Below are 136,393 nucleotides of genomic sequence, written 5' to 3'. Positions count from 1 at the left end.
ACAACAAGTAACACTTTCCATTCTTTAACAGGTACTGCCTGACCATAAAGAAAACCAGTAAGATTTGCCTTGCAAGAAAGTCTTCAAAATGACAATAAAAGTACTGCCACGATCCTTAACAAGGATATGCAGCCAACTCATTTGTGTGTCTGTCATTTATTCAGTATATACCAAACCTATGGTAAGTTCATTTTTTGTACAACAGAGTAGTTTGGTCGGGTCTTCATGCAATTTTCCATTGTTTTGAATAGGTTATTATTTTAAATAAAGTTTAAAAATTGGTCGTTGAGGTGGAACAGAAGATAATTATTACAACTAATAACCTACTGTTTCAATTCAGTGACCATAATAATAACCTGCTGGTTCTAAAACTATGGAAAAGTAAGCGCTTGGTCGTTATTTTTAAAAAATTGTATTTCTTTTCTTGTTGTATCTTTCTTTCCAAAAATTTTAATGCGAGTTTTTAGGTCTCTCTGACAATTCTGGTTTGGTATATACACCAAGACAACTGCATGCTGTATTTAGTTATAATTTAAACCTCTTCAGACCTGAAAGAGAAAGCATCAGAATATAAAAAACTTTTCGCTTTTGAATTCAGAAAAGAAAGTTCGGTTCCGGAGACAAAACGAAACCTTACCCAGATATAAAATCCTCACCGTCAACCAACCACAAAAAAGTAAACAATAGAGGAAAAAGAAAAACCAAAAATACCCCAAGAGCATTACTACAAAAAAGTATTCAAAAAAACGCCCGAATCATCCTATCCAAAACAACGCAAAAAAGAAAAAAAAGGTAGGTCAAAAAAAGGTAAGTAACGAGGTGAGTTTAACTAAATCTTTCTTCTTTCTTTCTTTCTTTCTTTCTAAGTGACTTTCTAAGGGACTAAGTGCTCGGCCCAAGGGGGGAGAGCCCTGGGGACTAAGTGCTCGGCCCAAGGGGGGAGAGCCCTGGGGACTAAGTGCTCGGCCCAAGGGGGGAGAGCCCTGGGGACCTTTATTTTCCTGAAAATCAGTGTAAAATCTAAGTAGCATAATTTCGTTGACAGAAAGGATAATTTTCAGAAAGTAGCATAATTTGGGCATAATTTCTAAAAAAATATGAGCACTGCTGTAGGCATAATGTGCTTTTTTTTCGAGCACAATCTACAAGGCCTAGGAAGAGCCCCCTGCAATAGAGCGAACAGTTTCAGCAGCAGTAACTTTCATCAGGTATCATTAAACACAAGTGATCCATGTTCGTTCATGAGAGACTAGCTTAAAACTACGATGCCGTTAGGAAATTTCAAAAAACATATAGGGATTATTTTCGCATGGGTGAATATAGATGACTTATTATTCCTTTTTGGTTCTCGTATAAAAATGATGAGAATCTAATGCATTGAAAACACAAGTGGTCATGAAGTAAAATGACTTACGTATTTGTTCCGTTTTTTAGCGTGACAGATTGTGTTCAGAACTACATGCAAATGATAAACCTCAAGAAACTTCCCGAGTATTGGCAATTTCAAATCATTTAAAATTTTCGTAATAGTTCCAGGAGTTGTGCAATATTCATTTTTTAAAAAACGTGCCGATCGTCTCTGCGCACCGTCAATGTCCTTTATCTGTTTTTGAATGTGCGGATCCCATGCGCAGCATCCACGTATTCAAGTTGTGGTCTAACTAAAAAAGATCTTTTACGTTTTCTGGACACTTAATTAAGTTTCTTCTTCTAACTCCAAGGGATCTGTTGGCCTTTTTCCATAATCCTAGCAATTTAGATCACTGAATAGCTCAACTTTAAGGTATTTGTGGTGATCAACAGCTTCCAAGGGTTCTCCGTGGATGGTGCATTGTAGAGTATTTCCTATTTTTTTGGAACAACGACTGTTGATTAATGATGTCTAAAAAGCACCGACCATTTTGGGGGACGCCCGTCAACCGGAAGTGGACTTGTTGCACTCTTGAGCGATGATTTTGAACAAATTTTTGGGCAGATAGTCTCTATAAGAGAAAAGACTCTTAGCAATACAGATTTGGAAGCGACAAGGCATATTAAAAGAGAATAAGTTTACTTCCGGTTGACGTTCGTCGCTCAAGAGCAAAAAAGTTGCGATTGTCTGCCTCCCTGGTGTTTAACACAACGTCACTGCGCTTCTATGGGTGAGTCCGCTGACCAGGAATCGCGACTCTCTCTCTCCTCATCTTCTATCGTGCCTCATCTCTCATACATGTAGCTCGCATTTCTTGCCGTTTTAGCTCGTTTTGCAAGAAGGATGAAGATCAGCAGTAATGGCCCAAATCGCTGACAGCTTAAGGGAGATGTCGGACTTGAACATAATATTTTGGTAAGAATAAGGCTTAAGATTTCTTTTTGGGCTTCCTCACCACATTGCTTCGGTGTATTTTCTGTATTCTTGTCTTTTGTTTTTTCTGTAGTGAAATCCGGGGGGGGGGGGGGTACTCCCAGACATTACCTATACGGGTATGTGCCGCCAAACGGCGTCGTGATTTTGAAGCTCCTGATTTAGAACGGGGTATCCATTTCAGAGGCGTTTTCTAGAACGGGGTATAAAATTTCGAACGCACGAAAGCTCCAGTTTTGTAAGCAGCCATTTGAAATTATTCAAGGACAGATTGCTTTTAAAAATACGGTTCAGTGCGTTAACAAGCAAACTGTTGTACTCTTGTTGCACCCTGAGTTTTAGCGTGCAGGGCGGGCGTATAAAAAATTGGCCCATTTCTAGAACGGGTATCAGTTTTAGGGCGAATTCTAGAACGGGGTACAAAAAATTGGCCTATTTCTAGAACGGGGTATCAATTTTAGGGGAATTTTTTTTAAGAACGGGGTGCCAATTTGGAGTCCCGGGCGGCACATACCCACCCAAAAAATACCCATGTGCCCCAAGCTCAAATAAACTAATCATAGATATGGAGCTTAATTTGTCATATTTTTTCAGTCCTTCTGGGATCAATTATGCTTAACAAGATTTGCCAGATAACTGGATTAATGTCTCTGTAATTCCATATCATATCCATTCATATTGTTTCTTTCTTTGTATTGTTTGTTGAGGCCCTGCCAGGGGGGGGGGGGGGGGGGTCCCTCGTCGCCTGTCGGAATTTTAAAGCGTCTCGTGTCGGTGTTTATAAATGCTTGTCGCTTATTGTCAGCTTTGCTGTCACTGTCGCAATTTGGCAGAGGGAGGTTGTCTCTTGTCATGATTTCATTTTACGTGCTGTCGCTACTTTTTGGGCCATATCGCTTGTCAGAATTTAGCCTGGCAGGGCCTCTTTGTTGCTGTCTCCTGTGCAAAACTTCAACATGATTTAAAAATCAAATTATTTTCTCCTTAACAAAAAATTTTTACTTCGGCACAAGTCTGTTTTATGCATCATTGTACTGTTGCTGGAAACTTATTAAAAATGATGGACAAACCACTGACCCCCAGTCCATGGACAACCCTTGGGGATATGCTACCAATATGGACCAACCTGAAATGAACTACACCTGCTGAAGTGTAGCAATAAGCTTTAGGAAACGGAGTGATTCTGATCCCATTTAGGGTCATTATAGTGGGAAAACTTTCCTGAAACTTGATTCACTTAAGTTTCCTAAGCCTAATCACTAGACTTCGGTGGCTTAATCCATTTTAGGGTAGTCCATATGGGTAGTCCATGGGTTTATTCCATGGACTGGGGGTCAGTGTTTTGTCCATCACCCTTATTAAACACATACCAATATTTTTCTTTAGCCCTGATGAGCTTCTCTTGCAAATCAAGAAGCCTTTAAACCTACCACTTCATGGCGGACCAAAAGCATTTGCACCAGATGAAAACAGTGTAGAAGATGAGCTCTTAACATCCATGCTGGAAGAACAGAAAAATGTTTTGAAAGAACATAGAATTCATAAAAGGTATTGTTTTAAATATAAACACTATTTATTTTACAAATAAGCCCCTTCTTTTGTACTGGTAGTACTGAATCTCATGGTGTATTTTTTTGGCTGGAAAATTAGGTACTTAGGTTAGTGATAACAGTCTGGACTTATTTGCTGAGCCATAACAGGCCAGAGCCCCGATTTTAGTGCGCGCAGGAGGAGGCCTAATCTCCACAGCAACCACCGCAAATCGGTTTCCAATAACAGACAAGGTAATTAGTTTTAAGCATTCCTCCAGACACCTTTGGAGAGCGCCGGACACATTGCCTGTCAAGGAACTTTGTACTTCTAATTAAACGAACCAGACATCTCAAGGAAACGCGTAATTTGATCAGACTATTTGGGTATTATAAATTCATTTCACGGTCGATTGAAAATTTGGAAGTCGATCTTCGCGCCTCTGGCTTTGCAATTGATAACTACAGTTTTCTCGCCGCATTTGGATTCAAATAGGCTTGATACGCTTTCAATGGTTTTTCAAGTGCTTTCTTTTAAGAAAATAGTGCTCCGATGGCTTATTTAACTTCTGTCAAGAGTAGTATGCCGTGTCAACATTAATGACCTTCGAAACGAAAACAGGGAGTCGGCGTATCAAGTTTTTACTGTGGAGCCACAAGTAGGAATACACTCTCTGCTGGCACATCTTTCTCCGGTTTGGAAGGAACTCGGCGTGGAAAAGACCCTGACCAAAGAAATTTTCAAATCTTCTCTATTTGAACGTTTGAGAAAAGCCGTCAACAATGCACATTTTATAGTCGCCGGAGAAAACGAATGTGAGAGCTCGAGCACTACTTCACATCGCCTTGAGGAACAGCAAGAATGATTATCTGATTCAAGGGACGACCTTTTTGATCAAACGGCGAAGGATTCAAGTCTTTTTTCTCTGGCTTAAGATGATGTAAGCGTCGATGTGCCTCCAGTGACAAATCACTCTCCAAAAAGCCCGCCAAGCACTGTCGAAATCCCGCCAAAATCTTATTCGCTGGAAGGAGCCCAGGACGCTGGATTACTCCAGATATTCTAGCTTCCACTTAAACATCTTCGTGTTCGCTTGGGCGATCTGTATAATCAACGTCACAGATACAGTATGGTTTCTATATCAGTCATTTTAGCCTCCTTGAAATGTCAATCAACATCCAAAAATTATTATTTTAGGTTACCTTTGTATTGTTACTTGCTTTTTACTTAGACTTACTTAGACCAAATTATAGGGCTACCCTCTCCCTCAGAGCTTACAGGCGGCGCGCCCAAGATTCTGAGGTGATGGTAGTCTCTCTTTTGAAATGTCGGTCATAATCCAAACAATAATTTTTGTAGGTGATTTTTGTAGTGTCATGGGCCAAATTATAGGGCTACCCTCTCCCTCAGAGCTAACAGGCGGTGCGCCCAAGATTCAGAGGTGAAGGTAGTCTTTCTTCTAAAATGTCGGTCATAATACAAATTATTTTTGTAGGTTGTTTTTGTACTGTCATTTGTTTTTGAAATAGGCCAAATTATGGGGCTACCCTCTCCCTCAGAGCTTACAGGCGGCGCGCCCAAGATTCTAAGGTGATGGTAGTCTCTCTTTTGAAATGTCAGTCATTATCCAAATTATTATTGTAGGTCATCTTTGTTTTGTCATTTGTTTTGAAATAAGCCAAATTATGGGGCTACCCTCTCCCTCAGAGCTTACAGGCGGCGCGCCCAAGTTTCTGAGGTGATGGTAGTCTCTCTTTTAAAATGTCGGTCATAATACAAATTATTATTGTAGGTTATATTTGTAGTTTCATTTGTTTTTGAAAAAGGCCAAATTAATTATAGGCCTACCCTCTCCCTCAGAGCTTACAGGCGGTGCGCCCAAGATTCAGAGGTGATGGTAGTCTTTCTTTTAAAATGTCGGTCATAATAAAAATTATTTTTGTAGGTTGTTTTTGTACTGTTATTTGTTTTTGAAATAGGCCAAATTATGGGGCTACCCTCTCCCTCAGAGCTTACAGGCGGCGCGCCCAAGTTTCTGAGGTGATGGTTGTCTCTCTTTTAAAATGTTGGTCATTCATCCAAATTATTTGTACTTATTATTAATTATTTAAATTCAATTGATTGGTAAAAAAGCAACATGCTAATGGTATTGAAAAATGTTGAGCTTCAAAATACTCTCCTGTGATATTAAAACTACAAGTGACATTTACAAAGCGATTGAGTTTTAAAACGACATTCAAAGGACACAGCATCATAATGTATTTAAATCATGCTTAGACATGATAAATACCCAAAACCAGTGTCAGATCTGGATATATTTTTAAAAAAGACTACGTGCTGTGTACAGCTAAACATTGTTCTCTGGGATCGCGTAAACCTAAACTTTACGGAGATATGAAAAGCAGTTACTCTAAGATAACGGCAGCTATGGAAAAATTATTATATTTTTGAGTAGACATATCTGATAAACAGGCTACAAATTCAACAGGAATACGCGCGAACTGAATAAATTGTCTGTTGAACATTTTAAAGGTTCTGCTCAGCTTACACAATTTTCCCTTGCTGAACATAAACTGTACTGAGCCGCATCTTGGTCCGCTACATAGAAGCGATATCATTGTTCAAATTTTAAACTGTAAGATCCCTGAAAGAAGTCTCCTCAATGGAGCAATATATAAAAGGTTTCAAAGGTTTCACGCCGGTGAAGATGTGCGGCCTGTCACCTCTTGCAAGTTTTTACTTTGAAGCCTTTGTGCGACGGACGTCCCTTAGAAATATAAATTGCCCACACTGATCACCAATTCTACTTGCAAAGTGTTGCTGATTGAGTTGTGTAATGTATTTTAGAGTGTAAATTTAGTACTAACCTCGCAGACAAGGATGCAATGAGACATTTATTTTGCGTAGTTAGGCCTGCTATCCATTGGGCCACCATCCCTTTTATTTTCTTTCGATAGCCTGTCCATGCACTAACCTTTGGGTACAGAAACTAGCTGCCTCTCGCAGTACCAAAACTTGATAGTTTCGGCGTTCAATATTTTTAACGGGTGCTCACAAAACACCGGGACTGCATCGTGCGCCTTTGGCGCTTTGGTATTCTGCGAGCTTTGGTTCATCGCGTTTTGAAAAATGGAAATTTTGATATTCCCGCGAAAAAGAAGACTGATAAAACGCGTCTTTCATTGACTACAGTGAAACGCCCGGAAATGAAGGATGTTTTGAAAGAAACGGGAAAACTGAGAAAAGTAAATATTTGTTTTGATAAGTGAAATTAATGAGAAATAACCAGAAACTAGTTTTGCGTTTTTGTTTTTTAAAGGCGGTTTGTCTGGTACCAGATTTGTACAATTACTTTCAATCAAACATGGATCGGGTTTTGTTAATTATGACAGAATGTAATTAAAAAGCATTATGTTGACAGCTACAAGGCACATGCTTGCCTTAAGCTGCGAGTATCCCGCCATGTTTTAAACAAAGGTCCTCTGACCAAGCCGGCATTCTAATCTGCCACAAATATGTGAAGCACGCGTCTTTCAAAGTCGCCTAGTACTTAAAATCGGGGTTCTGGCCTGTTATGTTATTCAGATCTGCCAATAAAAATTAAAACTAGTTTAACAGGACATAAATTTGATAAGAGTTTTTAAGAGATTTAAGTGTTGAAAAGGATGCATCAAGGGCTGTATATGTTGTGATTCAATAAATTCTAATTGAATCAATTTATTATTATTATTTTTTTATACATGCTATCATTAACAGCATACCATAATATGAAGGAAAATAGATATTGTACAAAGCCTAACATTGAACTACAACATATATACTTTCAGAAAGAATTGACATTAATATCTCTGAAATGGCTGTATTTTGTATTTGCTTGAAGGGGAAACTTGTCTGTCGCTACTTGGAATCCTGAGGAACATGTGGTTGAGGTATCAGTTGCAAAGGTATAAACTTATATGTAAATATTAGCTAGAAGTAGTTCATAGCTCAGCGTAAGGAAATCAAGGACTGGTCTCATTTTACATTTAGATTCACTATTTTTGAGCCTACCCTTTTTTCAGAATGATCTGCTGGTTTCACATAGCGGTGTTGATGCTGTCTAGTTAGTCCACTGTCTGGGCTAACATGATCATTTTCTTTCAGCTCATTATGCATTCCTCCCCATCCATTGTTTCACAATAATCCCAAAATCACCTGTTTTGGAATTGACCTCACCTGGACACACATCATCAACAAAATAATTTGCAATATGAGGCTAAGTATGATAATTATTCTCTATATCATACAAAAGCCAAATCCAATATTTCTTTTATTATTGATTCCAAAATTCACAATTCCATGCTTTATACCTTAATTTATATAACGTTTCCATCACCTTCATAACATTTGCCTGTTTATCAGCAGTTTCAAGACAGGGGAGATTTTTTCTAGCAGAAATATTTTTCAAATAAGGCCTGGTACAGACCCGAAACTTTTCATTAGCTGAACCTAATTTAGACCGGCTGAATTGATTCAGATGCCGTTCTTCATCCCAGCCGAACTAAGATCGAAAGGCGAAGAAGACTCATTTCGATCAAACTGCTCACAAAATACGTTATAATTATTTGTGCAGTAGGTTCAGCACATGAAAAGTTCGGCGCCTGAATCAAAGCTGTTCGAAGTCCCTCCAAAGGCGTAATTCCCGGCCATGCCAGGGGAAAAGAACGACTGAGCCATTCCAAATTGAAACAGGCATTCCTAATTGATTCAGACTCCAAACTTTTCATGTACTTAATTCAATGTATTAGGTACAGCTCATGAAAAGTTTGGCGTCTGAACCGTGCCTAACAGTTGTTATATAACAAGTGGTATTAGACTGCGAGCAGTCCTCTTCAGTCAGTTGAGTCTAAGCTCGGCAGGACTGGAGAGAGGGAAACTAGAGAGAGGCGCCTCCTCCCCAGCTTCTCCTTGGCTTCTTATATTTTACTTTTGTTCACTTCGCTCGATTTCGTCGCTCACGTGACCATCCTGAGGGACTGCTTGCAGTCTAAAGTGGTATTTTTGCTATTCTTGGCATAAAGTGGTAAATCTTCTCAATACTTTATTCTCTCCATAATTGTTATTTATGCCTCTGAGCCATTTAGTCTATTCACTAAGTTTTTGTACACTGTAACGAGGTGTATGTCCTGCGTGTACGTTGTACTAGCTGTATATTTATTTTGCTCAAATTTCATTGTTATTTATTTATTTGTATTTTCTTATTTGATAGGGTTCTTATTGGCAACACTTTGGCCAAAGAAAAGGAAGCACGATGCTTCTACAGCCACATGAAGCTCTGTTTCTTTTGGAGCAGGTTTATAATGTCAACTAATTCTTATCTTCATTTAATAATAAAAGTGATAACTTTTTGATTTGGACACCTGGTATCCATACAAATTGAAACTCACTTTCATTTGTTTGTATAGTATTAAGTTGTTATTTATATACTACTTATTAACTGAGAGTGAGGTCATTACAGGGAAATCTCAGACTGAGGCCTTGATATATTGACTGAGCGATAGCAATAATACCTTGTCATTACAAGAAAACAGCCAATTAGAGCAATCATACTATTGAAGCCATATAATAAAATTATTTATTGTAACCCTATCAAACAGCCATGCAAACTGCACTATTCTGTTCTGTATAGTAATCAGTCGCAGACCTGAGCAGGGGGTACTCCTATATAAGATATTATCAAAAGGGTATGCATTTTGACTCTTTTATTCTGGAACTGGGTATAAAAGTACCCTTTCTCTCTGCTGGAAGAGGGGTATATTTCACTTCAGTTTGACTTGAGGGGCTGAGAAACTGTGTTTTGGTGAGAGAGTTTGTCTCAATCTTATGTCATGGTAACTGGTAACAGTTTTAGTTCCAGTGAATTTTGGTCAAGTTTGCTTCAAATATTTTCTTTTAATGAATTTGTTCTAATGTCATTTGTTTTCTAGGGAAGCTTAGAACTGTTTTATGGAGGACTACCAATGTCTTTTCAGCAGGTAAGTGTAATTATTTAATAACTGGATTTACTACATCTGATGAATGAAAATAACTAAACTGTGTGGTTGTCTGCATGGGTTATATTTTGATCTGGTCTGTAGATGTTTGTACTCAAATTGACTCGATAAAACATCTTAAGATTGGATCATTGTGTGGGCAAGTACCTCCCCACAGTGACATGTACATTTGACGCATATTGTTATTGAAACCTCCAAATACATTTTAATAATGACCACCTCTAAATCATTGTTCAACCTGAAACAAAAACTGTTTAAAATACATGTAGTCCAATCACCATTATCAATGAATAAGAATACAGCTGTAAGAAGAATCAGAGTCAACTGTGCCAACTGTCCTCACTTGAAGCCGTTATGGCTATAAATTCCGGAGGAACCAGAGAGGTGAGATCAGGCGTCAGCATGTAAAGGTGCTCTATACAGCCTCTTGAATGCATGTTTTATGTCACCTCGCCCACCCACACCAATAACGGCACAAGCCAGATAGACCTACATGTGCTCTTTCCAAACAATATGCAACTACCATCATGTCACCTCCAAATGAGCTGTCATCTGAACTAAGAAAAGGTTTTTTATCATAGCTAGCATAACCTCACCAGTCAGTGTAATGACTGTGGTTGGTGGTCTGGCCGGGGTTTGAACTCACAGCCTCACGGCCTGTAAAATGTACAATATGTACAGATTTTGTTGCAAAAGGTAGAAAAAATCTCTACTTTTGCAACAATTTTTCAGTCACAACCTGCAACAACACCTGATTTATTTCACTACAGCTTTGAACATGGGTGTATAGTAAAAGGTGCAACATCAGTTTTTAACTCGTTTTGCTCATGTTGCAGCAACATTGCTAAAACAAGTCGTACCTTTTTTATTCCTGTTTAACTGTACCTAATACTCACCCATGCTTTACAATTGCCAAACTCCAGAAATAGGCTATAGTTGACTCTCCCTTACAACCCTCCAAGTTAAAGGTTTTGTTTGGTCGCCATTTGGCGACCAATTCTTTTGTTTTATGGAGACTTTTTTGCAAATCAAGTCACCAGCTTCAAAATTTTAGGCGCCATGGCAACTAGAGTGGTCACAACTTGGAGGGTTGCCTTATACTGACAGCCACAGACACCTCTTTAATTCAGACACCTTGGTAAAAAGGACACCTAGAGTTGGTCCCTGCCTCTCTTATTCCCTTAATTTGCCTGTCTATAAGGCAGACCTCACTCTCAGATGGACATTTGGTGCTGGTCCCAAAGTTTTGTGTCTTCGAGAGTTGTCTGTATTGCTACTCAGATTTAGAGTCTTGCCTCTTGGACACCTAGTACTATTACAGACACCCTGATAATATGGACACTAGCTTATGAATTCCCACGGTCACAGACTTGTGTTGATAAAGAGAAGAACTCGTGCTTTCAAGGTTGTCTGCAATAATGGGAGTTGATTGTTCGTAACTGTAGTAAATACCAGATATTAGTTTGTTAGGGGGTCATGATACACCCCTTTTGTGCAAGCTACCAACCAGCCATCAATACCACTCAATACTGTCTCAATACCGTCTCAATACCGTCTCAATACCACTGTTGTTTAGAGCTCTGCCTAAACAAACTAAAGGAAACTGTCTAAAAGATGCCTTGTTACATAGTCTTGGTCCCAAGCTTTATAATACATTTGGAACACTCCTGATTCTTTGGTACTTGTGTGTCTAAAATGAACTGGCCTAAGTGATACCCTGGCAATATGTCTTGTTTCGGGCACAGTATGTTTACAAAGGCTCTTCAGGGATCATCAGAGAGCAAGAGTTTAATGAACAAAGTTTGTATCTCTTTTGTTAGGGTTATATGTCCCTGTTATCTGAGGATTTTACTCCTGATCACTATCAGGTAAGTATTTCTTTCCATTAGTAGCTTAACCCTTTTAAAAGTCCCAATATCCACATACAAATTCTCCAGACTTAGCTCTATACATTTCCTTAAAGAATTAGTTGAGAGAATTTGATAGAAGATCTTTCATGATCATTTTATTAATTCTCATAACCTGATCTGTTGACAATGTATGGATATCGTTAGGAGAAAATTGATGTTACTCACCATTGAGACTTAAAGGGTTAACGAGCATGTGTGTTTTTAGTTGTGTGGGACTGTATAGTACGGTACATGCGTATTTTACCTACTTTCAGTGAATTTTATAGAACATTGAAAGGCTTGTGAATCTCCAGTGTCTCAATAGTCTCCTTTGCAGCCACTTGGGCCGGAGTCATGCAATGCTCCCAGCCCCACGCGGGAAGCATGGCGTGACTCCGGCCCGAGCGGCTGCGAAGGAGACTACCTGTGTCTCAGTGGTGGAGCATCTGGTCTAGTACCTATAGTACCTAGAAGGGCCATAGGTTTGACTCCTGTCGGGTATACTCTGATTGTTTCTTCCGAGCCGCCTGTGTCAATGATTGAAAAAAAAAAAACATCTTTCAACATCTTTCTAGGTTAGAATCGAGTTGGGATGTTGTACACTGTCCATGTAAATGTCCATTAACTTTCCTCACTTACTTATCTACTTACTTACTTACTTACTTACTTACTTACTTACTTACGTACATAAAACTGCTGTTGTGTTTTTATTACAGGTTTATGCTTATTTTCTGCGTCTTGGATTTACCGTTTTACAGCATTCATCAAGGTTAGGATACCGGTAGGCACTTGTATGACATGACTCTATGGAGTTACACTCAAGTGAATACAGGGAGTTTTAGCAAAGACAATGTACCGTCAATTGAGAACGCGAAACACATGGAAAGGACTGAACTCGACTTCCGCTGCCCAATTTGCACTTCTTTTTGCCTGTCCCAGGCTCTGACATAGTCGATTCCACGAAACTGAAAAAGCGCCAACACGAAAATAAACGGGAGGAAACTGGGGAGAGGAGGACCGCCACCGCCCCTATTTCCCAGATCACGCGCTCATATTTTTTAGGTGCCTTTCACGTTCGCGTCTATCCCACCATCTGATAGCTTGGAATAGGCTACCGTTCTGTCATTGGTCAAGTCCGTTAATTAGATCTACGCGCGTCGTCTTTGATGTAGTCGCGTTGTCTTTGGTAAATCTCTCTAATAGCTGATTCAAAGATTGTTCAAATCGCAAAAATTCGCTGATTACATAAAAAATTAAATCAAACACTAAAAATACACATCTACAATCATGGGCAAAAATCTTGGGACAAATTTGCATTTGGGGGGGCGGGGGGTCTTTTTTTTCAAATCACACAAAAAAACAAACAACGTTGGTCGTTTGTGTCCAGAATTTTCACGAGTTTCAACTTTGTAGCGGGTAGGGGAGGGAGAACTGCGCGAAATTTTGGAAAAAGTTGCACTGGTTTATGAGGGCACCCTGACCCAGAAATTACAGAAAATTATGAATTCTGCGTTACTGTCCCAAGAAGTTTTGTCCAGGATTGTATTTGGGTCAGTCATTTTAACGAATCTAACTTACTAGGCCGCGATTTTAGAAATATTTGGACCTATTTCTTATTGTTTAGACATGAAAGTTCTCCAGGCAGTTCACGAAAGAATCCGGTTCAAGAGGAAATAGGACAGAGTGTTGAGACATCCAGTGAGGTTTCTAGTGGTGACTGTGTTAGTAGCAATAAGCCAGTGATACCATCCCCTGTATCACACCTTTGGAACAGTGAAGATGGCGTCACACCACTTGTTAGACCCGAGGACGCTACATCAACAGGTATAATGTGTGCTGAGCCTCCACTGCTTTAAAGAAGCATTGTACAGTATATTCAGGCCGCCTGTTTGGGATGTAGCTAAAGAAAAGCTGAACGTGCTTATGTATTCGAAGCAGTTGCCTAAAAGGTGCAATTTGAGCCGGTCGTGAGCTCCTTTTCATGCTGCAAAATTCGCTAGCAGCCGGCTAGACTCTCTTAAAGTACATTTCAGCTTTCTCTTGACCCGTAGCACGACTTCTATCGCTCCCTTTTGCTTGCTTCGCGCGCTTCACTCGTGCCTGTGCCACTGTATTGGTCGACTTTTGGCAAGTCTGGCTTAGCTGCCCTTAGCTAAATACCAGGGATCAATTAAATAAAACTTTTACACGTGTAATTTGCAAGTGTAGCTATTGTTCTCAGACTCTAAAACAATGGAGGAGGATTTTAGAGCATGATATACCCGTACAAATATGCACCAAATTGCAAGCTTGAAGTTCTTCAATCCCCTCTACTATACAGGAAATAGACGGTTAGAAATATTGAGGGCTAAGTGCTTAACGCATAATGTTGTAGGCGTTTATCTGTGTTGAATATTGGGCATGTTTTTCAGCCAGCTTTAATACTGCAATTTACTGTACTTGTTGGTGAATTTCAGCTGCACTATTGTCAAAGTTGCAAGTAATTAAGAATCAAAGAATGACTGACACTGACTCGGCAAAAAAGTGAGTGACTTTTCGTGGTTTTCATTTATCTGCTTATTGATATTTTTTGTTTATCAATTTTATATATTTTGGTCTTTTGATTTGCTAACTGCAGAGTTATGCATACATCACGAGCTTAGGTTGACGTTACTTTGTCCCTAGGCCTCATTGTTCTATGCGTTTCGGGTCACGTGGTCCGAACGAGTCTCCTCGCCTTTTGTCTCGGCTACGTCACCGAAATGCATTGACTGAGAAGGCCTGGGAAGCCGCCGTGCAGGGACTGGGCAAAGACGGACGCAGAAAGGAAAACGAATAGACCTCTTTAGCTTTGGTTTTCCAATGAAGGTCTCAGACTAATTTGCCCCTTTGTCTCGTTACAAATGTTGCGTACATATGCGCGTGAATAGAACAAAAAGTGAAAGAAACAGTTCTCTTGCGTATTATCGCATGATCTACATTGGCAGAACAAACGATACTGGTCAAAGAGGTCTATTGGTTGGAAAAGACAAACAGAGAGGTAAACTAACCCAAAGGCTATGAAAACATGCTTGGATGACCCTATTTTGCGTCAGCAGCCCCCTTTTTTATCAAAACTACCACATTATTACAGCCGCCATATTCAGTTTTCCCAAGTCAAACTCTGGATCATTGTTGATTATTTATTTATTTATCATTTATTTTTGGTCAACACAGCTCAGATCAGCAGTCTCTCCAAGTAGCTTTTGATGTTTATCAACCAGGGGTGAACTTTAAGAAAACAGATCCTGGACCACCACATTTTTGCATCACTGTGTGCAGGTATGAACTTACTAGGGTTTCTGAAATTCAGACGAACCTCCTTGAGCGACCCCCTCTCGTAAGCGACCACCGATCTACAACATCAAAATGTCCCACCTAAAACCCTCTAATGAGAACCTCTCGTAAAACGAACATCTCTCGTAAGCGACTGCGAGCACGTTCTGTGCCTTACGGTTTTATAGTTTTTCATTGTTTTTTACCTCATGTAAACGATCGCTTCACTAGAGGTGTGTTCTCTATGTTCACTTTGTGTATACTATGCTACTCAGAGTATGCGAAACTTTTAGTGAGAACATAAAACTACACATATCCTAGCTTATTAGAAATTATACTCAATAAAAAGACCTTTCCACGGTCTTTTTCAACTTTTGACATGGACAAGTTACGGAAAATCTGTCAACACCAGGAAAGAGCGCCTTAATATTAGTAAAATTGCCAAATTTGAAAGTGATACGACTTAAGCGAGTGAAGATACAGTCAACTCTTTCTGAGACGGGCACCTTTGGGACCGGCACTAAGGGCCTGTTTACATGGAGTGGGGGACCCCGGTCTAGTGGGGTTGGTTTCTTTTGTTTTCACGCTCTGTGGGACACAAAACAAAAGAAACCTACCCCACTAGACCGGGTTCCCCCACTCCATGTAAACAGGGTCTAAGTGTCCGTCTTATAGAGGTGTCCGTTAAGAGAGAGTCGACTGTATACATGAAGATGTGAGCTCCACAAAGTTTCGAAAATTTACCGACGTTTGTATCGTGGGGGAGGGGCGGGAGTCATCTTCACCATACAAACGTCTGTAAAATTTCACGACTTTGATGAGCTATATCTTCAGTTAGTTTTCAACAAATCACTTTCAAACTTGGCTATTTTACTAATCGTAAGGTGTTCTTTTCAGTGGTGTCGACGGATTTTCCCCAAATTGTTCATGTCTAGAGTTAAAAAAAAAAAAAAACTGTGAAAAGGTCTACTCTCTTACGAACAATGTAGATATGTCGTGACCTGTTCTCAGAAGAGACCCCCTGTGTAGTGGATCGATTCTCGTAAACGAACACCATTCGTAACCAACCACTAACTTTTTGCCTTTTGGGTGGTCGTTTACGCGAGGTTGGAGTGTATGGAACTTTTTTGAACAGCTGAGAGTTTTAGAATTGAACTCATGAAATTAATCGGTATCAACACGCTACTTTTTACTAGTTTTAACTTTTTAATTATATTTGTAACGAGCCTAATTAACCTCTCTGATTCGTTTCAGGTATTATGACCCTCCACCGTCGCTTGCTGCTTTGTCATTTCTTACCAAACAGTGTTCCCCTGTTCCCCTCAAAATCGCCCTTGTGGATGGTGGGAACATCTCATTTTACAGCGTGTTGGACGTAGACAGCCCAACGTTTATCACAAGGGGTTGATTCTTTGCGTCAAAGATAAAAACTCGGGATAAATCCCTGAATGGGACGCGAGGTCATACGCTAACACAAACGTTAGTGTGAACAGGAATCGAGCTGAGGCAAGAAAAAAGGATCTCTTTCCGCTCACGACAACAAGCATGTGTCAAGAACTCCATGCAGTGGGAGATACACCGAGGTGGCCGATGGCGTTGTGAAGATCGTGGCTTAAGCTTTTATCGACAAACTTGATAATGCCTTTCATCTGAACAGTGCTAAAGAATGTTTCTAACATAACATTGGCGTTAATGTTGAACCTCCGATAATGCGTTTGGGTTTGAGACTGTGGCTGAGCGATTCAATAAAGAGATTGTCATTCAAGATTATCAGTGCCATTTATTTATTGACATTTCTCAAGTTACAAAGTCTAATTGACGCAAAGCTTGATAGATGATCTTCAAAAATAGACACCCCCAAAAGCTTCATTTTCCCTTATGTCACCAGAAAAGTAACCACAATTATTTTTATTGAGGGAGGCCAAGCTCTCTCCCGGTTTTAAAGTGATAAAACTTCCAACAATTGATAACTTGTTTCCGTCACTCGGACATTTTCGCTAAAAACCGAAGAAGAATGACATCGGCTATCACGTTTTCCCGCCCAAATGGCGCTGGTTCACTCGCGAGGGCTACGTTATGGCATTATAGGAGAATCTCTAGCCTAGTCCTTAGGCGTTCCCTCTTGCCTTGTTGTCCGCGGGAACCAGAGTCCAAGACCACACACATTCTGTAAGACTATATATTTTGTCATTTTAGCTCGTTTTTCTGTAATTCTTATTTATCCCCATAGTTTATTTAGTTACTTTACAATATTATCTGTTATGACTGCTGTAACCTTTCCTCTCCGCCCGCCTCGTCTAGCTTTTGCTATTTGCGGGCGGAGATGGCAAAATAATGTGTATGAAAATTAAGTATAGTGAACCTATCAATTATTAGTGCATTGACTCGAGGATGCAGAATTTGCCATTGTTTGTAGGAGAATGGGCACTTCAACATAATCGTCCTCTACTTCCAATATCGAGAGCAAAAAGTCATGAAATTTTTTTTTCAAAAGCTCCTTTGGAGAGTTGACGAAATTCGTTAGGAATAGGCCATTTGCACTAAGAGGCATGTGACATCGTTTTTATGAAAATGAAAGTTGTATGATTTTGCCTTCGAAAAACGATTAGTGGGTCATATCTTAAACAAAACAATAGTGATTTGGTTTTTCAAACCCGCACCATTTTCTTAAAATGATTAAGTTCGTAAATGGTTACGTGACCAAAATGAGATTTTTAAAATTATGAATTACCTCTCTCTGAAGACAAACTTTGCACTTAAACTTCAAGGAAAATGTTGAAAAGATGATGTGATAATGTTTACAGCACATCTGAGCGTAAATATGAAACGTTGAACAAGATATAAGCAAGAAGTAGTTTTGGCCGCCATGTTGGAGGGCAAGAGCATGCCCTCCAACATGGCGGCCAATACAAATCATACTGCTTTGCTGAAAAATCAAAGTGCCGTAAAATATCTCCCTTAAATGCGTTTCCTCTCAAATTTCGGGTATAAGATAACTTTTGTGTGCTCTAACAATTTTTGGCATCAGCAAGATTCCAACTCATTGTTTAAAGGAAGCATTGGTCACGTGACCTCTTAGTGCAAGTGGCCTATTGCGTTCCAAAGTTTAGCTCCAAACCTGGAAAAAGAATCTTGATTTATACGCCCAGGGACAAGGCTGATTAAACTGCTAAGGACCAGTTTAATCAGGTTGTTTACCATTTACAAAAATTTTCCCGGAAATCCAGTTGGAAAGTAAGTGGAACACGACTATTTGGATCATTCCGGGACCTGGTTGTGGGTTGCAGTCCCCGCTTCCGAAAATGCGTACGTGTTAAATCCCCCCTCATGACCCGGGCAGAACAGGCATCTTGTTAATTTCACCGCACCCCTGGGGACAACACGTTGTTAAATGTGCGTTTTAACACACATTAGCCGCGTTAAATCCCCGCCATAAACTCCTGCCATGCCGCAAGGGTCGGGAGGCCGGGAATCAATTGACCGATCTTTCAAGTTCCCTCTCCCCAAGTTGTGCGGCCGCATTTTCGCGGGAACGAACTTCGGTCCGCTCCAATCACCTCGCGCCATTTGTCGTGGCGCCATACTGTAAACAACCAAAATGGCGCCTGGGGGATGAACCGCGTTGTAGAGGTAGTGAGGTCCCTTTCGAGAAATCTTTGTCTTATTTCCTTGAGGAGTGTTAGAAATATCATGGAGGTATTTGACGCAATAAGAAAAAGAAAAGGACGCGTTAATGGAGAGAATAAAGCCAGGGAAGAGAAACGGAACGTCGAAAAGGAAAAGAAGCCTTCGAAAGTTGATGTTTACAACATGGAAGCTGGGACGTACTGGCTGACACGAATTGTGTTTTTGAGATCTCTCAGTTTTATATATTGTAAGTTTCACAAATTTTTGGTAACAATTTTTCTATCTCTTTACGATGCAGTTTAGCACAGTACTTTTTAGAAATTTTAATAACGGCCGAATGTGCTATTTGTGACCTCATTCTGTGTAGGAATCTCTCTCAATCTCTCGCATTCCCTGCGTCTCGGCAGGGTGTAGTTCAACACAGTACCATACTTATATCATGCATACATTGTTGAACCCAAACTCTATTCATATCCGCGGTTTATTCACTTGGAACGGACACTTGTACTTGTACTGACAGCTGTAAGGTTCTGCTTGTGCCAACCCGGTCATTCGGCCTCGCTCGGCTTATGCCCTGTTTCCTCACAAAATTGTTGCTGTGTATAGAAGAGATGGTCGGTTGCAAGAGTGCTTACTAGTATGTAATACATAAACGCAACAATTTTACAAGGAAATATTATGGCATGAGCTGAGCCACCCACTAGATGAAAAAAAGTAAGTTAATGATTGCCTGATGATAGAGTTACGTACAGGGGGACTTTCCCATTTTTATCTGCCACCCCTGCTAATGTTGACAGGTTTTGAAATGGGGGCTTGGGACTCTTTCTTCAAAGAAGCTAACAAAATTATTGTGGACCTTTCAGATTTTAATGTAGTCAAAGGTGCAGACAAAAAATATCAATTAACCCTTTCAGATTCCGTTTTTTTGAGTGGTCAATTTACAGCCAACTTTAGGGGGTGTGGATACAGTATAAAACTTCCCAGGGGCTGATCCAATCTGTGTTTTGTTGACGCCAGCTCTTTGATATCCTGCATGCATGAAATTGAAAGGGAAAAGTTATAGGATTTGTTGTGATGCATAGAAGACAATTGCCCTTTAAACTTAAGGCTTTAATTAGCTAATCTCTTACTATCAATCATTCAACAAAACAAGGCAGCAAAGTGCAAAAACTACGGTGACTGAAAAGTCACTGACTCAGATTGCAGGCTCAGAAGGACGAGTGACCCAAAACAGTTCATAATGTCTTAGGTACAGCCACTGTAGCCTCTTTAGTTTCGATTATGGGGTACAACACTAATATACTACAGGGTTATTAAAGGCACTAGGGTCCACTGGGTGCTGCAGGAGCACAGCTTTGCCAAAAAGCCACATGAGGACCACCTATAAACATTAGTCTCTCTTGCTGAATAGTGTGCCAGAAGGGACACATACATAATGTACATGACTTGTGTAGCTTTTAACATATTTTTCTGTTTTGTCTTGTTTTTTTTTTGTTTTGTTTTTTTCCAGTTGTGGCCTTTGCCATTGCAGCTAACCAGAACAAACAACTTCTGGGCAAAAATGGGCTTCTTCCATCTGACCTATACTTGAAGAGAATTGAAAGTCACTTTTCAGATACCGGCTGGAGGAAAGTTCTTCATGTTCCAACTGTTCTTCTGTACACTGATAAAAGTAGAATAGACGAACATTTGGATCTACTAGCATATACTGGGATGTTATTTTCAGGAGTTGTTGTGGTCTTTGGATGTGCTAACATGTTTATCATGACATTACTTTGGGTATTATACCATTCTATTGTCAACATTGGGCAGAGGTGGTAAGTGTTTATAATTAAATGTATCTAATGCATGACCTTCCAGGAACCATACTGGCCCTAAGCTTAATCACGCGGTGTTAGTCAGATAATACAGGTCACTTTAATACATTATCTGTACCCCCTCATGTGATGTGGATATGTTTCTACTGCTTGCTGCTAAAACTATTTGTAGCTGTGTCAAAAGTGCCCTGCAGTGTGTAACAAAAAATACTTTTAGGAAGTAAATTAGAAGATAGATCATGTTGAAATGATTGCATTATGTTGTAGGTGCAAGGCTAGCTTGAGAAAACAGCCAATATTTGGCGATGCTGCCGCTGGTTTCCCTTCCAAATGATGTCTGAGAAATGAGCACAGAAATTCCATACTGATGACGTGTCATTACCCAAATCTAGGTAGTGCTTGTAATTATTGGTTGTGCTGCATGGAAAATTTGATTCAGCCAATCAGAAGCACTACCCAGATCTGGGTAGTGATGTGTCATCAGTATGGAATTTCTGCGCTCGTTTCTCAGATGTCATTTGGCGGGGAAACCAGTAGCATTGCCAAATGTAGGCTGTTTTCTCAGGCTAGTGCAAGGCTGAAACAAAATAGACTTTGTGTCCCAAACTAAAGACAATAGGGCAGTTAATTCCCATTCACTGGGACATGGTTTATCGTTCTTAATTGGAGTTATTAATTCACTGTGCTAAACAGGGCTCATTTTTGTTTGTCAGTTGTGTGCATCTTAGTGATATACCTTATAGACAATAACTATTTTTGTTGAATGAACATATCTGTCACTGATTTTTTGTAATACTGTTTTTCTTTCATTGCTATCATGTTTGAGCAAGGTATTCATTTGGTATGTATGTAATTGCTTTTCAACCTCTTTCATTTTTATTTGTGCACCATATATTAGATGTAAAGTCATTTTTTAAAATTAATTGCTAGTTAATTATGTGATAATGACAAATGAGATGATCTGTTTTAAAAAATAGGAATATACATGGGTTTTAAAAGTCCGTCAGTCACTCGAAATTATGATCAGCTCATTCAGAAGATAAATTCTGTAATTATTATATAAACACAGCTGCATAATTTATTTTGAAGATTTGAGTTTGAAAATAAATTATTGTGACTCGCCCTCTATAGTTATTGTTTTGTAGTGTTTTATCCCGCATGGTTGCATGTATATTTAACTGTGGCTTGATGATTATTTCAGGTTGGGAGTCACAGCTTCTTGAAACAGGTTTCTTGGCAATCTTTTTGTGTCCAGTACTTAAAATGCAGCAAGTTCCTGTCCATACACCCACACCTCTTGTTGTCATTTGGGGATACAGATGGCTTATATTTCGTATCATGATTGGCGCTGTAAGTTCTGTTTTATTATGCATGTAAAGATGTAGGTGATTGTGTATTTTGACTGCAAGCTGGTATGAGCACTTGCATGGCATCTTGTTTTCATCATCACTGACCAGCAATTCTCTGCCTGTTAATTGTCATTATTTTGTTGCAGGTGTGGTTTGACTGGATTTTTTGGGGGGTATACTTCCCCTCTTTAAGAATTTGCTATGTCGGTATTAACAAATATATCAGAAAAAGTTCACCACAGCTGTACTAAAGATGAAAATTTGTTGTGATCCATGTTTTGTTGACATGGGAGTTGTCATGGCAATGTAATGATGCCCTTACATTTTTTATTTTCATTTGTATTTCTCGGTACTTGGAGTTTTCTTCTTGAAAAACCGCTCAAAGAAGCTTGTACCTCCCTTAGTTGGGTCAATTATGGCAAAATTTGAACAAATTCTATGAGGGCGCCTTGGGAATATTTTGAAATGTTTGGGGTCTAAGATGAGTAAATAAACATGCAGTCAACAAATACTGTTTCATCTCATAGTGGTTTGATTCCATCTGAAACTGTGGACAAAAAAACAGGGGGATAATTGTGGCTGATTATGAGAAAGAAGAATTTGATTAGTCTGAGTTTGACTGCTTTCTTTACCATTTTGGCATGTAATTTGGTCCTCTCCTACAAATTTCACAGTAAGTTAAAAACTGGTTGATATTTTTTTACAAAAACTTGACAATCCCAAGATTAATCATCAATTTACATGAGTTTAAGGAAGGCCATTAAATGGGGCTTCAACTGTCACAAATTTCCCCGCTCCCCTGGCCAGTTTTTTGTATTCAATTGAGCCTCCTCATTACATGTAACTGGTATTGTTTTCAAGTTTCATATGTATACAGACACAACTTTGTCAAAAAACTAATTTGCATTCAAAATTTACATAGTAATCACTCAAAGTAGGGAAGTATACTCCCTTAAAAATCCATTAGATCCACCTTAAATTCACCCTAAATCAGCCCTTCTCCCACCACCCACCAAATAAATAGTATTGGCTTATTTGAAATAAATATTTTTAACAAAAGTTGAAAGTTGCCTTCGTTACCTTCTTTGAAATCTTGAGCCCAGCAACAACTTTTCGTTAAGTGTTGCATGTTTTCAAGAGGAAATGGGATTCCAGAAATCGTGGGAGGTCATAATTTTGGAAAATTTTGAGGGTGTAAACTCAAGAAGAAGGAGTTAAAAGAAAGAGGGTTTTGATGGTAAAATCAAGAACAAAATGTTATTTTGTAGTCTAGCAACACAATCAGCTTTTTTTTTCATACATGTATGTAATTACTAATCATTCTACTTACAACCGTTGTATTTGTTGGACAGGGGCTGATTAAGATCAGAGGTGATCAGTGTTGGCGAGACCTGACATGCATGAATTATCACTATGAGGTATGTCATTATAAAAAAAAGCTTCAAGCTGATTGTTTATCTATAGTTTTGGTTGCATGAAGTGCATGCATACGCAAAGTGTATACTCTTACCAGGCAACAAAAACACCTTAAATTTGTAGTGGGTGTCATAAATCTAAGCCTCATGATAAGTCTTATTTTGGAGGTAGTAGAAACAATTTAAACTAATTAACAGACCTACATGTACATGTACATACACTCATTGCACTGCAGTACCCCTGGCTTCCCCACCCTGACTGCCAAAGTAAAGGCCAATGTATTTTTAAGAACGTTGTGGACGGCAGATGAATTACAGGATTACGTTGCTGTGTTGGCATGCTTGTGGCTCTCTCCTCCGAAGAGGCCTTCTTTTGTCGAAGGGAGGATGGGGAGAATGGAAAAAGAGAGTGCAAGGGGGACGATGAGCGCGCTTTTTATTTTTCGATTGTTGCTATTTTTGGGATACCCAGCGGGAGCCTTTGCTGAGGAGAGAGTGCTTGTTGGACATCTGTAAGGTCTTGAACATTGGGTTTTTGTTTCTTTTTGTTTATTTAGACTCAGCCAGTGCCAAATCCTATGAGTTACTTTATGCACCAGTCTCCTGAGATTTTCCATAAATTTGAGACTCTGACAAATCACTTCATAGAATTAGTGGTTCCATTTTTCATCTTTCTTACAAGACCGTTTAGAATTACATGTGGCATTTTGCAGATTTTATTTCAGGTAAGGATCCTTTAACAATATTGGCCTCTTCACAACATTTTGATTAATTATATAACGCTGCGCCATCGTGCATACCTTAACCGCCGCCCGGTTAGCTCAGTTGATCTCATGAAAGCGAGGCCGTGGTAATGGGTTAAAACCCCGGCCAGACCAACAACCTAGGTCTTTGCACTAAACTGGTGAGAACATGCTAGCTACAATTAAAACCATGTTCTCAGCGTCTTCTTTGTCTTTACACGTCAGCATTAGTTAATCTGAGAGGACGTAAAAGAGCCCGTGACAATAATCCTATCTGACCTGTGTCGTCATTGGTCTGGGTGGGCGAGATGAGACGAAAAGACTGACTGATTCGGCTCCATAGTGCGCCTTAACGCCGACGTCCAACTTTACATCTATGCTCCCTCTGCAATGCGGCCACTGACTGTACGCGGGAGAAAACTGTACGTTCTAAACTTTGACGCATCAAGGAGCAATAGAATTCTACAGCACTCACCATCCCGATCTGCTCCTTTCCAGTACCACGTGAGCTGCAACAACGAAGGCGGCGGCCGCGAAAACGTCACTTAAAAAAAAGTGAATTCGCGTTGTTTCAAACTTTATCGCTCTTACCCAACATCGTTGCATTTGTTAAATGTTGGTACATTTTTCTGGAGTTGAATTCTAAAGGACTGTATCTAAGGTTATGTAAAGAAGAAGAAAATCGTAGTCTTGTGTGCACGTCCTCCATAGAAAATGAAATTTAGGGGCTGTTTATATGATTCCAGAGTGAGTTTCATTCCAGAATGAAAACCGGAATGAACTCATTCCAGAATGACCTGTACGGGAACAAAATTTCTTCTCGGTATCATGTGAACAGGTGCAAAGAAATATATGGAGATGGCATGAACTCGCTCTGGAATGAAAGTAATTCTGGTGTCATGTAAACAGCTCCCGGCCTCTTAGTTTCACGCCGCAGTCGTTTCTCGACGGCAAAGAAATGTACGAAAAAGCGTTATGTACATGCAAAGTTTTTGGTTTTTCTGATCCGCTTTTTGGACGATCTTGTTGACGTCGCTGTCGCCGTCCTCGGTTGTTAGTTATTAAGCTCCCACATATCAAGTGTGAAGTACTCATTGTAACTGCATTTCTCTGCAGGTCATGTTAATAATCAGTGGTAACTTGAGTTTTTTAAACTGGCTGACCATTGTACCAAGCCTGATGAGCTTTGATGACAAGAGTCTGGCTTTTCTGTTTTCTTCGTCCTCAGCTAAGAACGATGTCATTAAAATACAGCAATTTCAAAAGGCTGGTGCTGGACCAAGGCCCACATGGGGTACTGAATTTCATTTTATTCTACCAAATAAATAACAGATAGCGACTATTTTTGGTTTTCACCCCCCATAAGCACCCACTTCACATGTGTCTAATCTACAACCTGTGCAAATGGGATAATGCTACACCACCCCTGTAAGTAACCCCTAATGGAAGTGGGTTTCTGGGAAACTGCCCACCTACCCCTCCCCTAAGCCAACATTAACACTTTTGTGTCACTTAGGGCAAAATGTTGGTTTAGGGGATGAGTAGGTGGGCAGTTTTTCTGAGACGTATAATGATCCAATGAAAGTTAAGCTGCTCCTTATTTTACGTGAGCCATGAACGTCAAACGGAAGTGAGTTTTTTTCCTCTTTTATAATGCTTTGACACCACCAAATTTGTATGGCTAAGGTCCTTTACTCTTATAGAGACGCTTTGCCCAAACGTTTGTTCAAAATCACCGCTCAAGTGTGCATAAAGTCCACTTCCGGTTGACGTTTTGAGACCGACAGTGCGCTCATTTTACCCTCCTCTCTCCATCAGTGCTTCCCTGCTAGCAGAGGTCTCTCACGACAAGGCAAAAATGAGAGAAAGGCGAGAGTCTCCGTCCTTTCTCTCATTTTTGCCTCGTCGCGAGAGACCTCTGCTAGCAGGGAACATCAGTGCTCCGTTATACAAGTATTTAGTAAAGCTACTCGGAAAGGAAAGAAGTCGAAACAAGGATTTGAGCTCACACCTGCAAATCGGTCTCGGGACCTTCCGCATTGAGAGGGCCGCGCACTAACCGACTGTGCTTCGCTCTTTCATCACCACGATTTATTTCAGATATCTAATTTGGACTTTGTACCTTTTGGGATGCTCCCAAATACAGCACCGTGCAAAGAAGCTACAAACAAGATGGGTGCTCATTGGGTGAACCTTTAATAAGGAGGAAGGATTAGTGCGCGGCCTTTCCTTAGGTCGATTCCTACGTGTGACCTCTAATCCTTTTTTCGAATTCTTTCCTGTCTATAATGTAGCTTTAGTAGCTTTAAATACCCGTAAAACGGAGCAGTATTAGAGAGAGAGGGTGTGGGAACATGAGGGCACCGTTGTCCTTAGGCTATGTTCACTATACCGGGTAGCTTTTGCGTCGGAACGAAAATTCTATTGGATAGGCCTTCTGTTTGAACTTTTTTTCGCTGCGATTTCTGTAACAGAGCGAAGCTGTTCTGCGCAGATCCCGAAAATGAAGCGTCACATATCGGATAGGCTATGTGCCACACTTTGATACAGTGTGAACAGTTATTCCGCTGACCGTAGCAGAATTGAATAAGTGTGAGAGAGGACTGTAATCCAATGAGGTGGACGTAAATATTCGAGCCCTCTCGACCAATCGCTCCGGCACGATGTTCGATGTGTGTGAACACATTTTCCCGAGAGCTTTTCGTGTCGACTGTCTGGTATAGTAGGAACATAGCCTTAGGTGATGACTATTTTGAGCTACCCATGTAAAATAAACACGTTTTACTCTTCTTGTGGTGTGGATTACCGACTCGATACAAATAATGACACTGCAAGCCTTAAAAGGTCTTCTAATAGCCAAAAGAGTGCACCTTTTTCAATTTTGGGTGATCGACTATCAAAGATCCGTGTACAATAAAGTAAACTTCTAGCTTTTTAAATGGTTAAACTTTTGTGTATGTTTAGCAGAGAGTTGTGACTTTCACGATCATGTTGTAGAGCTTGTGTTATATTTTTTTAGGTCTTTGTGTTCGTCGTGTGTTTGAGATCATGCTTGGTATCATGATAGCGTATTTAAGTATTCCGGTGGTGCAGAACCTGCTCTCATCTCGCCAGGCCATGAACACTTCATTTGACTCCTTCAGAATAGTGAACACTTACGGAGCTTTTGGAAGGTAAAGGAACCAACAGGTCGCGCAGCTTACTCTGCATGATCTTCGACAATTTTGAATTCAATAAAGAATTAGAGACGATAGACGAGAGACGAGTCCGAGCCTACGAGGCCGAGGTTTAACTTAAAGTTTTTTCGCGTATTCTTAAAAAATAGACACCCATAAAGCTTCATTTTTCTATTTTTTCACCAGAAAAGTTGACACGGCTATTTTTATTGAAGGAGGTTATAGACCTCTACCGACCGCAAAATGCTAAAACTTAACTCCCTTCCGCTCAAATTCGTGGTAGAATGGCGACGGCTGTCACGTTTTCCCGCCAGAATGACGCTGGTTCACAACCTCGTCCCCAGGGCGCTTTTTCCTGGGGACAAGGTTGACTGGTTCACGCGCCTGCACTACAAAGTATTGAGAAACGTGATTGTAAACCTCCAGTTTCAGTGTACACGCTATCCTACCATAATCTACCTGGCATCATAATAGCTTCGATACTAAGAGGGAAATTACACGGAAAAGCAAGAAATTTGTTGATATCGTTATATCTAATTTCCTTCTTTCTCTAGTTCTCAATTTTAACTGAATCAACTAAAGGCTAACTCGATATATACTTCTGGTTGTTTTCAATATTTAGCATTCAGGCTCCAAATATTTACGTGTACAATTTTCCTTATTTTAATATTTCTTGTTTGTTTGTTTGTTTCAGTTGTGTTTTGTCAATCTACTTTAAGCGCAAGTAAAGTTTAAAATGTTGAACTTCATGCGATTTATCGCAGGAACAAGCCCCAGCATCCGTGTGTTCAGGGAAAAAGGATTATGCACTGTTTGACCTTTTACGTTCCTTTTCCAGCGTAACAAAAGAGAGAACTGAAGTGATATTTCAAGGAACAAGAAACTTAACTATTATTCCTGATCATGAAGGAGGCATTTGGGAAGAATATCAGTTTCAGTGTAAACCTGGTGACCCAAAAAGGCGGCCATGTGTTATTTCACCATATCATTACAGACTGGACTGGCTAATGTGGTTTGCAGCTTTTCAGGTCAGTATGCTGTTAATGAGGCTACTTGCACATGTCTTATGGTCAAGTCGCCCGAAAATTGTCTCGCCTGAAGTTATGTCGCTGAGAGTTTGAACTACAAATTTTGAGCGACATAACTCGCGCGTATTATTTTCTGATACGCCGCGTATTATTTTCTGACTCGTCAGTCCCAGGCGTTTCTAGTCTCTGCATAGTGGCGCACAGGATAGCTCACCGCCCCTCCGTGCGCGTTAGGTAGACGATTGAGGACGAGTCGGTACTATCGCGACTAGGTTTGCATCAGGGAGGAGAAGCTTAATGTGGGTCGGGTTTTTATTGGTTCTAGCCCCAGTTCTGAGACCTAGACCCACCCCCACCCCCTCCTCGGCCCCGTCCTTAATCTTCCAAATCAACTCCATTGGATGTAGAACGCACAATAAGAAAACTATTTGTCTTGCTATAGGTTTGACCGTTTGTTGGGTGTTTTTCTTGTACTGGTCCTCCGTAGAGTAGCATAGTAAGTAGCAAAACCTTTTTTTTGCGAGGAGGTCTACTTATCTTGCGCTTAAACGCACGGGAGCACCATTCATACCTGGTCATCCGGGCCACGGGAAGGTCGAGCTGTTTGCTGGGCAAAGGCAGTAGCTACGTTTGTAGGGTATTTTAAGACACTGTATATTAGCCCGTCCCGGGATTTCAACCTGTGGCCTCCGCACTGCTGTAAAGCGCTCTACCGAATGAGCTAGTCCTTCCTTGGTTTATAAGTAGTACGAAACAAACCGGTGCAATGAACTGTCTGTTTTCAGAATTATCAATACAATCCCTGGCTGATTCACTTTGCGACCAAGCTTCTTGTTAATGATGAGCAGGCAACATCTCTGATCGCTCATAACCCGTTCAAAAATGGTACACCTCCAACGTAAGTTTGTTTTTAGGTTGGGGTTTCTATCTACTTTTACTACATGTCGACTCGGATTAAACGCTAGTTTCCATATTAACTTTCGCATAATCTCTATCTTCCCATTCGTCGCAACGTGTCATAAGCTTGATAGAGTCGGAGTTGAAGGAATCAGACCGTTTCCTTTTCTTCCAATTCCGTTCATGACTTCTTTGAATAGACCTCTTTAGCTTGTATGTTTTGTTTTCCTAATAGACGGCCCAGGGGAACTTGACTCTTTATCTTTCCGTAAATTATGGGTACATAAGTATGGACGTGAATAAGACGAAATTTGAAAGAAACAGTTCCCTAGAGTATTATCACATGACCTATATTGGGAAAACAAAACTTGAAACGACGATCTTGAAGGCAAACAAAACAGTTTCCGGTTCCAGTAATCATCGGAACTAGAATGAACCAGTCACTGTGCTTGTTAATCTGAACGCTGTTTTCACTAGATCATAACACTTTGCTCTTCAGATTCCGACTCCGTCATTGTGAAAGCCAGCCTTTTTTTAATGATTAGCATTAGAATGGTTGACTTCAACTGGTATTGCATTACTTGTCTTCTAGATTTATCCGAGGAGAACATTACCTCTACAAGTTCACCACGCTTGGCAGCCGAGAAGCTAGGGCTGGATATTGGTGGACACGCACAAAGATAGGCTCTTATTTCCCGCCAATTAACTTACAAGCTGTCAGGGAGTACGTCAGGTCTAACGGATGGAAAATGCCTAAGCTAAAGAAAAGCCGTAAAAGTTCACATTAAAGTTGAGCTAAGAATATTATGCAATTTAGATTGCAACAGAAAAATGCCTAATTATAGGGTATACACTTTGTAATTAGAATATTAAAAGGAACAAAAAACCACTCTTTCAGGAATTTGTTGATTTTGCGTTCTACTTTGGAGTGTCTAGTTTAGTCTTTTACGAAGCTGCATAAAGCTCCGACCAAGTCATTATTTTGGTCGGGCGAAGCGGAAATTTGTTCCGATCAAGGATGCATTACGCGTCTTCAACGAAACTTGTGCTTGGTAGATGAGGGGTGGCCAGGACTTAAAGTGAAACTCTCGTCAATAAACCTGTAGTTTACTCAAGGAAAAAATAAAATCGTATAATTCAGTCTAATTGGCGACGGCAACGAGAACGGCAAAAAAGGCAATCGGTCTATTTAGCAAAAACATCAACTTAACCAGCTAACTGGTTATGAAAATGTCCACGTGATCGGTCGCGCCATGTGTCACGAAAGTCAGTCACGTCATCGTCTATTGCATGGCCAACTGATTATAACACCCACTTGATTAATGAAAACATCAATCACGTGACTTGTCAGCTTTGGTTTACAGTGGAACCCGGTTAATGCGGACACCAAGGAGACATTCCATAGAGTCCGTATTGTCTGGGTGTCCGTATTAAGCGGGCTCTGAGAAAAAATGTCAAGTTTTTGCCCCGCACAAGGAGGCATCCTAGTAGCTCGCGCAGTTAAATGGCGGGTAAACTGGGCGAAGTTGGAGCCTACCCCGGCCTGGTTGATTTCAGTTTTACTGTATAACAAGTGCTTTTTGTACCTGCCTAAGTTCACTTCCGACTCATCTACAGTCTGTAGCATACTGAATCTCTCAATAAGCCCTCCGACTACTCACTCATTCATTTATTTACTTTCTTATTTTATTTTCTTATTTATTTACTGATTTGATTTGCAGCATTTTAGTTCTTGATCTTGTTGTTTTGCTGTTGTGTTTTTTTTTTTGCAACGTTCGCTTTCCGTTCAGGTTAATGTTGTTAGTAACTTAGATCCGTATGTGTTTGAAAAAATCTTTCCAGCGATGGTGCAACAGCTTTCGTAGTGGCGGCCTCGGGCGGATGTGACTGGAATTCAATCCTCCCCTCCTCTCCCCTGAAATGCTAGCTGGGCACGAAGTTACGCTGCGTTATCGATAATAGCCTACGTATAGCCGCAACCCCCCCCCCCCCTCCCCCCTCCCGCCCTTCAACAACTGAAAAACGGAGAAAACAAAAAACAGTTGCTCTTCGGGCAGTTCTGGAATGCGGAACGTTCCAAAAAAACTTGGTTCAAAGCAGCTTCGTAAGTCTCATTTGCGAAGTAAGCAATCTCGCCGCCATTTTTCCGTGAATTTTACCATGTGCTTGAGTGTTTCACATTTCACCCAATGAGCGCCTCCGACAGAAATCACGAAAAATGATCGAACGGGCAGCCAATGAAAAGCTATTGTATGTTTTCTTGCAAAAAGAGTGACGTCACATAACACGATTTTGGACAATATTCGTAGACGCTGGGTGCGGTTACACGTAGGCTATTATCGATAAGCATTCCCCCATCATTGCTTTCCTTTTACACAACCGGTTTCTGGTCCTTGGCAATGAGTGGCTATTATTGTCGCAGTGAAGATGTATCACCATTCTTGTTAGCTTCGCCGGCCAGGATCAAACGGTCGTTTACTTTCTCTTCTTTGACCACAGTTGTTAAATCAAACCGCTCTCCCGCTAACTCGAACCCTCGCGCTAAACTAAAGTCGCTAATCAAGCTTTTTTGATTAACTTTTTTCAAAATACAGTGAAACCTGTATTAAGCGGACACCCTCTATTAAGCGGACAGTAGCCGAAGTCCCAAATTTATTTCCCTTCTTTACTTTAAATGAAACCTTTATTAAGGTGGCTCGATACAGTTTTTCAGGGTAAATACCTCCCAAGTTTGAGCGTAAACTACGTCGCCATAAACAAAGATTTGGAAAAATTAACACCACAGTTGTATTAGATAAAGATGAAAATTTGTTATGATCAGGGTTAGAATGACATCGGAGTTGTCATAGCAACGAAATGACGCCATTACCTATTTTACTTCCAGCAGTATTTTTCGGCACTGGGAACTGTTCTTCCCAAATCGTTTACTGGAGCTTTTACCTACGATAGCTGCCTCGATGTTCGTCAAGTTTAAGCGAAATCTGTAAGAGCGTTATCGAGATATTTTGGGATGAAGTTTTCCTGGTTAGAAATATGGTAAAAAATTAACAATCTTGATGTTCGACTGTTATCTGTACTAAACGAAGCGCTTTTGACATGCAATTTCACCTCGTAGTAGTTTCAATCTTTTTAAAAACGTGTGTGAAAGATCATGGAGATACCTCCAGCCGATTGCTAGAAAGAAGGATTTGATTAGTACGTATCGGGGCGCTCTTGTTAGCCGTAATGTAAACATTTCGGTCTACTTTAACAAATTAGCGAATAATTTTTAAACCGCTCGATAAATTTTCTAAAAAATTTAACAGTGTTGAGATAAACCGTCCTTTTATTTGACCTCTTAGTTTCAAGATCATTGATGTATTGTACGATAGTAAAATAAGGGCTTGAATTCGCTAACATTTTGTCAGACATTTTGTGTTTACAAGTGACAGCCTTTTATTATTCAGGGGTATTGTCTCAAAGTTTCATTTTCACGTGAACAGCAGTAACTAACAATGCATTTGACATATGCAAAACTGCTAGCTATTGTTATGCACGAAAATGTGAAACTAGGAGACAATACCCCTGAATAATGAGAGGCTCTCACTTGTAAACACAAAATGTCTGACAAAATGTTAGCGAATTCAAGCCCTTATTTTACTGCCTTACAATATATCAATAATCTTGAAACTAAGAGGTCATATAAAAGGAGGGTTAATCTCAAGATTCTTAAATTTTCTTAAAAATTTATCGAGCGGTTTAAAAATTATTCGCTAATTTGTTAAAGTAGACCGAAATGTTTACATTTCCGCTGACAAGAGTGCCTTGATACATACTAATCAAATCCTCCTTTCTAGCAATCGGCTGGAGGTATCTCCATGATCTTTCACACACGTTTTTAAAAAGATTGAAACTACTATGAGGTGAAATTGCATGTCAAAAGCGCTTCGTTTAGTACAGATAACAGTCGAACATCAAGATTGTCAATTTTTTACCGTATTTCTAACCAGAAAAACTTTATCCCAAAATATCTCGATAACGCTCTTACAGATTTCGCTTAAACTTCACGAACATCGAGGCAGCTATCGTAGGTAAAAGCTCCAGTAAACGATTTTGGAAGAACAGTTCCCAGTGCCGAGAAATACTGCTGGAATTAAAATAGGTAATGGCGTCATTTCGTTGCTATGACAACTCCGATGTCATTTTTATCCTGATCATAACCAATTTTCATCTTTATCTAATACAACTGTGGTGTCAATTTTTCCAAATCCTTGTTTATGGCGACGCAGTTTACGCTCAAACTTGGGAGGTATTGACCTTGAAAAACTATATCGAGCCACCTTAAGCGGACACCTCTATTAAGCGGCCGCGGACACCTAAAAGGTACCCGAAATGGTCATTTCTATTGTTGCCAACCTGTATTAAACAGACACTTGTAATTAAATTCCGCCACCCAACATGCTGGACACCGGAAATGCGAAAGATTACCTCGAATTGCCACCCACAAATTTTTTGATTTTTACATTAAAAAAGTGACTGACGAACTTATTTGATTAGTTTCACAGTACAGGATTGTTTTTTTTTTATTTTGTTTTGTTTGTATAGAGCTTTTTTCACTCATCTGATTTCTTCAAATATGAGTTGCAATCTATGTTTATGGTACTATGATCAATTGGTTCACTTTGATAAAAAAATTAATGCAAACGTTTATCTTCATAGTCTCTGGAAGTATTATAAACGCTTCCACCGTTCATTTGAATGGCATTTGACACCTCATATGACGTTATATATCGAAATCTGTATTAGGCAGACACCCTGTATTAAGCGGACACTACAGCATTCCCCGAGGGTGTCTGCTTATTAAATACAGGTTTCACTTATCAATCTTTTGCTGCCCTTGAAGTGAAGTGTACACGACACTTGCATTCCCTCCCGATCCACTTGCTTATTTCCGTTAATATTTCCGCTCATCTACTTTGAACTGTCGATGACTTGAACTCCCGATAACTCAAACTTTTCTCGATTTCTGGAGTCGACAATTCTTGTACCTTGTTTTGTTGACTGCGGTTATTGCCGCGGTCAAAATTAATCAGGTAACCAGGCAAAGTAGAGTCCAGTCCCCAAGCGTCCTTTACGAACAGCAAGTGGAAGGGATGGCCGCGTTGTCGAGATTTCGTGAAGTTCTCTCTAAAGGCAAAGGTAAACCACTCAAGTATTGCACTTTTTTAATATCAATGATCTTTTCTATGGCTTCAGAAGTTATTTATTAATCGTATCCCTTTTCTTTTTTCGAAAAATGTTCGCCCCAAACCTCTCTGACAAGACAACAGTCACGTTTTGTAATTTAATATGCTCATACAAACTTGCACAGACCGATTGACCATACTGAAATTTGTAAGTCTCAAAAGTTTGATAAAAAATTGGCCTTAAACTGCCCTAAATTTGAGCTCCCAAATGTTTAAAGAAACGTACAAATGTATACAGAGGGGGGTGGGGGAGGGGGCATATTTGCCCCTACCATAAATGTCTTTGAAATATATGAATATTGGTAAGTTTGAATACTCACATCTCTGAATGTTTGCAACATGAAACTTAATTGGCAGTTTCAGTGTGTTCACTTTGATAATCCGACCAATGGAGAAGGTCTTTGCAGGAACATTCTGTGTGACTTCAGTAGAAAGGTCTTGCACTGATAAAAAGGGAGTTTGAGCAAACACCTTTTTGAGTGACACGTGTCAACCAGAAGTGAGTTGAAGCCTTTTCCCTTTTAGTATGACATGATGCTACCAAATTTGTATTCAACAACAACAACAAATTTTATTTTTACATGAAAAGCGATTAATTACAAGTACGGACTACCTGCAAATATTCCCAAGTGTCTTTTTCTCATAGAGATGATTTGGCCTGAAACTTTGCTCAAAATCATGCCCCAAGATTGCAAAAAGTCCACTTCCAGTTGATGAGCGTCGCTCAAAAATGTTGTTGCTCAAACTCTTTGATATCATTCCTTTTGTGGGGGAGGTGTTCGCTGCTATTGGCAGAGGTGGAAGCTTTGATCAGAAAACATTGTTTGAAGTAACTTACAGGAGTTTCAACTGAAGTATGATTAGTTATACCTGACTGCATGGAGGTAAACTCCAGATAGACAATGTCCAGCAATGAGAGACAGTTATTTGCAGTTGATCTGCTATAACATGCTGCGTATGGTGTTTTATTGACAAGGGGAGAGGAAGGGGAGAGGTCACCAGCACCTGAGGACCCCTCACATTACAGAATTCTGTCTATTGATCTTCGTCGACGGTAAAATTGCGGTTCCCATGACTATTTGTGCGCTCACAGAGGATTGCTGAGGCATTTCGTGTCCTTTGACTCTCTCAGTGAAGTGTTAGCTTATTCGATTCCATGATGCAAAGTTAACTTTAATAGCAAATCGATAATTCAAAGCTTTTGTGATACTCTCCTTTTATTAGGAAATGCAATCGCTCAAATTGTTAAATGACTTTATAAAATATTTTAAGGATTTAAGCCAGCAGAATGTATAGAATCCCAGAAAAACAAAATAAGGTAAAGTTGAATGGTTTTGAATTGCACTAGAAGTTGTTTTCACCAGTATGCAAATTACTGGTACCTGTTGTTTCCATCAAACTAAAATATCCTGGCTCTTTTACGACTTTTTGATTTGCTTTGTTTCATTTTATATTTTTTTGTGAAAGCATAATTCTTTCATGTGAATTTATGCTTTCAAAAGGAAAACAACTTTGAGGAAACACAGCGATACATGTCTATTTCACTTCACTTGCTCTCATATACAAATTACCCTAAATCATTCAGCGGATTTGGGTTTGACCTCACCAACCTGTTGTAGGTTGTTTTATTGTGTGTGCACAACCTCCCACAACCATTTCTCATATTAAAACTCCAAAATTGTCGTAGCCCTTAAATGTACATGTATATAACTGGAATCTCCAGTAAATTTTACAGCCACCTCTTATAAGCAACTTGAACCACTTTCTAACCTTTTTTCGTGTATTCCATTGTTTTTAAACTCTTTAAGTCGCTGCTCAGTGCATAGACTGATCTCTTTGTTCACTGTATTTATACTACACTACTCGGCCTATAAGATACAAAGAACTTTTTTTAAAGTGACAACATCCTCTATATATTTGCAAGGCAAATCTGCCCAGGCGGCCTTAAGGAGGTATTCATTGTGTGAAGCAAATTACCTTTTTAATTGGTTTTGTTTGCAGTACTACGCCTGGGCTGTCATCATGTGAGGAGAATGTCATCACTTGTAAGTGTTGAAAAACAAGGGAAAGTCGCTGTCCTAGAGCTGAACAGAAAGCCAGTTAACAGCTTTAGTTTAGAGTTTTTACAGGAAATAAATGAAAATTTGGATCAAATGGAAAATGATCAAGACTGCTGTGGAATTATGATCACCTCTGTAAGTAACATTTAGTCAAATAACAAGCCAATTAGTAATTTAGGTAGTATACATGTAATCAAGTAAAGTTTATGTAATGCTATAGATAGCAATGACACTCATAAGGTGATTAAACTTGATGACAAAGAGTCTCTCCAACCTGATATATACCTCTAGATTGTCGTAGTTAAAATTTTTCTCCTTTGTGACATTTTGAGGTGAGTGAAAAGGATGCTCTATTCTCTGATTAATGATGCAGTTCATTTCGCTAATAGTAAATATGTTAACACAGTCATAATGGTGAAAAGGGGGAAACAGTGCCCCATGGCATGGCAAGCAATTTCCATCATCAGGGTTTACAATGTATTTCCATGGTGCTACAGTATTTTTGAAGATCTGTGCCAGATCCGACAAGTCAGGCAGGTTCAAAACTTAAATTGTTACAACGTCTATTTTACTCCTCATGGTACTTACAAGCTGAAACCTCCAGCCAGTGTGCCAGCACTTGCTTCTTAAGAAAACATGACAAAATTTTCATGTAAAGAGTTTGGAAATAATTTCAGTCATAAGCTATAAAGCTTGGGGAAGTTGGTGGAGAGTGGCCACCAGCTGCACGTACATAGCACTTTATAGAGCCTTTGTCAGGGTGGTGGACAAAACACTGACCCCCAGTCCTTGGACTGCCCATATGGACTACCCATATGGACTACCTGCCCCTAAGCATGGACTACACCACTGAAGTTTATTCATTAGTGTTAGGAAACTGCGTGGATCAAGTTTCAGGTCAATTTTCCCAGTATAATGATCCTGGTGAAACCAGATTCACTCATTGTCCTCACCAGCTTTAATCACTATAAAATGTCAGTGGCATTAAAAAGTCCATTTTAGGGTAGTCCATATGAGTAGTCCATGGGGGTAGTTCGGCATGGACTGAGTTTCAGTGTTTTTTTCAACACCCTTTGTCAGTGACATATATCAATATTTAATCAGGGCCTTCCCAAAGTATTCTCTGCTGGCCTTGATCTTGTGAAAGAAGTTTACAAGCCTTCTAGTGAGAAGCAGCTTTCAACTTTTTGGCAAGCTTTTCAGGAGATGTGGCTTCGCGTGTATGGCTCAAGACTACTCACTGTTGCTGCAATAAATGTAAGTGTATCTCATAGACATTATTTAGTTTAATCGGGAAATTAACTCTCTTAAGAACAGCCATTTTTTTCCTGTTACGTCCAGTTTACATTTGCGCTTTTAAGTAACATGGCCTTTGAGTGCAAGCAAGAGGCTATATAGCAGTAACTTTGTTTTGGTAAAAAGCCTTGGCATTTTAAACGCATAATGTGATGATGCTTTTCATCGAAAATCAGTCACATTCCAAACAAAGCGGGGCCATTTCCAGTATTAAAGGGCAAGCAAAAACAGTATACAACTGTAAAAATGGTCTATTGACTATAGAAGAAAAAGTCACTCTCGCGTATTATAAGTCATTATGGTTCTTGATCAACGCTCTATGATGTAGTCTACAAAAGCTGTTAGAACTGTATGTGATATTGTTATTTACTGCCTACTTATTATTGTTATTTTTTTCTTTACCCTTGTTGTATTTTGAATTCACTTGTATGACATTAGGACAAGGAAAAAAAAATAAAAGAGAAGTGGATAATTGTGGAATTTCTCTTTTGATAGGGACATGCATTAGCAGGGGGGTGTGTTTTGAGTTTAGCATGTGATTACCGTATCATGGCTGAAGGACCCACAATTGGACTAGTGGAGACAGAAGCAGTGAGTTTTACACAAACTAATGGCTTAGTTTAATGTGTAGAATAACTTGTACTGAGGCTTATTTTAGCATCACCCCATGTAAGGGAATTTGAACTCCGAAATCTGGGAACGTTTTGCTTGTGGAGTCCGGAATCCTGGGCTTTGGAATCTGGAATACAGCTCATTCAATCTGGAATCCCACGGAAAATTGGAATCCAGAATTATCCAATTTTACCTTTCAAAGACTGGAATCAAGTATCTGGAATCCAGAATCCATGATTTGAAATGCAGAATCCAAGGCTGTCTTGGATTGCCTTACATTGGTCAATTTAGCAGTTATGTTATCTAACATGAGTTTTATCACCTGGTTTGTAACATGTGTGAGACATAAAGTGTTGTCCTTGACTTTATACTTCTGGACTGATATCATGTTATTTATTTATTTATTTTTCAATTTCTTAATCTTTTTATTTGATTGATTTTATTGATATATCTTAGTCGTTAATCTTATCTTTTTTTTTTTCATTTGTTATTTACTCGTTTACTAACTTCTGTCTGCCTGTGGGAAAACCAGGCTGGAGGAGCTAACATATTACTCCCGCCACAGCTGAAAGTTATAGCCTGCTAGTGGCCAAAAATTTTAACGAATTGTCACAATACTTTTTTTATACTTTATTCAACTTTTTGTTTTCTATTTTAGGGTGTTCCGCCACCTTTCTGGTAAGTTTTTCAGTAATAGCCAGTACACACTAGTGAAGCCGTTTTCTAGTCAACATCTAGCGAAAAAGAAAAATTGTTTTTGCGAAAACTCTGAGGATCATGAAATTATTTCGAAGGAAGTACAAGTGAGAAGTTGAGTAAGATTTTCATCGGAATCTTCTGGTTGAAGTGACATGATTTTTTGCATTTTCTCTGACCCATTTGAAAGAATCGCACAGATTTGAGTATTGTTTGCAAGGTCTCACCCCTCTGCACAAGTCAGGTTTTCAAAGTTTCCCATGGGCGTTAAAAATTGATGACGTCACAAGTGGTAGAAGGGTGTGGTCCAGGGGTGCATGTGTTGATATTTTATGAAGACTAAATAAACAAAAGTGGAATTTTATTAGCTTCTTTAAGCTCCAAGTTTTCTCCAAAACCCAACGATTGTTGAGGTATTGAACAGATCTAAATTAGTGAGTGGAGGAAAATTTTGAAGGTTTTCATTGATCTTGTGTTTTGTGTTTTATCAAAGCTTGTAGCCAGTAGTCTACTTTTTGTTCTTAAAATTGTTAAAATTGTCTAGCTTGTTTATTAAACCGTACTTATTATTTATTTATTTACTTATTTTTAGGGTTTTTAACAATCTTGCAGCTGTTGTTGGCAAAGGAGCTGCTGAAAAGGCGATTTTAAGCAGTAAGCGATACACTGCTAAAGAAGCCTTAGCTATTGGAATGGTGGACAAAGTTGTTCCGAAAGAGAAGCTGATAGATGAAGCCAAATCGCAACTGAATGAATTGACAGTGTTTTCTGGTGAGAAATGTTCTTAAAACAGTTTAAAGTAAAAGCAAGCGAAACGATTTTATTGCACAAAAATATGACCTAAGACTTAAATTGCCTTTTTTTCCAGCGTGCCACCATTTTGAATAGTTACATGAAGTTTTTAAGGTGTGGTTTACAGCATTCGATACAATATAATGTTGCCGGATTTTTAACTAAAGAAGCAATCGAAAAAGAGCAGCAGGCGAGAAATTTAAAAGCAAAAATAGGCGATAGTCCCGATATTTGTATGGAGTTTGTGTTATACGACTTCGTGAATTTTTTTTCCACTGTCCTCTTTACTCGCGGAAATAGCATATTCCTTCTACTGTTCTTCATTAATTTTCTTCATGCAGGGAGGACTATGCAACTGACTAAGATGGTCATGCGTAAAGATGACGTGGAGGCTTTGGAAAACAGGCGCGAAGAGGACATCAAAGAGTTTGTTGACTCCATAATGGACGAAGAAGTCCAAAAAGCAATAGGCCTTCAAGTTGAAAAGTTGCATAAAAAAACGTAAATTATGTCCTGTAAGGGCCTGAGGAAGCTCTATGAAATTAAGTCATGGTGTAGGCCACGTATTTCCCCTTTGCTAGACTGCGGAACAGTCTGTACTTTTGTGTAGGCCTTCCATACCTTAAGGGTGGTTTAGACGCAAGACGTAAGCCGGCATTAGCTAGAGCTTTGTCTATAAACCAATGCCACGCAAATAAAAGCACTCCAGGATCTATGTTCGTACTCATAATACTAAGTGCAAACACAAGCAATAAAATCATAGAATTTTTCATAAAACTCCACGTTTCCTGCCTTGTCGGGTTCATAGTAGAGCTTCCGCACACGAAATGCGCGCTGTAAACAGGGGCACGCAACGACAATTTTCGGAAAATATCTGTTCGGAAGACGATTTGAGATCTAGAATTTTGGGAACATTTGTTGTAAAATTTATGCTTGCCTGCCTCTCCTAGGATTTTCGAACATCTAAATAATGGTATAATTGCCTATTTAAAACGGATTTTACCCTAAAAAGGACACCTAGAATTTTCGGGAGCCTTTTTGCTGGCTGAAATTTTCGAAGAGGTAAGTTTTGATCGCTATAATTTTCGGATCACTAGACTTTCAGCAAGGAAATCCGAACAGATGAAAAATTTTTAGGGGAGGAAAATATACCTATATCTACCGTTTAAATACTAAAATACGTTTAACAATGCTATGTTTAAGTGGTTTGAACTATATTCTCGTTGGGTGCCCCTGAGCAAAGTCCCATTGCATTGCTAAAAACATCATTAGAAACCATTCCGTCCGTCTCTGTAGACTCTGGGGGAAGGGGAGGGGAGATTCGATAAGGGAGGGAAAGGAAGTTATATAAATTCAGCTTGCCTTTTCCTTTGCGGAAAGTTAGCCAGTCTAGAGGCAACCAATGCAGTGGCTCCGGTAAAAAAATCTTGCAGTTTCTTGTGTCTAACGTAGGACAAAAAACTTTTAAAAGTACTTTCGAGGGCTTTGCTTTTAGCATGGTCAAGCTCTGCGACCGATCCTGTCTCAAATCGGTCACAAATTTGCGTAAAAAACCCTGCGAGAAGAGGTTAGTCTTTCGTGGTATGTTCTTGCGAACATCACAGTATATATCACGAAAAGAGAGCCTCTATTAGTACATTTTCAGCATTTCAAAGGTATCGAAATTTGAAATCTAGTTAGCCATCCAAAAATTAACGAGAATTCCATGCAAAGTGTCGGCTGCCCCGGTTCAGTTCGTTTCGACGAAGCTTAAGCTATTACGGCGACGACGGCGGTGAGAATGTCACTGAAAAATGTGCTTGCCTTTAACTTTCCTAATTTTAAAGCAATTAAAACAAGATAGACTCGCGTAAATATATTTTCTATTTAAGTTTAATTACTCTAATAATAACTGTTTCTACAATGTCTTGCGAAATCTTCTTTTCTACGTAAGTTATGAAACTTACGGTTTTGGCCAAAGATCTGATTTTTGTCGTAATAACGTTTCTACATTTAAGTGATCTCTGTTATCATTACACTAGACATATTTTGACCACATACATTTCTACAAAAGAAAAAACAGCTTCATATCGTTCCTTGATGGTACTTTCCACCGGACTCATTAACCAATGAGGTGCATATTAAAGCAACGACCGCCTCGCTTGATGATCTCAACTAAAGCTTCAGTAAAACAGGAAACAAAACGTGCAACTTGTTTTACAACATGCAGCTAAAACGAGTTGAAAAGCTTTGTTGCGCGTTTTACCACCCACGTTCAAAGATGTCTTCAACAAATCAGGTTGTTGCAAGTTGCGCGAATACTGACATTTGATGGTTAAGATTACGCGGGAGTTGCGTCACTTGCTGTCAAACAAGTTTTTTCGGGGAAGCAAAACGCGCAACATCAGTACAGGTTTTGTTTTAAAAAGTAGAACTACGTATTCCCTACTTTCTGCAACAAATTTTTGCAACCTGCAACAATCGAATTTGTTGCAGGACAGGTTTGAACGAAGCTAATAAAACGCGCAACGTCGCTATTCAACTCGTTTTGCAGCAATGTTTCAAAATAAGTTGCACGTTTTTGTTGCCCTTTTTACCCCACCTTGAGCCTAATTTTTTTGCAGCATACATGTATATTTGGGAAATTTTTAACGCGTACCTTGTTTCATATAAAGTTTTCTATAAGCTCCCAAAACAAACACCCCTTCAAAACACGGGCCTCTTTACAACGTTGATCAAGTCATGTGTACGACAACTGTTGAGTTCAAAATTAAGAAAATCAGCGTTTCAGAGGGTAAAAAAACACTGGCCTGTTCCAGGCTCCGAGATAGTGGTAAAAAGTCGTTCAGTAAAAAGAAATGCGAAAAACGCGCGGAGGCTGGGGAGAGACAGCCATTTTTCCCGCTGCCACTGCCCCCTTTCCCAAGTCGCGCGCGTCTTATTTTCGCTTTCTTACTTTTAAAACGTCCCCACTTCACTATTTGAGAGCCTGGCACAGGCTAAAAAATATGAACAGCCTCACCCATTTGCAAACAGTCGCAAATGTCCGCTCAGTGATATCGAGTGGATTATCGATCTTAAAGGGGAAGGTGTTGGTGTTAAACGAATATCCTGCCCGACTTATCTGTTTGCTAATCCGTCTATTTAAATTGATGGATTTTCTCTCTGAGACAGATGATTCAAATCTGATGAAAATGACCAATAGCTAACTCCAGAGTGTTTTTCATCGCCTTTTTAAATTCTAACTTTAACTCCCGTCAGTTTACAGTTGAAAGCTGACTTACCGCATACCCCATGCGCGTACCGCAAAAGCTGCTAGAAAACTGGTGCTTGACAAATTTCTAATATACGTGTCAGCTACCAATAAACTCCATTTGTGATGTTTTCAGCGGGGAAACATTCCCTTGGGAATCGGACGTCACATGAATTTCATTGGAGCAACGTTGCTCACAAGCAAATTCAGTCTGTCATAGCTGACGTAAAGCCTTTGTTTTGGTGCTACAATCAAGGAACGCTTGACTAGGTTAAGACAAAAGAAAACATTTTCCTTCGCGCGAACATCAACAGGCGTGAAGGCTAGTTAAATAACAATTAAAAAGAAGGAAAAAACACGAGATGTAATCCTTTAAAAAAACGCACACTATGTTTAAAGCCTTGAAAAGTTCTGCTTTATGTCACTTTAACAGTAATGATCATGCAACACTTTCCTTCCTTTCAACACTGGATTCTTCCAACGAAAACTTTCTTTCTTTTTGCTCCTCCCCTGTTCCATAACTCGTTTCGCCAGATTTAAACGAACTTGACCCGTCTTCCTCTTCCAAGACAAATTTTTTCTTTGCTTTGCCTTTTTTCTTCGTCTTTCTTAGCCCAGTCTGATCAGCGCTTTCCTTCCTTTCAGCACTGGATTCCTCCAACGAAAACTTTATTTCTTTTTGCTCCTCCCCTGATCCATAACTTGCTTCGCCAGATTTAAACAAACTTGACCCGTCTTCCTCTTCCAAGACCAATTTTTTCTTTGCTTTGCCTTTTTTCTTTATCTTTTTTAGCCCGGTTTGATCTTCGCAGCTAGAGCCCAACACTTCTTCAAACATTTCACTGAACTCGTTCGAATTTTTCTTTGTTTCTGTTTCCTCGTCGACGTCTCCCTTTGTCTTTTCTTCTCCTTTTTCTTCCATAGCGTCTTTTTTCTTTTTTCTCTTCTTCCTCATCTCACCCTCTTTCGGTCTCTCTTCTTCTGCGGCGGATATCTCTATGCTTTCCTTTCTGGATTCTCTTTCGACTTGTTCCTCGCTGCCATCCTCGCCGTTGTCTTCTTCTTTGGCTTTATCGGCTATGGTTTTCTTTTTCTTTTCCTTCTTTGCTACCTCACGTCCGCTCGTTTCTTTTTTATCACTTTCGCCAATAACCTCTAAATTCAGCGAAGCTGCGCTCTTCTTTTTCCTCTTAGTTCCTTCACCGTCTCTTGTTTCTCCTTGCAAGTTATCTTCGGCACCCACATCAACTCCATCTTGACCCTTTTTCTTTTTCTTTCCAGTTTTGTTTGGTTTTCTTTCGCCGTCTTCTACAGCACTTATATGGTCCTCTCTAACTTGCTTTCCTTTCTTCTTTACGCGTTTGTTTTGTTTCTCCTCTACTTCAGACGCAGTTTCCATTCCCATTTTGTTTTTAGCTTTCGCATTTTCTTCACCATCCATTCCCTCTGTCGTATTTTCGTATACGTCGTCGGGTTCTTTAGCGGTAAGACTTACGGTAACCCAAGCTTCTTTGATCGTCTTTTCTTCGACTGGCAATTCTGCAGTCTTCTTTCGCTTTTTCGTTTTCTTGTCTGCCAAGGAGGTTTCTGGATTACTGTCGCATCTCTGTGAAGTGAACGTATCTTCATATAAAATGCTGTCCAACTCCGCGTCTGTGGCGCACCGACTTTCTACATCGCGCTGTACGTCCTCAAGAATTGCCAACAGCTCATTGTCAGACACTCCCTGATCAGCAAATGAACTTTTCCTCCTGTTTTCCTCAACATGTTGTTCTAATTCCACTACAGTTTCTGGTCTCATATCAGTAATTAGTAGAGAGGGAGTCAACACTCTAGCTGCAGTTCCTGGAACTTTAGCTGACCTAGTTGATGAAGTACTGTATGTTGAAGTTGACGGGCGTCGGTCACTTTCGGCATTAGACTCAGTTTCCGATCTATTTTCGTCGTTACTCGATTGTTCATCGTCGCTTGTATTATCAAGGCCGTCGCTGCTATCATCACTGTCACTGTCGCTTTGGGAGGAGCTATCTTCACCATTGATTTTATCGAATACCAGATCCTCCACCATACGCTTTTGTCTATAGGACTGCAGCATTGCCTCCAATTCCTCTTCGCTACGTTCGCTAAGAAACCGTTCAAAAACAGGAATGGAATCACAGAGCTCATCTTCATAATAATCCCAGTCCACTTCCATTAACAACCGTATCAGGTTTTTCTTCTTTTCAGTGCATGTTTCGTTTTGGAACCACCGAGTTTTACGGAAGTCTTCAAATGTCATGTTTCTCATAAAATGCATGACATTATCGGCGTCGTCGACGATTTTGTCAAACTTGAGCTCCAGATCAGACTTTGGCTCTTTGTAGACGGGATGAATGGCGTGGCCTATTGTTTTGCCAATATTCTTCTTCAGGCGGTGAATCATAAAGTCTACTATTTCATAGTCGTTCGACTGCTTTTCTACATCACTCCGAACTTCAGTAAAAGTATCATTAATTATGGTGACAAACATGTTGATGAGGATAAACACCATTGACACTGTGTAGCTGTAGAAGAAGATGGGTCCAATGATACGATTGGCTTGGGACATTTCTTTCAATGCAAACTTACCGAGTAATGTGTCCATCAGAGAAGCACAGCTATCCAAGAACGTTCCAAAACCCTCCATGATCTGCCCAAAAACAAGGCATGCAAGGAGTGCGAATGCGAGAAACGCCAGGGCAAACATGATCATGAAAGATATCAACTGGGTGAAACATCGCTTTAGAACTTGCTGAAGCATTGACATTCGGCGGTTGAAACGCAGCAAACGAAACACTTTCAGGAACGAGAGGAAAACGATGATCCCGATTATGCACTTGAGCCACTCGTCTAGGAACGCAGTGTAATGGAAACTTACAAAGCTTGTTCCAAGATTATTATTCATTGCTTTTAACGCACTGTTGGTGAAAGCCAGCCTGGCAAAGTACAAGCCCACTGCAGTCAAGGAAAGACATGTCAGGAATATTTCCAGTACGCTCCACGGGTTCTTTAAATGTTCCTTCCCTTTCTTTACAAACTGTTTGATCTCCTTAAATACAAAATATATACAAAACAAGAGGTATACAATTTCGCAGGTCAAGACGAAGTACCTTTCACCACCGACGTACCGGAAGAGACGGAGCGTCAGAATGCTTGGGTAGGGCGTTAGACTTCCCGTTGGCAGTTGTTCAAATAACAGTGTCACCACACTGAACAAGTTTGTATTGGCATTGTAAATGGCAAACTCGGAGAAGATAGCTCGCGTGTAACGGTCAAGCCAATTAGTGTCGCTCAGGTTTTGGGTTACATTTAGGGCCTCGCTTTCGTTATTTGGTAATTCCTGGACAAAACCTGCAGTGAAATTGAACAAGCTTTAGCAACACTGAAGTGTACTTCATCAATTTATTTACGCGCCGTTTCTCAATATGTGAATATTAATATTAGTGTCGGATCTAAGATTGGAAGCCGCCTGCTCTCCCTCATAGTTTGTCCAAAAAGAAGGCAAAAAAAGTCAAGCCAGCACGATACCTCGTCTATGCCATAGAGCTCATCTTTGTTATTTTTAAGGTGTGGATTCGTCATTACCTCTTTATGGGTAACACACAGGAAAGAAAAAAAACCTTCCACACGTTTGCGTATCTTAGCACTTCTAGGAGACGATGTAATGGGGCTAGATTCTCTCGTACCTCCCATTTATATCTTTTTTTTTTTCTTACATATACCTTTGAAATTTCTTTGGTGAACAGAGACCATCATGGTTATGAGTGACGTCATACCTGGTTCTCACCAATCAAGTCAAGCAGTTTTTAAGCAATAAAGGGAGACTTTTGAACAATAAAAAAACAATTTTAGGTTTTTGATCGTAAAACGTTTAAGTGCCAAAACAGAAAATTTGTAAAATGTCACCCATGCATCTTTAATGACGTTACAGACACCTGCAACGCTGTATTAGATCCATGATGAGGGAGATTTAGCAATAATACAAGACGGTGACGGCAACGGGAACATAAAAGCAATCATTTTAATAAGAAAAACAACAATTTTGCACGTGCAGTACACTTTTCATAATAAGTACATTCTTTGCTGTCACTGCACGATCACAACGTGTTAGGGAGGACGTAAACACAAGACGATGAGTTTCCCTTTCTATTTCTAAACTTTAGTGCGATCCCCACTATACTACTGGCGTCACTGAACTATCGACTTCTTCTTCCGGATATCGCAAACGTCTTTCAAATTTGAAGAATTCGCCGTGAGATCTTAGGCAATCAGAAACGGATATATTTTGAATGAATAATAAACGAATATATTTTAAAAGTGACGTTTTGTGGCCGTCGCCATCTTCGATGCTAAAGCTCCCTAATTATCACACCATAAGAACCTTATCTTACCCCCGGCGCTGTATGTCGCCTTGTAACCCCAGTACGGATATGTGTTCAGTTGTGAGCCCGTCTGGTACATCCAAGGGTCTGGTTTACTGTTCGCAAGCAGGCTTTGATTTGATGTCATAGGTTTCACTTTCCAGCCAGGTAGATATGAGCCTCTGTCCTCTTCATCAATGCTATAGAAGTCATTGCACTCGTGGATGAAGTACAAAAAGTAACGTTTGAAAACGCAGGTATCTACAACAGAAATCAATATCCCGAGATGAAAACATTGCAAGACGATGGAGATTAAAAACCAGTATTTAATTTTAAGACTGAGTTGAAAAACACGGATGGGAAAACTTTTAGAAGATTAAAGTGGATTGCGATTGGGATTTTTGAGACCTGTCCAGTTAACAAACCGTTTCAAAATCTATATTTTTTAAATCTAACTGTAGATATTAAGATGTATACTGTCCAATCTCGTTCCCAGGTTCTCTATCCCATCTCTCACGCTCCGTAGGGACGGGTAGGAGGGATCCCTGGGAACGAGGTTGGTATACTGTCTTGTTTCTCAAGAGGCTGAGGTTTTCTTGTTTATAAGTAATTTCTTAACAAGATAAATAAGACTGCATTTTTTTTAACTCATCCCCTTTAACAGCAAGGGCTTCCATATTAGATACCATCCGCCAAATGAAACTCGTTGGCAAAATGCACTGTACACAAGATAAGACATACAATTGGAGGAAAGGCCTTAAATCTTTCTCGCCATAAGAAGAGAGACCTTGGAGGTAGGATGTTCTTAATGTGTAGGTGGCGTGGTTGGACGTTTAGAGCACTGGACTTGAAATTGGGAGGCGCTTAGTTCAAGCCTCGCCCTAACCACTCGCTGTATTTGTTCAGTACTCTCCATGTTAATCTCGAGTCCTAATCTCCGGCTACGCTTGTAAATAGCTAACCAGTTTGCCTCCGGCCAGTTCACGGGGATTTTAACCCTCTCGAGTTTGCTTTAATTTATTTGTCTGAGGTATTTTCTTGGTCCCACTGGCACATATAGTGCAATATCTGAACTATAAATACTGCCGTGGGTAAATAGGAGAATCTGCTTTTAACCCCCATGGTCATCTTTTTTTTTTTTGGTATAAAAAGTAAATCAAATCACATGTCCATACCTTTCTTGATTCTGAGTTGCCTGAGTCGAACCACACCTAAAAGGAAGGCCGTTGGAGTATCTGCAAGGAATCTTCTGTCATAATCTTTTTCGTTATTGTAGTAATAACGAGGCATCAGAGAAGGTATGAATATAGTTCTAATCCAAGTCCAGTAATGGCTAATCTCGTGCACCTGAAACAAATTGAATTAAACATATATACATTTATACATACAAATTGCCATTCAAGCATGATCGTGATCGTGATGTGATCGTTTTTCATCGTTCAGAAATTGCCCTCACTGATGAACTTCGAAACTAGAGCAAACCTTTAAAGGAAATTTTGTCCGAGAGATCTTTGAAACCAGTTTACGCGTATTTTATTTGTTGCCAAATTTTTACTTCCTTGAATTTTTGTTATAAATACTTTTGGATTGTTCTCAGCTTTGCTCCGTCAATAAGGCCTGCCAGCTCCGGCAGCCACAAAATGTCATTTGTAACAATATTGTTTATTTTACGTATACTAGCTGACTTTACTAACTAAGTGAGAACGTATTTAGCATGAAGTGCTACAGACGACAAAGTTTATATAACTCCTGATGGTGACATAATTACTACTCTTTTGCTACGAGATTATTGCAACGCGAAGGACCACCCATGTGCAGCAGTGAAAAGGCAACATCTACCTTCTTCCCAGTTTTTTTAAAGACCCTTAGGACAATTCCAGCTTCTGGTATCAAACCCACGAGCTCCCGCGGTGCAAAGGCTTAGGCTGTGTCTACAATTTACGGGATAACGTTTAGCTAGCGTTTTGTGTCGACAATAAAAGCTATCCAATATGGTATGAACAGCAAAGGCCTGGGACAAACCGTTTACACACATCAAAATCGCGTCGGAGCGGTTGGCCAAAAGGGTTTGGTGCACCTCCGGATCAATCCTAATCGCTACCCCCGAATATTTTCTTCCCTGTCAGTGGCTTCCAGTCCACGCTAGCTTATTCGCTCCAGCTCTAAGGAATGTCTGTTCACCACTGCACCAAAGAGCGGCACAGGACCTATCCTATGCGTGACTCTCCACTTTCAAGATCGGCGCGGCACGGCGCAGCGTCGCTACGTTACAGAAATGTGGTTGGAAATCACAGTTCTTATGTGTGAACAGAAGGCCTTTCCGTTATGGTTCTCGTGTTGGTCCAAAAGCTATTCGGTGTAGTGTGAACTGAGCCTTAGAAGCACTTACCTTTCCGTATGTAACGTTTTCCCCATGAACACTATCTTCAAATGTGTCCTTCATGTATTTAGTCACCTTGGAAGTTGTCAGATCTCGGTTGCCATAAGCGATTGTCAGGAGGACCAGTAGAAAGATAACATACCATGCAATTTCCCGAATGATGGATTCCATTTGTCTTTCTTTCATTCTTAACTTGCGCGCTATCTCTAGCTTAGCCTCGTCTGGAGGTTTATCATTTATCAGTTGCTTGATGGTTTGTTGCGTTTCGGGATCGAGATCCTCAGTGTTTTTCTGCAGCCACTCCTCATCGTTCGCGAGGGTGTTTGCGTCCGCAAACGACTCTTGCTCGGCCTTTTTCGGGTCCTTTATAAGAAGGGCGAACAGGGTTGCCATGATGAACACTTTAATAGGCTGTGTAAAGAGCACGTCTTGTATGAAAGATATCGTTATTGATGAAAGCCACTGTGCAGATTTTTCTGGTCCAAACTCCATTCCATACAAGATCACAAATGACGCTGATGTACAAGTGGCGAAAAATGCGATGACGTATGCTACGTACACGAACCAGTGTGGTAAAGAAAACTTCTTTGGACTCTTTTTCTTTTCCTCCCCGGCCTCGATATCAACATCTTCGCCTTCACTGTGTCCTAACTTCACTTCATATTGGCTTGCCTTAGGTTTGGCTTTTCGGAATATGGTCACAATGATTAGATTTGCTGGAAAGACGATCATGCTGCTCATGATTCCAATGGAAACCTGCCGGATGGAAAAACTAAATCCCATTATTCTGATGGCATGTTTAGGCGTTTCGTTTTCTCCCACTTTGTAAAACATAGCGTTAGCAATCAGCGTCGTCATGAGAATCGACAAACAGCAGGTCAAACGTTGCACGCGAGTAAAGTTACTTCGCGGCGGCCGAGCAACAACTGAAAACCAAATATGGCCGTCAGTTAGGTTTTTCCTCACTTCAGATGTGAACAGTACGTTAAACTTGGTCAGGTCTTTCTTGGAAGCAGGATACAGAATCCTCTCGATTTTGCCATCGCCTTCATCGACAGCCAACCAATCATCACAGACGAACCACCATCGTTGATCGGTCTGCAGATCCTGAATCATTACCCTGAGGAGATTCCACGAGGGGTAATTCCCACCGTTATTGTGCCATATCCGGATGTGCTTTAAGCTGCCGAGTGACTGGGGCACAGTGAGTAGAAAGGGATCCACAGAGCCTGAAAAGCGTAAGAAAGTTATCAATTGACTTACAGTCAACTCTCTCGACGTTAACAACATTTTATGAAGTTAAGAAATGATTCCTCGTCTCTACTTACGAATAAAACGGTGAAACCTCGGAAGGTATGCTCTCAAGTTGGGAAATTGAATATTCGCAACTGAGATCAGGGACTGACGAGATTAGGTACTTTGGGGTGCGCTTAACCTACTGGCAGGGGCGTAGCCAGGATTTTTCAAAGGCGGGGTCACAGAGGCTACTCGCCGCTGCTCTCCCTCGTGTATCAGCGGGCTCAGTCGTATTATCGCGCCACGAAGGCCCACATTAACTAACGACACGAGCCGTTGACGAAAATACCTTACATAAAAACAAATTTTAAAAAAGTGTGCTTTTCAACAATGGCTTTTACGGCCGAGATATTGTCATGGCGTTTTCGCCACCTGAATATTGTAGGTTGTTTGCTCAAAAGAAGGCCTACCAAGGGGGAGTCACGGGCACCCCAGGACCCCCCCCCCCCCCCAGCTACGCCCCTGACTGGGCTTTGGGAGACCCTAAGAGGAGCAAGATTTAAGATTCGACCTGTTGATGCTTGTTTATAGGGTTTTCTGAGCTCCATGCAAGTACTTCAAACATCGTTTAACTTAAGTTTAGATTTTACGAAAAAATACAAACCTGTTTTAAAATTTTTCCTGTTAGGGTCTTTCAAGACTCGCGGCTCGGTTTCTTCAAGACCTCCGGTTAACACAATTGACACTTCTGCGCTTGTTCCTGCACTGCGAATAAATCCTGTGTGGACGTGTATCTCATAACAGTACGTATCTCGAGAATCATTGTCTGGTAGGGGGGTGACTCCAGTCTTCAAGTATTCAAAAGACATAAAAGGAGAGAGATCGTGTTAAAAAAAAAAAAAAAATTATAAAAGCACAACCAGAGCTCGGTCAGGTGACTGATCTTCTACCCAAGATACCGTAAAATTCCGAAAATAAGCCCCTCCAAATATAAGCCACAGGGGGCTTGTACTTGCAAAACTGCGCTCAAATACAAAGTAAAACAAAGCAAAAACGGTAAATCTACTTCCAACTATAAGGCTAGCCCAGTCTACTTTGAAACGCAAATTTCCCTCCGTAGATAAGCCCCTCCGAATATAAGCCCCTCCAAAACTAAGCCCCTGAAAAAGGGCCTTTGAAAAATATAAGCCCCGGGGCATATTTTCGGAATTTTACGGTATGTTTTCTTCACATAAACGGGACCTAAATAACTCGCCATGAAAGCCGGCTACAGTAGATTATTGTTGCCATAATACCGACAGTTGTAGTTTATTGTCAGGAAAAGAAACGCAAAAGATAGACATTGTTCAAGATAACTGCTATTTTAGCACGCGCATGGGATAAACGTAATGTCAAATGGTTTGTTTAGCGCTTTAAAGACCACGTGACATACCTACATTTATTGCGCTTCCTAAAGAGAGGTTTTCAGCAGCGATATACAAAAGTGGGTAAATTAAAATCCATGATAATAAAACTCGCGATAGAAAGGGAAAATGTATAAAATTGTAAATAAAAGTTATGTAAAAAAAATATTTACAGTGTCTAAATGTTTTAAGTTCACTGTCGGTTTAGGGACTGTGCAATAATTATCAGGAGGGGGGCTGAAAAACTAGAGGGGGGGCAGTACATAAAACCGCTGCCAAGATAGGGGTGCTCAAAGTAAAATCACTTATTTGACGGAGGGGGGGCCTTAAGTTTTATTGGAAATGTAAATAAAATTAAACGCAATAAAAGATTCTCGATACAGGCATCATGATAGACTGTAACAAATATCAATACGGACAGCTGTTAAACGATTATTGAAAATATTCCATCAAAATGAAAAGCAAATTCACAACTGATCAATTTAACCCGTCTTCTAATTAATTGAGTTGATCCTATGTAAAGCAAAAATCATGAACTTGTTTTTCAGCTTCCCCCATAAAACAATGAGAATCAAACAGATCTCGTAGACAAGCCTTGTCGGTTGTTGATGTGAATAAAAGTAATGTTTCTTCATCGACTGAATCGATTTGCTGAATTCCATATATATCTGGCTCATAACAAAGTTCAACAGGCTCTCCTCCCAAGGATCTAAATATATGCAAGCTCTTTTTCGTCTGTTATTTGAAGCGTTCAATCTCCTGTTCTTTGATTTTTTTTCTCTGCTCCTTTCTCTTTCTGGCTTCAGAAGTTTTAGACTTTGAGCCAATGTGGTAAGCACCCTGGTACTTAGCAAATGCTTTGTCTAAATCTTCAATCAAGCGATCAACATCCTTCTCGATACTAGATGTTACATAATAACGTTTGTCATTATTGAAGCTGTGATGGCAGCTCAGTCCGGTTTTGAGTTTACCAGTGTGGTGGGAGGGGGGGGGGGGGGGGGGGGTGCGACGTTATTTTTAACATAACAGAGGGGGGCTAGAATTAATTTTTTTGGTTTTGGAGGGGGGTCACTGTCTACGTTTTTGCTAGAAAACTCTAGTTTTTCAGCCCCCCCCACCCACCCCCTCCTGATAATTATTGCACAGTCCCTTAAAGGCAGTTTAAAAAGTTTTTTCTTAAGAGCCTTTTTGCTGAAGGAATAGTTATTAGCGGCAGATCGAAGTTGCTTACTGTGGAAATGCGATTTATATTCAAGCAATTCTAAGGCAATTTTTAAGATAGCCGTCACCTGAAAATTGATCTATTGCTCTACCTATGACAGCCTACCTGGAGCGCATCCCTTTTATCTGCTCTTCTTGCAGGAATAAGACATATCAGGTAGAGGCCCAGGATCACACAGACAAAAATCCAGGCGTGTGGGCTATCCAGTAGCTGCTGCACACTTAGCTTGTCAAAGTTGATCTTGTTTGGTGGAACGAAGAAGCTGCTTCCGAATGTTGTAAGATGTGTTGTTAAGCACTCGGTAGACTTCAAATTAGTTTTAGGCCCCACCTTGCGGAATTTTAAACAAAAATTAATAAATCGACATCACTAATGATTCTAATATCTTAAAATCGTAGGTGTGTTCTTTGTTCAACGAGCAGTAATGCTATCTTAAAAACATTTACTCTAATTGCTTTGTGCGCAATACAAGATTTTAAGTCATCCACCTAGCGTGTGCGCCCGGTTCAGCTGCCGGTTCAAACGTTGAATTTGTGGCGAGTCTAAAATGCTACTATGCAAAATCTGTTGTTCTCGCTTACTAGCAGATTAAGCTGATAAAATCGCATTTCAATGATTCGTTGCCTTGGGTTTAGATTCACAGACATCAGAGACACATCAGCGGTAAAATTAGGAGGATTTTTCGGACATTTTGTCTCCGCACCAAATTCGGTGACCCCCATGCCAATTTTTACATTTCGGACATAGATAAGACATTCCATCAAAATATCAGGAAAATTTCAATAAACTGAAAACTGAAAATCGGTCACGTTAGAGGGCTTTCGAGTTGACGTCTGTGACAGTCGCAATGTGTTATTGCCCAGCATTCCAGGCAAACGTTCGCACAAATTATAGCAAAATGGTTACTGCTAATGATTAGGTAGCCAAACTGTAAAAAAAGCAACATTTATGTTGTGAAAATGAATAATCAGCAAGTCACGAGCGTGGGACAAAGAATACTAAACAGGTGATCATAGGTTCGAATCCTGTCGGGGAATCAGATTTTTCTCTGTCCCAAGCTCGTGACATGCTGATTATTCATTTACACATTTGTCTCACCAAGCTTAAAATTTACCATCTCTCATTCTTTCACCAACATTTATGTTGTAGATGTGAGCTGATTTGTTAACTACTTGGAGCAGAGTTAGTGCTAGCTCATGTGTAACGAAATAAAGACTAGGGCCTGGTTCAAGCGCTGTACATCGCATGCACAATACCTAAATTTTGGTTTGACCATAAGTATTAAGTTCGCCGTTGGCTCAATTGTCATTATTGTCGTTATTGTCAATTGTCGTTAAATTGTCATTTTTTTTAAGAGCACGCGACCGGTCGTTTTTCTCAGCTTCTTTACTAGGGAAATTAATTAAAATAAAGTTCGGTTCATTTGAAGGGCGTATTTGACCCGGATGAGTGGTTTGTCACGCTTTCTTCAGCCGTGAACAACGTTTCAGCCGACCAAAATATAATCAGCCGACCTTAAATAGTTTAAAAACTGCACTTCTCTAACCTGCGGGTAATAAGGCTCCTTATTTGGTAGTAAGTGGTGAGGAGCGTTGCGTGACGACACTAATAACGGCTGTGTAGTAGACTACTTATTTGGGGGAGTCGCGAGAAAGTCGTGCAAGAGCCACAAGTCGAAAAGGAGGCGTACGTGCGACGGGCTAGCTCTCACTCGCACGTTCTCTCGCCTCGCTCGCCATTATTGGAGAGCTGAGTCGTAGGCTGCACTTTACATGAACTGAGTTCGGCTCTTATGAGGTACAGCTTTTGAGCCTGGCCTAGGGACTCAGGAGGTAAAAATATTGACCCCAAGGACTCAGAAAATTAACAGTAATACCATGAAGCTCCAAAGGTATATTGCGCTAACTTAAACTTAACGCTAGAATTACCAAATTCAACCTTACAACCGAAAGCCTACTTTGAACACACATTGGGACTCCATTCGCAAAAAAAGCTGTTTCAAACACTGTCTAACGCGTATGAGTTACGCCATTGTTATATTTTACGCCTTAACTGTGTAACCGCGAAAGACTGTTTGGTTAGATACACTGTCCAACCTTGCGAAAACATATGAGTTACGCTATTTTTTATTGTCTCCCTGCATATTAAGACAATTTTTTCTTTATTTTTCCACTTAAAAATGATGTCATAACCACATCAAAACGTTGTTTAAAACGTTTTTCGCTGATTATTTTTTTATTCTAAAGTCTGTAATCAGATGGCGTATGATTTAGAAATAGGAATACTTGATAGTCCTCCTCAACCTTACCTTAAGCCCGTCTGTTGACCACACGTTCTTTTTTTCGTCATAGAACATACACTTGGACGTATACATGGAAAAATTGTAGGGTACAGTGTCATCAGATCCAATCTTCTTCCGCTCTTCCACAGGTAGAGAGTCATTTTTCGTATATCCCAGCATCACAAAATACTGACCAGTGGCAGTCCAGTTTAAATCATCATTGGACAAAAAAAGCTCACAACGAGAGAGGTTCGTTGAGTGATCAGTATAGCGCCCTCCTAAACGAAATGTTGCGTTGAAGTCGTAAACACCTTCCTCTGGTTTCGGTCTGCTTCCTTTTTTGATGTAAATCTGCACCGCAACACTGATGTTCCAAGCTACTTGAACAGTCACAGCAGATGCATTTTCTGTTAAATTAAATTCATGTATACTGTACTTATCAGAGCGCAGACTTCCTTCTTGCACCGGAGAATCTTTAGCGGTATTATTTCTTGGTAACATAACACTGATTTCCTCCTCCAGACCTTTCACTTTGCACTCAGCGCCATCAACGTCATCACTTCCGTCATCCTTTGACCCGGTAAACGACAAGCTTACAACTTTGTCTGTTACTTGACTTCCTCCCTCACCACCCGAGTATGGATTTTCGTTGGATACTAGGATCTGAGAAAAAAAAAGGTTCACCCAATAAAGTTTCTCGTTGTAAAAGCGTCCGACTTAAAATAGATGCTAACTGGTTTTTATTGACCATTGTTTGTCTTTTCTTTTCTTTTCTTTGTTTTGTTTTGTTTTGTTTTTTTCATTTGGAGGTCGACCATCGTACCTTTATTCCTGGTTTATAACAAAGGGAGGTCTATTTTCAGGTTTCCCTTGGCATGGAAACTGGGTACCTTCAACTTGACGTATCAAAGACAAAAGCCTCGCCGGGGGTCAAATCCCAGGGGTACTCTCATACGTTACAGGTGTGTGCCGCGGAATAGCGGAGCGCCCGCGCACGCGAAGCGAGGCGAGCGCAGCGCAGCCCCATAGCTTATAGAAAATAGAAACCTATTGACGCTAGAAAACTTGCTTATGACGTCAGCGTTCACCGTTCGGTTGCCCGTAAAGACCCTGGGGATAGAGGTAAAAAAGCCTCATTTGGGTAGGGATGGGAGTCTTAGACATATACTGTGCGTTTCGTTTTGGCGCAAAATTAACAATTTTCGGGGTAACAAAACGGAGGTGCTCGAGTAAATATCTAGATTGAAGTTTCTTGTGGTCGGCTAAAGAGAAACCTTTTGGAAATATAATTCTAAAGCTTTGCTTTTTGCTTGGTCACGCTTTTGGTCATACTCCAGGAACAACCTTATCTCCCCCCTGCCCGCTTAGTCAAAATTTTGACAGGTGAATTCATGCGTGAAAACTTATGCAGCATCTAGAAATTTGTTGGCCGACAGACGACTTGTCGACAACTGCAGAAGCCTCTTTTCATTTCAGTTAAGTTGTAAAATTATTTATTCTCTTTCCGTACTGCCGCCTCTTTTTCTCGAGGAAAGTGTCGCAAAGAGACTCATCGATGACTGCGTTTGTCTGTTAGTTCATGCAGGTTCTTACGGAGGACTACAGGGAAAAATCTTGAACATCTCAAATTTTTACTTATTCGTGTTCTTCCACTCGCCACTACCGCCATAAATAAATAAATTGAAATATAGCTGCTATCAAGATTCTTCTGTCATTCGAAGAGTTCCTGTTTTAGGTTTTGCAATTGATCCTTCTAACAGTGTTCCCGCTTTAAATTCTACAAACTACCTTGGAGGAAATGGATTCATGTAAAACTCTGAATTAGGCGTAAAAACATTGATAAAACTCCAGATGAAAAGCAGTATCCTTGTTTTGAAAGAGAATAAAAAACGCCTGATTCCAACAGTTCAGCTTTAATTTATTTTTTCTCAAATGACGTGCATTTTTTCTTCGGATTTGAGCCTAATAAAGTGTACGAAGTTTCAATTATCCGTTCCCTTCGAATAAAGCCGGGGATAAAGAACCTTCGCTGCACACAGTCCCCCAAATGGGTAGAAACTTTCGACGCAACGACTTCTGGGATCCGAGCGTTACATATGATTGGTTAATGCCGGCTTGCTTTGAATACCATCGACCAATAATAGCGACGTCAGCCCAAACGATCATAAAAACACTACACTCAAAGCTTGAACCTGTTTTCAGTGTCCCTTAATTGTCACAGGGATATGGGCATACTCGAGTTTTGAGCACCTTCGTTCCTAGTGATATGGGCATCACCTCTAGACCTACCCTTTACCCAAACCCAAATCGCTAAGGCGGGTAATATGAGAGGGGGATGCCCTGCATATCACCAGGGTTTTAGTAATGGGGTTGCCCAAAACGCGGAATGCCCATTTCACTGTAACACCCTTTCATCTTGGTGCCAAATAAACCTGGTCTCGAGGACATGACAGGGTAAGAAAGAGAAGAAGATAAAGTTTACAAAATAATGGTTTGAAGGGAATTGGCAAAACATACCATTCGATTAACACTTGAATTCTGATTGCCGCAGGCTGTAAAATTTACCGGCAAAATGACCTCACTTCTATCCAAAGCGATGGTTTTATTGCCCATGTCCTTTGCGTTATATCTCTCGACTCCCAGGGCTAAAGATTTCTTCTCAATAGTTATTTCTTTTTCTCCAGCAATCAAAGTGGTCAGCATAGCTGTTCCAACTGTTTTGATTGTACCGACAGCTGCTTGTGTGTTATTGCCATCTGAATCCTACAAACAAAATTTTGTGATCAGCTTTGGGGTCCGACCCTTTACATGTAACTTTTGAGGACGATGATATATATATATTTTTTATCATAGAGGAGCTCTCTTTTATTTTTTCGTCACAGACATCGCTCCCTCTATATTGGTATTTACTAATGACAGGCAAACGACAAAAAAGGTTATAAAGAATAAGTGTGTAGTAGTGGTAGTGGTAGTGGTAGTGGTAGGGATAGAAGTAGTAGCAGATCGTACTTTGTTTGATGAGTCGGTCAAAATGACGTTTATTGCTGTACCGACCACTGACTCTGAAGCACCCTGAATGTCTTTACTCGAGGCGGTCTTGGCTTGGCTTAGAATTGCGTTCCCCGCGCTCTTGATGAAAGAAGAAACTTTGTTCTGTTTGAAAAAGAAGCATCAAATATAAGCACACTGGAAAAGTACCAATCGTAAAGTTATAGTTAATTCGATAAAGTTCACTCCTGCCAAAAGAGGTTTGATCGTTCTTGCAGTTACTGTATTTACAGAAGGGTCAAGGTCTTTTGATGAGTTAATAGTAAGCCCAAAATTTAGACAAAGATTTCTCTCATAGAAATGCGCTAGTTGATTATGTTTTACTTTTACTAAGAGACCCATTTAAGAGAACATAAATTAATGGCCAAAGAAAGAACGTAAACACAATCGTGGTTAAATTTCAACGTTGTAAACTTGGGTACTCAAGCACTACCTAGCCATCGAACAACTAAGAATACAGACCTGTCAATTGGAACGACTAGCGTTCGCGTTCCACAATCAGTGTCAAAGCTAAAATCTGTTTTCAGTTGACGTCGTTCACCTGTGGTTGTTGACCTGATGTTGCAAACAGTGAAATCACGATGTTTTGTCTTTTATACCGCCCCCAGTCTCGTGAAAAACAGCAAAAAAAAAAAAGAGTTTTTGTGTAGGGGAACAAATCCAGTGCACACCAAATAAATCACAGAAAATCTCAACAGGTTTAATGACCACAATCCTATCAACAAGCACAAATAAGAAAAAGTAGAAATCCGAACAGCGACGGAGTCAAAAACGCTTCCGTTAGGTCTTTTTTCCTAACCAAGAGGTCTGCGAAAAAGACTCTAACCGAGGCTGCAACAAAACAATTTATATAGTAGTCACGAATGTTCTCAACGATCTCAACACTCTCCCCCCATTTATATGTTTCATTAACTTAAATGGAAGTCACTTTGTACATAAGCTGCAAAGGACGTTTGACAACATATCCATTTCCGCTTCTCAGCTTCAATCCGTGCAATACTCCATCTTTGCCAATAATCTTGTCCACGACTCGTCCAAACGTCCACAATACTTTATCCTTTGCTTCTCTTTTCAGTAACACCACTGATCCTCTATCTTGAATTTTTGCACTGCTTGCAGCGGCCTCACTCTTTCTTTTTCCAAGGGCATACACGTACTTTTTTAGAAACCTCTCTTGGAGCTGCTCCTTGCTTTTCCGGAAGAATTTCATTCGTCTTTTTACTTGTCTTCACCAGTTTCCTGAAAATCTTCCTTCAAGATTGGGCTTTGTTTTCCCCTCAGCAAGGTGTTTGGGATAAGCACTGGTTGCTCAAACTCTTCCCCCTGATAAAGAAAAGGATGGTTGTTCATGCAGTTCTCTAAGTCCAGCAAGGCATCTTCAAACTCTGGATAGGTCAGGAGGCTTTGGCCAAGGCGTTTTGAAAGAGCCCTCTTCATGATACCAATATGAAGCACGCAAAGAACCCTCCCCACCATGAGGCTTGGGCTATGTTAAACTTAGTCCGGTTTACGTTCAGCGCTCCAATGTAACTTGCAAGATTATGATCCTTCTTGAGGGTAGACAACCACTTCTCAGTGGCCGAAGACGTCCTTCTATTGTCACTTACAATGGTCTGAGGGCATCCACCCCTAGCAATAAACTCTTTTAAAGCTCTTTGAAATCCAATGGAAGAGAAATCACAACAGAGCTTAAGGTCCACCGCACAAGTACTAGCACACGTACATAGTGTAAAGTAAGATTTACCAGTTTTAGACTTCTTCACCTTGTAGTGAACTGGACCGGCAAAGTCAACTCCTGTTATTGCAAAATGATCAGACATTTTAACGCTAAAAGCTGGCAGGAATGCAGTTGAACACACGAGGCAGACACAGGTTTCTGCCAGTACTTGCTGAACCACCATAGATGTTAGGTGACTTTCTCGAGGTAAGTAGATGCGGTTGTTTTTGAAAATTACAAGGGCTTCAATATTATTTTCCCGATTGATTGACCAAGAAGCAATAGTACCATCCCTCCCATAGCAAGCGCTGCATTGTCGCGCGGACGCGGTCGCTAAGCTTGAATATTCACGTCGCGTAGTAATCCTGCCAGTTTGCGGTCAACGCGAAACGTAAAGGTCAACAGTGTTTGTTGATGAGCGAGCGATTATCGTGCGAACAAGAAGCCGGAGTACCCGTTACCTGCAGATTAGCCGATGGCAATTTAGAGCGGATTTGCTTCGCGTGGAGGCGCGTGGAGATGGTCCGTTTATTTTGTAGCCAGCCTTTAATTCTTCTTTAGTGGATAGTACCTACGATTGCAAAACTCAACAAAATGCCGCTTTAACCGCTTTAGCCTCCGCTTGCGTATACGTACCCCGTTCACAGAAGTCATTCCCGGCTAAACTTTCAAATGAAACACGTTTTAAGATGGACAGTATTTTGATTTGCACTCGCTTGTTGATTTGGTAACTCAAAAGGCACCTTGTTCGCGGTCAACAACTTGCAGAGGGATTCAACTCCGCGATACAGTCACATTAGTTTCGCAAATAAAGCAAATCCTGAGAAGATATGAACAACCATCTGAATATTCTGAATTGTCATGGCACATGTTAAGGCATATTTTCCTACCATAAGACCATAAACAATAAAAAAGACAGCAAAATCGATCCTTCTCTCCGCCGATGGCGAATCATTCACGAAAACAACCACGCGAGGAATAAGCGCTTTCAACTTCCGTTGATTCCAACAGCCAATCAGCGTTGCGGCCAACATCTGGCCGCAGTGAGCACAAATTTGTGAGAGTTTGTATCAGGCCCAACTTTTAGCGGTAGCCGTTAGAGAGAATGTATGAGAACTGCTAAAATTGGGCCTGATATCAGGTTATTCTGAGCTTATCCAGGACACTCCCCAGAGACCCCATCATGTTGACATGAGCTAGCTGGCAATTGCCAGTCCATCAGCAGAAAACTCAATACTTGTGCTTCACCATTTTCACACTGAGCGTCAATAGGCCTTCAAACAACTAGGCCAATTGTTAAAAGCTTATCTTTACAGTCGGTCGTCAAATATAGAGTTGTACATGCTAAGATATGCAACTTACGAATCGCAAAGTTTTCCAACCACTCCAATCCCTTTATTCCCAGTAGGTTCTTGACAGGGCTAAGCCGTTAGTGAATACAGTAAAAGCCCGCGACTAAGAACTGTATTTTCCCTAGTTAGACTAAACAGGTTCTTACGTAAATGGTAATGGGCGCAAATTTAGGCTATTTAGGTTCTTAAGAACGAATGCACAGAAAAATGGAGCAAAATCGGCAAATCGTGGCCACAGCTCAAAACCTAACTTACCCTCATTTTCAGTCTGTAATAAGGTTTTAATGAGTTTATAACACTGCTGAGGTTTAAATTTCAAAATGCGGCCGAGTTTGGGAATTATTTGAGATTTTCGATTTCAACGGTCAGCGGGCCTAAAATGAGCCGCCGAACTCGGGAAAATAACCCAGTGACAGAATTGAGCTGACTTTCATAAACGAAAGAATATATTGGCAATCTTCCACTTAAATCTCAAAAAGCAGATATCTAACAATTTCTGAACGGCACATTTTTTAGATTTAGAGAATAAGACATCGACGAACCAGCATAATTTTGAAACGTAATTTCCATAATGCTTATAAATACAACATTTACCGCTAAAACCAAATCGAATTTTCTATATGGGGGAATTCTCCAAATCACCCCAAATCCCAGTTTCTACCCAATGAGTTATAGTACTTCAACATTATCTGAAAGTTAGTCTGGTGTTCTTGCGAACGCTTGTAAAATAGATTGATTATTTTGAGGTTATTTTGCCCCAAACAACCGCTAATTGACCCCAGGGTCACTTGACACGTGCACGTCACCTTAGTTTTATGCGTCGATTTGATCTCGTTAAAAGGGAGAAACTAACAAGATTCTTTTATATGTACTTGTTTTAAAGAAATGCACGCGATCTTCAAAAGAAGAGGCCGTTCAATAGGTAATTTCTGTTCTTGAGATCTTGTAGATTGCAACATGGCGTCTGCGAGTGGACCTGAGTCTAGGTCTGTTTTCCCGTGACTGCGAAATCAGAACAACATCAAGAAATAATTCTCCCTCGAATCTTCGTAAGTGAATCTGCTTTGCAGTGCCTTACCTGCGATAAAAAGTGGGCCGAATAGGAAAACATTTCTAGCGCAATTTGGATCCTTTGTGGAACGCAGTGTACTGCTGAGCGAAAGGTGAGTAAACAAACTTGGGAAAGTACGTTACCTTTGCTTGCGTGACCAGCCAGTAAACGATAGAAGTCTCCAGCGAAAAGTAGGATTCGCAAAAATCTTGCTGATGTATATTTAACAGTTTGTTACTATAAATTTACACCTGGTTTGCCTAAAACGTTAAACAATGCATATCTGTCCAAGAGTATAAAAATGTTTCGAAAGATCCACCCCTAAATAACTGTGGGCTACTCCTTTTTCCCCATCACCGATGTGCACTTCCTTCCCACTGTCTTTTGCATGAGGCTTGTATGCCTTTTTAACTGTTATCGACACTTAAAACTAGCCGTTTAAGGCCTGGTTTAAGAACTTGACTGACTTAAAAAACCGTCGCGAACATGCGCTATTATTGTTGGACTTCGGAAGCTTTAAGCCCAAAATGATGGTGCAATCTCGAGAAATTTGCCCGGGTCTAATTATAAGATAGGGAACGGGTACTAAGAAAGGGACGGTCTCATTTAGCAACCCGTGGACAATCTGGGCATGCTTGCCTTCTGTCACAGGGACAACCGTTAAGGCCAGGTACGCCGCCCTTACCCGCGAGGATTGCAAGGCATCCGCCATTTGAGTCGCTTTTTCTACATCATGACCTTCAATTATCATGAATTATAATGCGGGCCTTGATCGTTGCCACCTTACCAGAAGTCTAATCTTCGCACTGTTAGACCATGAGAATCTCTATTATTATTCCATAAATGCTTCAGCTTGTTCAGCTTCCGGTAAACTGATACTCCGAAGCAAAAATAGCTTTACAACGACTCTATCCAGGCAAGAACTCCTGATATCAACAAATATACCCCCCCCCCCCCCCCCACTAAAGAGAGCAAACTTTCCCCGAACTATTCACTTGACCCACCCCTCCCTTCGTTAAGAAAAACTACGCACTCAGTTCACTGGACAAAACGCGCTCGTGAATATACCAAACTATAGCCGTTCATCCTACAAGCAATCTCAGTTTCAGCAGGCGTGGCCACCTGCAACAGACACGGTAAATTAAATAGCAGCCACAACACCCTTCTTTGAAACCGTCAGGACGAGAAAGTTTATAAAAGACTTAACAGGTGTGCGCGGCGGTTTCCTTTTCTTCCTTCCCTCACACTGTAGCACTCAAATTCTGACCCTGACATTAATTCTTGTAGTAATCAATCGTTCCTGAGCCGATAGGCACAAGGATACGAGTTTCTTGCAAAATATGCTGTGACATCCGTTTGCTCATCCCCCTTTCTGCCTTCGGCCGCTGATTAGGTTTGGTTCCGTGCTTTGAAATAACTTTAGGAACGAAACATGATACGTGAGGGGCGTGTCCGGATAAGGGCAAGTGACTCTCGGTGGTGAAGACATATACTAAGCTTGTCAGTATTTCGTAGCCTGTGCCACGTCAATAGAACAAGCCAAAGAAAAATAAGACGCCTTTCTTTCCACAGCCCCCGCAGTTTTTTCGCATTACTTTTTACTGCATAACTGCTTTACTATCTTGGATTCTACCTCTTCGAGCCGGAGCGAACATGGACGCCCTTAGGGTTAAGTTTCCACTTCATTTTCGGCACCTGACTAAACGCAAGCGCTGACTTGTGCACCTATGCTTCGTTTGGCAGAATTAGCGGTATATGACCACGACAGACTTGCTGCTATCCTTGGTTTGAAACCGCGATGGGCAAGAACAATTTCTGGAAAAGAGCAAACTGTTTCCTCCTTAGCAGACATGGAGAACAACTACTAGGACTTAAGCAATGCCATTGCTTAAGTCCTACTAGACTTGAAAAGAGAGAGCATTATGCTTTCTCTTTTTAATGATTTACGGCTAAACAGTACAATTTCATGTAGCTTTTACGCAAAATTAAATACACAGTTGTTTGCAGAATTGCATTTAACAACAAATTACAGAAATTTAACTCAGTGTAGATCTCATAGATAAGATTTGAACGGAAAAAACTTTTGGGGTAAAAAAGTAAAAAAAATAATGTTTGCTGGAAAATCACTTAATGGACATACAATAGCAGAGATATCATGACTGCAGTTTTCTGTTCAATACACCTTATGACAAGTCTGACTAATCCACTGGTAGCCCATGCCTTAAAACCGCCTGGAACCTTAAAATTTAATCCATTTGCCTTTCATGCGTAGTGCAAATATATCTTCTGAACACTCGGGGTTGGGGGTAAAATCAGAAGAACAGAACATTCAGTTACTGTACCATTTTTAAAAGTGGGACAGTATGTTTGCTAACCATTTTAGCTAACCACTCTTAAAATAGGACAAAAGGACAGCTGGTCATACAGGAAAATGAATTTACGGTATCCCGAAAGCTTTGGTTTCCCGTGCACTTATTTTTCGCAGGAGACAATCGATAATTGCCTGGTCACGCAATCGGAGGTGAGTAACTAATCAAAAGTCATTGATACCATCGACGCTTAGCAAATACACTACGTCCTGCAAAGGATCCAAATTGCGCAAGAATGTTTTCCTATTCGGCCCACTTTTTATCTCAGGTAAGGCACTGCAAAGCTGATTCATTTACGAAGGTTCGAGCGAGAATTATTTCATGATGTTATTCTGATTTCGCAGTCACGGGAAAACAGACCTAGACTCAGGTCCACTCGCAGACGCCATGCTACAATCTACAAGATCTCAAGACCAGAAATTACCCAGTGAACGGCCTCTCCTTTTGAAGATTGCGTGCATTTCATTAAAACAGGTACATATTAAAAGAATCTTGTTAGTTTCTCCCTTTTAACGAGCTCAAATCGACGCATAAAACTAAGGTGACGTGCACGTGTCAAGTGACCCGGGGGTCAATTAGCGGTTGTTTGGGGCAAAATAACCTCAAAATAATCAATCTATTTTACAAGCGTTCGCAAGAACACCAGACTAACTTTCAGATAATGTTGAAGTACTATAACTCATTGGGTAGAAACTGGGATTTGGGGTGATTTGGAGAATTCCCCCATATAGAAAATTCGATTTGGTTTTAGCGGTAAATTGTTGTAGTTATAAGCATTATGCAAATTACGTTTCAAAATTGTGCTGGTTCGTCGATATTTTGTTCTCTAAATCTAAAAAAAATATGCTGTTTAGAAATTGTTAGATATCTGTTTTTTGAGATTTAAGTGGAAGATTGCCAATATATTCTTTCGTTTATGAACATCAGCTCATTTCTGTCGCTAGGCTATATTGCCGTGTTCGGCGGCTAATTTTAGGCCCGCAGACCGTTGAAATCGAAAATCTCAAATATTTCCCAAATTCGGCCGCATTTTGAAATTTAAACCTCAGCAGTGTTATAAATTCATTAAAACCTTATTACAGACTTAAAATGAGGGTAAGTTAGGTTTTGAGCTGTGGCCACGGTTTGCTCGATTTTTCTGTGCATTCGCTCTTAAATAGGTTCTTGTTTTCAGAACATAGACTGTTCAAAGTCCGTCCATTTTTCCGTAAGATCATCGAGATCGAGAGCTTCGTGTTACGGGCTACCCATCTTGCATGAGTGTCAAAACTACCTTAGCTATAATCCCCGACGTGACGCCCGACCCCTCGCGATCGGTGCATTTGAAAATCAAGATAGCCGTGACGGTAAAAGACGCGGTATATCTAAACGATCTCACGAAAAAATAGCGGACTGTAAACAGTCTATCAGAACAAAAAACACATTGTAGCCAAGAGCAATTATTCGCATTCGGCTTATTCCTTTTATAAAATCTGCATACTATTATATTGCAGTTGGACTGTGATAGGCACCTTTGTCTCCAAAACGGATCATGAATGTTGGCCAATCTTATTTTTTAAAATGTACAGGATTTTATAAAGATTCTATAAAATAAGAACCTGTTTCAGATTTTAGGCTAAACAGGTTCTTTTTTAGATCGGGCCTATAACTGGCAAAGTTTAGCCTAACAGATTCAAGCCAGGTTCTTACTGTATGTCATTGATATATCAGTCCCTGTTAGCATGGAATTCATGTTATCTATTTTTTTACTTTACTTACGATCACATTGGGAGAATTCTGTTTGGTTACGGAAGTAGCATCGCTGAGAGTCCCGGACAGTTGAGACACATCAGCCAAGTTCATATCCTCTTTGACTTCAGTATTGTCAAGTGCAATAGAAACAAGCTTGTCAACGAACTGAAAAAGGCAAAAATAAAATACTTATTCCATCTCCAAGTCTCCAAAAGACACCGTAAGACATATAGGAGGGTCTCAATGGGGTGGTGGCTTTTACGGTTATCGGCTAAAATTTTGGCTCTTTTACGGCTATCGGTTAATTATTTTCAGTTACGGTTACCAAAAAAATTAAAAATTAACTTCTTTTGTTTCAAAAAGTTAAATATTAATTAACCTGTATTTTTTCTATCTTTAAATCGAAATAAAGGTCTTCGGATCATCTCGGGATGAAACAAACTATTCTTTTGAAAAATATTAACATTTGATAGATAATACTTTTTATAAAGTATTTCACCTCTAATATTATTTTACAGATAGAAATGTCAATAGTCAAATTAAAAATAATCTTGTGAAAAAGCAAAAGCGAACACGCAAACGTCCAACTCAAGGCCGGGGGGCGCGACATTCATTATAACAGAAATGGCCTTGTTCACACTAGAAACGTATTACTCGTGTGAGACGGGTTATCCGTTTGATGATTCGTGTCAGATAGGTAATACTTCTTAATTTGAAACTGGAATAGTTTTAATTTTGAATAAACAATCCGCCTGACTTTACCCGTCAATTTTGACGGACAGTTTCAAGACGGAAATATCTGTTCCAGATAGCCTGTGTACAGCACCCCCCCCCCCCCCCTCAGAAAAAGTCGGAGAAGGGGTGTCTGTGGGGAGGGCGCGACTGTACACAGGCTAGTCTCAGACGGATAATCCATCTCTAGCTCTAAACGGCCAATAACAATATTCCCGTGTCCAGTGTTTTTGAATGATAGCGAAGGACTGTACGGAACGACTATCTGCCGTTGCCTTGTCCGTAGGCCTCATTATTCCGCGCGGCTAATGTGTTTCAGGTCACGTGGTCCTAGCGAGTTTGCCACCGAAATGCCTTGACCGACATTGCGTGGGAAGACGCCGTACAGGGACTAGGCATGGCAATGTCTACCGTAGCGCCAGAGAAAAACAGGGAAATGTTTTTTATCGGCAACGTGTTTTACAAACAGTGACATTTCTTCGTGTTGTTTCACTAGTGTTTTGAGGGCACGACCTCCTGAAAATCGCAAATATTAATCCCCAGCAAGAGGCCACACTTTCGCTATGGAAAAAATTAGTTCCCCGAGAGAGTGGCGGAAATGGAGCCAAGGTCTTGGTCAACACCTAAAAGGCGCTTTACCTAACGTGCGTACGGAGCCACACTAGCCGGGAAATAAAAAACGCAACCATAAGTGAGTTTAGTACCTTCCTTAAAAGTAGCAAATCTAAGGAACAGTTTGTTTTACGGTTAACTCTTTTTTACTCTATTTACGGCTAACGGTTAAAATTTTTCAATTTTTACGGCTATCGACTAAATTTTTGGCCGTTTTACGCCTATCGGTTAACCCCATTGAGACCCTCATATAGTAAACACCCGCAGTAGTTTTGCAAAGCTTATTATACCAACCAATGTCCATGTAATCAAAAATTGGCTAGTTGGATATATCCGACTGGAAACGAAAAGTTTACCTTAAAGTGCAAAAATGTAAACTAACCCGTGGGAAACTAGTACCCCATGAAAAACCAAACATACTTTATAAAGTAATAACCGGGGGAGGGGAGGTAACTCTATTGTTTTCCACCTAAGTTTCTTGACCCACTCCGCCTGCCAGTATGACTTCACATAGTAACGGGCAAGAGCCTCGGGTCGCTTGTGCAAATTAGCAAGGATACGACAGTCATTTGTACGAGCGAGGTCGAGGAAAAGCTAAGAAGCTACATGTCTGAGTCCTTCATACCCCTTTAGCCGTGGTGCACGATTATTAAAGGGGGTAAAACGTGGTGCACTCTTAGCACCTAAGGAGGTGGTAATAAAAAACAGTATTTCATTTTGTTAGGTTTGCCTGTTTAAAAATGGTGAGATACAAAAACGGCAGTTGTTGGCCCTTTTGTTTATGTGGTAATATGCAAGAAATTGGGCTTTTAGAGGAAGCACGTGGCAAAAGATGCCACACCATCTTAAGTAAGCTGCAACGAAAGGGGTTTTTGGTCCTAAAACGCTACAGAGATGCGAAAAATAATATATTTTCTTCGAACTCGGTTAAAAGATGTTTATTTAAGGAAGGAAAGTGACGTGAGATGCCCCGTTCGATCAAGGGGATAGCTTTTTGTTGTTGTTTGTGATAAGTACGTGGACGTGGTTTCTCTTTTTTCGCCTGCCATTTACAGGAAAGAAAATTTATTCTAAAAAGCAGCTGTTGTCGACTTTACTTTACTTAACACAAGTTTGGATTTGTGTTTACTCTTTGGTCGTCTTACAACTTTGTGTCGATTTTGAATCCCGAGTGTGGCTAGGCATCAGATAATGAAAATTCACGCGCGTATTTCAGTAACATGGTCGCGAGAGCTCGCATATAACGTGGCTTTGTAGTTCTGTGCTTGGTAAGGAAATTTATTTCTTTGCAAAAAGGAAGACACTATCCCCAAGAAAAGCAATTTTCCAGCACAGCAATGTCAGGAATTTACGTGTTTCAACGGTCTACACGGTCCACACGGTCTACCATCATATGAGATAAATAGAGAATACTTCATGGAAAGTGCTGGCGTACGGTATTTACGCACGAGTTGTTGACGTATCAGAAATCAAACGAGTGAGCGCAGCGAACGAGTAAGATTTCTGATACAAAAACAACGAGTGCGTAAATACCGTACAAAGCACTTTCCATGTGGTATTGTGTTTATTATATGCATACTGAGACATTTATTATGTTGGCGGCCTTTTTATTTTAAATCTAGCTCCGACAAAAAGCACAACAAAAGCTTACGTCTCGTTCTGTTTATCCGTTTCCGCTGTTGTTTCGCCGGCTCTCTACCGTTTTCTTTATCGACAGTGAAACAAACGAAACTATTCCACTCCATTTTCGAAATGTTTTTCACTTTTTTAGCGAGAAAAACTCTTTGAGTAAAACTTTTCTCGTTGAATGTGTGCGAAGCGGCGCTGCAAGCTGCAATAAAAGGCGGGAATTTTGGCGCGAAACTCACACACCTCTGTGGCTTCTGATTGGACGTATCATTTTTCTCACACGTGAAAAAACATCGTTCGTGATTCTGATTGGACGTATCATTTTTTTCACGTGTGAAAACCATCGTTCGCTCCTCTGATTGGCTAGAACTAATTTGCGTACGAAAATTTACGACATAGCTTTTTGGTGAGAATTTCTCAGTATGTATATAATAAATCAGAAACCCATAAGGGGTTGAAACGTGTAACTCGCGTTCAATGCTCGTGAATATTCGTTTTGACCATATTTGGAAATCTTAGTGACGGATAACCATTTTCAACAAAATGGCTGCTGCGCGATCACCATGCAGATGTTTTAAGACAGAAGTTCTGCATTTCAAGGTTAAAACTACACCGTTAAAAGACAAGAAATGGAAAGAGAAAGTTCAAAAGAATGCTCAGCTTTCTTTTTGTGGAGAAAGGGGAGCTTTTCATCAAGAAATCGTCCTTCGAGGAATTCAGCCTTGTTTTCTTCACGGCGGAGCCCATGGCCTGTTTTGAAATGCAACCAAGTCAGCGAAGTTTTTGCTGAATTTTCAGGTACATTTTGCACTCTATGGCCAAGACAATTACGTTTTTGAAAGGGAATTTACGTATTTTTAAATGTTTCATAGACGTTTTATAAATTTTTCTCTTCGGTGCTAAAGAAAAATTACAAAATGTGTCCTGATTTGAGGGTGTCTAGAAAACGACGACCTAGAAAACGACGACCTAGAAAACGACGACCTAGAAAACAACGACCTAGAAAACGACGACCTAGAAAACGACGACAAGGATGGGGTAGCTCGAAGGATTAAGGGGTTAGAGGGGTACAGAAGGCGGGAAATAAGAGGACGATAGGAGGGAATTATGAAGGGGTGAGAGGTGGGCGAAGAAGGAAAATTACAGAAAAATAGTAAATATTATTTGTACCGGCTAAGGGTATGAAGCCAAGGAATAAAACGGTGGAATTGGAAACGCAAGGTACGCGAGGTCTCCCCTCTGTTTCGTTTATCAAACAAGCGTTGCCTGTTTGTTATTGGATAGATTTATTTGATGACAAGAATTATATTAGTTTTTCAGTAGAATCAAAGTGAGAAAGAAAATAATTTACAGCCTGTCTATAAATCCGCTTACCTGAAGAATCTGTTAAAAGAATTTACTAACCTGTGAAGTGCGATTGTTGTAACGACCCGTTACAGAAGTAAGTTAACATTGAAGTTTTCTGAATTTAGCTACGAGATTAAGACGATTTGTGTTTGTTCTGATTGCGAATTATAAATGTATTTGTTTTAGATCGAAATATTATTAAAGCTTGGTGGTCATTGGAGCTAACCAGTTCCTAAGGAAACACCCTCCCCCTCTAGAACTGGCTGGGGTTGTGGACAATAAAGTGTTTACCAAGAGAGGATAACCTCTCTTGGTGTTTACTGATTAAAAGTATATCGGGTTAGTTTCATGAGCGATCCCGGAGTGTGCTAATAAAAAGAGGTTTGGGGAACGAAGTATTTCTAAAAGTCAAAATGTGGGAAATTTTCACGTTTAGGCGGAGATGCTCGATTGATTTATTGGTTAACGTAAACCTTCGTTACATGCACCCCGCGAGATACCTACATCTATTGTTCTTGCGTTATTTTCATAACGCGGTTTATAAAACCGTCTCTCGCATTTTTAAACAGCAGTTACAGAGTGCCTAGTGTCGTCGCAGGAGCTATTGTTTTGTCTTGGACATTGCATTGTGCATTGCGTAAAAGTGATGGAAGAATTAAAGATGAACAGAAGTGAAATTTTTAATTTTGCTCTGCTGCGTTGTCTCTATCTCATGATGTAATAATTCATTTCTGAACAATTCAAAAGTTCTACCGGAGATCTCACAGCGTATATACCACGCTATCGGACCTGTGAGGAAACAGAAACTCCTAGGATGATAGGATTCAAATCTTACAGTTTAAATACAGTTCAAATCTGATGACATGTCAACCTTCATTGTGTCCCACATAATATTTCACAATTCTCGTTACCGGTATGCTGCCGTTTCATGTATGGAAAGGTACGAGAAAATGTTGAAGCCCTTCTTTCTTTATTTTCAAAATATAAACTGTTTGTTTTCGGTGTTGAGCTGTGAACACAAAAACGGCACGCCTGATTTATTTCCTGTTTGATTTATGTGGGCTTGAACTTCCCGCTATAAACGACGCGCCAGTGAAGCAGTGTATATTATTTAGGTCATTTAGATTTGATGGAAATTTGTCTAAATTGATATCAGGATAATAAATAGGTCAAAGCAAAACTTTTGCTCCCAGTAGTCAGTCAGGTTGAATCATGACTTCATTGACCATACTAAAGGAAAATTTGACTAGAGAAACTTTTTTAGTAGAGCTCTCACGCGCGCGCCCAAAGGGAGCACAATCGGTAACAAATTTGGTTACCTTTGCATGAGCGCCATTCCATTCAATGAAATCTGGTTTAAATTTTCGGCAACTTCCATGCAGTACCGAATGGAACAGCATTTTCGCAATACATACCCAAATTTTCGAAAATTATCATCGGGAAGTTTTCTTTCCGCATTCAAATTTGCTCCCGAATGTCTAAATTTCTGGTTGAAAGGTTTGCATTTCGGAAACGTTTCCGGAAGTCTGGGAACTTTTCCGGGAAAATACTGTACCAATTGCCGCTGTTTCCAAAGTTTCTTAAGTTTTGGGTGAATGGAAAGCGCCTAAAATGCATCCAAGAAATTTTGGTTCTGAGAGAATCGTCTGCACGTACTACGATGTATAAAAAAGTGTGCTGCACGTGCATATTAGACCTATTGACCTTAGCATTACTTATAACCAGCCCCGGGTAACTAGCGGCAAAGAGCGATTTGCGTGGGTGTTTGGCACGTTTGATAAGATTACACTGAGATTTGCTATGAATATGCTATTTTGGTTTTGTCCGGGGATGGGGCATTTCGCACACTTCTATTAAGCCCCCACCCCCCCTCCCCGCGGTTTTTTTTTTTTTTAGGTCGTCGTTTTCTAGGTCGTCGTTTTCTAGGTCGTCGTTTTTTCTAGGTCGTCGTTTTCTAGGTCGTCGTTTTCTAGGTCGTTGTTTTCTAGGTCACCGTTTTCTAGGTCGTCGTTTTCTAGGTCGTCGTTTTCTAGGTCACCGTTTTCTAGGTCGTCGTTTTCTAGGTCGTCGTTTTCTAGGTCGTTGTTTTCTAGGTCACCGTTTTCTAGGTCGTCGTTTTCTAGGTCGTCGTTTTCTAGGCCGTCGTTTTCTAGGTCACCGTTTTCTAGGTCTTCGTTTTCTAGGTCGTCGTTTTCTAGGTCGTCGTTTTCTAGGTCACCGTTTTCTAGGTCGTTGTTTTCTAGGTCACCGTTTTCTAGGTCGTCGTTTTCTAGGTCACCGTTTTCTAGGTCACCGTTTTCTAGGCCGTCGTTTTCTAGGTCTTCGTTTTCTAGGTCACCGTTTTCTAGGTCGTCGTTTTCTAGGCCGTCGTTTTCTAGGTCACCGTTTTCTAGGTCGTCGTTTTCTAGGTCGTAGGTCTTCGTTTTCTAGGTCGTCGTTTTCTAGACACCCCTGATTTGAGATGGATTTTGTGTTGAATTTTGCCATGTGCTTAGCAGATGTCACTTGCGTGAACGGATGCACGATCCAGATAGTGTTTTCCGAATTGTTTTAAAGGATTAACTTTTTGGACTTTGAATAAAAATTTTCAAGAAACGGCTTCTCTGTCTATTGTTTTGAGTTTGTTCATTCATAAAATTAGCTCAAAACACAATCGTGACTACAACACCTAAGTTTGATTTAAGCTTTTAAAATGCTTCTCACAGTCATTACAAGCATCACTTTTTGCGAAGATGTCAGGTTCAGGTTTTGGACACTTTCGATACGCAGCTAATGAATTTTATTCGAAAATATTTTTCACTGTTTATTCTAGACTTTTGATATACGAATTTTAAAAGCCTATTTGGAGTATAAGTTTACCGTGCAGAGGGTCAACCAGGCATCGTTTTTTGAAGTGACAACTTCAAGAAGTTGCGAGGACGTCGATGGGTTTCATAATGCTATGTTTGGCCCGGGTGGTAAGGCAATAATATCCTACTCAGTGTTTCGGTAAGATTTCTGGTTTCAACCTTTGAAAGCTTTCTCGGCTTTCGGGAGTTTTTCCCCCGTTTGTCGGCCATTTTTTTCAGCGGGCGCGGGAACCTTAAGGAAAATTACGTCACGTTGTTTACGAAGTCTGATTGGTCAGTTATCTCTTCTTCTCGTTCCAAATATGGTACTTTCTAAAATGAATAATCACGAGCATCGGACAAAGCAAACATATGAGAGTTACACGTTTCAACCCCTTATGAGTTTCCGGATAAATATAATAATATATCATATTTCTTACTGTTGCAGAATGGTAGACCGTGGATGATGGTAGACTGTCAGAAAATAGAAATTAACATAGCACACAACTTTTTCTACTCTCTAGCTCTAACGGACTTTAATAACCATCTTATTTTTACCGTAGTAGATGAAAAAAGCTGAACGGTTTTACTTTAACAGCGATGTTAAAAAATAAGTCACGCGATATACCGATGACATAACGCCATTGCATATCAAATACCATTGCGTTACAGATACAGGGGTGAAAACGAAGGTTTGGCAGCTTTATTCGCAACTATAGTATCTCTAAATACCAAGAAAAGGAAAATTATGCTGTGATTATGCATTCGCGCTTCTCAGAGTTTAATGACAACGCCGAAACTTTAAGCTATGTCACGGTAGATAATAACGCATGCGTTACAACAAAACTGAGGCAAAATTTACAAGTCACTACATTCTTAAACGTTTTTTTAGGTAGTTTGCTCTCAATGACAATGATGTATCGGCTGGGAAAAGCAACACAAAGTGCCATTCTATTTATTTATGTCGCTATAGTCTTCGTTTTGGGAATTTAAGACGTGGAAATCGCTTGTTGAAGTAAACGTTAAATGAGACAACCAGTTGCAAAAGTACTTGAGACACTGTACCGTATTTTGGCATAAATGGCCTGTCCATGATCTTGTGCTTGTGATCCCCCCTCCACCCCTTATCAAAGTTGCTAGTAATACAAGACCATACTCAAAACTTGGACGAACAGCTTTGAATGGGAGGGAGGAGGGAGGTCAGTATTATATTTTAAGGCCGGTTTACACGCTACGATTTGTCGGCCCGATCTGTCGGCCCGACAGTGTCGGAGCGCAAATCGTACGTGTATTTTGACACCCGATTTACGGCCGATTCGTGAAAACGAAAATCGGCCCGATTCAGAAAATCTGTTGCAGTGCAACAGATTTTTGTGTAGTCGGGCCGACACTTTCAAAGAAGCCGACATGTCGATCAAAATTTTGAGCAGAGAGCATGCGTATAAATCAGAAGCAATCAAAATGGCGGACAAGAAGACTCCGAAGAGGCCAAAGTCGCGCAGTTTCCAAGAGGAAGAAATCTCCCTTCTGATAAGTGAATGGTTTAAACATCCGTGTCTATTTGACAAGGGGAGTAAAGATTACCATGACAAGAATAAAAGAGAGATTGCGAGAACTCATATAGCCAGATCACTGAATGAACAACTTGGATTTGACAAAGAGGTCGACAGCACCAAAGCAATCACCTTCAGTTCTGCCATAAGTTGGTGAAATGCCCCGGCTTCAGTTCGATGCCAATTTTTCACCCAAGCACATCGTGTTTTTCTTTTTCGTCTCTTTTTGTTTCTTAATAATGCTGCAGCAAGTAACAGCAGTGACGTTGTTGCTGCTGCTAATGATGAATAAAGCGCCCATAAATTGTGATAGTCAGCCATTTTTTTCCTGAGAGCAACATTCAGTGCGCATGCGGATTAAAAACACCGCTTTAAGAAAGAACGAGGGCTACAAAACATTCTTCAAGTCGGGCCTTTGGATCGGGTGTTAAAATACACGTACGATTTGCGCTCCGACACTGTCGGGCCGACAGATCGGGCCGACAAATCGTAGCGTGTAAACCGGCCTTTACAGACCTGTGACCAGGAGCGATTTGAAGCAAGAGAGGTCGTTTTTCCGTGGGAGTATCTCAACATTTTTGCAACTGGTCGTAGCAAATATCGCTATATATCACTTATTTGATCGAATGTATGTGAGCTTTGGTGTTGCTATAATCTGCTTGTGTAAACCGTTTTGATATTTTGTGTCCGTGATTGTATAATTTTGTTAATTTGTTTTGCGTGCAGTGTTGCGGGATCCGCGCCATCTATTTCACCGGACCGGCACGGTCATCAAAACTTCAATCTTTTTTTTTTCTCTAAAATATGCACGGTCTAGTCTCCAGAATCGGAGGTTCTATTCTCAGATCACCCATGTATTTCATCTATTCTTTTGCTAATTAAACGGGCCTAACTTCATATCAGTAATTCCTTTAGAGTGTGGGCCTCTGTTGATCTCCTAATTTAGTTCGATCGATTATGTACATCGAGTCGGCCTGTTGAACCCGAAATGATGCAAAATAGCTTTGAAAGACGCGCTTAAGCTAATTTTCCTCAAATGTATATTTGAATTCATGATAAATACCGCTCCACCAGCTTCAAACAGCGTCTATGGCAGAGAAAAATGGTTTTGATATGACAAAATTAACTCTTCAAATCATGCGTGTCACTGTGGTGCAGTGGTCAAAGAGTTGCTTGCACGTGCAGATAAACTGGGTTCGACTCCCGGCGCCGCTGTTTACTGTTTGTTTGTACCGTTTTTTTCTGCTTGGTCTCCTTTTTTTTTATTCTTACTGCTGACCTTGCTGGTCATGCACTTGGATCAATATATACTTTAAGCTTAAGTCCGAAGTTTTGTTTGAAAGGGGTTTCAAAAGCTATGATCTGCATACTGGCCAAGCAATACGACTAGATAAAAACCATAAGCTGCCAGGACATGTCCCTTCTCTAAAACAGCTGAATTTTTTTTCAATGTTAGTCGACATCATGACAGACAACACACAGTACACCACAAACTATACGAATTTACACCCAACACCCACTAGTGACCCACTTCAGGGGCACCCAACGAGAATATACTTCAAAACCACTTAAGCATAGCATTGTTAAACGTATTTTAGTATTAAAACGGTACATATAGGCATATTTTTATCCCCTAAAAATATTTCATCTGTTCGGATTTCCTAGCTGAAAGTGTGGTGATTCGAAAATAATAGGGATCAAAACCTACCTTTTCGAAACCTTTAAGCCCGAAAAGAGGCTCCCGAAAATTTTAGATGATCTTTTTAGGGTAAAAATCCGTTAAAAATGGGAAATTATACCATTTTTTAGATGTTCGAAAATCCTAGGAGAGGCAGACAAGCAAGAAATTTTGGAAAAAATGTTCCGAACATTCTAGATCTCAAATCCTCTTCCGAACAGATATTTTCCGCAAATTGTCGTTGGGTGCCCCTGCCACTTTGCCTTTTGTACATCGATCGTCTTAATCATCAATATTATTACCCTAAAATCTCCACTGAGTTTGCCCTCCAAAAATAATTAAACGAAACCTTTTATTGGTTTTCGGGATTTAATTACAGAATTACAGGTGTATGCCCAATACAGTATTGAAATGCGATAAAGCAATAAGATTCAATGCTCACAGTCTCTAACAAATACCTGTCATTTAGTTTCCTCTTTCAACGCTACAACCAAGCGAACTTTGAGAGGAATGATATGGGGTTCCACTAGCTCTGGAGAGCTGAAAATGCGCACAACGTAAAGTATAATACATCCTTTGATGAACCTTCTACAGCTTAATATCGCTGTGCACTGGCCCACAAACGTGTGACCGGTCGGTATGATCGCCCGTAAAATTTGCTCGACGATAGAACTGGGAAACTTTAAAATTCATTACGCCACTGGACATTTCATTCAAAAAGTGTACTTAAGTCTAGTTTTCTATGACAAAAGAAACCTTAAAATCTCCAAATCCATGAAATCGGAACAATATTTCCCTGATGAAATCGAAATTTTTATCCGTCCCTTTGATAAAAACTTTGCTCGCCATTTTGAAAGTCACTGACGCGAGACGTGACGTCATACTGGCAGGCGGACTGTACCACAGATTTCCTTAAAGACAGCTCCCCACCCGCCCCCCCCCCCCCCCCGGTAATAACAGAACATAAAAAAAAACGTAATTACCTCTTTGTTTGCCTCGATATCTTCATCACTTTCCTCTTCAGTATCTTTTTCGTTTAATGCTTGGGCGAAACTTGATACAAAAGACAGTTTCAGGTTTAAGTTGCCACCAGCAGTTATTTCGCCCAGATTTTCGTCTAATAGTTTTGTAAGATCCTTAGCAGTCGGTTTCTCTTCATTCGGCTTAACCTGTCAAAAAAAGATCAAAGCTCTTTCTCGGAAATGTCTTTGGCAATAGGCCACGCTTGAGACAAAATCTAACATGACTCCGGGGCTTTCTGGTCATATTTCTATATTTGATTTGGTTTTCTTTCCGCTCAAGTCTTTTCGAGGAATTGCGAGACAGTGGAGTCGTGGAAAGTTTGAAAACCTTATCCTACCTCAGAGTTACGTTAGAATTTTGATATATCGAACGTGGGCTATTTGAAGTATCGAGAACCGTACCCGATTCCAGATCCTAATGGACAAAGTCTATACCCGTTCATACCAAAACGGCGCAAAAACTTTGCGCCGCCCTTTGAGGCGGCACATACCTATATGGCTTGTACATACGAGTACCATGGGGAGATATGTCCAGGATCGATCTTGTTAGCAAAAATTTGCTAGCAAATGTTTTTCGCAATTGTCGCAAAAGAAATAATTGAGAAAAAATTATGTCAGAAAATCACTAACAAAAATCGCAAAAATCGCAAGAATAACACATCTGACAAGAATCAAGACTTAGAAAAAAAGACGCCAAAGAAGGGCCCCGAAATGTCCGCAAATATTGCAAAAATCGCAAATATAACAAGGATTTTTCTTGCTAGCTAAAAACACCTATGACAAATATCGCAAAAATCGCAGAAATAACAAGTGTAACAAAATTCCTGACTTAGAAAGTAAAGAACCAAAGAGGGGCCCCGAAATGTCCGCAAATATCGCAAAAATCGCAAATATAACAAGGATTTTTCTTGCTAGCTACAAACGCCCATGACAAATATCGCAAAAATCGCAAAAATAACAAATGTAACAAAATTCCTGACTTAGAAAGCAAAGAAGCCAAGAGGGGCCCCGAAATGTCCGCAATATCGCAAAAATCGCAAATGTAACAAGGATTTTTCTTGCTAGCTACAAACACCCATAACAAATATCGCAAAAATCGCAAAAATAACACATCTAACAAGAATCAAGACTTAGAAAAAGAAGAAGCCAAGGAGGGCCCCGAAATGTCCGCAAATATCGCAAAAATCGCAAATATAACAAGGATTTTTTATAAAAAGGATTTTTCTTGCTAGCTAAAAACACCCATGACAAATATCGCAAAAATCGCAAAAGTAACAAATCTAACAAGATTCAAGACTTAGAAAAAGAAGAAGCCAAGGAGGGCCCCGAAATGTCCGCAAATATCGCAAAAATCGCAAATATAACAAGGATTTTTCTTGCTAGCTAAAAACACCCATGACAAATATCGCAAAAATCGCAGAAATAACAAATTTAACAAAATTCTAGACTTAGAAAAAGAAGAAGCCAAGAAGGGCCCCGAAATGTCCGCAAATATCGCAAAAATCGCAAATATAACAAGGATTTTTCTTGCTAGCTGAAAACACCCATGACAAATATCGCAAAAATCGCAAGAATAACAAATCTAACAAGAATCAAGACTTAGAAAAAGAAAAAGCCAACAAGGGCCCCGAAATGTCCGCAAAAATCGCAAATATAACAAGGATCTTTCTTGGTAGCTAAAAAACACCCATGACAAATATCGCAAAAATCGCAAAAATAACAAATTTAACAAAATTCTAGACTTAGAAAAAGAAGAAGCCAAGAAGGGCCCCGAAATGTCCGCAAATATCGCAAAAATCGCAAATATAACAAGGATTTTTCTTGCTAGCTAAAAACACCCATGACAAATATCGCAAAAATAACAAATCTAACAAGAGACAAGACTTAGAAAAAGAAGAAGCCAAGGAGGGCCCCGAAATGTCCGCAAATATCGCAAAAATCGCAAATATAACAAGGATTTTTCTTGCTAGCTAAAAACACCCATGACAAATATCGCAAAAATCGCAAGAATAACAAATTTAACAAAATTCTAGACTTAGAAAAAGAAGAAGCCAAGAAGGGCCCCGAAATGTCCGCAAATATCGCAAAAATCGCAAATATAACAAGGATTTTTCTTGCTAGCTAAAAACACCCATGACAAATATCGCAAAGTTGCAAGAATAACAAATTTAACAAAATTCTAGACTTAGAAAAAGAAGAAGCCAAGAAGGGCCCAGAAATGTCCCCAAATATCGCAAAAATCGCAAATATAGCAAGGATTTTTCTTGCTAGTAATAACAAATTTAGCAAAATTCTAGGAAGGGAAGGATTACCAGGTCACTGGCAATCCCTGCTTAAAAAACTTTGAGTATTGCACAGCAACATTCATGTATAATGGCTGTTTTCTTTCCCCCAATGTGCTATTGTTGATATTTTGAACGATGGTTGCGGTGGGTTCTTGGGCATGAAAGTTCTGCTACCAACCCCCTTTATTGCTTAAAATTTGCCCCCTTCTGTGGGCGGCACTCTTTTTTATGCATTGTAGCTGTATGTTGATGGAAGAACGAAGCATACACAGATTGATATTACAGTATTTTGGTACTGTCAGTAATTATAAATAGTGTCACGTTTGTAAGTGGTGATTTCATTTTCGCGAAAATGGAACGCATTACAAAATTACTGGAAAAGACCGTATCCCAGTTAAGACAACCATTACTATTAGGGAAAAACAGTGGTACGCGGGTGTTCTTGGCCCCTTTCTTGCCCTTCAACAATTCTTGCCTATTCTTGTTACTCTAGCGCAATTTGTGGTATTTTGCCATATTTGGTACTAAATCGTCTTACATGGCAGTAAAATTCTTGTTACTTTCGGCAATCCCTGTTTTAAAAAACTATGGGTATATCTTATGACCCGTTTACTTAGCTAACATGAAAAATCGTTGTTACTTTTGCGATTTTTGCGATATTTGCGGACATTTCAGGGCCCTTCTTGGCTTCTTCTGTTTCCAAGTCTTGATTCTTGTTAGATTTGTTATTTTTGCGATTTTTGCGATATTTGTCACTGGTGTTTTTAGCTAGCAAAAAAAATCCTTGTTACTTTTGCGATTTTTGCGAACATTTCGGGGCCCTTCTTGGCTTCTTCAGTTTCCAAGTCTTGATTCTTGTTAGATTTGTTATTTTTGCGATTTTTGCGATATTTGTTAGTGATTTTCTGACATAATTTTTTCTCAATTATTTCTTGGTAACATGAAAAATCCTTGTTACTTTTGCGATTTTTGCGATATTTGCGAACATTTCGGGGCCCTTCTTGGCTTCTTCAGTTTCCAAGTCTTGATTCTTGTTAGATTTGTTATTTTTGCGATTTTTGCGATATTTGTTAGTGATTTTCTGACATAATTTTTTCTCAGTTATTTCTTTTGCGACAATTGCGAAAGCAATTTGCTAGCAAATTTTTGCTAACAAGATCGATCCTGGACATAAGTGGAGAACCATGGGGGCCACGCGTACTGTGTCCGGTTTTGCTTGAAAAGAGAGATCTTTCCTCCGGTGTAGCATACCTTCCACACGTGCGCGGTAAGATTAAAACGGTCACAAAACGCATCTTTTCAGAACCCTTCTCCAGAATGGAGAACTCTAGCTTCTCATTTTCGCAGTAAAGGTGGACGAAATCCGAGGTTCTCAAATATTATAATTATACCACTACCATCACGCATACCCTGTGAGGGGTGCTATTGTTTCTGTCATCGTTTTAGTGTTTCCGTGTGAACTGGTAAAAATCATTCGAAAACGCTATGTGTGGACGCTTTTTTTTTTTAGAAAATGGACAGACAGAATCTGCATGCGTTCATCCGGATACGTGTATATGGGGCCAGAAAAAATCAAACTTAGTCTAGACTCTTGGTGACGTTACGATTCACTGTATGGTTCAGGCTTGTTCAATCCGAGCTGGCGTGGCGCTTGGCTGGAGCCACCCACGCCGTTTGGTACAGGGAGATGTCAATCAACTAGAACGACAAAAATAATATTGAGAAAGATAATGGCCTGACTGATATAACGATACCCACCTTAACAGTCTCGGGGATCTCGTAATCGACAGATGCTCCTAATTTGTCCGTTACCTTCACGACAAAATTATATTTGTAATCGTTTGCTTCCAGTCCACTTGATAGGCGGAAATCTTTGACAACGGGACTAAGGCTCTGGTCTAAAGTTGATAGAGGACCTCCTACGGCTTTCTTGTAGAAGAATGTGTACGTTAGAGGCACTTCTGGATCTTTGAAGTCTTTACAAGTTATGGTAAATAGAGTTTTTAGCGGTTCCCCTTCTTCGTGAGATACACTACATTCGCCATTTGCTGGAGCCTTGTTCACCACAACATCGTAACTGCTTTTGCCTGTTGCTCCACCTTTAACATTTCCACTCAATGTAACCGTGTATTTCATATCATCTATCAAGAAAAAAAGGTCGGTAAGAGATTATAAACACAAAGGAAAGGACATCCTAGATAAACAAGTCGGGTTATCCGGCCAGGACTGCTACATAGCTCTAATTTGCATGCGTGTCATATGCGCAGAAAAGCTAGCGGGTAACTTTTGAGCTGTGGCTACTAAAGATGGTGAAAACCATAGGAAGGGAAAAACAGCCAAATAAGCTTAAAAGCCTTTGTTCATTCTACACCGGACATCTCTCGTGCCGGCACAAAACCATACCGGATAGGGCTTCTGTTCACACATAACTACTCCAGTGATTCGGAGGGATTTCTTTAACTACAGCAAAGCTACGCCGTGCCGATCTGGAAAGTGAAATGTTACATATGGGATAGGTTCTGTGCCACACTTTGGTTGTCAGAACAGGTATTCAGATTATGGCAGAATTGCATACGAGCGAGGACTGGAACCCACTGAGACGAAAGTAAATACAGACTAAACTCCTTAAAAAATCCATGTGCGACTACTTCTCGTAAGCGACCGCCTCCGATAAGCGACCGTCCATCCAAAACACCAAAGTTTTTCTTCTTCGTGGTGTATTTACGGCAGGGAATTTCACGTTGTACTCGACTGCAGTGACGGCAAAGAAATGTACAAAAAGTGTGTTGCACGCGCAGAATTGTTGTTTTGGCTTATTACTTGGCTTCACACTAGAAGCTGAGTTAGTTTCAAGTAAGCACTTGATTCAACTGCACTTAAAAATCTTAAGTCGCTCTGTAGAAAACATGGCTTCATACTTGTTAACAAAGTATATTTACTTGAAGTACAAGCTGTCAATTATCTTTTACACTAAAATCATTTATGCATATCACAAACGTGATTGCTCGCGTCAAAAGTTAAAACTATGAGGCCTTTGCTCTGAAGAAGAGTTTTTTGTTGTTTAGTATTTATTTTTCATTACTTTTTAATTTAACTCAAAGGGTTTCAGTTTACTGTAAAACAGATGCTTATGTGCTTCATTTTTTTACAAGTACTTAGAAGCGGCAGGAAAAAAAGAACAAGCGAATTCTCTCTCATCATTTCACTAGAATGACTGAACAACCCTCCTTTGGCAAAAAAAAAAAATTCGCCATAAGTTCTGGGCTTGGCCTCTTCCGCAAATGCTCTTCGCAGACCGAGACATGAATGTGCATCTGTCCGTTCATTAGAATCTTGAAACAGCTGCGCGTGCACTTCGCGTGCACATGGTTTCCATTTCTTATTGGTCAAGTGTGGTGTAGACCACACTTGGAAACGAACATTGGCTTTCCATGGTCACCAAGTAACATTTGAAATAGGTACATTTTACCCCTTCACACTCAAAGAAGGTTCCAAGTACACTTGGATTATACTTGAGTAATCTAGTGTGAAGCCAACAATTAAAGCTATTGCGTTTGTGACGTTCTTGTTGTCGTTGCCGTCGTCGATGCTGAAACTCCTTATTTTCCCTGGGCTACAGTCTTCTTTCTATCACACCCCCTGCGCTTTTTGAGTAAGAGTCATGGACAAATTTAAACTATTGCGATAAAAAGAACAACAAAAATTCGTCGGCAAAAGTAAAGATTATTTAAGTGAAAGAATTACATTTCACAACCAATATTCGTAAGTACCTTTAAAATAATCCGGCCGTATGACCAAAGTTTCTGACCTCAGATTTGGCACTGCGAGGTAATCCTCTAGTCTCTTTTTATCTAAAGAACAGTTGCCATTGGATGTATCACATATTTGAACGCTCCAGTCGTAATTTATCTCTCGGTTACCTTTCGACTTCCCTTTTCCTTTTAATGAAAATTTCTCCGATGGGTTTAATTTTTCCTTGCAGTTTTTAACACACCTGAAATTAAAAGCAAGCAGCGATGAAAAAATCATAAAGGGTGACCACCATTAAGTTAGATATTGAAAGAGCAATTGGAATTAGGCGCAGTCCAAGTCAGTATGTTAAAGAAATAAAAAAAAAAGAAACAAACAAATCGCTCTCCTTTACCATAGTCAAAATCTTTAATGAGCAGAAGGTACAACTTCAAAGACTTCAAAAGACATCAAAACAAAATGGCTTAAATTTGAAGAGTAAAACTGCCAAATGTACCAAACTGAACACTGAGAACTGCTTTCATTGTTGGTGGTTGTTCTTCTAGTTGATTTATAATCACCATAGCCTTGTTTTCGCGCTACGATTTCCTAGCAACCTTCACGATGCAACTGTGCCTTAAAAAGCGACAATATGAATCTATTTTTTTTACATTCAACTGACAAACAAGAGAAATATTATTATCAGCTATCAAAAAAAAAAAAATTTCAAACTGCCCACAGCAAGCAAGCAAGCAGAAAAAACGATGAAACACTCGGCTTGGTCAGCGTTTTCTTTCCTTTACAAATCACTTTCTAATGCTTTTTTTTTTTGCCGCGTCGACCCAATCTCGTACCAGATTTCTTGTTTACAAAGCCCAAGGCGAGATCTTACTGTTTAAGAAAGGAAATTTAAGTTTTTTGATCGGCTAGATTGTGAGCGAATGACGTGAGTGTCGTCTCCTACGCGCTATGGCGTGTGCAATTAATTCTTTGCAAGTGTTACGCGGGTAATCTTTCAGAGGACGGGTAGCTTGCAAACCAAACTGAATGCAGGGTGGTCGGAACAGTAACAAGAAGATTTATTCCACAAATGAACGTAGTTTCCACAAGTAAAACTCCACAACAGCACTTAACTCGATAAACTTACACGGCCTCCGCCAACTTGGATAAACTCTGCTTTCGTCACACGTGACTAAACACGACCAACGTCAAACTCTCTTCGCTTGTGAAAACTAGTTAAACCTTAACTCGAACTAGCCTACTTATATACTTTAACAATAAAGTTCTAGAACATTCCAGATAGTCTAATTATAGAAAGATTACAAAATATACCGCTTTTAGAAGCGCCTACGCAAGATCCTAAAATAAACAAACTACGAACTCTCGCGAAGCTTCTAGAAAGTCACGCTAGTCACGCAATACAATTTTTCGTAACAGCAGGTCTTCAGTTCTGCTCAAATAAATGTTTTCACTCACGAAGTAGTTGATATAACAGGAAAATCCATTTTTATCTCATCTTTAAATTAAAGACTTTTTAGAACTCTCTCCCTGTATCAAAATTAAGAGTTTTGAAAAGGGTAAAAATAATTCTGCGTAGAAGTTGATGGATACTGCTTTGAGCTTTTAGCGAATGATCATAATAAAATTTAACCTAACTAGCTGTCACTTTGAATTTGATGTTACAAAGAAAAACAACAACAACAACTTAATTGGTTCATACTTAAGCACTGGTTAAAAAGTATAGGGAAGGTGGGCCGGAGCATTTGCAAGTGTGGTTGATCGAAAAAAAAAATGTCCTACCCACTCCCTTCGGCACAAAAATGACTGACCCACCCCCAAAGCAAGAGTGGAAATTACATGACACACTCCCTAGTATTAAAACATGGATTTTTGGTTTCCTCTTAATAATTCAATAAACCTTGTTCTGTGCATGACCAAATCATAACTCTCTAGCCTCTTGCCTCGCTTCATAAGGTTGGAAACAAAGTGTTGACAGGCCAAACACGACTCATAACCTCGTGATAATGTGAAACGTGTCCTTAGAGTTTGCTTGGGAAAAAGGGAGATTTTTCTTCTCTTCTCTCTCGCACGTAGGTCACTCGCACTACACAGCGCATGGAACATTCTAAATTCTGACTGAGTAGATATTATTTTTGCCACACTAAATAGTCTTACAAATAGAGGTCATGAAGCTGGTTTCTTTCAAGCACTTTGAGTAATTATTTCCTGCGATTTATGCTTCTGTAGGTGTTTCTGATAGGACTTGATCTCAGATGCAGTTGCATATTACTCATAGTTTGTTTGGTTTCTTCGAAATGCCTAGATCTGAATTACTACATGCATATAGTTTCTTTGTCCTTGAATGTGATTATTTCCTGTTATATTTAAGCCCTGGGCTCAGCTACAAAATGTTGTTTCCAGGATGTTGAATTTTCGTGCGAGATAGTGTGATCTTCAGATTTGAGTTGTAGCTTAGACTAAAGGTCGGTACACACTAGGCGACAAGTTGCAGCGACATGTCGCGGCGACATATTGCAGCGACAAATCCCTTCGTGTGTACTGGAGAATTTTGGTGAAAATCTTTGTCGCTGCAACAGAATTTGTCGCCGCAACAAGTCGCACAGATTCAGTCTGATTTGATTTTTTGCGACTTGTTACAGCGACAAAATTCTGTTGCGGAGACAAAGATTTTCACAAAAATTCTCCAGTACACACGAAGCGATTTGTCGCTGCGACGTGTCTGCTCACCTTGTTGCTGCAACTAGTCGCCCGACCTGTACACATGGAGTGATCGGTCGCCGCGACGTGTTGCTGCAACTTGTCGCTTAGTGTGTACCGATCTTTAACCTTCTTCATGAATAAAGATTTATGCTGTGCGTCAGCCAAGATCATTCTCCGAAGGGCGCTGATACAGTCCACTTAGTTTTTCTTAAGATAAACGAGTCTTTGGACTGGAGCGCGATACATCTAATACTTCTATGTAAAAGTTTCTGATATTTTGAATACATTTGTTAGGTTTGCGTTAATTTTTCTGCTTATTATTGATACGTATTTCTTTCGAGTTTCTTTCTTTGATTCCTTTCTAGAATATATGTAACAACATAGGCCGGGTAACCACACCAAGGTACCAGGATTTAAAACAGCAATGAAATGTGAAAAAAAAAGAAAGAAAAATCATGCATTTTAAAAAGGACGCAACAAGTTTGAGAATATTTTTAACAATAACTCCATCTAGCTGTGTTTTATGTTCTCTATGACCCACCCCCTAAGGGTAGCTGAAAATTACACGACCCACCCCTTGCACAAGGCTCAAAACCTCATGACCCACCCCCTCTCTGCTCTAGCCCACCCCCCATACTTTTTGACCAGTCTCTTAAGGTATGCGTATAACCGCGTTTTTATTTTTTTAGAGAAAACGTCACGTCTCTCTCAAATTCGTTCTTTAACACGTCTAAAACTGAGGATTATTTCGAGCATCCGCTCTTTCATCGCCTGTCACATTCCTGACAGGCTATCACGTGTACAAATCGGATTTGACCAGATCTCGCCTTCGGCTTCGTCAACAAGAGATCTGGGTACGAGATTAGCGTCAACCCTCACTAGTATGAAACTGCAAACAAACCCATCGAACTCCCAGTCCAACAACGCTAGCGGCACACATTTAAATTCATTGGCTTTGATATCGTTTTTTGTCTGATAATGTTCCGTTGCTTTCAGTATTGCGCTATTTCTTGAACTAATGTTGGAAAATTAGATACAGGATATAGAGAGGAAAAGTGTGACGTCACAAAAGTTCAAATTTGTGAAATTATGGAATTGGTTGGATATTCAGAAAGAAGAAGATGAAAAATGCGCCATTGCCAAAAGAAAGCCGGTAAGTGCAAATTTGTGGGCAGATATAAGCAACGTTTAGAAAGTTCATAGTATAAATAAAAATTGATATGATATACTTACTCGATGCTCATATCAGGAGGATCACCAGGAACAAGGGTAATATCTTGATCCTTAAAAGACTGTCGACCACTTTTTGCCATGATAAATCTGATAGTATATGTTGAGTTAGGAATCGCCATGCTTGTATTTAACTTTATTATTTTTGTTTCGTTAAAATCCGTAAGTTGACCTGGAGCATATCCGAAACAGCTTCCATTGCTCAAGGGATTTTTTGTCGCAATAGAGGATATATTTTCCGGCAACTTGCCACCACTAAAGTTACAAAACCAAGCAAACTCGAAATTGCTTCCTGGTTCATCTGGGTCCACTGACTTAGAAGCATCAATTTGCACTATAACGTCACTGCCTACAGTCCTCTTCGAGCCGCCCAAAATACTTGCCACGAGAGGAGTTGGGATAATTTCAATAGAAAATATCTCCTCATTGTAAAATCCTTCTGCCCAAGTCATGTTGATGGAAAACTGAAATTCAATCTTTGCGCAAATACTAAAATTCCCCGCGGGAAAGTCCAATTTGGCTAATGGTGTGGTGAATTCAGTTGGCATCGGATCTTTTTCATCAGTGCCGCATCTCTTTGTAATCTTCCACCTGAATTCGGTAGTATCATTGAAGCACTTAATCTCGTTGTCAGTCTCAATAGTTATCTTCTCTGAACGTGTGAACGTCTTTGTTTTACCGGATTCGAATCCAGGAACTCTAATTTTGGGTATTTCGCAGTATCCCCTCCCTACTAGCACTGTTCGTTCTAATTCTATGCAGGATACTGAATTGTTGGCTCTAAAATTAACAGTATAACTCCTGGCGTTTTCATACGTGACATGAAAATGTTGAATACAATTATTGCCAATGCAATCCGTCAGACTCCCACATTTATTCTCTTCATACTGTTCTGGATAGTTAGCGCCATGTGCATTAAGTAGAAAACAGGGATTATCCCCCATCTGACCCACTGTGAGAGTAAAGTTTACTGGCTTTTTCTGTACTGTAGGCCCGTCGTCTGTTAGGTTAACACCACGTATGCTCTCCATCAGCGTGATTCTAACATTACTTGTCATCTCGCTGACTTTATTCTGTGCCTTTAGACGAATGGTGCGTTCACATTTGGTGTGTTCTCCACAAGTACTGAACTTATGCAAGAAGGTCTTATTCGGGTAACTTTTGTCTCCATCGTTTTCAAAATTCCAGGTAAAAGTTACGTTGGTACCGTTTGTGATAAAGGCTTTAAAAGATACGTCATATTCCACAGGATACGTATCTTTGCGAAGAGTAAAATCTGAGCATGATTGATTCTCATATTCCGTATGTTTAGTGATAATTTCAAGTCCTTGGATTGAATCTTGTATTATAACCTCCACAGAACCAACTCTGTAACTTATCTCGTTAGAGACATTAACAGTTGCAATATAGACCCCACATTTATTGGGATACTTGTAAACCGTCGTTGAATTATCTGTCAGCGAGTAATTGTTATCTCCGTATCGCCAGTAATAGTTGAGGGGTCCCGAAGGCTTAAACTCAGGACCAGGGAATGATACATTCAGTGTCACTGCCGCATCAGAAGAGTTCTTGGGCGAGTCTGAGGTCACCATGACGCGTTCAACTGGATACTGAACTATCAGCAGGCAAGTGTAGCTGACATTTGAAGGATTTCTGTTGAAGAATGTCACCGTAATGTTGTATTTTCCTGCAATGGAGTAGGAATGATTGGTGCTCCATCCCGAAGTCGGAAACTCTCGGTGGAAATACTTGAATTCATCACTTGAATTATCTCCAAAATTTATCGCCACGTTTAAGTTGGTGCCATTTGAAATTGTCACGTTCAGTGTAACAGAATCATTAGCTTCAATGTACAATTCCTTTTTACACAGTTTTTCTTGGGCTTTAGAATACATAGTACGCCATATAGAGAGTCCCGGGCCCTCTGCTGGCGTCTCCACATATACTGTGGTGTTAATTGTTTTCCTATCGACAAGATTACTCGCATTAATGACCACGCGATATTCCCCAGGCTCAGTGTAATTGTGCGTGCTAATTGCTACAAAAATATCGCCAACTGAGAGACTCCTGTTGACAATTTTTTGGCTCCCATCACCATAGTCAATGATAAAAAGAAGTTCAGAGCCTTGGGTAAGCCTCCAGTGTATTTCTGCCGGAGCGTTCACTGCTACGGAATGATTAGCGCTAGTGTATTTCAAGCCTTCGATTACGTCCTGGACGATAATCTCTGTGCAGTTCACAAGCATTGAACTGACATCATTGGATGCGATCAATACTACTTTGTATCTACCAGCTGCGGTGTATGTATAGGGTATAACTTTATCAGTGCTGTTCGTTGTTTTTCCATCCATGGTATGTAAGGTATATCGGGCCATTTCGTCTCCTAGATGAGGCAATACAGTGAAGTTGAACGTTTCGTTGGTCTTTAGGATCAGTGGATGCTTAACCACCACACCATGAATTGCATATTGTACGCTAAGGTTCCCTGCAATTGTTTGATTGTTAACTCTATTGGTGGCTGTGATGACTACACTGTACCAACCAACAATTGTAAAGTTACTTTTATAGAGTCCAAAAAACCTTGCACCTGGCACTTTGACGTCAGTCAAATTCCTTGTTTCCATACTTCCATCAGGGAGTGTGATGGTGACATTAAATTCAAGGTGTGATCCATTGAACAATGTCCAGCCAATGCTAGCTGTGGTCCCGTTTTCTATTGCTTTCAAAGAATCGTTTTTAAATTTCAAGCCAGCTATTCTCTCTTGAATGACCACCTGACACCAGAGTGCAGCTACCCCTATCTTATTCCCTGCCAAGACGCCGAGGGTCCTCTCCCCAGTGTTGTCAAATATTTTCGTGACCCATGGTAATTTTGTCGTGTCGTTGCTGTTGTCACCAAAATCCCAGGTGAAAGTAACATTAGTTCCTTTGGTTATAGAGCCGGTTAAATTTACAGATTCCGCCGAAGGGAAGACTTCCGGTATATATAGCTGCAATTCGGTGACCATTTCCTGGAGGCAAATCGATTTTTCAACAACGGAATTTCCGACTGATAAGGCGATGGTCTTATGTCCAACCTCTTCATACGCTCTTTCTACACGGGATTCAGAAACAGTGGACACGACCAAAGCGATTGCAGGGAGTATGGAACGATTTTGTGGACTGTCCTCTGTAAATGGATGGTAATTACCACGAAGAATTCCTGCACCAGTTTTGTTAATAGCTGCACTGGAATAAAATAAAGAGGAGCCTGATGAACTGGTTTTTAGCGCCCCTGTCGGTCCCGAGGGAGCGAAACGCACGCCAAAGACATCTCCAGGTTGAAGCTGAAATCTCTGATTTTCATCTTCAATCAAAATTCGCTTGGGGCCACTTGTTGTGTAGACCAGGTATTTATGGATTTGTTGGTAGTCAAAGTTTCCATAGGGCAGTGTTTCGTTTTTGCAAAGCGACATACTTTGCACGACACACTGCCCGTCAGAGAAACTGAAGATTGCATCGTTGTCGCAGGTTTTGTTCTCACTGTCTGTGCACATAGTGATGTCGCTGATACACGTCTTGGTTGATGGACAGTATCGTTGAGTAGAATCCGTGCACGTTGGTCGATAAACCTAGCGATGTAAGTGATTAGTGTTTACTACAAAACCTACAACACTGCTCGGGAAATTTGGATGACAGTTATTTCAAAATGACTCACAAATAAAAATTTTGTTACAAAACTGGCAGCCAATAGTAACATTTGCATCACAATCTCGTTGCACTGGGCGATTTTTCTTACAAACTGCAATTTTCCGTTCCTCACAGCACTTTTGCTACCCTGAGATGATCATGCCTAGCGACAGTTTCTTCTCACAACGTTTCATCAATACTGCATTAGTTTTATAAATATAGGTAGCAATTTAAGGTAGTGGGTTGACTTCTTTTATCTTTTTTGGCACTTGTATCGAACAGGGCAACGAAGTTCCAAAAGAATTGCATGAAACCTGTTCCTTAGTGCCCTGTTTTGATTCCGGTTTGATGCAGCTAGTGGTCACCCCCCCTTCCCCCCCCCCCCTCCCCAGAAATCACTCTTCTTCACCTCAGTCTTTACTAGCTCAGTAGTTGGAGCATCCGACTAGGGTGCGGAAGGTCCCGGGTTCGAATCCCACCTGGATTTTTTCTGCATTCCGGCTCTGTGATTGATTCTTATCTCCGTGGCTTTTTCATTGTTATTGGTTACTAACATCAACCAGCAGTGTGGTGTTTTGTAAAGTAAAGATGAACAATGAGTTCTATTTTCAAAACACTTTATCATTAGTCTATTGGAAGAGTACCATGATTTCTAAAGACCCTCCTGTCTCAACATCCATTTCCAGGGCAACAGCTTCTCCTTTACTTTTGACTTCCGTACCCGCCATCAGATATAACCCGTCAGATGTAATTGGCGAGTGTGCTTCCCCAGCTGGTGTGCCCACAGTCAGTACTGTTGCATCTGTGGATTGAAAAACAGGTCCATCAATTGCATAATCAGCAAATTCAGCAGTAGTACATGAAGGAAAATCATATGACCCCGTTTTAAGACTAATCTCATCTAGGACTGGTTAAGGCTTTGCCCGGCTTAATTTGCGCCTGAAAATATATTTGCACCCAGTAGGCGACTAAATGTTATATTTTTTTGACCTGAAATTCGTCGTGAAATCACAGTGGTGGATTAAAGGGACAGTGTCCCGATTATGCACACGCGCGAGCGTCATCTGTTTTTTCTTCAAAAGACAATAGAACTGTCAAATTGACTCGACAAGATTTCCTTCCGGACCGCACCGCCGACAGAGATTTGTTGTTTATATTCTCAAGTAATATTTTAGACTTTCGAAGAAGTCTTTCGTCTTATATAAAAATTTGGCTCGCGGTTCGAAGACTCATCGCGATTTTATCGCTAGCTGGAACGCCTCGCGACCCGAAAATCTCGTTCCGCTCGCTTTAAAAACATATTTTCTAATTTGAAACTCGTGTCAGAGGTCAATCGCTCCAAGTCCAGTAATATCTGCCTGATTTGCTCGTGTTCTAGCCTCAAACGTTTGAAAGACATAAATAAAAATGCAATCTCAACGCTATGAATCATCAACAAAGATTAGTCAAGAATGATATTATGATTAATGTCACTAGTTTTTCAAAACGTGTAGCGCGTGTTTGTTCGATTTTGTCGGAAGTAAGGAGATTCATTTAAAAGTTTACTAACGCGTCGTTGCAAAACATTCTGCTTCACGAAGCTCCCCTCCACAAGATCTCCTCAGTCACATCAATGTCTCAACGGTTTCTTTCTTACAGTCTTTATTGTTGCTGTTTCATTTCTGCGTATTCCTTTCACAATTATCTGAGCTTGTATGGAAGCTAGCAGAAGAAATAAGCCTTCAATCGGCATCAAAGTGCTTCCAATCTTTTGGTCCTCCGGCCATCGGCAATAAAAGTAACGCCAAAAAATCCAGATTTTTCCCAAATAAAAGCTTAACAGGAACAAAATATCATTGATGTATAATCCTGAGAAGTTTTAGTGTCGTATTGAACCCGGCCAAGCGCGATGCAAACGGATTTTTCAAGATTCTGTAACTCTCCTCGCATATTTTGATTTCGTGACATCCTGTCCAAAAATCAAAGTTTGGTGCATGCGCAGTAACGGGATACTGTTCCTTTAAGACTGTGAACAAGATAATATGAACAAGTGCTGATAGGTTCTCACTTTGAAGTTTAGGCTAGCTCTATCCCCAGAATCCTTATCTTTGCATGTCCGAAATATAGTTATACTAATTTAATATCATAGTGGGAAGGACAGGAAGTGGGAGCCTGGGAGAATAATGTGTGGGAGGGATACAAGCGGTGGGGAAAGAAAGGGCGAGAGGTAGGAGTTTTAAAAGCATGGGAAGTGGGATAAACAAGGAGAAATTGCATGAGAATTCTTACTATGTCGCAATCAAAAAATGGCTATAAGAAACCGAAAAAGGGCGGAGTCGGGAATGCAATGTATAAGACGCAGAAGACGTTGACCCCATTTAAATCCCCCTACCACGATACACTTTCTGGCGTATCAATCAAAAGATTCCAATCAACATAATTTGCTCTTTCATTAGAGACCTTAGTGTTCGAGGACAAGAACGACTACGAGTACGAAATTTGATTTAATTTTTTTTCGCGTATTGTCAAAAAAAAGACTTCAGGACTATTTTTCACCAAGAAAGTTAGCACCGTTATGTCTCAAGGTTACGCCCTCTCTAGATCGCAAGAAAATAAAACCTCGAACATTTGACAACTTTTTTCTAACACTTCGACATACTCGCAGAAACTCGTAGTTAGGTCACGACTGCTATCGCGTTTTCCCGCTAAAATGATGCTGGTTTACGTATGCGCAATACTTCGTACTGAGAAAATCTCGTCCTCGTCTTAGAATCTAAAGGTCTCTGTTAACAGAAGTTAGTGCAGCAAAGTTGTAGTAATGCTTGGGTGTTAACACTTACCAGGAAGTGAACCACTGACTTGACCTTTTCCGTCCCCAAATTGCACTGAATAATTCACGTTAGAACCATAACGGAACATCACAGAACAACCGGCGGAAACGTTCACAGGAGCACAGGATTGGCAAGAAATATTCAGACCTGTCAATTCAGAAACTACTCTCCTAGTCTTCACAGGAGATTTAATTGTTGATCGATAACCTGTTTTACTATGTTTTACGATTGCTGTTCCTTTGATGTAGTAACTTCCGGGATGCAGAATTGCTATGGTTGCAGTGGAATGCGTGGTGTAATGAGTTGTACCATCCCCGATGTTAATCGTGTAGGACTCAACGGTTTCATTGGCTGGTAACGTCGGCGTCAATGTTATGTTAAAAGCCTTGAAGGTGTACACAGAGGAATCCATGGACATATCTAGCCTCCGAGGCCACACCGTAACTGACTTGAAAACGGAAATGTGACTTTTTCCTCCGCATTTAAGATTTCCAGAACCAAAACAGGGCCAAAAGCACATGTCAGCGGCACCTTCAGCCGCTGGGGAAGTAGAGTTAGAACACAAGCACAGCATTCCCCCCTTTACTGCTGCATAATTGTAGTACCAAGTGCCGCACTCGTGCATGCAGAGACCTGGGGTCATGCTGCTTGGCTTGTATCCACCGGGGTTAAAAACAAAAGCTGGCGATGAGTCACCGTCCTTGTAGCAACCCAAGTACTGGTAAGGAACTGTAGTGAAGAAGGATAAGCATTCAGGCATTAATAATGATAAACTGAGAGACTAAGATCAACAATTTCTGAAATCACTTTGATCGACTATGGAACGCAAACGCAAAACTGAATAATTGTTGGCCGTTAGTTTACTTCCGTGGCGAGGATGGCAACGAGAAAGTCATAAAAGCAACAGGTTTAATAAGCAAAACAAGAACTTTGCACGTGCATTACTCTTTTTGACTTTGTACATTTCTTTGCCGTCACTGCACGACTACGACTTGAAAATGCCTGATTTCACGTTTTATAGAGGAAGTACACAAGCGACAGCGAAATTCCATCTCTCTTTCTGAACTTGGATATGGTTCTTCGGAATTCAACTTCAAGAGTAGTTACCTACATTTGACAAAGCTAGTGACTTTGCGTAATCGCGATGAAGATTAAAAGAACGCGAATTCACTTTTTCAGGGACGTTTTCGCTGCTGTCCACGTCCTCTGATCTTAAGGTCCCTACAGTCAGTTGTAATGATTTTCCAAGGAATTTGCTGTGCCACATTGAAAGCAATATGATTTTATTAGACACTCAAAACACTGGCTGCTCTGCGTTTATAATGAGGCACTGTTGACGGGTAAAAAGTCCTCAAATGTAGTAAATGTTTAAAAGAAATTCTTGGCACAAGGCATAAAAAAGAGAGTTCTTAATCAACAGCGAAAAAAACCACCGTTTGAAAATTTATCGTGAGCTTGAAACATTACCTTGTTCACAAACGTATCTCGATGTGTACGATGAGCATGAAGTTTTGCTCCAATTTCCACTCGATTCCATAACAACACAATCACCACTTGATGATCCGTTATTCCATTTCTCATAAGAGACCTTCATTCCGTCTCTCCAGTAATATAATCCATCGTCTGGCACTCGTTCAAGTCCAATCCAGGCATCCCCTATTAGCAAGCTACGAACAAAAGCATTTTCTTCTTCTGATGTAATCTTCACCAGATCAGCTGTTTCACTAACGCATGCTTCACGAGCTGCGGAAGCTGAGAGGTTTGAAGGCGACACCTTGTAACAGGAACCATCGAAATATTCCCAGCCCACGGGGCAGGAGTCTGGATCTGTGAACATCATAGATAAGAGCGACCGCTCATCAGCTCATAAGAAAAGTGCACTTAGCTAGGCCTTTTATCTCACGCCCCAAGTCTCTGTTTCAAAGCGAGGCTGGAGGAGAACCAATTGTTACAAAAGTAATTCTATTATAATTCACATTTTAACAAGACAGGTTTTTGCACTTAGCCTCGCTTTAACAGCGAGGCTTTTTGGAAATCAGTAATGGCCTTTGACTTCATTATTTTTCTCCTTTTTCGCGATAGAATTTTTGACTATGTTGGGAATAAACAGGCACAGCATTTCTTGATCTTAAATGAACACATTGAAATAATCATACGGTGCTTCTTCTAACACGTGAGCTTTTCAAACGCCTTCTTCGTTTCCAGGAAAAATAAGGAAACTATATGACATCGTCATGACAAAGGTTAAACAAGTGTGAACTGTTCATAACATATCTCGGTCTGATCGGCTCGCTTTGATCGCGAATTGTCCCCCCTTTTCCCCAACTACGAAGCCCCAAAATCCCAGGCTACCTCCGGCAAAATGATGTTAACTTGTTTTGTATGTTTCGTTATTTTTTTATTATTGACAATCATAATGTTGCAATGAGGGTTGATCTGCACAAACCTATTGAAACAAGTTATAAAAAGTGGACTCACCATTGCATACATGAAGTGTTCTCATCCTTTCCTCACTTATTTCCAGTTCCCAAATTGCAACATCTCTGATTGCACCACTGAAATATTGAGGTCGACCAATCGTAAAAGAACCGTTTGTCACAGCTGAAGGCGTGACAGTCTTGCCACTGAAATCATACAACACAGTAGCTGCATTACCGACTATAACAGCTGTCAGGCCATTTGCGTAGCTCCACCCAATGGAAAATGTCTGCCAGGTGTTCCTCTTAAAGGCTCCTTTAACCTCCCACTCCTTGTGTGTGTCCTTAACAGTAAAATACATGGTTTCGTCGACATAAAAGATGCTTACTGTGCCAAGGGATAGCAAATAGCCGGTTCCAGTTCCAGAAATACTGGCTTTGAAGCTTAACGAAAATCCATTGGGACACTTGGAAGGAATGCTTAAGCAGCTGTCTGAAAGGTCGCCAAGGTCTACCCAGGAAGCGGAGTTGTCGATGGAGAGCGCCAGAGGTGAAAAGTCAGCTTTAGCGGCTGCGCGCTCTGTGATCCATGGACCGTGAATCTTTCCGATCTTGCCGTTGTTTATGTCCTTTACGAAAACAGGCTTGTCCAGTGGCCAGTAGTGAGTCGCATCCTTATAACATTGATCTGTTAAAAGCATGCAATGAGAATGCTATGCAAAAATTGCGAAAACAGTCTTCCCCCCCCCCTCCCCCACTCCGACTCAATTTTAAACTGAGAAAACAGCCGACATTTAGCAACGTCCCTGACGGTTTTTCCGCGAAGTGATCTCTGAGGAACGAGCGCAAAAATTTCATACTGATGAGGTGTTACTACCCAGTTCTGGGTAGTGCTTCTGATTGGTTGGAGCAAATTTTCAACCAATCACAAGCACTACCCCTATCAGGGTGTGACACGTTATCAGTATGGAATTTCTGTTGTCGTTCCTTGAACGTCTTTTCCCGGAGAAACCGTTGGTGGAGTCCCGAAATGTCGGCTGATTTCGCAGCCTACGTTAATTTATAAGTCCCTTTGGATCAAAGAATTAGAATTTCCCCAATTGCCAATTCCAAAAGAATTGACCTTTCCATAATAAGATCTTCTTTACATGCTTTATATCAAATGATACTTATCTGAGAGTTGCTATAAAATACCAATTTAACGAAATAGTGTACAAGACAAGCCTGGACATGCGCTTTCAAACATAGTCTATATTCTTCAGCTATCATATGAATTAAATTAGAATTTTAATTCTGTTGTTTTTGAAATTTGTGGTCCAATACTTAATCACATGTCTTCGGAAAATTACTCACATAAATTTCCCTCCAGTTGTGAGCAGAAGCGATGTTGAGGAAAACAAATTTCCGTCATAAAATACGCCAAATCCACCCACCCGCCAAATATAAACTGTGCAACCTTTTCCTGAACTGTACGACAGAAAATCATCATTATCAGTTACCCTGATAAACTGGAAATTTTTAAAACGTTTAAGAACGTGACCAGCGATATTAAAAATGAGTTCTTTACCTGTACGTCCACACACATGAATATTTGCCGTTGATGTGGTCGTGGAGAAGAACACGTATTTCACGTAAATTGGATCACTATCTCTCCAAAACAGGTAAAGCTATTGAAAAAAACGATAATATTTGAGACAGTGAATCAATATATGATTCTGGAAAGTATAGTTGTCTAGTCTACTTGGGTATAAATACGTGCTACATGATAAGAGAAAACATCAACTACCGTGAATCCTATACTTAAGCGCCTACTTATCGTTACCTCCAAGGTGGCCGCCTAAAAGAGGTTCAGCTGCTGAACTTAGCCCCAATATGAAGAAAACCTTGAACCACTGAACTTTTATGTTATGCCATAGTCTACTAAGCGTTTCGAAAATAAGGATGATGATAAAGATGATCTTTGACAAGAAAATGACAGAGGTTGAGGGGGCTATGACACGCTCAAAGACTCAAAGGCGTATCATACAAGAGGGTATGGGCGAGGGTCGTGCGTGGAACGCGTCGCAACAGCCGTATCTCAAATAAGAAATATCGACCAAGTAGTTTCTCTCTTGCAAGAAACTAATCATATACTTTGTCAGACATACCACTTCTCCAGAACCAAACACTACTCTGTCTGTTTCTACTTCAATCCAGAATGACCGCATCTCGTTTTCCTTTAATGGCCCCGTAACGTTCTTCACCAACAAATCAGCAGTAATGTTGCCTTTGATACGTTTTAGTTTGAGCCGGTTATCCTCCGCAGACCCAATGATTATTTCATACCGCGAGCTAGTGTCAAGCGATCCACTTGTTAACAGAACGGTAACTTTTCTCTCGGCGTCAATCATGAATTGAAACTTTCGGTTGTGTAGACGGTAATGAGACGATTGGTTGTTGCTGTTTAGGAGGACAGCGTCACAAAGTGACTCTAAAAACAAACAAATTCAAATTCACTTTAGTGTAAACACTCAGTTGATAATAAATTTCCCGCGCCCTGATTGGTAAAGGATTGTGTCATAAATACTTTATTATCCTCTCCCCTTATGGGGCTTTTCAGGCAGAAATAATTCAAATGGAAAAAATATGGTTAACAATCCGAACTGGCGGGAGGCGATTTTACAAGCTTAGCGGAGAATTTAAACTTGGGACTACCGACTACAAATTCAGCTAGGGGTCAGGGCGAGACGTCCGGGTTACATGTACAGCGCTCGACCACGCTGCCCTAATAGATGAAAAAAGGAACTAAGGCTGATATGAATTTATAAGTTGTTTCCTTATAGAAAATACAAAAGGGATTCTGACAAGAACTTAGAGTAAAACCACGATATAGAGACTGTTAGTTGCACTCCATAGCACACTAACCTTCAAGTAAAACTCGCATACATCGACAGTCAATGTAAAAATCTAAATGAAGATATGACCACCGCAGTTGTAATTGCAATTTAAGAAATTTTAAGTCCGAAAAAAGTTTTGGGCTTTTGAACGGGAAGCGAACTAATGGCCTCTGCATTAGCTCTGCAGTGCTCTACCAAATTAAGTGATCTATGAAGAGCCATACATTGGAAGCAGGCCAATTTTTTGAGTTCATCTTCACCAGCGAAACGAATGAAACTTGGAATGAAGATGAATTCATTTAGCTCTGAATTCCCGCAGTTCACATCATCTTCTTTCTGTAGTCAAAATCAAGCTGTGTATTACTTTCTTCAAAGGTATTGATCTTTTAACATTCAAAGATGGTTAAACTGCTAATTCGTGGCAAAGTTTCTCAGAGCTCTAGCAAGCACACGTTTCACAAACATAGCCGAACACCAACAAGGTCCAACAATGGATCAAAATTTTAATGAAGTTATATAAAACGTATCTTTCCCCTCAAACATGGAGGATATCTTTACCAATTAACAGAATTGTTTGCTGGCTCCTTTTGTGTTTATCTGTTCAGTTTTAAAAATCACTTACTTTGATTACAATATTCATTGTAAACCTCTATTTCTTGGATTCCAACTCCGCCGCTAGCCCCATATAATTTCTTGACTGTAAACTTTATCCATTTTGCCGGGCGAGATAGAAAACTTATCTCTTCAAAATCGGAACTGTTTGCCTTTAGTGTAAACTGCAAAACACAATAAAAGTATCAAAGGGCGCGATCCATTCAACCAAAATTTCCGGAAATTTCGTTCCAAAACTCAATGGATCGGTTCGGCCCAACCGGAAAAGTTTCGAAAAAACAGGTCCACCTTTTGAGGTGGTCCTCTTTTCCCGGTCGGACCGGTCTGAATTTTGGTTGAATGGATCGCGCCCAAAATGACGCTAGTTTTGACCAAAACGTGGTTAATAGCTCCACCTCTGTTTTCACTTCACATATACCACATACGTTACATATCGATAGTGCGTTGGAAGGTGACCCAAAGCCCGTAAATTAAATGGACTGATAGCGGTAGCTACTGTCACCAAAGATGACGTCCGAGTTTACTCTAAATACTTAGTGTTAAGAGTGAAAATCACAGGCATTGTTGTTCTCTTGTTCCATTCAGGCTCTTAACAGAAAGGAAGCATAGTCATAACCTGAGATCAGGCTCTATTTTCGTTTTGCTTTGTAAATAACATTCCGGCGGGCATGGCGAAACGAAGAGAGAGCCCATTTTTAGCGGTAGCCGTTAGAGAAAATGTATGAGAACCGCTCAAATTGTGCCTGATCTCAGGTTAGCATAGTCATGAGGCTTTATGAAGTCTTTTTTTTGTCTTATTATTATTATTGTTGCTATTATTATTATTATTATTATTATTATTATTATTATTATTATTATTATTATTATTATCTTTTTTATCACAGTCTTTGCTGGTGTTCTTTTTGTGCATCAGCCGGGCGCAAACCATGCACCTAGTTCGTCAGTCACTCAAGTCAATCATTCTGTTCATACACTGAGCACCTTTCTGAAGATTCGTGCAGATCCCAGCATGCTAATCTTTTGAATCTCTGTCATAGTAGCTCTCTCTGATACTTTCTTGATGTTTTCTACCATACCCTTCTTCACTGTACCAAGCGCGCCAACAACCACAGGGATCACTACGGTTTTCATATGCCACAGTCTCTGTATTTCTAGTTCTAGGTCTTTGTACTTGCTTTTTTTTTCAGGGCTTTAGCATTTTCAGAGGCAGATCTATCTTCTTTGTTCTTAATCTCTGGCATTGTTACTTCCCTTTTGAATTTAGTAGCATTCTTGGGTATTGAATTTTTAGCTTTAGATCTTTCATGTTCAAGCACCTGCTTTGGATATTGCCCTTCTTTGTGCTTCAAATAGTGATCAAGCCCTATTGTTGCTGTTTTGAATGCTGTTTCTACATCAATCAGGCCCCTACCTCTATTATTATTATTATTATTATTATTATTATTATTATTATTATTATTATTATTATTATTATTATCTCTATTATCACAGTCGTTGCTGGTGTTCTTTTTGTGCATCAGCCGGGCGCAAACCATGCACCTAGAGCGTCAGTCACTCAAGTCAATCATTCTGTTCATACACTGAGCACCTTTCTAAGGATTCGCGCAGATCCCAGCATGCAGATCTTTTGAATCTCTGTCATAGTAGCTCTCTCTGATACTTTCTTGATGTTTTCTACCATACCCTTTTTCACTGTACCAAGCGCGCCAACAACCACAGGGATCACTGCGGTTTTCAGACAGCCACATTCTCTGTATTTCTAGTTCTAGGTCTTTGTACTTGCAATTTTTTTCAGTTTCCTTCAGTGCGATGTTTCTATCTGATGGAACAGTCATATCAATCAGATTGCAGGTGGAATTCACTGAGTCTTGAACGATGGTGTCTGGTCTGTTCTCTGTTATAATTCTATCAGTATTGACTGGCATGTCCCACATGATGGTGATGTTGTTATTTTTATTGTGCATTACGGTCTCTGGCTCGTGTTCGTACCATTTGTCTGTAATCTCTATATCATGATCTTTACATATGCTCCAATGGAGATATGCTGCAGCATTATTGTGCCTGGAGATGTACTCTGTTTTGGCTAATACCTCACATCCAGATACAATATGGTCCACTGTCTCGTTGTGTTGTGAACACATTCTGCATTTGCTCTCCACTTGCTGGCCACATACTACTTTCTGGTAGTTTCTGGTGTTTATTGCCCGGTCTTGAGCTGCTACAAGTAGTCCCTCTGTTTCTCCTTTCAAATTACTTGACAACCATTTAGTGGTGGTGACTGTGTCTACATGAGGCTTCTCTAGGATCTTTGGATACTGGCCATGCAATGCTTTGTTTTTCCACTTTTCTTCTCTCATTGACTTCATCTTGGACTTAAACACGTGTTTCAGGGCTTTAGCATTTTCAGAGGCAGATTTATCTTCTCTGTTCTTAATCTCTGGCATTTTTGCTTCCCTTTTGAATTTAGTAGCATTCTTGGATGTTGAATTTTTGGCTTTAGATCTTTCATGTTCAAGCACCTGCTTTGGATATTGCCCTTCCTTGTGCTTCAGATAGTGATCAAGCCCTATTGTTGCTGTTTTGAATGCTGTTTCTACATTAATCAGGCCCCTACCTCCATCTTTTCTTCTAATTATTATTATTATATTTTCTTCTTCTTCTTCTTCTTCTTCTTCTTATTATTATTATTATTATTATTATTATTATTATTATGGTAGTGTTACACTTCTGTATGCCCAGCACTAGTAAAAAACACAGAAGTTGGGCGTGTGACCGTTACCAACCACCGCGCCATGAAGTCTTTCTTATGTTTTAAATACTGAAATATTAAGAATATCATAGCCGGCTCTTGTAAAATATTAAAACGTCAAATAAAAAATAAGGATGTTTCCGTTTGTCCTAAAATTTTGTCCACCATTCTATTTAGCTTAAAATTTATGGCAAAATCATTATAATAAAAGATTCAATGAAATTTTTTTCTAAAACAGAGCACTTTAGCAAGAATCCTCTTGAGCAAGAATTTGAAACTGTGAGCAATGTTTAATGTACTCGATATGACTGATCTCTGCATTCTTTGTAAGATGGAGGCACTCATCTTTGGAACAAGTTCATTTACTGTTTGACTCAGATCAGCTGAATATCCTCCAAGAACATCGATAATGATGTTATTCTGTTTTACTTGCTAGCCAGGATTTTTCTCTCTCAATTCCCACATTAGTAGACAATATTTCTGTGTCTTCTCCATCTCTTTCGCTTCGCGGTACTCCAACCAAATAGGACAGCTCATTTTAATGGCAAACACTCGTTTCTGCTCTTTGTCGACTATTCTGGTGTCGATTTTGCGGGTCCTTACCTCAATGCTGTCTGCATAAACCGGTACATCCCATAATGCTCGCGCACTCCCACATCTCATACGACGGTTTGGGTTGGGTCTTTTAATACCATGGAAGCACTTCTGAAATAAGTTCAAGGTTCTTGAGCAACTCAAAGAAGAGGATTTTAAGAGCTGCGTTATGCCTCGCGAGATACTTAGTCTGAGCGAGTGTCCCACACCCCGCCAACACGTGCGGCACATTTTCGTGAAATTTATACCACACATTCGGCACATGAATGTGAAGTTCCACTCCCTTTTCCGGTTTGCCTTTGGTGGTATAATTTGGTTGGAAACATCTGTTGGTACAATTCCTTCGTGGCTGCTGCTATTATCAAGGGCCGAGTCCTCTCATCTATTTTTAGGTCAGTTTGCCTTGCATTTCTCTTCTCCCAGTGTGTTACAAAAAGTTTTCTTTTGTGCTTTGGCAAGAGTGGTCTTTTAAGCTTTTTTCCTTCTATTTCGTCACCATCCTCTGTGGTAACCCTTGGATTAGGATGCTGTAAAATTAACGTCAGAGTTAAGTGTAGCTCTGAGGCACACTTTTCAGCATCTTTGATGATCGAGTGACACTCGGTCTGCACTGCCTTCTCTTTAAACTTCCCCACGGCGCTCATGATCGTATCTGAGTTCTCAAATAATTTTACAACCGCTTTGATCTTAGTAATTTTATACTTCGCTCAACACATGATCTAAGACCTCTTCCACCGTTCTTTCTTGAATTGTAGAGTTGTGCTATCGATCCCAGGGGGGTGATTCCCATCATTCTCCAAGATAACTTTACGCGCTTTTCTATCCAATTGCTTTAAGTCTGCAAGTGGCCATGTCTGGGTCCACATGAAATACATTAAAACTGGTAAAGCATACTGTTTCGACGCAGCCACTCTGTGGTAGTCTGTCAGCGGGATAGACCAGATAATAGATAACCTTCGCAAGTACACCTTCCCTGCATTTTGAAGAACAATTCTGTCTTCTTGTTTCACATTTTTCAATACTCCCAGAAACGTCTAAGAGCAACCTTCTTCCAAACTACTAATTGCAACATGTCAATCTCCAAGTTCTCCGCCCTTGAATCAAACACCCTCTGTTCACATGTGTAACCGCGCACTTCTTCTCGTTCCACTTTACATCCACACATTTCATGTCATCCTTAACAGATCTTAGAACTCTCCGTAGCTTTCTTTCCGACGCTGCAAATACCTTCAAATCATCGATGTACAATAGATCTGTTATCTTCAGACTAATCGGATTGTACAACTTGTACCCTTCCGTTTCTTTGAGCTTCTAAGCTGTATGATTTAGGCATACGGTGAAGGGCCTTGGACAAAACGCATCACCTCCGTGAAAGTTATACTTTCTGACGCTTCCATCCCTTGCTACGTCTTAACCACGATTATAGTGTTCCACCTATTACTCAATTGCCGTATCGCTACGTCTAACCACCGATGGGAGTCGATGAAGCTCAAACATCTCCCCTAACCATCTGTCATCTACCATGCCAAAGGCTTTTCTAACATCGACCAAGGCCATACTGAGATTCCGCTTCCCCCACTGACTGTCTTGACACACCATTCGGTCAATAAGGAGGTTGTCAAAAGTTCCACTGCATTTCTCTCTCGCACCCCGCTGCTCTCGTTCCATGAAGCCATACTTCTCGAGGTGACAATTCACTGGTTTTAACAGGCACGAAGTAAACCACTTGTAGAGGGTATTCAATCAGGCGCTGATTTTCGCTGGAAAATTGGCCTGGCTTCGGAATCAATGATGTTTTACCGCCCGTAAACCACCAAGGAATGTCTTTGTGTTTGTTTGTTTGTATTAATAATGATAATAATAATAATAATAATAATAATTTTATTGAACTTTACATGTACACAAACATGTACACAATTTACAGAAACATTTGAAGTAAGAATTAAGCACTATATAACATTAAGAATTATATAAATCCTAAAAATAACAATCGCTGCGTCAATGACGATTTCGCAAATACATTCCTTGCGGCTCTTATGCGGTCAATAACTCTTGCAAACAGTCCAATGTTTTTCAATTAAGTCATTTAACAAAAGAGAATTATCCGTCTCTGATATTAAAAAGGAAACAAGTTAAAAGAATAAAATCTCGTATTCCTAAATTCCTAATTCTTTAAAAAGTTCTTTAGAAAAAGATCAGTTCGGGCAGGCTCTAATATTATGGATCTGTAGGTCTGAGTCAACAAAGTCTAGCCCAGTGTCTTCTTCTGGATCTTGAGCCTCTCAAGCATAGTATCGCAAAGCGTACGATGGCGAAAGACACTTTAGCTCTTTTCCAGGAAATTGCGTTTGAGTATCTTTCTCCCTTCTTATTTGCGATCAGCTCCGCAAGTCTTCTGTGTTACCTAACACACCCATCCGCCATTCCACTAGTGGTCGTGAAAACTAGGGAAGTGAACGTTCTTGTTTGATATCCATTACTCTTTCTGCATACTGCCTCTTCTTCCCGTTCTCATGATTCATGTAGATCTGCTTAGGAGTCAAGTCTCTGTAAGAGAGGGTGACACACCCGAACGTAGAAGAATGCAGATCTCTGTCTCTCCCAAAAACCTCGAACATGAATATCCAAACGGGCATCAGGGGACTTGTTCGCGCCATGATTTAATGTCTTCCCAGTGACCTCCTGAAGGACCGGCCATCCTTAGCATCTCTGCTTCTAAGTCGCGCAGTTCATAATGGCGCTGGATAATGAGCCCGCCACACTGACACACCATTTCGTGATCCACGCTAAATTGAACACCGCATGCGCAGAGCATTTGCGTTTCCGTTATTTCCCAGTTGTATCGTAACTTGATTGCATCTCTAAATTCCTTCTTATTCAGATAATAATCCAGCTCTTTGAGGGGAATCACGGTCAGCCAATTTGATGATCCCTTCTCTGTAGCTAACTCAGCAGCACGCTTAGCTTTTGTCGGCAGAGAGTTCTTCACTTGCTCCAGCTTTTCACTTAGACAGTCGTCTTTTTGTTTTTGTGTTTTCAGTTAAAGTGTTTGAATTTCTGAGGCAGGTGGAGGCTGGTGCTCTTGCTCAAAAATTCGCCTCACGAGTGGATTAGTAACTTTGATTGAGGCCTCGTATTCAGAAGATGGGATCACTACAGGATCTGTAAATCCAGGCCATACCATATCCACAGGGAGACCAAGGACGTCGCGTTCAACTTGAGTGACTGTATGTTCAGTGACAGCTGGTTATAATGATAATATTAATAATAATAATAATAATAATAATAATAATAATAATAATAATAATAATATTATTATTATTATTATTATTTTGCATTTGGACCACTGCTTCTGAGCCATCGTGGGTTGGTCGTACAGCGGTGAACTCTAATTATCTTTTTAAGGAAGCCGTGAAGGGGAAGGACAGTCATTGAGTGCCTTCTTTACTATTCACTAAATTATTTTGTTATAAAAATACCATTCTGTTAAATAAAATTTAAAGTTGAGCCAAAACCTCTGTAGGATAACTACGCCACCAAAACTTTGTTCACGCTGCCTCATTTCATTCAGGCAAATTTCATATTTCGACAAACAGCTAGCACGTATTCATGGAGACGGATTTTAACCTTCCAATAAGACTTTGAATATTTCAAATGTCAAGAAAAATGTCTACATTGTCTTAATCCGAGAAAAGCAAAACTCAAATGGTTACCACTAAAAATAGAGAGGATTTACTAACCTTCTCGTGTGAGCAGTCACTAAACTCCAGCAAAATCTCTTGAATCTGCTGCCCGGTAGTCACACTTTGTTGAATTCGCAGCTTGTTTACAGTAAAGCTGGTATGAAATCCAATTTTCAAGTAGGAATTGACAACGCCGCTTGATGAAGATTCCCAGCCCGTAGTAGAATTGCCGTCAGTAGCATATCTACAGTCACCACTACTTGAATTCATACAGCTGCCACCGTACTTTTGCGAAGCTACGTTGAATGGACTGCAAGTTGTGGAAGCTACAAAAATAAAAGAAACTATACTCAGCGGAATTTAACTTTGGAACTACCACTAAAACTGTAAACGATGGTTCACCTTAGCTATACAGATTTTACAAAGGGTCGTTTGCCAGATATGCTTAGCCTAGTAATATAGTACGGTCTGTTTAACTCTTGTTTCCATTTGTACGATCACTGAACCGGAACCTAAGTACCCAAATCTTATTTATTGCAGATGTTTGTAGTTCAGGATTTCGGTCCATTGATTCTCGACAACTAAATAGTACATATCATTGAGAGCAATAGAGAAAACAATCTTTACTAGGACTAAACAACGTCAATTTGAAGTCACAAGCTCCTTTACACAACCCTATCCTTCTCCACGTTTTCCTTTTTTCACAAATTTATTGTTTCTCCTCCTGCCAACCCCCTTCGTCCTTTTCTACATTTGTATCATTTCTCTACTTCCTTCCATGACACGTTCCACAACCATCACCACCTCCGGCACATGTCTGTTGTCTTTTTATCAGTTTAGGGGCATAATCTGGTTTTAGGGGGGAAATGTGGTGATTTGAGAAGGAAAGAAATTGGGGTAGAAAAGGTATAAATATAAACCAGTCAGTTCTCTTATTATGGGCTCAGAGACACCTTGTTGAGGTGGTGAAATATCTGGTATTTGTTTGGTAATTGATTTCCTTCGTTTTTTTAACTTTCAACAACCCAAAAATCCAACGTTTTTCACTGAGTTTTTCCAAATTTTAAACATTCTCGTCCCCATTTTTATTTATTAGAAAACATTCAAAAACTCATCTAAAAGTTTTCAGACATCTATATAACCAATTAAACTACCGTCCTTATGGACCCATTTTTTTACTGATTGATATCTCAATAATATAATGATACTAATTTATAAAAGCTGAAAATACCAGTGACGATAAATTTACAGAACTTGAAAATATTATTAATACATGTACAAGAAATAAAAGTTAAAACTCTAAAACTCTAAAAAAAAACAAGATAAATTGACAGTGAGGAAAAGATTTTTTTGTTTTCATTTTTTCAAATAGCTATTGACGGCCACTTTCGAATACAGAGAACAAAATATTCTGTAGCCTTGGCACACCAGTGCCGAACGCCCCGCGGTCTCCATAAGTCTTCAGAAGCACAGTGAGCAGTTCTTGGACACTGGAACGTAATGATCGAGAGAACTATGGACGTCACAAATCATGGCAAGATTTGGAAGAAAAAGGGCAGAAATAACACAAAAAAGGCTTTTAACTAGTATCCTTTCTTAAAATAATAAAATTAGGTAGATAAAAAAGTCGAAACTAACCTGATGGCACGTAAGAACAATTGATAGGGATAAGTGCTGCAATTGTAGTGGGACCTGCACCATCACTATTCTGCAGTTCTTTTTTCCAATCCACGGCGTTTTTTCCTTTGTATCCAATGGAAGTGAACGAATAGTTGGGGCCAAGAGTGGAACTAAACTGTATTCCCACCTCTTTCAGGTGTTTAGTGGGGAGACTTCGACCGCTTACTAACCCAGACTCTTGTATTGCAATCAATACTACTGTATCCTGGGGCAGACCACTTAGAAAGGTACCTAACTCAATGCATTTAGCCTCGCTGGCAGCACAATCGAATGCAGCTGACGTTAGAAACCGACCTGGATAGGAGAAGGCATGAGAGATGTGATGACAACTGATCACGTTTTACTTTATTACCTAATGGATATCTTTAGCTTAGGTTTCGCTGTCAAATGAATAAATGAGCAAAAGATGTAAATATCGCTACTTCGCGAGCTTCAGAGAGAGAGACAAAATATTGAATCCATGAATGGATTCGAACTCATAATTCCCAAACAGTGACAGCCGTAGCTTTCTATCCACTCATGATCTACAGAAAGACTCACAAGCCTGAGGTAAAGAAAACGTTTTCTAGTCTCCGACAGTTTCTAAGCATATTATTACGCCCTTTTAAGAACGGACCTAAAGGATACGCCGTTGGGAGAATTCCAGCCATTAAGGCCCCGGAATCATTCTGTAATTCAAATGCTGTTTTCCTGTGTTCTATTTGCAATATTCTTTGATTATCGATTTACCTGAAAGATGGTCAAAAACAGCTACATTGAAACCCTTAGTCTGTGGTGTGTACTCTTCAGTTTTCCCATTAACTGTGATGTAAGCTAAGCCGTTCGTGGAAGGAGTTTTTCCGGGATCATTGGTCGCTTCGGATGTTAGGCTGACATTTAGGAGCTTGATCACATCTGTTAAAACAGAAACAGATATCGTTCAACTACATAAAATCTGAACTATGCGGGATATTATTTAACACAGTTTCAGGGGGAAAATTGTTTAGGCATCTTAGGCCTAGGCAAAGCATTCGAACTTTCTATGAGACGAATCAAACTTAGTGAGTAAAGTTCAAGAAAAGTTCTTCGTCTGGCTCAGTTGAGTTAGTCTAAATGAGTTTGGAGCGTCCAACACGTTCTGTCCATCTGCATCAGACTAATAAATCGTTTGAAAATCGTCTCCGGGACAAACGTCGATCTTCACATGCCACAAACTAAACTAATAAATTAAAAATTTGTATGATAATGTATATTTAGCCTCTTTCGGGAGACAATTTGTTAAAATTGCTTTTTAGTCAGATTCAGTTGATTGGTTCGACGCATCTCAAGATTGAAGAAGATGTAAACTTAAGTTGACTCTAAGTTGGGTCGACCCAAATTAAAGTTTAGTTAGTGTCTTGAAAAGTTTGATGTTTGGCCTGCAGGGGCACCCAACGACCGTTTTCTATAAAATATTTCTTCGGAGAGGCATACTTGGCATACTTGTCAAATTGCTAAGACTCATTACAAGTATTTCCATAAACCGTTTAGGTGCACGAGTGAAAAAATACAGGGTGTCCCGAAAGTTCGTTCCTCTCCTTTATAAGTCTGTAACACAGTACGATTGGACTTGATCAGCACAGAATTTAAACCAAAGTTGTGACTTTCAATCTAAATTAATATTTCTTACTTCTTGTGCCATCTTTTGTCTCGAAATTCGATTTGTGTAATTTCGCGCCAAAGGTGCGCTGCTCGAGTAAATTTTCCCGCCTTATATTTTTGGCATTTTGTAGCCCGAAATGCTCGAACTCCTAACTTGTTTTGTGTGAATATCCTGAAAGGTAAACCCTCTCAACGAAAAAACACTCTTCTACGTACAAGCAGAAGCATTTATTTCTATCTACTGGCTTTTCAGTTAAGGAAATTCCTAAACAAATGCATAGAGAAACCGAATGTTGGGTGGTAAGACGGTAATAGAGAAATGAAGGTTTTACAGTCAAGAAACAGGGAAGACCGAAAGTCCTGAATAAAACCGCTAAAATAGTTTTAAAGAAGGCAATGTACAAAACAGGAAACCCAGCGACGTAGATCTTACAACAGTTAGCAAGTTAAGTCTGGAGCAGGTTCATGAAAAACAAAGTTTGGAGACGCCTGAGTTGGCAAAAAAACCTTTACTCCCGGCCAGAGCCGTCCGCCAAGCAACGTTCAGCTCCTCTCAAATTTGTAAAGAAGAACAGAAGCCTTACTGTGGAAAGGGGACGGAATGATCATCGTTTCTTGGATTAATGCCCAAAATATATTGTTTCAGCTGCCTAATCTAAAAGATTATACTGTTTGGGGGTCGAAGTGACTCCTGCATACTGGGTGATAAAAAAGCTCAAAATGAAACACCTAGGGCTCTACATGCTACATGGCTTATCTCACTTAATGCCGCAGCGGCCACATGGTGTGATAAAAAACAAAGGGGGGATGCCGGTAACTGAACTTCTAAACACAAGTACTCGATAGAGTAAGAAACATATTTTAGAAATTTCATGTAAAAATGAAGTTTTGATCAAACGTTATATTGCATGAAATTAGAGGAACGAACTTTTGGGACACCCGGTACACTCAGGTTGAAAGTAATTATTGAGGACACTACTTTTATGCCTCCTACAGGAGAAGGGAGGCAGCGCCATTTACGAGCCACGCGAAGGTCTAGCCGTTTGCAGGACAAACCTGAGGTAGCGCTTCATTTCTCAGCTATTTTAGAACCCTAAGTGTTGGTTCAGCCCAGGGAATCGAACGCACGACCTCCCTCTCTGCAGTCAAGCGCGCGCTCTACCTATCTGAGCTAATCCAGCTGTGGTTTTAGTTAGAAGTAGTCAACAATTGAAAAATAATTATTAGTTATCACTAGATACAGCTGAAAACGATGAAAGCACGACTTGTTACAGACATTTCAGACATTTCATTTCATTTTATGAATGAAATTCAAGACCAGTTAAGATAAGGGGTACAAATACGGTCCAAAATTATCCGGCGAAGAATGTCGTTGCTTCGAGTGAATGTTTACATGTGGTGAACTACCATACGCGGACATATGCATCTCTCTATACATCAAGCAACAACGTACGTCAATACTAAGTCCCATGACCATTTGCAAATGGCTGGAAGAAGTTTCTTTTTTGTGAATCCTTAGGCTAACACCTAACAAACACAATCCTAAGTTTATCCCTTTCAGCGATTTAAAGATAAAGCAGAAAGCATTGAATTCTTGAGCGGTAAAGCAAAATGACGGGCGCTCTCCATTTCGGTAATAAAAGAAACTCAGAGAAAGAAGTTTCCAAGCAAGAATTTCATAAGCTATCTCCTTTTGGGAAAATGTGGAAATCATTCTACTAAGGAAGTCGAATACAAAAAAACCAAAAGTTTCCAGAAAATGTATTGGACACGTTTATGTGTACTCAGCGTGTTTCTCCTTTTTTCTCTAAAAAGGTTGGAAAAAGCAATTTTAAAAAACGTTCTATTCACTACTTAGAATTTTTGAATTACTAAATTGGACTTTTTTTGTCGTTGGTGCTGGAAATCGCCCAATACTCTAAACATGCAGCACGTTTTCCCAACATCTCTTTACCATTCTCTGTGCAACTAACACTTGAAGCTTTTATGGAAGCCATTACCTCAAAATTTCTCTATAACAAGGTTTATTTTTTAATTTCTCAACCCGGTGTGAAAGTCAACTTTCAGCTCATTTACTGTACATTTTAATCATTTTCAGAGCAATTTTCCAAAAAGCGTCGATAGAAGATAATTTGCAATGGTATCCATAGTATTTCACTGCTCTAATAACATTTTAGATAAAAAATATATATATACATGTAAACGGGTCTATTAACCGTTAAGACGATACAAATAAGTTAAGAGCACAGGCCGAAATAGTTCAACTCATTGCACTCGCACTCGCTCGCTATTGTTCCGCAGTTTGTCTCCACTTTTCACACACACATATCTGATAGTTAAAAACGCTAAAGATTCCACTGCAGTGCGTTCGATTCGACTCCTTGGTGTGAGTTAAACATTCTGTAAGGAACTTATTAACCCCTTGGCTACAGATCGAGTCATTTCTGGTCGATATGGAGCAATGCTGATTGTCTATTTCTGAACCGACTTAGTTTTCAGTTAAAGTAACGAGTTCAGGAAGAACAGGTCTTTGCACAGATAACTCATTTTGCAAATTCTGACCAATACTGCCAGAGTTACCCAAAACCCATACTAACATTTTGGTTGAAAGCCCACTGCCAGCTTTGCTATTCACCTACTACTCTAAATATCCAGATAAAATGTCCCCTTACATCTAATAAGCAAGAAAAAATATTCAAAGAATTAATGTCGAAAATCTCATTTTTAGCCATTTCTGTGCTAATTGGCGAAAACCAGTCCAGAAAGTAGAAGCTGGTAAAAAATGGATTTTATGCTTCTAAAATTCCGTATCCCAGTGCATGGTAATGCAAAGTTTTCAGCGTTAATAAGCTATTCCCCAACAGGTGCATCAGTCGTTGTTAAGTGGGACGTGTAAACAGGAGAGTTTGACGCAATTTATCAGCAAACAATAGGAAAGAGTCCTTTTCATTTACGCACTTATACAGCGTTTTTTAAATTATAATTTTCACCTAGTTTTTATGATTCTTCAAAAATTACCTAAAATCGCTTTTCTTAAGGAAAACGAGGAGTGAGGAGAATTTCGATTTACAGCTCGCCTGAATAACTAATTGATTTCAAATTAAACTGAAAAAGAAGAGTCTTCATTTACCAGAGGGCCTAAAACAATGAACCTAATGAAACAAGAAAATTTTTTTTTTCATCTTCTTAAATCTTCTCGTAGTTATTACACTGAAGCAGCAAATCAAGAAACAAGGTAAAAGAGAAACGTTATCCGGATATGTTATTTTGAAAAACCCTAGAATCTTTTTGTCGTTGTTTTATAGGACACATTGGAGATTGAATGGAAATATATGAAATGACTCATATTTCGAGTCTTGGAGCTTCCTGCTTATACAATCAGTAACAGAGGGGTGTCATATACAAACGCAAATTTGACAAGTTAAGATGTTAATATTAAGATTGACCGATATGCGGGTGATTTGGTAACTAAGGACAATTCTAAGACAAACATCCCCAATACAAACTTGTAGAGAGAATTTAATAAAATCACGCGGTAGATGAAAGAATGAATATAAGCTGGCAAGTTTTCAACCATCAATTTCCCAACCAAGTCATCTTTAGTTACCTATGAATGTGACCACATGTTGGAAATTGATATTATACGGTATGCTTTTATTTAAAAGGTTTCCTTCAGGCACGTAAAGGCACATTTTTCCATTTATTTCGTTTACTTTAGAACAGGTTATGTTTACATTTTGCAGAGGCAGTATCATTTCCGATGAATTTGTATGCAGCTTTAGTATCATATGCATAACATAGCTTCTAATTCAAATACTAGCCAGGTGGTATAACAGACCTGGTTACTGAACATACTAATTTTATTGGCCACTGCACAAAAAATTAGATTTACGCAAATTTACTCAGTGTAAATATGGTGCAAAAAAGTGCAAACTAGGGGTAAATTAAAAGCAAAGATGGTAAATACCGCATTTGCTTGCCAGTTTACATGGGGGTGTAAATTTTAAAGCAAATGCGGTATTTACCGTCTTTGCCCTTTATTTAACCTTAGTTTGCACTTTTTTGCACCAAATTTGCACTGAGTAAATTTAGTGTAAATCCAATTTTTCGTGCAGTGCATGAGGATAGAGTTTATTTTATGCAACGTGAATACTGGCACAAATTCCCTCCATGGGTGCGAGTAGAGCTTTTTGTTTTAATTCCGATGTAGAGTTGCTGTTAGGGTTTACTGTGAAGGCAAAGACTCAAAACTTTTCTCCTTTCTAGCTGAAAAATGTAGAAGCGTCTCTCGCGCCGTTCTATGTAAACGTATCTCAGCGAATTTTCAAGATATATCGTTCGATAATTATAAGGGTCTTATCTTGCGCTTACACCCACTGATGCATTAATATATCTAGACACGGTAAATATGTTAAGTTTTCGAGTAGGCGCTAAGATATGCCAAGTACACGTAAGTGACCTTTTTTTTTTCACTATTCGTTTCCCTGGTGAAATGAAATGCTGTCAAGATAGTCATGGCAGCTCGCAATTGGAACACCTAACATGTTTTTTCTCTGAAATGAAATGTAAATTACGGTTGTACAAATGCGTGCGGAAAACTATTAAGAACTTCCCGCTTTAAAACTACGTTTAGGTAATTTTTTGAACAATCTTTACCTCGAGGGAACGCGTGCTAAGAATCCAGTGGCAAAATTCGCTGAATTTGGACAATTTGCTCCCTGTGCGCTCCATCTTTTCTTCCTTTAAGTGTAATTAATTCGACATGATTAAGATATAATTCGAAATCCGCGGTCCTGTCTTAACGGCTATGAGGTGCAAATGGAGTCGGGAATGACCCACTGATTACCATGAATACAAGTTGAGTAGCGAATCATGAATTTAAGCAAAAGTAAAATCTTGCACATTGAGCCGACGAACGAATACCCTTAGATCGGTAAAAACACCGATAGCTGCAATTACAAAATACTCCTCATCTAGCAAATAACGGCAGTAAAGTCAAACACTTTATGGAAATGCCAAACTGCAACTTTAAGAGGGAAATCTGCCATGATATCGTTTTTTTTAAAATTTGTATTCAAATTTAATCTTGCCGAAGAATATGGAAGGAACATTACCTTGAAATAAAACATGAAAATAATTATAGGTATTCGTTAGTCCAAGGTTTTTAATTATCGATACGCGATTGATATTCTTCAGTGATTCTCCACACTTCGAAAACTGACCAAATTTTGTTCAAATGTTCAATTTTTACATGAAAGAGCTATCGAGCAGTTTATTTTGATGATGATATTATATATGCAAGTAAACAAGTTCCCTTACTTATGTTTGGTTTATTCTTAACGTGAACTCTTAATTTTTATTTGTTAACCAGTTATGGCCGAATAGAAATTATTACAATGTTCCGGTTAATCGTTGAATACTACCCCAAACTTAAACCCTTTTAAAGTTAACGAGCCATTCTAAAAATAATGTGCGATCGCCATTTAAAGCGGCGCTTTAAATTTTAAAAACGAGAAAGGAGATAAATGCGTGCCTGTTATAAAAAACATCACCGTGGGTGAGAGAAGTTAGAAGTTTGAAAAAGTCACCAGTGAGAGTTCTTCAGTTTTTCAGGGAAACATTGACAAAATTCCCACTACATAATTATCCTTTTTATGGAAAATACCTTAGCTTACCTGAAGCATGATCGGACCAGTTTTCACAGGCAAACGAAAATTTTGTTAACTGCAACGAAAACGTTAAATATTAAGTTAGCAGCCTCAATATCTAGCAAAGACGATTAGGGTTCAAACATGTCCAATTCACTCGAGAGAAACTCCTGTGACAAACTTACAGTGATGAAGAAAAGAAACACGAATGATGACTGTGATGGAAAATGCATTGCGCTTCAATCGTTCATGTTCATGTTTCCATTATATTTCATTCAACTCAGTGTTGTTCAGTGTGTCTGATAGGTGGGCAAAGTGAGTTTCATTATAAAAGTTCCTTTTTCTTGCGTTTATCTTGTGACAGTATTAAATTTCTTATACACCCCTCTAACACGTCATATATTTAAAAGCCATTTGATTGGCTACCAGGGCATCAATATTTAACGTTGTTTTTAAAGACCTTGACTTGAAATGGCAGCTGCCTTTTAACTGAAAAGAAATTTTAAGGGCATTGCATGGCGAAATAGCGAATTTATCACAAGTCTGAAATCAATGAAAGATTCGAAATACTAATTTCCTACGAGTGGATAGGAAGGAAAATTTTCAGAAAATTATCTTGTACTAAACAAGCCATAGAGTTGATTATTTCTAAAATTATTTTTAATCAACTGCTTCATTGAGTCTGATCAGCTAGAGGTCTCCATTATTCTCAGTAGAAGCACTCTCAAGGCATAACCGAGCCTGTTCAAAAGATCGGTCGTTTTTATATGGGTATACATTCCCTTCGAATTGTTTCTTTAATTAAACATAAAACTTGATTAAAAACTACATTGCTGCTCTTAACGTCCGTGTGATAAGGACAGAACCAGTACTGAATACCGATGATTCGATAGAGATAACACAGCTGCATGCTAGAGACAATGATGTCAAGTACAATATACTTAGTGGGGATTTCAAGTCGCTAGAACAACGGGGAAAAAAAAGGTTTGCCTTGTGTTCTGATGTTGATTCTTGAGTAGTTTGATGTGCTTGCTAGATTAATTTTCACTTAGTCATCACATAACTGCGAAATTTGATATTCTTGAATTATTCACAGTTCAGAAATTGCTAGCATAGCGCAAAACAAGAGGGAGACAACGGTCTTCAGTTTGGAACCTCCCTTTATGATTCAACAGAAAATCCGAGGAATGAGCCTGCTTCACTTTAATTTTTTTCGTTAAAAAGCGCTTGGTGATTGAATAAACCAAGTTGCTTGTACACTGGAACCTTGATATAACAAACCACCAGTTAACGAAGTCCTCGATATAACGAGCAAGAACGCTCTTAGTAGCGTTGAGTGTCGCTAGCTTGGAGAAAAGTTTTGTTGTCAGTTGGTTATGCTACTTTTTTGTTGAGAATACAAAACGAGTGTTATATGTCATAATGTAAATACTCAAAACGTGAATATATGTAAGGAGAGACAGGCCACCTGCGCATCTTAGCTTTACACCAGTGTACTGAAGGCTTTGAAAATCTTTTGCATATTGATATTGCTCCAGTGAGGAGAACTCTTTCAGGGATTTTACACTCAAAAAATTGAACGATGATTTTTACCAGTATAAATATACATGTATATAGCTTCTCTGTAGCGGCCTAAGATACGGCTCGGTACAGCTTTTGTTCAGCACAGGAAAAATGTGTAAGTTTAGCAGAACCTTATACAACAGACAGTTGATTCAGTTCGCACGCTTTCCTGTGACCAGGGACTCGAGAAGCGTGGGAGCTAACTTAACGAAGCTAATATGTCAAGCTATTTGCTATCCTTTTAGAAAGCTTAAATGTGTCTTCGCATCAATTGAATTCCAAAAATAATGATCCAGTTTTGTAACTGTTTAAGACTATATTTAGGTATTGAATCTGTTTGCAGTCGTCTGTTGCAATTGGGTTGCATAGCCTGCTACACAGCCGTTATTAGAGTCCTCACGCAACGCTCCTCCCCACAAACGGCTGCTGAGACCCGAACCACATTCCTTTCCCTTTGTGTTTGTGGTTTAACGAAGAAACCAATCATGTATTCTTGGGTTGCACTTGACGTCACCAAAAATCAAACTAAGAAACTATCGATTCTTCTGAGTTTCTACTTTCACGAGGTATTACAGCACCTAAACATCTTTACATAAACAAGTTTTTGGTTCGAAAGGGTTCTTCGTTTTGCGAGAGAGGACACTTTAATTTCCAGGCTTTTGCGTGACGCGGCATTTAGCTGGCGGCCGGGAAAGCTCTTATGTGGGTTAAAAACATTACCGATTTTGGGAGATTTTGCAATCTAAACATTCCTTGTCTCAGAATAAATATTACTGTAATCTTTATGAGTTCCTCAAGCGAAGAATTCACGCATTAGTAGGAAAACTCGAAAACAGATGTTTCTGTTGGTATCCGGCGGCCATATTGGTGTTCCAGAAAGGGACACCAACACGGCGTTTCCATACAAAGCCTTATAAATTTAGGTACAGTGGAACCCCGTTAATGCGACCACCGTTGGGCCATAAAATCCTGGTCGTAATAACGAGGTGGTCGCATTAACGGGGTCTTCAAAATAATAAAATGACTCAATGGTTGTTACGTCTGGTTTGAAAGAATATGGTCGTAATAACGAGGTGGTCTTATAAACGGGGTGGTCGTAAGGCGGGGTTCCACTGTAAATCGTTTTTCCCAATATCTCGCAATTGAAATATTTCACAAACCTGATTCTTGACAAGGGTTTTTGTATAGTTTCCTTTTTTCATTTCATGTGCCGGATGTGCTCGTTGTGTTGCTCCCGGGCTGCTGTACATGTGAGGACTAAACTCAATTTGTAAACTCCCAAGGGTACTGATTCAATTTAAAGCAATCTTATAATTTCTCAATGAGCGATTTCCTAAAACTATACACGGAAACTTACTTTATAAGCACATCCATGTTGTGCATAACATTTGCTCGACTTGCTTGCTGCTGCTGCTTATCTCTTAAATTTTGCATAGGACTACGACAACACTACTCCAGTTAATGAATGGCTTGTTTTCAGGCGACGTTTTTTATTGTTCTGTCATTCACACATGGAGCACCGATAAAAGCAAAGCTGTGATTGGAGGAGTCACCTTGGTGCGAACACCTTCCAGAAAATGGGAGCTGAATTCTAATTGGTTAACCGCGGGAAAGGAATGTGGTTCAATTCCCAGCAGCCGTTCGTGGGGAGAAGCGTTGCGTGACGACACTAAAAGATGCTGTGTAGCAGACTATGGATTGCAAGGATGGAAATGAATTGAAACTTTAGAAAGCTGGACCAACGTCAAGTTTTAATGCTCTTGGCTTGCGCACCTTGATGAAATTTTTGTGGTATCTTCTTCATAACTCCACTAGAGCATTTTGTGTCATGGTTCAGGGTACGAAGTAATGATTTAAGAACAGAATTGACCTATAAAAACAGCTGCAGTATCTTCGTGATATAGTTCCTTCAATCCCCCCTCTTTGTATTTCTCTTAATGGCAGTTACCTCAAAAGTAACATTCCAAACTATATAGTTGTATATCTGTGCAAATTTAAAAGCGATTTTCGAACAGTTGTTGTAACAAGGTACCAAACTAAAAAATGTAAACAGGCAAAAATGGCCGACTGAGACCCTGCTCCCGGCCCCTACTCACATATAGGCCACTGGAGCAGAGTCGTTGCAGAGCTCCCACCCTCACCGGTCCGCCCGCACGGGGGCCGACAGAAGTCTAAAATTGTTAAAAGTACAGGTCATCAGTATATACAAACCGGAGGCTTGGTTTCCTCCCGCTTGGGAGGTTCTTTAGTGTACGTTCTTCGAGGTAGAGCCCCGTTTTGGTGTAAAAGTAATTTCGCATCTTACGCCGAGCGTCCTAAGCAAGACGAGCCAAATACACCTGCATGAATAAGACCATTGCGTTTTAGTACTATTTTCCTTCTATGTGTAAATTTGCCTTCATTTTGTTTCGAGGGTCTCCTTAAGGGAGCAGTCTGGTATGGTTGAAAGCATTGTTTTTCGTCCATATCTTCACGCCCTTTTTCTTAAATATCTAGACAAGATTTCATTCAATCAAAAAATGTCTCAATTAAGTTTCAGTTTCACTTTCAGTTAGTTTATTTTCCAGAAAAAAAATATATGTATACATATAGACATACAGAAACCACACATGCTCCTTCAGGAATGAACGGTAAAAAATGAAACTGAGCTCAGCAAGCACTATGGAGCCCAAAAGACATGGAAATTACCTATGAAATTAATTGCTGTAAAGTAAGGCAAGCCTGATGGTATTCTAATATCAACAAAAAAGGTAATGTGTAAGTGAAAAAAATATTTTATTACGTAAACCGAAAATGTCAACACTCAATCATAGAAAAGAACTTACATCGACCTACAGACATTCTAAGAAATTCCTGTTAAATACCGTGTTTGTTTAATTGAATGAACACGACCTTTCATTACACCCGTCGTCCAATCATGTCACGCTGTAAGCATTGTTTCTTATTTTTAAATTTGTATGTCTTTAAATGTAAACGTAACTTTTGCCAGTTGCCTGATGATTGCTTCGCAAGAAGCATGAAACTCGGAGTAGCAAATCTTGCTACTCCGAGCGAGTAGCAAATCATTTGCTACTCCGACTGACTTAGCCTACCGCTTTAAATATATGCATAGAGACATTCAATATATTACAAAAATGTTAGTTAAAGATTAAAGAGACGTATATTGTAAAAGAAATAAAAGTAAACGGCATAATCATACTAAAATATAATTAGGATAAAAAGCAAGCAAAACAAAACAGACAAAAGAGACAAAAAACAGCAAAAAACAAGTATTATTTACAAGTGGTGAATCAGCTAAGTCCTTGGTTCAGTAATTGTACTGCAGAATTTTAGGATGATTTTTCGAATGTTTTCAATCTATAAGTGGGGGGGGGGGGGGGGGGGAATTAAAAAAAAAAAAAAAAAGAGAGAGAGAGAGAAATAATGGATTTGGGGGGTTGGTAAAAATTAAAATGTGAAGTGAATAATAAGTAAAAATTTTTGATACCAGATAGTCTCGGCACCACCACAACAAGGTGCCCATGCCTCTGAGCCCATTAGCGGTTTATGTGTATACCTTTTCTACCCTCATCTACTTCCTTTCCAAATCAACACCATTTTTCCCCCAAAAAAACAACCAGAATGCCCCTAAATTAACAATGTCAAACTAGTATTATCTGGTTTATCTGGCAAATGTGATTTTAGCATCGGAATTGTTCTTGTAGAAAGTTCGTAATTACAACTGAAACAAAATATCACCCCTGTTTGAGAAGGCAGCATGGCCCAGTGGTTAGGAACTCGAACTTGCAATCGAAGGCCCTGAGTTAAAGTCCGCCCTGACCGCGCGCTAGCTGAAGTTATTCACGATAGTCCCAATTGCTCGAAATAACTGTATTTCAGCAAGATCTTTGGGAAGCTCTCACATTTGGCCCGCTGAGGCAACTATTTGCTTGTCTAAGTCAATGGTTCAGATAGCGAATGACTTGCTGGAATCTTGGCCGCTTGGCAAGGGAGCTTTAAAAGTTACTTGCCCAGCAAAAAAGCTACTTGTCCCGACTACTGAACGGGACTGATTTCGAGCTTTGGCGGTCCAGAGTTGAAGTCCTCGACAACGCTTGTATATAGCCAAGTAGCCTTAAAATTGTTATGTTTATTCGATCAATTCATTTCAAATATGCTGCCGTATCGATTAATCGCATCTAGTAACGGGAAAATCATTAGCTTAGAGGATGTGCACACGCCTCAAATTTTGGTAAATAAAAGCATACAACGCATTTCTGAAGGGCAGATTTGATTATTACAGCGGTTACCAAAAACGGGTGCCCTCGAATGATTTTTTTCTTTCGGTCGAAACCTAAGTTAACTTGGACGTCAATCAGCTGTTTCCATGGTTTTTTCACGTGTCTATCTCATCGTTTAACGAACGAAGGCATCGCAAGAATACCAGCTGATACTTTGCTGCCAACTTTGTAAGTTTGAAAATCATGCAATATTTACACACTGTAAGTTACAACCACATTTCGAAGGTTGCATTCCTTAGCCAATCTAAATCCAGATTTTGCGATCGAAAATTCGATTTTTTGTTCCATTAAGGACCAAACCAATCTGAGATTGCAATCCGAACGATCTACCTCTGAACGTGGATCGTTCGGATTGGTCTGATCTCAATCTGGTTTCAGATCTTTGTTCCATTTAATGAAAGTGCTTTTCGATCGCAAAAACTTGCTCGTTCATCAGTAAACACAGCTGGTCAAGGTTAGTTCAGGCAAAAGCTATTTATATTCCCTCCGATGTTCTATGCCGCTAAAGGATTGTAATATATTTAACTGAAGTTCCATTGTTACTCTAAATCCGTTAGGAAGTGAAAACGCTTAGATTTTTTCACTGTAAAACTGTACTGTCCAATGTCTGTTTGTGTTTAGAACGCGCTTCTCAGCGCTTGAGAATTCGTAATTGTCTTCTGAATTTTCTTGAATCAAATTCCAGATAATTTTAAGTTGATGAGTTCCAGTATGAACCACCACTAGTTAAAGAGCTAATAAATTTTCTTTCCGTTTCTCCACGAGAAGATGCTTTTAGCAGAAAGAGGTAAAAATTGAGAAGAAGATCGGAGCGGCGGGCTGCTGCTGTATGGATCAATCTTATTTCAGATTTTTGTTCCGGCTAGCACGAAAATCCAAACAATCTGGATTGTCCAAATCCGAAAAAAGTTTGGCTAAAAGGAATGTAACCTTCATACGCTTACGATTGTTTAATTACCACGTATGTCAAAAGCCAGCTGGTCAAGCTCGTTCCCAGGGTCTTTGCCAGCTGGTTGCCTCTGGCCAGGTGAGATTCATTACCCTGTTAAGTTTTAGTTAGATCATTTGCTTCAGGCGTTTACTCGGTTTCACTCTAGCATTGGCCATAGATACTGCCCAGAGGGTAAACAAAGGACGTTATTATCATTAGGATATTTCACAGACTCAAAGGTTGGTGTTTATTACATTTCTCAGTCATAAATTTGACCTTTATCGAAATTAACCATTATTATAATTTCTTGCTTCTAAGTAGTTTTCCTTGCTATTTAGAAGACTGGATGTCAATTTTTTACACTCAAGGTGCCTTCCTCCTGCCACTTTACATGATGACTTATAAATCTAACGTGACATATCGCATTCCAGTCTTAACTTACTTGTCTATTTCTTAGGTAAATGAAGAAAATTTCGCGGCTCTAGAAGTGCCTCCATTGCCTCCTTCCTCTTTTGCCAGGCACATACAAGACTAAAAGCCACAAGTAACCACTTTGCAAAGCCACGTGGCAGGCGTCGAAAGGAGAGGGGAAAGGAGGGGGGTAGGGGAGAGATTTCCTTTTCACGCTTTTCTCCCCTCCCCTACACTTGCCTGCCCCTGCTTTAACTTTATAATTGGCACATGCCCAAAGGATATTTTCACCAGACCACGCGAGTGTTTTTCTGTTGAGCGAAAATGCACTCCCAGTCGAACATATAAGCCGATAAAACCGAAAGAGAAAAAAGAATATTTGATTTCCAGGGTGCTTGGTCCGTTTGTTGATTTTGAGGTCCGCTGGTATGTTGAGCCAAAATGCTGTCCGAGTCGACAGATAAAATATAAGATGAAAAAATGGCGAGAAAAAAATACTTTTGTTTTTTTAGGTGCGCTGGTTCCACATTTCAACCGACTTCGAGGGTAATTTTTCGCAGGCTTTTTGATAGCCTTTATTGCTTAATTGGAAACCCATCGATGCGATAAAATTTGGTTATGATACGTCCGTCTGTAAAAACTCTGGGTGTGGGGGAAGGGAGACCTAGAACGGAAGGGGAAGGAAGATACAGGCATATTTGTCTTGGCGTAAAATTAACCAGTTTAGAGGCAACCAAAGGAATTGCATTTGTAAAATTCTAGATTGATGTTCATTGTGTTTGACTTTTGGTCTTACTCCAGGACCAAACGAGTCTCAGATTGGTTAAAATTTCGACAAGTAGATTAATTCATGTGTAAAAACTTTTACGGATCCGCGTTCGTCACTTACGGAAAAGTTACGGAGAATAATCGAGTCGAAAGGAGTCCAGTTTCCCGGCCGTGGTGGTCCTGATAAAATTAATAGGGGCGGCTAATTGATAGCTCAAAAATTTCTGCCTTAGTGCCACACGAACACCAGATAAGGATGAGTTCTGACGCACGCGGTGCGCCACGGTGAGCCTGTCATGTTACAACCACACACCCGTTCGAGCACGAGTAGTGAAAGTATAAAAAACCTACTTTCTTGTGTACTATTTAGCGATATCAATTATTTTATTTATTTATGTTATTAGCTTCGTCAACATAATATAAATACATTCGGGTAATCAAACAAAGTAACAAAGAAAGAGTGGCAGGGATTCTGCAACAGCGTGAGTCAGTTTCTGCAGGCCCAGAACTGAAAATAAAAAAAGGGGGAATAGTTAAAATACATAATCACAAAATTAAAAGTAACACGAGACAGGCTGTTACTGGAAAGGGTCATTTCCGATTTGATATTAGCCCTCGAAGTGCTTAGCTTTTAGACGAAAATGTTTTTTCATTCACAAGAGCAATAAAATCATTTTTATACACGGTATGATTGTTCAAGGGCTACACCTCGCTAAAATCATCCCGAAATGGTCAGTAAACTAACGGGGATCACTCCATCTGGGATGGGATCAATTTTGTTTCCGATGGGATCATTGTCGTTTTTTGCGATCATCAGATCAAAATAATCCAAGTTTGGGATCTGGGATCATCATATAATCCACATACCTCGTTACCGTCGATCCCGAGAGTAAGAGAACCTTGAAAAATCCGTGTGCATCATGGTTAGCCGAGTTCGATACTACTCTAAAACTTTTCAGGATTACAGATCAATGATATATTGTTCTCGTTGAATTTCGATTTGGGCTAAATCGTGAGTTTTTGGCGATGCTTTCATTGCCGTTGGCCGGAGTACCGAGAGAAAGGAAGCACTTGTTGCCGGTTGAAGGCTTCTTCTTCCCAGGGGAAGTTCTCCTGCCAGCTTATTCCGGGTACCTTTAGAAGGAACCCCTGCAGCTTCCATACGAGCTCAGATAATCGTGAAACGAATATAAATCAGAAATGTAACAGCAACATTTAAGACTATGTAAGAAAGAAACCCATGAGACATGCGATGTGACTGAGGACAGTGAGGAGCCTTTTTGGAAGCTTCATGAAGCACGTGTTAATTGAACCTCCTTACGGCGGACAAAATCAAGCAGACGCGTGGCAGTCAATGTTTACGGAAACGAATGCGATGAAATCATAATAAACGGTAACGTTTAACTAAACTTTGTGATGCTTTATCGCGTTTTATATCTTTAGAACTGGACGTGGACTTGCCACAAGTCGACCTCTGGCTTCATATAATAATCAAGAGCATTAATGTCGGTAAAAATCGAGCAAAATCGCAATTTCGCGGGCACAGTCAAAAAATCGCTTTCCCTCATATCTTGTCCATAGTTAGGTATTAGTAAGTAACTAAACGTGGTGTAGTTTGATTTTCAAAAGCCCGCTTCGATTTGGAGAAAATCGACAAAATGAATTTTCGTGGTCGGCGACTTGAAAACAACCAAAATTTAACGCAAAATTAGGCGTTCTCAAAACTTCGCTCACAGGAAAATAGGAAGACTCCGCCATAAATCAATTTATAAACTTAAGGGTTCCAATTGTGGTTTGGTGATGAATTCTTGTCTTAACGATAATCTGGAAGATAAACAATTGTTTAGTTTCGATTCTTTTTCATCTAAGGCCATCCCCCTTTTTTGTTTCTGTTTTTTCGTTTAGCGTTTTTCTGCTTTTTCGTTTAGCTTAAGATAGAATGATATAATTTTCATGCATTCCTGAAAAGCATCTTGCCGAACCGCAAAAAAAGAAACATCGAAAGAAGCTAAGATAAATTTAAAGATTACTCAGGTGTCGAATTATTTAGCTAATTAAATTGTTATAAATTTTGTCGTCAGCGTCAGCTGTTTAGAAGCAATATGAGACGATAAATGGAAATATATATTCATGTTGGAGCAGCTGATCGCCTGCAGAATTGATTTCAGACAATAAATTTAAATTTTCTTTTAAGTCCCAGCAAAGGAAAAAAAGAAAACGCCCAAGTCAAATTTCAGGTACGTTTTAAAAGAACTTATTAGAATTAAGTAATAAATGACTTGACTTCCCTTTGTTAACACTTCAAATTTCCAAACTCTTTAGAAAGGTCAATTCTAACTCCTTCAAAACTTTTAGGCCGAGTGTGATTTGAGACGGAGCACAAAAAGAGCTAAAAATATATGTAAGAGTAGTAATAAAGAGGGAAACCGGAATCCAGTTTGGGCAAGACGTCGTTAATAAGGAGCGTTTTGGCTTCATATAATAATCAAGAGCATTAATGTCGGTAAAAATCGAGCAAAATCGCAATTTCGCGGGCACAGTCAAAAAATCGCTTTCCCTCATATCTTGTCCATAGTTAGGTATTAGTAAGTAACTAAACGTGGTGTAGTTTGATTTTCAAAAGCCCGCTTCGATTTGGAGAAAATCGACAAAATGAATTTTCGTGGTCGGCGACTTGAAAACAACCAAAATTTAACGCAAAATTAGGCGTTCTCAAAACTTCGCTCACAGGAAAATAGGAAGACTCCGCCATAAATCAATTTATAAACTTAAGGGTTCCAATTGTGGTTTGGTGATGAATTCTTGTCTTAACGATAATCTGGAAGATAAACAATTGTTTAGTTTCGATTCTTTTTCATCTAAGGCCATCCCCCTTTTTTGTTTCTGTTTTTTCGTTTAGCGTTTTTCTGCTTTTTCGTTTAGCTTAAGATAGAATGATATAATTTTCATGCATTCCTGAAAAGCATCTTGCCGAACCGCAAAAAAAGAAACATCGAAAGAAGCTAAGATAAATTTAAAGATTACTCAGGTGTCGAATTATTTAGCTAATTAAATTGTTATAAATTTTGTCGTCAGCGTCAGCTGTTTAGAAGCAATATGAGACGATAAATGGAAATATATATTCATGTTGGAGCAGCTGATCGCCTGCAGAATTGATTTCAGACAATAAATTTAAATTTTCTTTTAAGTCCCAGCAAAGGAAAAAAAGAAAACGCCCAAGTCAAATTTCAGGTACGTTTTAAAAGAACTTATTAGAATTAAGTAATAAATGACTTGACTTCCCTTTGTTAACACTTCAAATTTCCAAACTCTTTAGAAAGGTCAATTCTAACTCCTTCAAAACTTTTAGGCCGAGTGTGATTTGAGACGGAGCACAAAAAGAGCTAAAAATATATGTAAGAGTAGTAATAAAGAGGGAAACCGGAATCCAGTTTGGGCAAGACGTCGTTAATAAGGAGCGTTTTGGCTTCATATAATAATCAAGAGCATTAATGTCGGTAAAAATCGAGCAAAATCGCAATTTCGCGGGCACAGTCAAAAAATCGCTTTCCCTCATATCTTGTCCATAGTTAGGTATTAGTAAGTAACTAAACGTGGTGTAGTTTGATTTTCAAAAGCCCGCTTCGATTTGGAGAAAATCGACAAAATGAATTTTCGTGGTCGGCGACTTGAAAACAACCAAAATTTAACGCAAAATTAGGCGTTCTCAAAACTTCGCTCACAGGAAAATAGGAAGACTCCGCCATAAATCAATTTATAAACTTAAGGGTTCCAATTGTGGTTTGGTGATGAATTCTTGTCTTAACGATAATCTGGAAGATAAACAATTGTTTAGTTTCGATTCTTTTTCATCTAAGGCCATCCCCCTTTTTTGTTTCTGTTTTTTCGTTTAGCGTTTTTCTGCTTTTTCGTTTAGCTTAAGATAGAATGATATAATTTTCATGCATTCCTGAAAAGCATCTTGCCGAACCGCAAAAAAAGAAACATCGAAAGAAGCTAAGATAAATTTAAAGATTACTCAGGTGTCGAATTATTTAGCTAATTAAATTGTTATAAATTTTGTCGTCAGCGTCAGCTGTTTAGAAGCAATATGAGACGATAAATGGAAATATATATTCATGTTGGAGCAGCTGATCGCCTGCAGAATTGATTTCAGACAATAAATTTAAATTTTCTTTTAAGTCCCAGCAAAGGAAAAAAAGAAAACGCCCAAGTCAAATTTCAGGTACGTTTTAAAAGAACTTATTAGAATTAAGTAATAAATGACTTGACTTCCCTTTGTTAACACTTCAAATTTCCAAACTCTTTAGAAAGGTCAATTCTAACTCCTTCAAAACTTTTAGGCCGAGTGTGATTTGAGACGGAGCACAAAAAGAGCTAAAAATATATGTAAGAGTAGTAATAAAGAGGGAAACCGGAATCCAGTTTGGGCAAGACGTCGTTAATAAGGAGCGTTTTGGCTTCATATAATAATCAAGAGCATTAATGTCGGTAAAAATCGAGCAAAATCGCAATTTCGCGGGCACAGTCAAAAAATCGCTTTCCCTCATATCTTGTCCATAGTTAGGTATTAGTAAGTAACTAAACGTGGTGTAGTTTGATTTTCAAAAGCCCGCTTCGATTTGGAGAAAATCGACAAAATGAATTTTCGTGGTCGGCGACTTGAAAACAACCAAAATTTAACGCAAAATTAGGCGTTCTCAAAACTTCGCTCACAGGAAAATAGGAAGACTCCGCCATAAATCAATTTATAAACTTAAGGGTTCCAATTGTGGTTTGGTGATGAATTCTTGTCTTAACGATAATCTGGAAGATAAACAATTGTTTAGTTTCGATTCTTTTTCATCTAAGGCCATCCCCCCTTTTTTTTTCTGTTTTGTCGTTTAGCGTCGAATGCGTTTCCTGATATTTGGTCGGTCGGCGTGCGGTCGGATTGAAAAAAAAAAAAACTAAAAAAAAAAAAACAAAGGAAGTCTCGGAACAGGAGGCCCCGGTAGCCCAGGATGATGTTATGTTGCTATGTTGTTACTATGCTCATTTTTCGGATTAAAAAATTATTTCAAGTTAAAAATGGTTTAACTACGTCGTTCCTTTTTTTTTCTTTTTGAAAATGCCTAAAAGTTGGGTCGGTCGGACAACGCTAAACGGAGAAAAAAAGGGGATGGCCTAAACGAAAACAAAATTTAGGCTCAAAGTTGCGTTTTATATTTTAGGCATGTGCTACACGTTAGTTTTACCTGAAACTCAAGTCATGAATTATTTAAAAATTGTGCTAAAACATATGTACGGATTGGCCTGGGTAATTAAATTTCTACTTCCACGAACCTTCTGAAGTTGAATAAATTTAGCTTGAAATATGAGACTTTTCAAGAGCGTCGGTTGGTTGTTGCTCGACGAGTAGTCACGATGGCTGGGCTCTCCAAAAGAAACTTAAATCACAATTGAACTTGTATCAAAGAAATTTGTACTGGAACATTTTGTCACCTCAATGCGTTTTCCGTTCTGGTTAACTGGCATCTTGTTTTCTGCTGATTTGCGCCGTGTTCCCAAGCTAATCAACCGATGATCCAAAAACTCGAGGAAACGTGGTCTGTGAAAATAATCTCAACAGAACATTTCATGGTATTGGTGGCCTTTCTTTTCGATCAAACTTTTACATCCATTGCCATTTAAAAATTCTAGGTCTCACAAAAACTGCGATTCTGATATTTGGGCTGCCCACACACCTTTGACAGGATTCACAGGCTTCCCAATCTAACAATTTGAGCGATGCATCTGTCATGGGACTTTCTTTATTGTCCTTGCCAAAAGTAGCATATCATACTACTAACAATCCAATTCTTTTTTTTTTTTTTTTCTTCCGTTTTCTTAACATATGCTTTCAGACAATATCAAATAAGTCCAAAAATATCGTTTTTCGCGTCAACTTCCCCCCTTGCCTTGTGTTTGCCTTTTATTTACTTCACGCTTAAATCTCTAGCTATTTCACCGCGTTGTATATCAGGCGGCTGTCTTTTTCTCTCGCAAATGCAAGTTCCATTGTTTTGGATTACATTTTGCGTAAAGATCCTGCCATTATCTTTCAGTATATATTTTTTACAAATTTGATCATGGATGTTCGTCAAACTCTTGTTTCTGTTTATATATTGAGGAACTCCGCCTTGCGACCACACCGTTTATACGACCACCTCTTTATTAATACCATAGTCTTCCGACGCAGATGTGAAGATCTCCGAGTCATTTTAGTATTTTGAAGACCTTTTTAATGCAACCACCACGCTATTATGACCAGGATTTTATGGCCAAATGGTGGTCTCATCAACGGGGTTTTACCCTGTTTTTTTAATTTCAGTTTTCCACATTATAGAACAAAAACAAAAAAATGTGCGTCAGCTGGACTGCGGCAGTTAGTTGGGTCACCCGCCTACACGAGCTACCCTGGATGAGCCAACGTTTCACACATTTCCTTACAAAACATGGCGAATCGTTAAAATAATAAAAAACTGACTCGATTAGAAGGGTGACCCACCTTGTCGAGTCACCGGCCTTTTGTAATAGAAGGGTCTGCCACCTAGCCGGGCCAACTTTCTCCATAAATACTTTGCACGCTTTCCATGTCAGCTACGCAACCCAAGTATGGTCGCCACAGTCCATTGGCTTACTAAAACGAGCTGAAAACGTGCAGCGCCGTGCAACAAAACTAATTTTGAAGCTTCCCTTCCGTTGCGATGTAACCTATAAGACCCGCCTCCAACTAACAAATCTGTTACCTGTTTCATACTGGCATGAACTTTTGGATATAGTCTTTTTCTATAAGCTGTTAATAACTTAGTTTTCATAGATAGTGAAGCTCTGCCTACAACTAGTATCAAAGAGATCTACCAGGTCATCGAGCAGCAATGCTATTGTATATTCCTAAGCAAAGTAGAATTGTTACTTATCAACACTCATTTTTCATTTTCACTGCCACTGAGGTCAACAATACCCAAATTGAAAAAGAAATGGTGTCAATTGTCTTTGGCGTTTGAGAGATAACTCTATATAAGAAAGGTCGTTATTCAAACTGACCAAAAACCCTTGGAGTCTATTATGAAGAAGAGTCAGCTGAGTGCTCCGAAGAATTAGCAAAGAATGCTATTGCAGTTAAAGAAGTCTGAGCTCACAGTAAGGGTAACGAGATGCATATTGCAGGTACGCTTAGCAAGGCGTATCTCCTTTCGGAGGCGAGCGTAAGATAGGCAGAGTTTGTACCAATTCGTCAGTAACTTTTTCAGAAATAAAGGCTGCTATGGAAACTGATACAGAACTTGAGTCGTTAACCACCGTCACCAAGCAGGGTTGGCCAGAGAATTTGGCATCTTTTTGCCCTCTTAGCGTTTTAACTTCAGGGAGGAACTATCATTTCAGAATGTCGTTGTGTTCAAGGGTGAAAGAATCGTGGTCCAACGTATAATATCGTGAGACATTGTATCACTGGCAAAACACATGTAAGCCACCTGGGTGCCCAGGGCTGTCTGTGGAGGGCTAAGGAAACTTTCTATTGGCCAGGAATGTACAAGTAGATTCCAGAGGTCATCTCAAGATGCAGTATCTGTAATAGTTACAAACCAACACAGCAGAAAAAAACCTCTAGCGTGCCATCAAATACAAACAAGACCCTGCCAGACCATCTCGGCAGACCTCTTTGAGCTCAACAGTAACGACTACCTTGTTACCACTTATCATTAAGAGATTATTGCAAAGCTGAAGCCTCATGTTGCAAGATAAGGTCTGTCAGATAGACTCACTACGGTTTGACTGTTGTGAATTTCATAACTTGCGAAAGATTTCCAGTCTGAGCACATCAAAACTTCACCTAGATATCCCAACTCGAGTGGAAAAACCGAAAACCAGTGCAAAGACAGCAAAGTCTGTCTTAAAGAAAGCTGCGGGCTCGAGCTATGATCCAAATATGTGTCCACTTGGGTTTAGAAGCTCACCACCAAAGAATTTACATTTCTCAAGCACAGCGTCTCCTCTATCAAAGGACTCGCTCCTTACTGCCCTTCGCTGGCAAAATTCTTCAGAAAAATGTTGTTCATCAAGTGGCAAAGAAATTGCAATGTAAGAACCACAAGCAAGCTGTTTACTATGACACAGGAGCTAAGGATCCTACCTTTGCCAGGTCAGCCTAAATAGTTTAGACTCAAGTGAAGGATCAGCTGGCGGTAGGATCCTATATGGTCAGAACAAAGGATGGAAGAGTATATTGCCGCAACCGTTCCCACCTTCACAACGTTGCCGAGAAATACCAGCCAAGCTCAGCTGATGAAGCAGTGCAATCTGAAAAAACAAGGCGTAGCCCAGTACCCCCATAGGACACTGCAGTAGTACCTACTGAATCTCCGGCACCGCAGATGCCTGATGGGTCAGTGACAGCGGGGGGTTCACAGACTGACTCCCAGTTAGTTTCTTCAAATACTCCTGTGCCTGTCACTACTAGAAGTGGGAGAATAGTTAAGAGGCCAGCCTACCTTCAAGATCTTGTTGTCTAAGCGGACACTGAATATTTCCTACACCTTTATTTGCTGGAACTCAAATACTATATGTTATTTCAGTCACTAAATACAATGAGACAATTTTCAGGTTTCGTATTCTTTTCAGCTTGTTTGCTGTTTCTTTTTCTTCAATTTGTCAAAACAAACGAGATGTAAAGATGTTAGTTCCAGCACTCGGGGCCCAGGCTGGGTAAAGTTTCTGGATGGTTTCTCGCGTTCTGTTCTGTAATCACATGTATTCGTCGAAGCCTTACTGTGATCAAATGAGTTGTGCTCTTCAGCTTCTGTCGAGATTATTGAATCACAACTCCTTTTTACCCTCCTCGCATCTTTTTGAAATCCTGTCATAAAATCAAAGTTTGGCATACGAGCAGTAATGGGATAGTGTTTAATATATAGATTTAGCCAGGGCTAAAACGAAGCTCCCATTAATAAATTTATGACTTAAATCAAACAATAAACTTTTATTTCAACAAATCAGTTAACTTTAGAGCAAATTCAAGTGACTTTTGAGGGAAAGGCTAAGTGATTTTAGACAAAAACAATTTGCAAACAGTCCAAGAGTGAACCAAATCTTACATCGAGATGATAGCCTTATATGCACACACAAAAAATAGCAATCATCTTCGATCACATTTAAGAGACATAATGGCTCTTGATTACAGTAGATTAGGCCTAGAAAACAAATTCTTGGAAAACAAATCAGGCCGAATTTTTGGCATTCGACAAGTTTACTTGCTAACAAATCTGGGGGCGTGTAAACCAGCCTTTTATACTTTTCATACATCACATCTGTGGTGAAACAGTACTTTGGGGCGCTGTTTTTAGCATACAGACCTCGGACAGAATGCGGTATTTCACAATTTTGCAATACAAATTTCACTCATTAAGTATTCAGGACGATGGAAGCACTCGCGCGCTGTTAACGAGATCGTTAAAAAAATTTTCAAAATCACCTATACGGCCAGCCGGCTCTCACTTTTGACAACAGCCAAATGACTGAACAATTACTATATAGAGCTACGCTTCAACATAATAAAGAATTTATGTTTGTTTTTTATTTAATGGTTTTATAAACGCCGTCTGTAATAATCTTCAAAAGCGTTTGATACGCGCGGCATTTTGAGTACTCCTGCAAGCGATGTTCATGAACGACTGAAAGCAAACGGCACAGCGATTAAAATTGCAAGAGAGGCTACTAACAATCAATAAAAGAAATATAATTCGGTGAAAGATATATTGAGACAACAATTTTCATTCACGAACACAAGGGTTAAAATGTCTCTAACCTGCAAGCAAACCTACATAAATTAAATAGCCGCATAAACTACGCTCGACTTCATGAAGTTAGATATAGAAAAACAAACATCAAATACAATAATTACTCAGACTTACCATTCCAGATGCAGCTCCTGAAAGCTATCAAATAAGCCCAGAATCGCTTGAGACTTTTCAACTCTCTTAGGTATCAAGCAAGGTGAAAAACGAAAACGATGCCATCCGAAATCCGATTTCCGACTTTGACAAGCGACATATTTCTCAACCTAAAACCCAATAAACAATATAGCCATGAATAACAGAAGACTCTTGATAGCAGCTGAATTTCATTTTGTACATCCCGTGGAAAAAGACAGTTAAAAACATCACAAGTTGACAGCACTGTCAGCTTCAGCTGTCAAAAGATGTATAAACTTTCCGTATGAACTCACCTGTCAAATTTTGACCAATCAGAGCATAAAAATTGGACGTAGAGCGTGACCAACGCGTGACCGTGGTGAGAAAAGTCAAAAGCAACCGTCTTCCTTGCCCGTAATAGCTGGCTGAATTTAAAATCAAATCGTTTAAAATCAAAATTTTAATTGTGCGGCACATAAACAAAACTTATTATATAGATACTGATGAAATACCAGGATTTTTACTAAAAAATCATATCTTCATCGCGCGCGGTAAAGATACTGTTACGAAAAATTGTATTGCCTGACTAGCATGACTTTCTAGAAGCTTCGCGAGAGTTCGTAGTTTGTTTATTTTAGGATCTTGCGTAAGCGTTTCTAAAGCGGCACATTTTGTAATCTTTCTATAATTAGACTATTTGGAATGTTCTAGAACTTTATTGTAAAAGTATATAAGTAGGCCAGCTCGAGTTAAGTTTAACTAGTTTTCACAAGCGAAGAGAGTTTGACGTTGGTCGTGTTTAGTCAAGTGCGACGAAAGCAGTGTTTATTCAAGTTGGCGAAGGCCGTGTAAGTTTATCAAGTTAAGTACATTTGGCGGAGGCCGTGTAAGTTTATCGAGTTACGTGCTGTTGTGGAGTTTTACTCGTGGAAACTACGTTCATTTGTGGAATAAATCTTCTTGTTGCTGTTCCGACAACCCTGCGTTCAGTTTGGTTTGCAAGCTACCCGTCCTCTAAAAGATTACCCGCGTAACAGATACTATTCTTATCTTTCACGTGTGAGGATATTGGTGTCGCCATGGTTACTAACATGATAAGGCAGTTACAAGAATTACAAGAGTCTCAAAAAGTTATGTTTTATGTAGGAATTTCATCAGTATCTATAAAATTATGCTTTCAGCAGGAGAAGATAAAATTCGTATCCCCAAGCGGCCATGCAAAATGGCAAGTAAGAAAGTTGGTGTTCTAGTACGTCTTAGAAATATGATTCCCAGAGAGGCCAAGTTACAATTGTACAAATCGGCAATTTTTACCTAACTTAACATATTGTCACATAGTGTGGCATTTTTGCAAAGCATCTGATGCAAGAAAAATAGAAAGAGTACAAGAACGGGCATTACGTGCTGTATATAATGATAGGAATGCTACGTATGAGGACCTCCTGGAGAAGGGAAGACTCTCTAGTCTTGAGAACAGACGGTTACAAAATATACTAATTTTAATGGATAAGGTTGAAGACTAGCTCCAGAGCATATATGTAATATGTTTTTTCAGCAAGAT

The 136,393-nt window shown here is 39.8% G+C and overlaps 4 protein-coding genes and 1 long non-coding RNA gene across 5 annotated transcripts in view; 4 read left to right on the top strand and 1 right to left on the bottom strand.

Annotated features, from left to right (window-relative positions):
• The first annotated feature begins 2,193 nt into the window (after positions 1-2,193).
• LOC140940854 (tRNA-splicing endonuclease subunit Sen54-like) lies at positions 2,194-16,752 on the top strand. The gene is made up of 11 exons (XM_073389824.1): positions 2,194-2,326; positions 3,731-3,892; positions 7,755-7,818; positions 9,123-9,206; positions 9,841-9,888; positions 11,727-11,774; positions 12,512-12,564; positions 13,420-13,619; positions 14,252-14,318; positions 14,991-15,095; positions 16,344-16,752. Exons 1-11 carry the CDS (start codon positions 2,271-2,273, stop codon positions 16,495-16,497), a joined length of 1,041 nt encoding a protein of 346 aa, XP_073245925.1. The 5' UTR covers positions 2,194-2,270; the 3' UTR covers positions 16,498-16,752.
• Positions 16,753-18,683: 1,931 nt separating this feature from the next.
• Positions 18,684-30,013, top strand: LOC140940861 (lipase maturation factor 1-like). The gene is made up of 11 exons (XM_073389832.1): positions 18,684-18,963; positions 20,227-20,533; positions 21,364-21,374; positions 21,735-21,883; positions 23,235-23,300; positions 23,855-24,022; positions 25,157-25,334; positions 27,060-27,213; positions 28,055-28,244; positions 29,030-29,142; positions 29,734-30,013. Exons 1-11 carry the CDS (start codon positions 18,702-18,704, stop codon positions 29,927-29,929), a joined length of 1,794 nt encoding a protein of 597 aa, XP_073245933.1. The 5' UTR covers positions 18,684-18,701; the 3' UTR covers positions 29,930-30,013.
• A 4,233-nt stretch (positions 30,014-34,246) lies between these two features.
• On the top strand, positions 34,247-40,375 carry LOC140940856 (enoyl-CoA delta isomerase 1, mitochondrial-like). The gene is made up of 7 exons (XM_073389826.1): positions 34,247-34,319; positions 36,368-36,561; positions 37,531-37,683; positions 38,218-38,313; positions 38,993-39,012; positions 39,623-39,801; positions 40,164-40,375. The coding sequence occupies exons 1-7, from the start codon at positions 34,274-34,276 to the stop codon at positions 40,325-40,327; spliced, it is 852 nt and encodes a 283-aa protein (XP_073245927.1). The 5' UTR covers positions 34,247-34,273; the 3' UTR covers positions 40,328-40,375.
• Positions 40,376-41,774: 1,399 nt separating this feature from the next.
• Positions 41,775-113,296, bottom strand: LOC140941817 (uncharacterized). Its single transcript, XM_073390828.1, has 25 exons — positions 113,254-113,296; positions 110,409-110,573; positions 109,638-109,973; positions 108,057-108,325; positions 100,984-101,137; positions 99,633-99,955; positions 99,053-99,152; positions 97,547-98,173; positions 95,078-95,797; positions 92,903-93,060; positions 89,461-92,200; positions 82,668-83,050; positions 78,586-78,771; positions 67,251-67,388; positions 60,226-60,326; positions 59,932-60,136; positions 58,965-59,108; positions 58,473-58,718; positions 55,983-56,618; positions 53,780-54,004; positions 51,714-51,897; positions 49,823-51,042; positions 48,609-48,780; positions 47,464-47,694; positions 41,775-46,423 (listed from the first exon to the last, which is right to left on the bottom strand). The coding sequence occupies exons 1-25, from the start codon at positions 113,294-113,296 to the stop codon at positions 43,494-43,496; spliced, it is 12,636 nt and encodes a 4,211-aa protein (XP_073246929.1). The 3' UTR covers positions 41,775-43,493.
• Positions 113,297-128,997: 15,701 nt separating this feature from the next.
• Positions 128,998-136,393, top strand: part of LOC140940866 (uncharacterized) — a 10,779-nt gene continuing 3,383 nt past the window's right edge. The window contains exon 1 of the long non-coding RNA XR_012166377.1: positions 128,998-129,125. This is a non-coding gene — a long non-coding RNA (uncharacterized lncRNA). The remainder of the gene's footprint in view (positions 129,126-136,393) is intronic.

Source organism: Porites lutea, chromosome 6 (assembly GCF_958299795.1).
Source record: "Porites lutea chromosome 6, jaPorLute2.1, whole genome shotgun sequence".
In the NCBI taxonomy this organism is placed as follows: Eukaryota; Metazoa; Cnidaria; class Anthozoa; order Scleractinia; family Poritidae; genus Porites; species Porites lutea.
This window is presented reverse-complemented; position numbering and strand designations above follow the sequence as displayed.

What these genes read in the sequence shown, in the direction of transcription:
- LOC140940854 (XM_073389824.1), top strand. Translation starts at nt 2,271, where the DNA reads ATGGCCCAAATCGCTGACAGCTTAAGGGAGATGTCGGACTTGAACATA. An exon ending in GAACATAGAATTCATAAAAG is followed by an intron (nt 3,893 to 7,754) that starts GTATTGTTTTAA and finishes ATTTGCTTGAAG; the next exon opens with GGGAAACTTGTCTGTCGCTA. An exon ending in TACCAATGTCTTTTCAGCAG is followed by an intron (nt 9,889 to 11,726) that starts GTAAGTGTAATT and finishes CTCTTTTGTTAG; the next exon opens with GGTTATATGTCCCTGTTATC.
- LOC140940861 (XM_073389832.1), top strand. Translation starts at nt 18,702, where the DNA reads ATGAACCGCGTTGTAGAGGTAGTGAGGTCCCTTTCGAGAAATCTTTGT. An exon ending in ATCTCTCAGTTTTATATATT is followed by an intron (nt 18,964 to 20,226) that starts GTAAGTTTCACA and finishes GTTTTTTTCCAG; the next exon opens with TTGTGGCCTTTGCCATTGCA. An exon ending in GCATGAATTATCACTATGAG is followed by an intron (nt 23,301 to 23,854) that starts GTATGTCATTAT and finishes TTGTTTATTTAG; the next exon opens with ACTCAGCCAGTGCCAAATCC.
- LOC140940856 (XM_073389826.1), top strand. Translation starts at nt 34,274, where the DNA reads ATGGCCGCGTTGTCGAGATTTCGTGAAGTTCTCTCTAAAGGCAAAG. An exon ending in GACTAGTGGAGACAGAAGCA is followed by an intron (nt 38,314 to 38,992) that starts GTGAGTTTTACA and finishes TTTCTATTTTAG; the next exon opens with GGTGTTCCGCCACCTTTCTG. An exon ending in TGAATTGACAGTGTTTTCTG is followed by an intron (nt 39,802 to 40,163) that starts GTGAGAAATGTT and finishes TTCTTCATGCAG; the next exon opens with GGAGGACTATGCAACTGACT.
- LOC140941817 (XM_073390828.1), bottom strand. Translation starts at nt 113,296, where the DNA reads ATGGCTTCCATAAAAGCTTCAAGTGTTAGTTGCACAGAGAATG. An exon ending in TCATGTGTGTGGACGTACAG is followed by an intron (nt 98,174 to 99,052) that starts GTAAAGAACTCA and finishes TGCTTTTAACAG; the next exon opens with ATCAATGTTATAAGGATGCG. An exon ending in AGTCAGTGGTTCACTTCCTG is followed by an intron (nt 93,061 to 95,077) that starts GTAAGTGTTAAC and finishes TTCAATCCACAG; the next exon opens with ATGCAACAGTACTGACTGTG.